The 143,500-nt window shown below is 44.4% G+C and overlaps 3 protein-coding genes and 1 long non-coding RNA gene across 11 annotated transcripts; 1 reads left to right on the forward strand and 3 right to left on the reverse strand.

Annotated features, from left to right (window-relative positions):
- Positions 1 to 11,325: 11,325 nt before the first annotated feature.
- Positions 11,326 to 32,493, reverse strand: LOC116443413. 2 transcript variants are annotated; one of them, XR_004239873.1, is made up of 5 exons: positions 29,616 to 32,493; positions 29,370 to 29,426; positions 28,050 to 28,410; positions 27,004 to 27,160; positions 11,326 to 26,821 (listed from the first exon to the last, which is right to left on the reverse strand). It is a non-coding gene; the product is annotated as an uncharacterized LOC116443413 (long non-coding RNA). The 2 variants fall into 2 exon arrangements; XR_004239872.1 differs by having other exon boundaries at positions 27,004 to 28,410.
- Positions 32,494 to 32,597: 104 nt separating this feature from the next.
- On the forward strand, positions 32,598 to 67,468 carry AKR1D1 (aldo-keto reductase family 1 member D1). Its single transcript, XM_032107183.1, has 9 exons — positions 32,598 to 32,884; positions 49,078 to 49,245; positions 53,602 to 53,718; positions 58,145 to 58,222; positions 60,554 to 60,676; positions 62,408 to 62,517; positions 62,999 to 63,164; positions 63,927 to 64,009; positions 67,304 to 67,468. The coding sequence occupies exons 1-9, from the start codon at positions 32,792 to 32,794 to the stop codon at positions 67,344 to 67,346; spliced, it is 981 nt and encodes a 326-aa protein (XP_031963074.1). The 5' UTR covers positions 32,598 to 32,791; the 3' UTR covers positions 67,347 to 67,468.
- A 40,723-nt stretch (positions 67,469 to 108,191) lies between these two features.
- On the reverse strand, positions 108,192 to 113,932 carry LOC116442618 (protein mono-ADP-ribosyltransferase PARP12-like). Its single transcript, XM_032105783.1, has 7 exons — positions 113,873 to 113,932; positions 112,162 to 112,246; positions 111,282 to 111,414; positions 111,068 to 111,122; positions 110,479 to 110,609; positions 108,950 to 109,101; positions 108,192 to 108,525 (listed from the first exon to the last, which is right to left on the reverse strand). The coding sequence occupies exons 1-7, from the start codon at positions 113,930 to 113,932 to the stop codon at positions 108,245 to 108,247; spliced, it is 897 nt and encodes a 298-aa protein (XP_031961674.1). The 3' UTR covers positions 108,192 to 108,244.
- Positions 110,478 to 138,267, reverse strand: LOC116442712 (cystine/glutamate transporter-like). Of its 7 annotated transcripts, none has more exons than XM_032106042.1 (18): positions 138,040 to 138,258; positions 137,234 to 137,338; positions 135,037 to 135,303; positions 132,877 to 133,003; positions 132,007 to 132,122; positions 131,212 to 131,337; positions 127,535 to 127,634; positions 127,402 to 127,446; positions 127,080 to 127,203; positions 126,664 to 126,767; positions 124,718 to 124,814; positions 123,760 to 123,909; positions 121,287 to 121,461; positions 114,893 to 114,933; positions 113,873 to 114,008; positions 113,273 to 113,393; positions 112,162 to 112,246; positions 110,478 to 111,357 (listed from the first exon to the last, which is right to left on the reverse strand). In XM_032106042.1, exons 3-15 carry the CDS (start codon positions 135,227 to 135,229, stop codon positions 113,949 to 113,951), a joined length of 1,458 nt encoding a protein of 485 aa, XP_031961933.1. In that variant the 5' UTR covers positions 135,230 to 135,303; positions 137,234 to 137,338; positions 138,040 to 138,258; the 3' UTR covers positions 110,478 to 111,357; positions 112,162 to 112,246; positions 113,273 to 113,393; positions 113,873 to 113,948. The 7 variants fall into 7 exon arrangements, with proteins under 7 accessions (XP_031961933.1, XP_031961932.1, XP_031961931.1 ...); XM_032106041.1 differs by having other exon boundaries at positions 135,037 to 135,301; positions 137,071 to 137,338; XM_032106040.1 differs by lacking the exon at positions 138,040 to 138,258 and adding an exon at positions 137,659 to 137,735 and having other exon boundaries at positions 135,037 to 137,338.
- Positions 138,268 to 143,500: the final 5,233 nt, after the last annotated feature.

The following is a 143,500-nucleotide window of genomic DNA, read 5'->3' on the forward strand; positions in this document are numbered from 1 at the left end:
TTATAGAACACAAATATTCTTAAATGTCCCTGAAATATATTCAGTCCAAGTGTGGTGGAAGCAAATAGGTCTAAGATGAAGTTACTGATTTTCCCAGGGACTTACCACTGGAATTGGAGCACAAACCTCTTCATCAGCCAGCAAAATAATTTCCTCAGCCTTCAGCAGTGGGAGCATTTCTGCATCTCTCTGTGTTAACAGAGGCAAGAGCATAAACACTCTTTACCTGCTGCAGGATAAATGGTTCTGACCACTCCACCACCATAGCTAAACCCTCCTTGCATACATGGGTTGGGGCTGTAGCTTGACTGCTGATTTCCTTTTTGGGGCAATATCAGATTCAGCAATTCCAGCATACTCATTTTCCTGCACACACTGTTCCTCAGTAGCACCAGTGCTTTTCTTCCAGCTCATGCCCTGCACTGGCCAAGATTCCCAAACAGACAAGGGACAGAACACAGGTGGAGCAACAGGGCTGCTTGTGCTGCTGCCACCAAAGTCAGTGCCAGCCAGGCCATGCCTGGGCTCTTACCACACCACGTTTTAATAGCTCAGCAATGTTCTATTGATGCCAGAGTATACAGGTAATGTGACAAATTCAATCAACTTTTCTTTACTTGAAAAAAAACAATCACAACCAAATACAAAAGGATTTTTAGCTGTTATGGAAACTGCTTCATTTAGAAAGGGCTCCTTTAGTTCAAGAAACCAAACCACTTGTCACATCTGAGCAAGGTTGGTAAATACTGGATGTCCGAATCAGAGATTTGGAGAGATTTTGCTCTGCTTCTTCCCTACTTCAGCAGTCCCAGAGAGCAGGGCCATAAAGAAAAATTCCTATTGAGCAAAAATTTAGTGACCTTTAATGTGAATTGCCCTAGGGCTCTTAGGCCTTGGAGGAGGTACCAGAAGTTAGATTGGAAAACAGCCTTCAGCTGGAAGGTCTGCCTCTTGCCAAGCCTATGATGAACCACAAAGGAAGAGGGAAAACATATGCCCTTGAAACATCACAGTTCACATACAATCACACTTTGTCGCTGTTAGCAGCTAAACTTTCTGCAGTGAGCTCATCCTACACCAGCTTTTGGGTGTGCTCCTCTCTCCCCCACCATGAGAGTGCCCCATCAGCCCTTGGGACACCCCTTTCCCTCACAGTACCAACAAGACCTACCACACACATCGTTTCAAGGGGTACTAAGTACATTGCAGGCTAAGGCTGATGCACACAAAAAATTCATCTCCAGTTCATAGGACAGCTGAGAAGCCCACACTTTGTGTGGCTTGAAAGTGCTCCAACAGAACAGCCCACAAGATGTGCGGACATACCGTGAAGCAGACTTACACCTTTTGTCAGGAGGCTTCTTTCACCAGATCTCCATAGGGATGATAGTTTTTTCTCAGCAGAAAGCTTTTCTTTATCTCACAAACCCACCAAAACAAAACCATGCAAAAAGAGCATTTCAGTTCACCAGATGGGCCCTGAGACAGACCCTTGCATCTCCAGCAAGTAGCACATCCAGCAGGATACAGCAATTTCACTCCAGAGCTGGCTCTGTCCTGGAGCCCTGAACAAGCCCAGGTTTGCAGAACATTTTGTGGACACATCTCAAGCCTACAAAACCATCTACCTGAGCACCGTACCTTCAGTCAAGGAAGTTATGCAGGCTACAAAGGTTTGCTTGGTCCTGCCAAGAGCCTCTGGCAACCCCTCCTTTATTTTGTGGCTGCCTTCTATAAAAAAAGGTGATTATTTTGGGGCCTTTTTTTTGTTGTTGTTTTTTGGTTGAGGTTTTTTGTCAAGTGCAAACAGGAATGCTTCGCATGAAAGACTATTTGCCATCATGTGGCTTGTGACTGTCTTGAGATCAAAGACTCCCAATTACAGGCACACAATAACGTTTTCCAGCTTAATGAGAAGCAAAATAAAACCTGGAATTTGAGTTAAATTACAATATTTTTTGAAACTAAAGATAAACATAGAGTACAGTTATGAAGTCTGCAATTTTAGGGCTGCAAAACATCAAATAAGCTTTACTTAAAATGAATTAAACCCCTCAATTTAAGGTCTTTCAGATGGTACAGAGCTAACCTATTTAATGTCTGTCACAACTGGATGAAAATTTTCATGTCAGCAAATTTGCTGCCTCACAAATAATAGCAAAATACAGTAAAATACACAAGTTATGTTAAATGAGAACGAGCATAAAAAAAAAATATGGGTTGGAAGTTAGAATAGACAATATTGCCTTAAAATTTTTCAGGTGCAGGGTATAAAAATAGTCACTGACCTACGTCCCGGGAACAACAACCTCATCATCATCCTGGAGGAAACTGGATTGGGAATCGGCCTCACCACCAGAAAGACATGGGCCGTTCCTCACAACAGGCATTAAGCAGGAGAAGATCACATCCCACCATCCAAGGCCTCCCCAAGAGGCAGAGACCTACAATGCTGAACATGGAGGACTGGTAACAGTGTCCATTTACAGTCGACAACTCAGCAAAGGATGAGCCAGGAGCCACCTAGGAGGGGTAGCAGGAGAGCACAGCCCCACAGAAACTCAGGAAAGGAGCAGCAGCTCCAGGCCAAACTGAGCTGACCCCCAGGCCATGGTGTGGTTGGAGGGTCCAGGTGATGCTGGTCAATGGGGTCGTTAGGCCCATTAATGCTCATTAGGTATTCCCCCAGGTTGTCCTTAGCCTGTGAAAGACCTTGAGCACAGCACAGTTTGCAAGGCATGAGAAACTGCCAAAGTAACCATGCGTGAGATGGTTAAGGGACATAAAACAAGGCTCTGGACCTGTGAACTTCTGGAACCTTCCCAGGTGTCTGTACTAACACTTAAACCCATGTGGCAAAACAAGGTCAAAAAGTCTGAATATGAAAAAGAACAACTCTCAAGAAAGTTTGGAATGAAGCAGATCAAAGACCACCTGATACATTATGTGTATTATGTTTAATTTGTTGTTGTTGTTGTTGCAATGTCTCTTTTCTTCACACACACTCTATTTTCAAGCACCATTACCAAAAGTTCTCTCAGCTATTTCCCTTCCCCTAGCATGGCAACAGTTTTTGAAGAATGATGGTTCCAAACATCACTCCTGGCCTCAGTTATTCTATTTGAAGCCATTTTTGTGCTTAGCTTTAAGCAGCCAGTTTTCAAAGGACAAGTGTTTAGAAAAACTAATGACTACTTAGATTTCTTGAATTTTAGGCATGCAAAAGTATTACTGCATTTAAAGGTGCCAGGAAAGGATATTTAACTGTTGTCAATAAAAAAGTTATGGAGCTTGTTCCCTTGACTCAGAACCTTCAAATCCCATGGGCCCTAAAATAACTCCACTTTAAAGTTCAGCAGATATGGTTCTGACTAATTTGATGACCCATAAGAAGAACTTAGGTCAAATTACTGACTGACCTATTTTTTGCCTGAGCACAACATTATATACAGTGGCTGTATGGTTTAACACGCACATTCATACAACAGTCATTTCCCTGAGGAGTTTGCAGCTCAGAAGCCAGTGATTACATTATGCAACATTTCCAAAACACGCTCCGCTCATTCATGATTAACCACACAACTGCATGCATGTGCCTAAAATTCTGTTCTCTGAACTGTGCTCCTTCATGGGAACTGCTGCCCTCGCATCAGCGTCCTTCGCCCGCGGCAGGATGAGAGGAATCTGAGTCATGAGAGGAATTTTGGTCAGGAGTTGGTTTCAACGCCCTCCTTTTCACCTTGGAGTCCCACCATCTCTGAGTTTACAGCTGTATGAGGACAATCCCAAATAAGAAGTCAATTAAGATGAAAGCAGCAGCTGTGGAGTCCTACAAAATTGTGGCCCTGAAGCCTGTGTTTAACTTAATCCAGAACACCTTCCCACTGACAATCTTCTCATGCACAGCTGCTGTTGAATCATGATAGCAAATTATTCCTGTTCATCAACACCAGCAAGAAACCTCTTGTGTTTAATCTTTAAGCATGACCTTTAAAGAGTCGTAGTAAGACACACAACCTCGACAGTCAGTGGGAGCTGGATGCCTACAGTGATTACAGAATTGGAAAGCTCTTGGTTTGCTCACAGATCTGTTAAATCCTCAGATTTGTTACATATTTTACTGTGTACTTGCATCCTCCAGATTTTCAGTGAGATACACAGAGTTGGATCTCTCTATATAAATCTCAGATTTGCTGAGACTCTGGTTTTGACTCACACCTTATTCTGCAACCAAACAACATTTTGCTTTTACTTTCTTTCAAATAATCCGGAATAATAAATTGGCAGAGTGAGTTCCTCAGGCACCTACCTGGTGTTTCCCACAAGACAAATGCATAAACTTTTTGAGGTGCTAATAAACTGCAAAACTGCCAGGGTTAATTAAAAGAGTTACTAAGAAAACCTCTGATATTAGATGCACAAGTTGCTGTTATGCACAAGTACACAAATCTGAGATAGAAAATGAAAATTAAAGAAGATTTCAGGTGGGAAACACTGAAGCTGTCAAACACTACCTGGCCTAGGTCACTCCGGGTCTTGAGCATGCAGGTAGTGAGAATGTCCATGTGATCCCAGGCTTTTTGGCCAGGGAGCATGATTTTCCTCATGGGAAATACCAGAAAACATGGTGGCATTTTTAAGACACCACCAGGTGTGCCAGCAGAGCAACACACATGCAGCAACGACATAGAACTTAGATGTCCTGGGAGTAATGCCTGGTCTGAGGAGGAATTCCACAAGGACTTGCAGCTGGGAGGAAGGAGGGAACAGAATTGGGGCCACAGCTGTGGCACAGACCTCTGGGTCTGGAAGGCCATGCTGGGATGGACACGTGGCTGCAGTTACATCCAGGACTGCAGTAAGTGACTCCAAGCTGGTGCCTGGAGCTGCCATGCTGAGAAGGGCTTAACACCTGTGAAGGGCTTAACACCTGTGATGGAGCCAGAGTGTTCAAGAACCACTGGATTTTCGATGCTTTACAATGTTAAGTGCAGAGGGATTTGAGAGATGAGGCTATAACAGAGCCCTGACTGCTTTTAATAGACTGGCTTTTCACAAATTTTAGGAAATCCACGCCAGGTCCCCACTATCACAAGTTCTGGCTTGACCCTGGCTGCATACAGGTGCCACAGCTTGGCACAAGTTACTCCCCTTGCACAAACATGGTCTCACACGATCTCAAATCTTTAAAGAGCCTGAGAACAAAATTGAAAGTAAACTATTCCGAGTAACCAGTGTCACGGTAGGCAAATAACCAAACCATGTAGAAAAGCAGCCTTGCCAAGGGAATTAATATTCTGTTCTCATATTTGTTTTAAAGCTTTAAGAGGTGAAGGTAAACATTGGAATGCGTGAGTCCTGCACACAGGAATCCAACTGCGTGGTGCTCACAGGAGAACCTCAGGATCAGGAAACTGCATTCCCAGGGGATGATATGTACGTGGGCTAATGAGGTCTGCAACGAGGAGGGCAAATATTTCAGTTCTTGTCTGGTCTTCCAGCAGTGTTCGAGACTGAAGTTTGCAGACCCGTGTTATGCCATGTGCTGTATAAATGGAATGGCTACATTTCTGGAGACTGCTGCTTGGAATAGCAATTTTGTGAAAATTCGTCAAGCAAGTTGGAAGCTATCACTTCAGAGCACTGAAACGAGGGCGCTGGCGGGACTACTTAGTCAACACATATGGCGCTTTGCTATGATTTCCATTTCAGAGTGTACTAGCACTTATTCTCTGTTTTTCTCACAGCTGCTCACTCCCAGTGTTAGCACTCCCAGAATAGCCTGCTGGCGTATAAATAGGGTTCTCCCTCTGCTGCACACGGCGGTGCTGCAGACTGTGCGGCTCTCCACTTAATTATAAGGTGCTGTTAATGGCATTAAAATAGTTCTGTGTCTTCCTGTCCTCAAGAGATAGAGACACTGCAAGTTCCTGTGGTTGTTCATTCTCAGGGCTGAGGCAGAGTTACATCCCAATTTAATCAGCAGGGAAAGCAGTATGAAGGGAAAAAGAAATCTTCCTAACTAAAAGACCTTACTAACTCCAAGTATCTAACACATGATTCCCTTGAGGTTCAAAATGAGCACTCATTAAAGCAGCCCCACCTATAAAGGAGAGTTACTGTCTTCGGAGAAACCCTGGTCTTTGTGCAGCACAGTTCTCCAAAGTCAGCCTAGTGGTATGTCACCACCAGACCCTGACTACAGGACCATTTTGGGCAGTGTCACCTTTCCCAGCCAAGAGGGATGCTCAGCCCTGATGCTGCATCAAGTCTCTCTCCAGTTTCTGCAGCCAGGTCCTGGTGTCTCCCAGTTATTTCATAGTTTGAAAGTGTTGCACAGGCTCCCATGTCATTCAGCTGGGTTCCTGGCTGAGACACTGCAAAGAGCAGCAATTGCTTCACTCCTTGTGAGGACAATAGAGAAGTATTATACAGTGCAGTGAGAGTGGCTCAAAGTAACAGTGCCCCAAAAGGTGAAGAGGAAAGATTTTGGGAAAATACAGGGTGCAAAACATTATTATTAATATCATCATCTTCATCCACATTCTAATACTGTACACATCATCATCATCCTTTTTATTCACATTCTAGGAGTGAGCATGTAAAAGAGGTACCAAGAAATACTGAGGCTTCTGCTTTTTTTTCTCTAGTTGACACATAATTTCTGCTTTCAGTATGTCTCTGGAAGAAGTTGAAAAATGTGGTTGCTCTCAAAGTGATTTTCCTTTTTCCATTTGGCAGATTCCTTACCATGATGAACAAAGATGAAACAAAAAAATATAAACCTGACAATCAACTTAAAATAGCTACTTGCACTGTCAGCTAAATTAAAGATTGACTTTTTAAAAACTAAAACACTCCAAACCAAGAAATTTTAATGGTCGAGAAATCCTATAATTTTACACAATAAATATGCTGTCCGGAAATGATGGGGAAAATGAGAGTAATGTTTCCAACCATTCGGTTAAATTAATAATAATAAACAAATACTCCCTCTGTTGGTTGATTTTCAAAAGGTATTCCAAATATCACAGTAGCATCCAGTAAAAGAGTGTATTTTCTTTGGGAGGAAAAAACCCAAAACCAAACCAAACCAAACCAAATCCTAACAAAACTCCATATCCAAAATTGAGGCACACAGGAATAATATGTTTAAATTATTTCCAATCTGTAAAATTAACTAAAATAAAATTAATTAAATTTTAACAGCCATTAAGCCAAAATATTTGGATCCAGAACTAAATAATATACACACACCAGAACTCTTAAAATTTAATTTTGGAAGGTTTGCAGGCTGATTATTTCTGGACCTGGAAAAGTGCTCTCTTGCAGCAGAACTAATACTACTCTCACTCTATTTTCTTGTGGAGTGAAAAGACACCACTGTGTATCATTAAGAAAACAGTTCTGTATTAGCATTGACAACAATAACACTAAGGAGGAATTTGGGAGTTTTGTTTATGCACATTAAATTTCCAACAAGTAGTTCTTCAGGAGCTCAAGTGGTTTTGTGCAGTGAGGAGCTTTCCTGAGCCTAACAATTTCCATCAAGGAAAAAAATTCTGTTTCCATGGAAACATCCGAGGTGGACCAAGCATGGATTAATCAAAATACAATGATGCCTTTTTGCAAGGTACTAGAAAAAAAAAAAAATCCAGTTTTAAGTGAGCACCTCTGCTCTTTCCTTCCATTCACACTAGAAAGCATGGGAAATTCTCCCCAAATGTCTATGTGACACACAGTTTAATTAGCACAATAAAAAGTTAGGTTTTCTTACATTCATAATTAGCATGTCATTCTGAACTAGAGCCAAGGATATATTAACATGAAAAAAGGAGAGAGAGTAAAATAAATAATTTAAAATTCCATTTACATTCCATTTTTATTTGCTACTGGTTATATCAAGTGGCTCTTCTTATGTTTAAAAAATTTTAGCAGCTTTTTCTGTATGCTTAGTACTGCAGGCTCATTTCTTGGTACTGAAGTCTCTTTCTTGATATTCAAAACCCAAGCCATGGGTTAGGAAATTTTTTTCTTGTTGTTGAAATGAATATGAAAGATATTATATCATTCTCAGCTACCATCATAGAATTTTCTGACAATAGAATTTAGCTGTGAGTTCTGCACTGCCCAGGGATGAACAAAGGACTCCATAAAGCCAGCCTGCCTTCATCCGTGCTCTCAACAAAGCAACAAGAAACACAGCTCCATTTTTAAGAGCACTCCCATTGAAGTGCTTCCTTTGTCTGCTCTTTGTGTTAATAAAATAGACACCTTTTTCTTATGATAGCTGAAGTTATTTTCTAATTACTGTACTATCAGAAGATATTAAAAAAATACTCTGAAGGTGTAAGAGTGGCACACAATAATTACAATACAACAAATGTCAAATAACTGTAAGCCCTCCATTTGTACACATCAACATGATACCAATGTCAGAGAAAAAAAATGCACTTTCACTTCTAATCCTAACTCAAAATGAGGCTCCACTATGAGAAATTGCCAGCAATAGCATTGGCAGGGTTCCACTTTTGTGTTTTTCAAAGGTTTGGTAGCAAATGCACGCACAGATTTTGTTCCTCTTTATTTTATTACTTTTCAGCAGGGATCCGAGAGTCAAGCTGGGCTTTCCATCTCCAACATCACCATTAGTATTAAAGGCTATGTTGGCCAAATTATGATCACAGTAATCTGTGTAGTCCCTCTGTTATTAAGAGATTTGCTCAGACATTGCTGGTGAAGAAGCCCCCATTGGTAAGTGGCACACGTGGATACCTTGGTGCACGAGGAGGATGAGCCCTACAGGTTCCTATGGGTTTAAATGGAGGAGAAAGCAGGAAATGCTTCATTTCTGTCATTCAGACAGGTAGATATGACTCTGAATACTCAACAGCTTGGTTCGTGCAGCCACGCACCGCAGCAGTACCCCCTGAGAAACAGGGGACAGTCAGTCAGTTATTCCTTATATTGGAGCAAAGTTCATAACGCTGTCTGGGTGGGTAAAGCTCTATAGTTGCTTTCAGGGCAGTTTAGGGGCATCCCTCCCCACTGCACACACAGCCATGGTATGTGCAGAAGGCACACAGGGCACTGCAGGAGCTGCCCAACACGAGTTCAGAGGAGTCTTCGCAAGGGCACAGGCATGCAGAGCAGCACAGATGCCCACGCTGAGGTGCCAGCCATGGGAGATAGGGACATATGGAAACACAGCTTCCACTGTGGAGAAAACATGGCCACACACCTAGGGCACAGGGAACAATTAACTCTTGAAGGACTGCTAAGAGACTGACACACTCCTGTTGTTGGAGGCTGCCCTTCAAATCCAGCTGTCAAACTGGTGTGGAGGGGCAAGAGCACCGCTGGTATGGCACCACAGCTGGCTGGAGGGACACACACAAGCCATGTGGCTGGCCAGCATGAGTTCCACGTGGCTCTGCGTGTGCTGAGTGACACAGGGGCTGGGAAGTGTGAGGGAAGGTTTTTGAGGGGTCAGGTGTAAGCAGGGTTTGGGAGGTTTCCCCATGACCCCTTTAGACACGCTTGCCCTTCACTCTGCCTGCTCCATGCCACATGACAGCGCCAGCCCACCTCCCTCAGTGGCCATGCCCTTTTCCACCAGCCTTTCCCCCTCTCTGCAGGGGCACGCTGAGCCTTTGGGGGTATGGCTGCACCATTGAGGTGGAGAGGCTGAGTTCTTCATAGAAGCAAACTTTTACTGGCCCTTTTCAACATAAGCATGCCTAAAATGGCAGAGTCACTAACTAAGAAGACACAGGAAAGCCCACAGGTCTTTCCCCCTCCACCAGCTCAGCTGATGCAGGCTGCCAGGACCCCACCTTATTAGGCTCACCAAACCAGCACTTCCTAGCATGAATTCTTTTCCCCCAGGAAATATTCAACTGCCCTGTAAATACCTCTTCAAAACAAAATCCTCCCTATGATGGAATATCTTCTGATGAAAATTAAAGTGGCTGAAGAAGTAACTTTCTCCTTGCTATCCTTGACAGGATAATACAAGATTTCTTTTTTCAATATAGACACAACTTTTCTTCAAATTTAACACTTAAAGAACAGGCTTCTTTATAACACTACATCACACATGCCCGAAGTGGAGAGATAGGGACGAGCTGCCTACCTCACTCGGGTGACAAGGGACATCTAGCGGCATTGTGGCTCCCAGCACCACTGCCCCTGCTCAGCGTGCAGGGACAGCAGACACAGCCACCTCACCTGTCCCCACCGTATCCCACCCCACGGTAGGGAAAACCCATGGCTGGTACGGGGAGTGACAGCCCTCTGCCTTCCCCAGCCTCACATCCCACCTTTGTGTGCAGAACTACACTCCTTTGCATCCTCCTCTCTCCATCAGGTCTGCTCAGCTTTTTCAGTCCTGTTCCCATTAATTTTCCCTAATAACATAATAATATCCTATACATATAATACTATATTTTCAGTAAGAGGCTGGTTATCTCAGTGGCCAAGGCCTGCCGTGGATAAGAAAGCACAAAGCCTGCTCCCTTTATTGACAGAAACAAACGGCTTAGGAGAAACACCTGTGAAAGTAAAATAAATCAGTGCCTGCTTAGAACAAGACTCTTGAAAATTGCAACCACATGTCCTGGAAAAAATTTCATTTCATTTAATTAAAAAATAGTAAATAATGACATTACATCCAGCTTAAGTATTGACATCAGTAATAAAAAGTCAAGACATTGTCATTGGAACAGATCAGTACACACTGAAAGATGTGGGTTTAGATTAGATACAAAGAAGAAATTCTTTACTGATGTTTCAGTTCCACAGGAGGAGTTTTGATGGTCCTGTCTATCAAGGCAGCATCAAAATGCTGCTTTTATTTTTTTTCTTTTTGCCTGGTTTAGATTTCCCTATCCAAAACATTGCGTAATTGAAAGAGTAACAGAGGGCTGGAAGCAGTGCTAAACCTGCTGGCTGTCCAAAGCTCTCCAACTTTGATTTAAGAGACCTCCTGTGCCTGTGGTCCACCTGTGCCCCAGCCTGGGCTTGTCACATATGTTTAAGAATAGCTGATTTATTAGTTTTCCTCTCATGTTCTGTTCCAAAAATAATGAAGAACACTTGTGGCTGGGAGGAAGTAAAAAATGGCCTTTTGGGAGATGCAAGAAACCCACAGAAACCCTGACTCATCAAACTCACTTTCAGTTTGTTTGGCTGCCTCCTATCCCTCCCTCTTTCTTTCCTCTGCAAAATTCCCCTGATCTTCTCACCCAGGTTTATTGCTTTACCCATTCACTTTCTTTCTCCTTTCTCTGAAAAGCTCTCTTAATTGTTTTTATACCTTTTTTATTTCCCAGTTTCATACTCTCTATACATGTGTCCCCTCTGCGGTCACCTCCTGCAAACACTGTAACCCCTTTCTCACAGGAAACATTTAAAGAAACAAACTTGTCTTTTCCATTTGATATTCTTGGGAAAAGAAAAACAAGACACAAACAAACTATTTTTTCTATTAAAACATTTCACTGAAATTCAAATAAAATGACACACATATGTACAGCTGTAGATTATCTCCTTATTCTTACTCTCCCCTTTTCTTTCCCTGTTTTTTTCCTGGGCAAAAATGCTGTGTGGTACTCCGTGCAGAAATGCATAAACCACCATCTCATTTTCCCCAGAGCTTATTATGGCTATAACAGTAAAAGTATCCCAAACACGTAGCTGGCAAATTGCTGCCGCAACTGAATGGTTAAAGCACTTTCAGGGAGCACACGACACCTTTCCTGGCCCTCCACTGCTCAGAGCAGAAACCATCTCCCCTCTTTGAGCAGCCAGCCCAGGGAGATCAGGAGAGACATGGAGCTTTAAACCAACATTAACCATTAGAAACGTCTCCAGGAAAGGTAACCTGAGGCTTACTTGGGCTCAACAGAATCTTGTTTTAGTATGGAAAGAAGGACTAACAAACTGAGATATTACTGCTAAGGAGCCAGACCGTCAGCAAAAGGGACACTGTTGTGTTTTAGGCAGCACTGCCCTCAGAATAAAGCTCAGGGCACCGCAGCCCCCTGGCAGGCCAGGCGCAGCAGCCAGCAGTTGGCACTGTTGCTCCACTGGAGAGCGGATGGGCAGCAGCAGCAGCATCCAGCAATGCAGCAGCAGCATCCAGCAGTGCAGCAGCAGCATCCAGCAATGCAGCAGCACGGGGCGTGCAGCCCGGGGAGAGACCTCCGAGCATCACCTGCAGGCACGGTCATGACACACACTGCGTTAAGTACACCCTCTCTGCAGACGTGCCACAAGAAAGGAGAAAAGATTTCCATCATGCCTACAGATACCAGCCTCGCTCAGACGCTGCAAGTGCAAATCTAATCTGTCTGTCAAGACAGCTGGGAAAGCAGAGTGATGCCCTGAGAAAGAGTTGGGAAATCCAAATTGATTTGCCACGTGTCACAAAGTAGCAAATGACAAAGTCCTTCACCAAAGCAACAAGATACTTCCAAACTCACTCCAAGACTAGAAAATGGAAGCTTTCTTCCAAATGCGAGGGACCATCCTCTCCTCCAGGGGTTTGCAGTTTGCAGCGCTGCCCAGAGTAGTGACAGCTGTAGATGAATGAGGCAAGGCCAGAAGAAGGGATGTCACAATGGAAAGGCAGCCCTTGCAGAACGTGCTGATATGAATAAAAAGGCATCTGCTGATTTTTCCCAGCACAAACCCCTTCAGTACCTCACAAGGTTTGGAAAAGTCACAGAACAGCAAAAGGTAAAATTAAATCCTGTGGCTTTACAACTATCTCACCTGCTCCCCCTACCTCCCTCCAAAAACAAAACAAAACAACACAACTCAACCAAGCAACCAAACAAAAAGGTCAGTTAAACTACTTACTCTTGGATAGCAGGGACAGGGAGAATCTCACTGGGGAAAAATACTACCTCCATCTACAGAACTGCTCCTCTTGGATTTCAGTACATGTAGTACAAGTCTTAGCAAAAATGTTAAATAAGGAAGAATATACTAAAAATTAAATAGGAACATGTTAAATTTAAAGAAATGAAAAGGTAATCAATTGGAAACATCTGGGAGGTGAGAAGGAAGGAACTTAAAAAACCGAACCAAAACAAGCCCAACCACATTTCATTGTGAATCCTGGAAAAGGAAACCACTTCAGTACATCACATGGGGAATTTTATCCATCTCCAAGTACAGGAGCATGAAAGCTTGCCTGAAGAAAGAGTAGGTGTCTGAGCTCTGCCTGTGCTCCCTGCTCAGCACCAGAACTATTTCATCACTGAGGGTTGCTCTGAAATCAAGGTAATGACTGGCCTTGAACACACAAGACAGAAAGGCAGAGAAAAGTCTGGTCTAAACGAATTAGATGGTTAAGGGCAAGGGGTTCTCAGTCTTTCTGCTGGTCACTGATCTGAGGAGGGGAAAAAGACTTCATGATAAGAGAGAGAGAAAGAAACAAAAAGGATAAAGAATTGTTGAGAAACGGCAAAGAAACATTCAAATAAATTAATTCTGGAGTTCCAAAAAGAAAACTGGCAAAGGTGCTAGAGCAAAAGTTTCCCAGTGCATTAAAAAAAACACACCTAAGAAGAACAAGAAACAGCTCTGTCAAATAACGTGCCATAAGAAAAACATGACAGCAGGAGCAGCAAAATCCTTCCCTGCTGTGATTGCAGCAGCAGCAATTCCAGAGCACATTCCAGGGGGCATGTATATACTGCATTTGGTTAAATAGCCTGAAAAATAAGCAATTAGTTCCTTTATATTGAGAAAACTATGCATTTCCTAGACCAAGGGAAAAAAAGAGGCCGTTCAGCAATACATTACCACATCTGCCTGCTGCAATGATCCTCATCAGGGAGGAGCAGCCCTCTGGGAGCTGCACCTGAGTTTCTCTACCTGTTATTGGCACGGCCTCAAAGATAATTTTGCCAAAGAACTGTCTTTGTGTGAGTACATTCCCTCAAAGCAAGCTTACCACCAACCATATAATTTTTACCAAGGCAAATCTTTGTAAATTCTAAAAGAAAATAGGATATTAGTGATCCTCCTTTAATCTCCCTTCAATATTTCTTTACTGTGTTGTCTTGCACTGCTAACTATAGTTATATACATTCTCCTTAGTCACAGCAGTGCATAAGCATCTAGATAAAGGTGATACAGTGTTGTCTCCTCTTTTTACCTGACACTAAAGCCCCAGTTATTGTCCGAGGGGAGGTGATATATGACTGCAAAAATCAATGCATTGCATTGAGAAATCAGCAACTGACTTCTGCACGTCTGTGTCACACGGCAGGGTCTCACTGCATTGTCTAAGCCATGAATGTTTTACATGTTCTGGGTATTCACATAAAAAATTCAAATGACGACGTTTAAATTCCTTGTGGTTATGGTCTGGGGTCTCCACTTGCAGAGAGAGAGGCAGAATAAGACCCACCAGGCCTGTCAGGAAGACGGCATCGGTTTCACACCAGTTATTCCCATTGTGCATTGTAGTGCAGAAGCCCCACTGCCATCACAGGGTTTGCTGCACAGAGACCAAGAGATGAGCTTTGCCTGTATCCAGTAATTAAATTGGGCAGTTTCTTTCACAAGGGAAAAATGACACAAGGCAGCTTTAATTTCATTGCTGACTCTGCCCATCACTTTCAAGGAAGCTGCAGCAGTTTTCCTAGATGCCTAGAAGTTTTTCCTGATAGATGTCTGTAGTTAAAGGGAAATCTGGATCTTAAAATACCACCACTAGACGTCCCTTTAGCTTCAACCAACCAAGCAGAGGTGCTCCTGTAGCCCTGGTGGCTTCTTTCAGCCACCCTGTGTAACACCAGCAGTCAGGGAAGGAACAAGGACTCTCCAGGGATTCTCCAGTCTCATGGTTTCTATACCATATTAGCTGAACCCATTTTTTATGTGCTACAATCACACCCCCTGCTTCAAGCAGAGACATACCTGAAATGTTCACAGCTGGCTGAGAAGAATGGGTCCATTCAGGCCTGGTTGCAGCCTGTCTTTGCCTTTTTGACTGCCTGGGGAAAGCCACCGAGGTGGATCTGCACCAGTCCTGATCCCAGAAGGTCTAGAAATGTCCTCTGATACCGTAATGAAGAAGTAGAGATTCAGTGGGTGTAAGGCAAAGCAGCTGTCAAGGGAGCAATGCCTGTCTATGCTCTCTGGGAACGGCCTTTACCTTCCAGAAGAGAAAATCTTACATTCCCCACATCCTGCCTGTGACATGAGGTTAGATAAAATATGTTTAGGAGGCATGGCCTGGCCTGTTGCCCAGCTGTCTGACCACAGTAACCACACTCTTTCCTCATAAACAGGACACTGTTTCTTATGGGTATCTGGGATATGCCAGTTCAGCTTTATGCAACTCACTAGAATGATTTTTTTTGTTGTTGTCATTGTTGTTCTTAATGAATTTTCCAAAATCAAAGCAATGGCTGTGGAACACTCTTCAAAACCACTGGTTTTTGTGCAGCTTTGGTGAAACATGGAAAAATCAACTTGAATTGGGTTGTTTAGCTACTAGAAAAGGTTCTCAAGGAAACTTCTCTGTTTGAGAAATGCAGTCATCTGAGACTGACACTCACTCACAGCTTATGTCATAGCCCACAGAATCAAATCATCACGATCACGTGAGGCATTTCAAACTGACATAGAAGGACCAGTTGAGAGTCGAGGTAAGTTCTGCTCTAGCATCATTGTAAATGACCCCAGGGAGGATTGTCTTTCAGTTAAAGCAACAACCACTAACCTCCTGCCTAATAGTTTTCACTCCTCATTCAGTAACCTCTCTGCCAACAGGGAGTATTGTGAATAACTCATCATGTAAATTATCTGGACACAGTTATAAATATTTCAATGATAATCACCACAAGATCCCCTGCTGTCTTGCTGTGCTCAGGTATTTCACGGTTGACTCTGGTTCACACCAATAATTGCTCACTCTAACCTGAGGGAGGCTGCAGAATCACTGCTGCTCCCACTCCGGATGGATGGTAGATCACAAGTACCTACTAAGAAAAAACACAATTTCTTTGTAATAAACCTTCTCAGATTCCTTCCATTCTCACATAGTATCCAAGCCTTGCCACTTGCTAAATACTATCAGTCAGGACGCTCTTAGGTGCTTTGAGTCCATCCTGGTATGGTAAGAGTGGAGTTTTCTGTCTTCCAGTCAAGTCCCTGCTCAGCCAGAAAGGCCTCTGAATCACCTTGTGAGGTGTGAGTTGGATTTCTTCTGTGTTCTCTCAGAAATTCAAACATTCTACACTACAGCATGTATAAAGTATACACAGTGGAGCTTTTGAGGGGTTAGAGAAAAAGTAATAATCTTTAAACCATGGGAAGGGAGGTTCAGAAGAGGTGTAAGGGCCCATTTTCCAGCAGTAGGGATGATGAAGCAGAGCACCTGGGGATGGTGTGGGACCTCGAACCCTGGACGTCCTTGAGGACAGGTCATGAAAACAGTCATGAGAGACATTTGCCTGCCATTGATTCTCCTTCTGAGCATGTGCCTCAGCCCCACCACTTGTCTGTGGTACCAAAGTGACACAGAGGGAACAGTCATGCTCCTCCAATTTAAAATAAGGTATATTCCTCTGGGCACTGTGACAATAGCACTTAAGGAAGATCCAGAAACTGTCTTTCTTTCAGACCCCAGCTGGGGTTATTTTACAAGGACAACTTTCCAATCAAAAAGGGGGCAGAGCTAAACCATTTGTCTGCCAACTCCACCCTCCATAAGCATATGCCAGTCTTTCTTTGGACTTTGTCCCTGAATTGGAAAGGTAACCAGAAAGCATCAGATAAGAAACTGGATGCATCAAAATAGTCAAACAAAGCCTGAAGGACTTTGACAATAAACACACATGGAGTGAAGACACTTTCATACAGATTCCTTACTTCAGCATGTAGGAGGATCTACAGCAGGAATTTCATTTAGGAGAACAAAATACAACACTGAGGTCTTTGTAGCAATCTCTAGCCACTCTCTCTGGTACTTTTTGTATCACACACAGACTACAAGCTTACAGAAGTGTCAACTTTTGGGCACCATACAAACATGAGAGGAGTGCAGGAACACCCTGAATGGTAACGTAATACAAACAGAGATAAGGGAAGAGGAACAACAGTGAACAAATGCAAATGCACTCTTGCTGACCAGAAAAATCCTGACTTGCTTCCTAGAGAAGCTGTGGTCGCACCTGAACCAAAGAGGCCTCCTGGAGCAGAGTTCAACATAGCGTTAGCCAAAATACGTTGGCTAAATAAATCGAGTAAGAATTTCATCCACATGACGAAGCAAAAGATAGGACAACCAAAATGTTCCGTGTACTCACACCACTGCAAAAGGCCGCTTAAACAAACTAAACTTAAAACAGTTCTGTTGTTTTAGCTTGTCAGATAATTCAAAGAGCAGTGCTGTGCCAGCACAACAAGGCCTGCCCGGGGCCTGGGAATCATCCTGGTTCCATCCCCTCACCAATATACCTCTCCCGGCAGAAGCTGGAAGGGAGATGCAGTGGTGCTGGTGGAAATGGGCTCAGCTTTCTCAGCCTGTGTCTCTTGGAAGTGATGCAGCTTTGCTGGCTGAATGTGCCCACAGCACAGCAGTGGGGCTGCTGCCATGTGAGAAACATAATTCCACAGCCATTTACACCAGGTTCCTTCAACGGACTCAATGCAGTCCTAAATCAGTCTGCAACCACAGTCTCTTCTGCATTCCCTCCTAAACTGAATACAGTTGGTGTCAAATCCGTCCTTCCTCTTCTTTTCCCTCTCTCAATCACGTCCACGCACTCAGACACACTAGAAATATATGCAATTCATTGTTTGTTCAGTGTAATTGCTTGAGCTCCACTTTCTAGTGGCATTCCTCAAGGCTGCTAGCTCTTCTTAAGGTTAAAATACAGACTTCCACTCTGGTCAGTTCAGAAAGGATAGAGTTACTGCTTTTCTTCCAGCTAAGCAAATAAACTGAATTTGCACACTGCAAAACCCAGGTCGGTTTGCAATTGTAGCACTAACACACAGGGAAAATGGTGGCTCAGCTGGGAAGTCTTTCAGCTCTTGGTGTCAGAGGGTAACTCTTGGACCCATGAAAGGAATTATTTTTCTTTGACCAGATCTCTCTCCTACCACTTTGATACCAGGCTGCTGTTGCTACTCAACTATGCAAATCTGAGCAGGTCACAAAAATAAGTGTTAAAAATGTCCCTGGGAATAAAAGCACTGTTTGTACAAACTCTCACATCCTTCTCCCACCTTCCAAGCAAAGGCTGCTCTCACAGCTGGTAAGATGAGGCTCTCCTGGCGAGGTGGGAGCGGAAACACCATGGCTTATCGTTATGCACTGTCTTCAGTGTTTTGCTGAGTTAGGACAGGACACCAAGCACATTCCATGGCACTCTGCCAAGCTGGGGCCCAAAGGGTAAACAGAAAGTAATGTGCAGGATGCAAAATAGTCTTTAAAAAAAATTAAAAAGGGGCACCAGATGGTCACTGAAATGATCCACAACAGGGGAATACGAACGAACATTTCAGGTTCAGTTCTAACACCTTATTAAACATATAAGGATGTGTGTCATAGGAGCAGGCTGCATTCTGGGAGAGCCATGTCAGGCTGAGATTTTGCAAATAATCCATCTCCTCCACAGTCACCGGTGAAGTCACCACCTCAGCGCCCAGCTGTCCTGCTCCTTCCAGCACTACAGTTGAGCATAATCACCCCAATCATTTTTTTTTTCCCTGATTAAGCTGACTTCCAGTGCCATTACAGTAAATTACCACAAGCAGGTTTTGTTCGTTCGCTTTTTAACTGCGGACTCATATAACACAGCGTGCAAACCCTAACGAAGGGCATTTGTACGCCAGTGAGGGTCAATACCACAGTTTAACAGAGAGCAGCTTTGTAAAGGGAGAACAAGGCTACTGCAGTGTGCTCTGGGGCTTTACTTCCTATGGCCAGCGCCGGATCTCTGTTCCCTGTTAATGAACAGCTGCTGTTCATTCAGCCGCCGAGGTGGTCCGGTGGGACAGGCCCCTGTGGGACAATTCAGAGGGGACGCACCGCATGCAAAGCCCCTCCGTTTATCTGAACGCTCACCATGAACAATGCCAAGCCATCCACGCGTAACACAAAACTCAGGAAGTCGTACAGTACCCCTTAGGTTTCACGCTTCTTGGTTCAAAGGCAGAGTGGGCAAGAAAAGGGCTCTGACTTTCAGAGAAATGAGCTCTCTTAGAGCCAAGAGGCAGCCATCACAAAAGCTGTGTCCCTTCAGCTGGGGATTCCAGAAGAGCTTTTGAGCTATTATGAGGTCTCCTCATCTGGTAGAACACACGAGAAGTCGCTCTTCCATACAGCAACCTAACGTTCAGGTGATTTTCATTCAGTGTCAACAGACCCTTAATTACTTAATAGAAATACATTTCTAGAATTTGAACACTGAAACAAAATTTCAAATGCCAGAAATTTCCACGATCTCATCCTTGAGCTTCTCTACAGAGGAGCATGCATTTTTCTTTAAGAGGTCACAAGCTAAAGTCTTGGGAGCTGCTGTAAGGCACCACACACTGATATAATAGGAAGGAGCCTGGGTACAGTGAGGCACAGCAGAGACTGCCTGGCGTTCACTCTGAAAAACCAGATCCAAGAAAAATCTTTTCCTCTTCACCTTTCTGGAAAGGAACCAAAGTTTATCAAGCTTTGTCTTCCATGATTTTCTACAAGTTTAAACACCATATAATGCATTTTTTTGAGGAGGTATGAAAATGGTACATTAATTGCGGTCTGCTCTTAAGTGTTTTTCCTAAGCTAAAATAACACAAAGGTCAAAAAAAAAAAAAAAAAAACCAAAAAAACTTCATGCTGAAATAAGAGTCCAGGCACATGCACTAGTTTACTGGAAACCTGCTTAAACACACAGCTTCAATTAAAAGGGTGTAGCTTTTTTTACACAAGCCTCGAGAGACACCCTTGCCTAGGAAAGGTGATGGGGACAGGGGGTTGAAGGCCAGCCCTAGGAAAACCTGGCCATGTGACCACATAACCTTTTTGGCTGTCCTTTCCTTCCCAGCTAGCTGTCCATCCTCTCTGTGAACCTGGCTAAGCACACGTCAAGAGTGAGCCATGCTCCCAGCTGGTGTGCTGCAGCTTCACTGGCCTCATGACAGCCTCAGTCAAACCCCCCTTACCTTTTTTCTCTCTCCCTTGAAAAAGCAAATAAAACCTCCCAAGCCTCTCCAAAGCCATTTGCCAAGCAGAAATGAGGCAGAAACCCCGAACAGAAACATTGCCACAAACTAGGTTATTTACAGGCTCCTGAGAGAGAAATGTGAATACATACATGGTGATTGCTCTATCCCTTTAGTTTCTATTTTCTTGCCTTTTTGTTTCGGCACAAGAAATAGCCGGCATGTGACAGTAAGGTCAGGGTATCTCTGGTTACAGCAGTGCCTAAGAAGCCTTGTTCTAGTAAAACGACACCACGTCCAAGCCACATTATAAAAAAAGCGAAGGAGGCACAGGCATGGGATGCAAAGCACTCCAGACACTAGACTTAAGTGATGTGACCACTGCAACAGGTCCTGCCCAAAAAGCAGAATCTTAGCTCGTGCTGAAGTTGGCATTGCCATGGCAAAACAATTAGGGATAGCTGGAGAGGCAATCCCACTTCTGCAGCTGCTGAGCTCATGCAGCCTGGATCCCTAAGCAGAGCTGATCTCTCCTGCTGTATTGCAGGGTGCTCACATGCCTCATAGACCTCTAGTTTGGGCAGATAATGTGATCAGAACTAGGCAGCACTGCCAATATCAGCCACAGGATAGGGAGAGAGTGAGTAAGATGTCCTTACGCAAGAGTTTGTGAGGCAACCATCCCTCCTGCTCTGCACAGCACTCCTGTCAGTGCAACACAGCAGACAGCTGCTTTGGTTTTTGCAGGTATCTGCACAAGATTTCCCATCCTCAGTGTCCCTCTCTGCCCTTTTCTGTTTTGTTTGAATTCTCAAACTACTGATTTTAACCCGGTTCTAAAGTATCAGTGAAAAAAATCAGTGTAGGTTGGGCAAATGTAGCGGAGACTCCCCAGAAGGTTCATAAACCTTTCACTAAGCTGGCCAGAGCTTCAATTTTCTACCAAAGTGCCTGAAAACAACTTGTCTGCTTTCCCATTTCATCAGGAGGCCATTGCACAGCTCTTACACTGATATTGCAGCGAGGACCTTTTGAAGCTACTGATTGGCATGTCTTTTCTGTTTATTTTCTAATAAAAAAGAATCATATGCACTAAGCTTTCTAAAAAGCAACTGTGCCGGCACTCAGCCACAGAGGCAAGTACTGCAAAAGCCCCTGATGCTTTTACTTAACAATAAATTCAGACAGCTTTGTTTACAAATGGGACTGACCTTTCATTTAACTAACTTTTCAAATAAAATCTGGGAAAATTTATTAGTCCACTGAGTCAAATACATTCTCTGAGCAAGAAACAGGCCTCTGATCCCTTTTACTTACATTCAGACATTTCAAAGCAGTTCAGTAGACATTTTCCAGTTTTCATTTAGTGAAGGCTTATCATGGTTTATACGCTGATCCTGTTCCCATTAAAATTAACCACATCCCCACCAATATCACTAGGAGGAAAAGTCAAAAGGAGTGCTCAAGATTATGTGCTCCTACCAAAAATCTCAGCTTTTTCTTTCACAACTTAGGTTCTCCCTGGACCCACAAATCACATTTCCGTAGTATCACCACAGTAACAAAGTGCAAGGCTTTACCAAAACCCGTCCAAAAATCCCAATTTACCTTTCCGCCCCATTTTTAATACAAACTTTGAACTATACTTGTGCAAAAAACCAGAAGATGTTGCTTAGAGGTATAATCAAATGAGAACCATCTTCATCAAATCCTATTTGCAATCTTGCAAGTGCTGGGAAGCATTTTATGGCAACTTTTTCCCAGAAGAAGAACTCGAGTGTCTGTAAGTTCCCAGCCCCAAGGAAAGTCTGACTGGCAAGAAGCAGGATGAGCTTTGGCAGTCACGGGGATTACAGCACTGGAGGAGAACATGAAGGAGAAAGTTTAATTACTTTTTGTGACAGATTTCAGCAAGGGCTCGAACTTCTGTCTCCTACTTCACACTCAGGTGCTCTCCTCTCTTGATTAAGTTAATCGCCATTTGTTTTCTCATTTTTCTTCTCACTTTCTACGTCTTTAAACATTGGTCAGGAGAGGAGCAGTCCCAGCCAGTAAACTCACAGAGGCAGGGGCTTCAGGTTGACATCCAGGTTCAGCTGAGCTGTGTCTTGAAGCCAGTTGCCCCCTCACCTCCCGCCCCAGCAGACAGGCTTTTATCTCCTGAAATCTCCCCTCCTCAGGTTTCTCCCACCATCATTTATAAAACTCTGCTTTTGCTTTGATGAAAAATGAAAACCAGACTTGCTAATCCTCACTTTTTCATGAGGAAATCTTCCATCACCATTTCCTGCCAATCCCAATTGTTGCCTTATTAACACGCATGTATTTCAAGGGTACAGTCTGCCTCACCAGGGGTGGAAATTTAGGTAGAATTGCGGAACAAGGACACAACATGCAACACAATGAGGATCTAGACAAGGAGAAGATTTGGGCTATCAAGATTTGTACAAATGTGTTTCTATAGTATAGATGATGATTTCTGCAGAACAGGGAATATTTCAAAAAATGAAATTGTCCTGAAAGGAACAACAAATGGAAAAAGTGCAAAAAGGAGAAGGAGACAAAGTTAAGAGATTTGTAAAAGAAAGGGACCTTAAAAATACAATGATGGGGCAGGCTATAGTGAATTTAAATACCAGCCTGCAATAAACTCCATGTAACATGATCCCTGAGCACAACCCAGCTCTTAGGGAGGTTTCAGCTACACTTTCCAGGCATATCTCTTCGACCTTGTCTCTGTCACATAAACGAACTGAAATGAACATATGTTTTTAAGTTTGTTTCTAAAATAACCAGACCGAAGCAGAAATACTGCACTGCCCACACTAAGTCTCCCCCCACCTTCCTCAGGGGAGAGAGCAGAGAAAAACCATGCGTGTTAGTCATATCAGATGAAGTGCTACAGTGACGAAGATTTATACAAAACAGAGACAAAAAAAGCCTGTCAGGTCCCAGCTGCGGGTGAGCAATGAGCTGTGAGCCCAGGAGGTGACACTGTGCCAAGGCCTGCTCACCTCCAGCCTTGATGGGCTCCCCAAAGCACACATCAGCCCTGCAAGTGTGCAGGAAATCACCCGGCACGCTGCAGGGACATGTCAGCCTTCTGCAACACGCAGAGCTGAGGATGAGCGCCAAGAGCACAGATTGGATTGGGCAGAGGGGGAAGGTATTGCTGCCTCAGCCTCTGCTGCCCTCTCACAGACAGAGGTAGACCACATCCAAGGGATGCTTTTGTCCTTCAGAGGATGCTACAACAGCCCAAGATGTGCCCTGACAGGCTCATATCTAAAGATCAAGGATCCTGGAGTTTTAATCATAGTAACGACTGAAAAGGAATTACCCCTGGTATGAGCAAATGCTAGTGGATGAAGAGATAGGCAGCAGCCCTGAGGAGGACTTCGGAGTACTGGAGGATGAAAGGCTGGACATGACCCAGCAGTGTGTACTTGCAGCCCAGAAACCCAAGCATATCCTGAGCTCCATCAAAAGATTCCTATTTCTCACATGAATGCAAGTACATCGCTGCCTATGAAAGCAAACTGTGACTGCATCTACATCCACCCATCTCCTTTCTACCCTAGACACGGAGCCCTGCAGATCCTTTTCCTGTCAAGGGCTGCTTGCTCCTTGAAATGTAGGCTGAATGCTCTCCACAGGAAAAAAGGACGTTTTACACCTTACGATAAGGGGAACGGTATACCTGAAATGGAAGCTTGATTTTTAACAAAATTCAAGAATTCAGATGTGGATTTTCTAATAACCAGTATTACACTCACAAAAGGTCTCATTTCTCAGTTTGGAGACTTGAGGGTTTTAAGAAAGGTTTATCTGAAAGACACATCATCAGATTGGTAGGAGAATCCAAATCCTCCTGTCTAAAATGTCGCTTAATGAGGCTTCAATTAAGATTCAAAATACTTCTGTAAATGAAAGAAGATAGGAAAAATGAATTTCTACTTTGGAGCATTTTATTTGTTGTCTGCCCAAAACAGTACTGTGCATAACTAGTTGAATTTCTGTCACAGTATTGGCTCAGCATCAGCAGAGAACATACAGCAATTTACTTCTTAAATGGTTAAAAATTTCAGGATCTAGCACTTCAAAGGCCCTTTGACTACAATGGAAAAAATTTACTTCGTAAAATCTTAGAAAGCTCAAACTGGCAATGTCTGTTTAATTGGCTTTAAAACATTTAATAAAAGTTTTATGACACAATCCTACCCTACAGCCACCATTAATCCCATATGGCTGTGAGAGATACCATGCAGCCTAAGAAAGCTGGAAGAGAACATTTTGTTTTGTTTCCTATCTATTAGTGTTTACTAAACCAATTACAGGAGATTTAACAAATCATCTCAGAAAAAGAAGTTGCTGCAAGCTCCCCTTTCTTGTTATGACAGACAGTCCCATGATTTATTCTGTGTTCTAGCCCCAGCTCTGCCCCAAGAGTTTTCCCAGTCTTATGTAAACAAGGAATTGTTCACTTCTTTCTATTTCCTAATCCCAAACTGGATCACCACCATTTGATTTGCAGAGATGCTACACAATGCCTCGGAGAGAGGAGGTTAACATCATGTTGCCTCATTGTACAAGATGACAGAAGGCATGGAAAACTGGTAGGGTAGAAGGATGGGACTTTCATAAAAGGTAGATATTTGGGCACAAGCTTGAGTAAACCTAACGATGAAGTTCCAAAGGCAAGGTGGTATGGAAGTGATAGGCTGGTAGAGCTTGGCAGAATATGATGTTTCACCATACATCAGGAGATTTCTCGATCTGCCAATGTACATATGAACATCAGCAGTTCAGTGGCAATTTGGGAAAAGAAAGGCAGAAGATGAAAAAAAGTTTTTTTTAGTCTGCAAAGCAGACAAAAGAAATGGCCACTGCAAATTGAGAGCCTACTGAGAGGAAAAGCCTGCCCTGTGGTCTGCTTGCAGCACCTTGGGATGAAATGTGGAATGAAGAGTTGAACACAGCTGTAAATCCCGCCAGCCCTGATAAAAACTCTGCTCATAAAGCACAGGCGCTCAAGTGGGGTTCACATCCTTTGGCAGCACCACTCTGCTCCCACCAACACTGCCCTCCTCCTGGGCTGCCAGCTCCAGGACAAGGACTAACCCACGCAAAGATGAGCTTATCTGGCTTTTTAAAGCACTCTGGCACACATGAAAAAGAATGCAGGTAGGCTAAAATGCATCAATGGGATGTTTTAAAGCCTACTCTTCTAAATTTCTGTTCCTTTGGACACAGAGGATTGCCCACTAGCAAGTGGCACCAGCAAAACCCACAATACCATCTGTTTTTAAAGCATCCACGGGAAATACCTGCAAGAAAAGAAACCAGCAGGAGGTCAGACTTTACCTGTGGGGTTCTCTTTACAAGCTAATAATTTCCTCCTCATGATGTTGGCTCCTGCCCAGGTGAGATGTACCTCAAAGGAAGAGCTTCCCCAGAAGGGCCTTGCAGCTGGAAGTGTTGTGACCAAAGGGGATTGGCCACTTTGGGACTCTCATCTCCAAGCCTGTGTTGCTTTCACCCTTTTGAATAGCAAAAGATATGGAATAGAGACTGCCAGTGCCCACTCCCTGCTATTTTATCTTGCAGCCATTTGACATATGGTGTGCTGTGTAAAAATGATGTGCATTTTTCACACTGTCCCGACTGCAAGGAGATGCTGGTGCAGCCCTGTTGCAATTGGTCACTTGTGTCTGCTTGTTGCTGGAGGCAAGGAAAGAAACAACATGCCAGTGAGGCTCCTAAAGCAGGTAACGTGGAAAACAGCTGTTTGTCCAGTGCACAGATGTAAAATGATCATTCATCAGAGCTGAACTAAGAACTCCTGTACAGCCCTGAGATGGGCCCAAGGGAGATGTGTGAGGTTACACATCAAGTAAACATGGGAGTTGGCAGGAATAGTGGTGGTGCACTGAGGTGAACCCCTGACCAAGTTCTGCATTAAAAGGACACAAGAGAAATCTCACATTTTTGGAGCATGCTAAGATCTAGTGATGAGTCTAACTCTGTCCCAAGAGCCTGATTCAAAGTAAGGGACTCTCAGTGAGTCCCTCCCCCTGAATCAGGAGTTAAAAACTCCCAAACCTCAAACTCTTGAAACATCTTTGTTGCGTGATACAGGCAGTATCCTTCCAGAGTAGCTATCCCTGTTCTGGGTGAAGAAGAGAGGTTACACAGAGGGAGCCACCACCACTGCTCCCTTGGGAGGCAGGAGGGGCTGCGAACACACAATCAGCTCTTCTCGAGCTGCCTCTACTTCCACTGCTTACTCAGCCCTGGGTGCAACACAGAGGGTATCTCCCATCAGTATCAGGTGGATGGTGAGCTGGAAATCATCAAGACAGGGCTTAGATTTTCAGGATGCCAAAGGAAAGGGCTTTGTATTAGACAGGATCAAATAGCAGGCTAGACTAACAGAGGTGAGATATGAGGACACTTACTCGGGGCCAAAGGTTAATGCCTCCCCACATGACAAGGGTCGGTATCTGAGGAATCCAGAGGCCACCATGCAGCTACTGACCTTTGGCTGGGGATCTGAGAGGCAGCACTCACCAGCTCCCAGGTCGGGCATGTGCCAGAGCAGAGACAGTCAGGAGCAAAAACTGAGACACCGCTGCTAGAAGAAAGTGATAAATCAGTAAACAGAGTGTCAGGGGAGGAAATAAACTGGCTTCTGGCTCAATTTGCTGCAAGCCCTGCTAACACCAAACTCGAGCATGAAGACAGCACCCAAAAGAGAGGAAGCTCATGAGGCAGTGCCTACGTAAATGACACTGGTAAAGACTAGAGGATTACCTTTCTGAAGGATTAGGAGGATTACTTTTCAAACTGAGCATCTCTTTCCCTTTCCCAGCAGTTTCTGATCCTCCAAAGGAGCTCGTCATCCTCCACAGGGATTTTCAGCTCATAAGTAGCACTCCCTGGGTGCTAATGGAGCAACTCAGCTCCTGAACTGGACACCAAAAGGAAAAAGGGCACATTAGGGGTTGTACTTCTAGTGCTGTGCCACAGATGTATAAATAGCCTGGCTAATTTGGCTCTCATGTTGCAAGGTTTTGCTTCCTCTACTCTCTGTGTGGCTACTGCTTCTAGTACAGCATCCACCACAGCCTCACTCAGTGACTACAACCTAAACCAGAGGGGGTTAAACTGCTGAGCAGGCTCTCACTCTTTGTACAGCCACCCGCCCTGGAGGAGCATCCCACAGCACCCAGCACATGGGTTGTGGCAGTGGCATTTCAGGGGATGCCACAGCCCGGGGCTCTGCACCTGTCCCAAGGTGGCATGGGGACAGGGGTGGACCGAGATGGCCACTGAGGCTGGCCTCTGGGGAAGCCCCTGTGCTTCAGTGCAGTGTGAGCACATCTCCACAGCCACGGGAGTGGTGGGAGCATAATCTGGAGCAGCTGCTGGCATTCCTCCTGTACCCCAGGGGCGATCAAAGGCTTGCAGTGGCTTCACTTGTCCAATGCTACTAGAAGCAGTGGAACAGCATCAAGGATACTTAGGAATTTCCCTTTTATCGCAGTTGCAGCCACAGAGCATTTATAGGAAGCAGAAGGGATAAGTGACCCAGCCATCAAGTATTTTCCTAAATCTCTCCACAGGCACAAGTGGTAGGCACATTTTCTCCCTGTCCTCACGCTGTCCTTAGGGATCCAGCAGAAGTGCTGTATCGGTGCTGGAAAAGTCAGGCCAGATGAGGTCTTTGGAGGACAGATACTGCTTTGCAGGACTTACAGTGAAGAGTTTCACTAAAAAGTGTACATATGTCATATTCCCATCACTGCCAAGCTGTAAGTCTTGAAAGTTTGAAAGTAATCTTTCAAAGAAGAACTTACCAAGAACTAATCCTTAGCAGACATAAAAGTTACTGAAATAAAAAGAGAACACATCACTTTAGTGTTTCATTGTTTGCCAAGTAGTTTACACGCACCAGCAGCAGCTAGGGAAAAAAAGGTGCTTGCATAAAAACTACTAAGAATGCCCATTACATCACACTGCCCAACAAAGCCCAGGCTGTTGTCCTGGCAGTGATCAGCCTCATTGTGCAACAAACATCAGCAAAGGGAAAAGATCACAAATGCTTCCATATGAGGAATCCCTTGGTCACTAAGTGAAGAAGTCACGCAGGCAGTGTAAGGTACCGCTCATCTCATCAGGTGTCCTCGAGAAGTACATTGTGATGATTATTGTGATAATCTGTGAAAATAGAATGAAAAGATGCTACAACATCTTTTTTTAAACCAGAGAAGTGTTCTCCAGTTCAGCTTATATCATTTGTGGCAGAAGTAGCAAGAACTAAAAAAGCAGTCTCACTTCACGTATAGGCCCTCTACTAAGAACTACACAGACCTTATTTCTTAGAGTTTAAAAGTGAAGCTAGAAGTTTTCCTTGATATGTGTTAGTTTATTATAGGTAATGGCAAAATAGAAAATAAATATTAGTCTTGACTCATGCTACCAAAATCTCTAAGCTAAATAGTTGAAAATACATAAGCAGATATTCCACATGCAGGATGGACACATGCTATTTTATGTGAGTTATTAAAGGACTAGGCTGAAAATATGCAGACTTTAAGACCGTGTTTTAAGAAATTTTAACTAAAAACACATGCAGAGTATGCATTCTAGCAGATAATTATACAGAGTGGAGCAGACTCATAGACAAAATAGAAACTATAGCAACATGCGCTTTTTATCTAATAAATAAAGTATTATAAAAGTACTTCCAATTTTCCTTTTTTAAAAAAGCTCATTTTTAGGCACTACACGTCACCCACCTCTAGAATCTCACTAATCTAATCTACAATGTGTAAATGCACCCAGATCAAGATGATTCAGGAGAATACTATTTTTAACATATTCTCTTGTCCAAAACAAGTTAAAAAAAACCCAAAAAAAACAACAGGGGGCAATCCATGAATGTCCAAGAAAACATGAAACATAAATGATGACAGGGCCAGTCCTTCTCAATCAATGACTCTTTCTCCTTCCTTCCAAGAACTGGGGAGTCTATATTTAAAAGCCTCACACATTTTCTCCTGTTCCCAGGGTACTCAGCAATTTGAGATAAAATGAGTAAAAGGGTGACCTCTTTACTTTAAAAGATGCCTGATGAGTTTTGCCCAGGTAAGGAGGCCATTAAGAACTTTCTTTACCTGAGATTTCTGCAAGTTTTTAACAGCAAGAATCCTCAGATGTCTGACCCACTTTTCCTGCAAAAAACTTAGATTTAATTTTTCTTTTTATTTTTTTAATCTACTTTATTTGTGTGGAGATTCAGGGGGTGGGGAACAGAACACGTGTAAGGTACTGCTTTTGAAATCCCTGCTCTTTACTTAGGTCTGAGATGACTAATGCAATTCTAAAACTCTGCACCATCAAGACATGAATCACAAACCTACCTCAGTTGCTTCTGAAGGTGTTTTTGTGGGATTTAAGAGAGAAGGCAAACTTGTGTTGATAGGATGGCAGCACGCATTACTTGCTAGTCAGGCCAGGCTGAAACTTCATTGTTTTTGTTTCCTAGAGAAAGAACTGAGATCACATCTGCATTTTATAAAAGCTCCTGAATTGTTACTGATCAACAACAACCAGCAGCCAATGCTTTGCCTCTAGAAACTTGCATTGTTTTGCAGTCAGGGTTGCTAGATACCGCGTCCTCGTAAAAAGTCTGGTTAAGTCATTTAAGCTCTGAAATTGAGAAATGCGCTTCCCTGAACAGCTAACAGAAATTATTACTAACAAGTATTGCATGTGACAGGCTCCAGGCTCCATTATTCAGCTTCCTTTGTTCTTTAAAGGATACTCATTATCAACCAAAAACCTGCTAGTATTTATTTCTAGCTCCGATGAAATAAGGTTTTTTTGAATTAGTAACTCAGATGTATAGGGGGAAAAAAATGCATTTCCCTATCTGTTTTCTGGGGTTTAATATAAAATCTGCAAAGGCACTGAAACAGTAGGGTAGGGAGCTAGAGCAGCTATGGGACTTTAAAAGTCTCATGTGTTAAAGGTGTTCAGACTATTTGCTGTCAGTTAAGATGCAGGGTTGGAGGCAAGGACTTGTAAAATCCTCTGCCTTTCTCCAGTTTCTCAGGCAAGCACACTGGCTAGTTTTGTAAGGACCAGTCTAGCAGTAAAGCTGGAAGTGAGGTGACTTTTGCCTGTTACCCTGATGAGTGCTGGGGGCTCGTAGCAGGGCAAGAGTGCCTGGGATGGCTGGCTTGCCCCACAGGTGATGGACATCTTTGCCTGCCTGTTCCTAGAAGCACAAGCCCTTCTCCTGCCTGAGCTCCCCGTTCTGTGAGCTATGGCAAGTCCATCAAACCTTCTTTCACAGTTGTCACTGAAGGCTATCATGTATCAGGCTCGTGTACTACTGCCAGAGAGCCTCCTTGCACTTGCTCTTCTCCCCGGGACGGGCACCGCAGACACAGCCGTGCTTTGCTTAGCTCGGGGCACGCGTTGCTCTCTTGCCAGAGCACGTGAGCAAACTGGATGTGCTCCAAGCCCGAAGCAAATGAGCAAACTGTGCCTTAAAACTCCTCACAAGATGCTGGATTGGGAGGAGTTACAGAAAAACAGGTTGTGGAGTGGACTTGGAGCATAGAAGCTAAGGGATAGGAATCAGCTGCTGGGCAGCAGAGCCTCTTCATGGAATGCTAGTATGGGACAGCAAATAAGGAGGTCTCTGAACATCCTCTGCCACATCAGACTCTTCTCTACTCCCCCCATTTCCATCTCTCTCCATGTGTTTGCTCCTCTGTTGAAAATACAATAGAATGATGGCTACAGCTCAGACATGCAGCTGGCAACGACTTGTCCTCCTACAGGGCGTGCTTAAAGCATGGTTGGCATGGAGAGAGGAGATTGGAGCTTCTCCTGTAGAAAATGGTAATAAGTTACATGGGAACAACAGGGAGGCATGGGGGTGATCCCTGGGTTTCTTCCTCCATGTCACAGGTAAATACCTGCACCTGCAGGTACCCACAGCTTGCAGCAACAAGAGGACAGGGTCTAGCAGGAAGAGCCTGCTCACAGGAACTACAGCCAGGCTGCAGTTTGCTTCAGCTTCCCCCTTTGAGATGGAACCCAGCCACCCTACAGGGAGCTCTTTGCACTGTGTTGTCCAGGTAAAGCACAGGCTCTCAGAAAACTTCCATCACATCCAGTCCACTTTCCAAGGAGCATTTTACACACACCACAGCATCCTACCTTTGTCCTGCAGGACATCCTAACTATCTAGAAATTTTTGGGCTGGGATCAAGTTGGCTTGCACTTAGTCCTGAAGTTCTTGGAATGTTCCTAAAGGTGGAAGTGGCAATTTTTCCATCTTCTTAGGAGACCCTTGAAGTAGCTAACCAGTTACACTAAAAGGGTCTCGCGGTAGAGTATTCTCCAAGAAGGTTCCCAGCCCTAGCAGCAACTAACCTTTCCCCAAATGCAAACTAGTGCACACCTGTTGATTTCAAGAACTGCAGAGATAACTTATCACAATGGATCCATTAACCCCTCTTGGAATTGCATAACCTGATGAACTATTACCATGCATAGAAAGCCAAGTAGGGTATTAGAGGAGATAAAATAATCTGCCAGGCAACGACCATTGTTATGGCTGAAGAATAATGTTCCCTGAGGACTGAATTTCGAATTGATCTAGGAAGACATAAAAGACCATGCACTTCCAGATCAAACGGGGAGAACTCAGCATACATACAGGTCACAAAGCAGGTGGCTCAGGACAGGGTACATCTGCACAGAGTGCAGGTACATTTGCAGTGGTGTAAAACCATGGCCCCGAGTGTTTTATGAGGACCAGAAATGGACCGTGTGATGAATTTCATAAAGGACATTTTCTCCTTCTGAGCTATCAGCATTAAGAAATACATACATTTTTTTCCACAGTGGAGCAGAACCAGACAGTGAGGAACTTCAGCCCATTCACTGTAATTTGGGACTCACACTGAGGCAGAGAAACTACTCACCAGTCTGGGATTTCCTTCCTTCCCTCCTTGCCTCTACAGTAGTGGGTTTCAACCACTGGAAAGGAGAGGTGGAAACTATTCTACACCTCTGTGGGGAAATTTCCAAGACCGGACGCCCCAAACCACGGGAAGCCGCGTGCCCTGCTGACGGCAGCTCCGCGTAGGGCAGCAATACCCCAAGCCGCTGAAGGCGCAGGTCGCCCACGGGCCCACCTTGAGGCTTGCACGGAGCAGCCCTTCGCGTGCGCGCAGCCCCCGCCGGAGTCGCCCGCGGGGGTCGCGGCGGGGCCGTCGCTGCGCGGGGCGGTGCGCGGGGAGCCGGTGGCCGCGGGGCCGGGGCGGGGCCGGGGCGGTGCGCGGCGGGGCGCGGTGCAGGGCAGCCGCGGGCACACGTGGCTCGGCCCCCCAAAAAGGCGCTCCGCGGCGGCGGGAGCGGGCAGTTCGTCCTTCGGTCCCCGCAGAGCCGCCCCCGGTCCGCTCCGTCCAGCCGTCGGTGGGTGCCGGTGCCAGGGGCCGCGGTTGGCTGCGAAGCGGCGGCTCCCGCCCCCTGCGGAGTCAGCCCCGGGTCCGGGGCGGCCCTACCTGCCGGCACGATGAACCTCACCGCCGAGAGCCACCGCGTTCCGCTGAGTGACGGCAACAGCATCCCGCTCTTGGGGCTGGGCACCTACGCCGACCCCCAGAAAGTAAGTCCGGGGACAGGTGCCGGCTGCACTCGCTGCAGCCCCCCGAGCCGCGGCTACCCCCCTCCTTTCCTCCCGTCCCGGCTACTTCTCTCTTTGCTCCTTTCCCCGTGTGCGAAGTTAAAGACTCAGCTCTACTATGAGCAGCGCGGGCAGTGCGCGGCCCGCAGATGAGGCAAAGGTGGGAAGAAATAAGGAAACATGCCGCCCAGCTCGCGGTGTGCTGCAGCTGCCACCGTCGCCCACCGCCCCGCGCCGCTGGGCGCACGGGCAGGGGCGCGGGGAATCTGGAGTCGAGACGGTGCCGCGCAATGCCCGGGTCGGGAAGGGATGGGACCCCCAGCGAGCGCCGGCTCCTGGCAAGGAGGCCAGGAGCCCTCGGGCCCCCGGAGCCAGGAGGGACGGTGCCGTCGGGTCCCCTGCCTTGCCCCCTGCGCCGAGCGTAAATAAAATGAGGGATTTCGGACCGTCTTGCGGCTGGCCCCGACACTTTCCAAGTAATGTTCCTGAAACAAAGACCTAAATTCCTGCATCCTGATTCCTGCGGCTCCCACAGCTGACTGCCAGAGGCCAAACCACTCTCAAATATTCTGCATCCTTCGGTTTTGCGCCGGGCAGGCATCCCGTCTGACCGTGCCGGTCGGCTGCACCCGTGGAGGCTGGGGAAGCACACCTGATGCTTCTTGCCTCTGCGCACCTGGGAGCGCAAAGGCAATTCGGTAGCCACTGCCTTTTAAAGCTCTCCTAAACTGCCTGATCTTTCATCAGTTGTCTTTTTTGTTTGTTTGAAGAGTTGGGAAAGAGACATAGTGGCCAGAACCCTTCTTGTGTAATAGTTGCGATGCAATGTTGTGTGTATGACTCCACATATCACAGATATTTAAAATTACCTTTTTAAAGAAAACTCTTGATTAAATCCATTTACCAACCACTAAATGGACTATGGTGCATCAATAACGGTGTTGAATTTTCAATAAACACTACTGCAGGCAATGCATGAGTGATGCAGAAAGGGTGTAAGACATCCCCAGGACTGCAGATCTCACTTAACGATGGGGAGAATCAGTAGGAATTCATTACTTCAGAGCTTGGGCATCGTCCCCCACATCACTAGACTTTCTGGAGATATTTTCAGCTAGTGCATTATTTGAATAATGGTTACTGAAACAAAATTAAGGTTTCTAGCAGGAGTTTTGATATAGCAAAGCAGAATGTTGCATAATTCAGTGTCAAAATAGCTCTGAATGAACTTGAAACATCTTTTTCCAGACGTGTACATCATGCCCCGAACCATCAAGTTGCAATTTTTGCCCTAGTTTTAAGTTAAGAAAAATGCAGCTGCCAGCACAAGAGTTCCTACCTTGCTACACTTCCCGCCTGCAGCCCGGACAAGCCGTGGCCCAATACTGTGGCATCAGGCAAGGCTGAGGAGGGAGCCTAGAGTAGCAAGTAACCTGACGGACCTGAGAGGGGAGCTGGGTGCGATTCCCCTTATGGAGGCAGCTTTTCGGCACTGCTGTTACCCTGATAAGAATTCATTCTCCAGGAATCCAGCTGTCCCAAAATCAACAGAGCAACAGAGCTGCTTCTTCTCCCCCTGATGCTTCCTTTGCCCTCCTGTGGTTCGAGGTGTACAGCGAGCCTTTGCACGGAACGCAATGAGCCAAAATGAGTAATTTTTAGGTAGGGCTCGTTTTCAGCCAAAACAGCCCCAGGTAGTGGCTTTTTGCATGTACGTCCTTTGTTTTCTGCTGACAGAAAGTGGGGGGGACAGGATGATGCAGGCAGGGCAGGCATTGCTACGGCAACTCCAGTTTAGAGCAATTGAAGCTGCTGTGTAACTGTACCCTCAGTAGGGATGGGTGCATATATCCAATCACCCTTTCTCCTTCTCCCTGCATTTGTAGGAGTTTGATTTTCTGAGCTGTCTTTCTCTTTCTACAAGATAAACACGTTAGAAAGTTACGGGTGGGAGGAGGAGCTGAGAAGAGGTAGAGAAAATAGCAGTGATAAGGCACTTGCCACAGTCTCATTTTCGCAGAAGACCGGGTGAAACAATGTATGTTTATCTGGTGGAGCTGGGCTGGAGCTTTACGCTAGGATTAGGACTGCTATTTGAGTCGAAGAACTTGTCACAGAGAGCAGCTGGGGAAACGCAGCGGCAGCAGCGTGCTATGGGATTTGTTGCAGAATTGTGCTGCTGGTCGGTGATGGGGCAGGATCTTTAAATAGGTCACAGCTTAAAATTTGCCCGTTTCAAAAAGGCTGCTTTGCTGATAAGGGGGATGGGGGAGACTTCTGTCGGCTCCTCGCCGTGGCAGCGGAGTGCTGCTTGGCTGGGACAAGGTGCTTTGCCGAGTACTGACTTGTGCCTGGTGCAACTTCCACTGAGATGCCTGGCGAAGTGTCTGCCCTGTTCCTCCTGCCTCAACAGCTGAAAGGCTTTGTGGCAACCCAGGACCGTTTCAAGGTTTATCCTAAGGAGTGAGGCTATAAACTAGCGCTGACACGTTTCCCTTAAAATGCTTAGCTGTAGCCTTTTGTGGCTGAATTGCTTAAGAAGCAGCATCTAAGCCACCCATTCTCCAGCGGTGGGGGCAGGCAGCTGGTGGTAGCGACGGCTCAAGCCAGCCCCAGCACTCTATTTCTGCTCATGAGTCAGATCCCTGCAACTTCTAGTCATTTCGTGCTTTGATACAAAATACAGAGCCATTCATTTGTCAGATTATTCATCTTGCTCTTGCAGGCAGGTTTTTGATTTTATGTTAGCTTGTTGCTTTGATTTTTTTTTTCCACCAGGGTTATTCACCCTGGCACCTCCATGTCAGAGCAGCTTGTCCAAAACAAATCTGTTTTCTCAGTGTTGTGCTGTAGCCCAGTAGCTTGTAATGAGCCTGGAGTGTTCTTCCTGAAGTGCAGGAATGTGCTCGCTGGTTAAGCAAACCAGGCAGATCTAGTTAGGCGCGGAGCGGGGAAATCGGCTTCTCTGGAAGTCGGTTACAAGAAAACAAAGGCAGGAGGCCAGCTTTCACGTTTCAGGCTTTGTCTGCATAAACTGAACAGCAGTGCCTTCAAATCTGAAATGTGTCAGCAGCTTGCCTTGCTCATCTTAAATAACTTAATTTTTCTCCCAAAGACGACTTTGGGAAAGTCATGCTTTTCTGGTTGTGAAACACTCAACAAAAGATACATCTATATCAACAAAAGATACGAAGTCAGTCCCCTGCACGAGTTTACTGACTCAATGTAGTACATCGCTCAACAGGAGCAGAGCTGGACCACTGTGGAAAAGGTCTGTTTGATAATCAGACTCATTTTCATTGAATGCTCTTTCCCCCTGGATGTGAGAGAGCTTTTCTTCTGACGGGGTAGAGGCTGGGATGACAATTCAGCTAATTCTTTGAGACTGAAAAGTGCAATGGTGGGGGTTTCTTTTTGCTTTACTCTCCTACCACAGCAAGAAAGTACAATGAATCCATTGGCTGTCAGTTCATCTGCTAACAGGAAGAAAGGAATCTTCACTGGGTCATAGAATTGAATTTGTCATAAATTCAGGTTATTTATCGTGAGAAGCATATAAAAAGTTTTTTACAGGTTTAATTGGTGTTTCCTATCCTTATTATTAAATAAAGGAATGCAATAATTGTATAACTATTAAGCTAAATTTTCTTTTGCAGGCAGATCTCAGTGTGTTGAAGTTGGTTTTTCATTCTCCTTCACGCAAGGAAGGAAATGCATGATTTGTATTAGATTCTTGCCTACACGAAAAATTAGGCTGTTTATCCTAGCAAGGATGGACTCGAGTGAAAAAGTGGATATCTCAGGCACTGACTCCTTCCCCTATTCTCTCTTCACTTCCCAAATATTCCTTCTCCTCATGGGTTTGGGTGGGAACCACAGTGGGAACTGTGAATCAGGACTACCAGAGCACTCCAGACAGCTTTAAAATTTGATGCCAATTCTACCTCTGTTTGGCTCTGTGCATCCTTCTGGCAAAGTCCTGTGAGTGCAGGAGCAGCTCTGCCAAGGCTCCAGCAGATGCACCGTGTCCAGCTCCCCCTCCCTGAGGGCCCCCAAGCTGTTGACCCAATTCTCCAGGGTATTAAGTAGATGGGGGGGGAGGAGGGAGAGGGCAGCCCCACAGGGGAGGGTGGTAGAGGACGACAGGCCCCTTGATGAGCCCCTGGCATTGCCCTGTGCTATGGTAGAACCAGGTAAGTCCATGCCAGGCTCCCACCACTTCCCAGCACTGATTCTTAGCTCCCAGCACAGCCTATTGAGTGGCACTGGTACCCATCTGGAAGCAGATGAAGCGTGGGGATGAGCAGTCTTAGAGGGGAAAGGTGCTAAAAACACTCCTAAATCCTGGAAACCCTATGCCTCGTTAAAGCTGCACTTATGCCTGCTTCACTTTATAACTCATCCCTGTCAACACAGCTAAGATCATCAGTCCAGTGTCTCCACATAAATACTCGCTGTTTCCCTGGAAGGTCAAGGGGCCTTGGCCACAGCTCCTCTCCTGCCTTCCTGTTTTGACTGAGGGAGGACAGGGCCTGGAGGGAAGGTTGTAGCAACCGCACTGTACAGAGGCGCTGCTTCTGAAACATAAGATTGGGCAAAGCGCTCAAGAATAGCACTGGGTGAGGGCTGTTGGCAAGTTACGACTTAGCTAAAAATGAGGTTCTGAGGTAGCCAAATCCATTCATAAATTGGAAGCAGTTTTGTGGAATAGTTTCAGGCAGAACAAATGGCAAAGCATTTCATTTTGGGCACTGGCAGTACAAGCTGAGGAATCAAAGAATTATTAAAGCACTTGGAGGTAGAAGTTGCCTTTCCCTGAATAGCCCGCTGGTAAGGGAATCCACATGGGCGGTGGGAAACCAGATTCAGTCCTCCTCTCAGCCTCTGGGGATTAAACTCATATCAGACAGCTCAGGGAAATAACGTGATCGTGGGGTATGTGATAGTTAGAGAGAGACAAGAAGAAACATGCACAGGCTGGAGCAGGAGAAGCACCCTCCCCATGGGAAAGCGCACTGCCCACCAGCCCCACAGTGTTGGATGCTGAAGAACTTGGTATGGCATCCAGCCAGGAGGAAGAGAGACCCATTTCCACAAATCTTTAACTACCACAAAGTAACCCTTGTGAATGCCCAGACAGTCTGGGTTTTGTTTAAGAAGAAATTGCTGGTTTGAATCAGGGAGAGGAAAAGTTCATCCAGGGCTCCCAGATCCAGTCTGAGTGACCAAGTTAAAAAAATCTGGTTTGGATAAGTAAAAACACTGTTTTGGCACCCTGAATTACTTTTTACACCCAAGCTAGAAGCTGAACAGAGTAACTTTTCGTTGTACAGGTCTAACAGCCTCTAATGCTCTCATAGGATCATTTATGCCAAAAAGTTCCTTGCACAAGGATGTGCATGCAGAAATTTTTTCAATCACTCTTAACGGTGCTGGCTGCACCCCTGCTGGAGGCTGCCTGCCTTTGGAGCTGCTATAGGCTGCTGTTAAGTCAAAAGAGATAATAAACGATTTGTCCCCGTGACAGGATCTGAATCTCTGAGCTGCAGTAAGGGAAGAATTACACACAGCTTAATTCCCCCTGTTTTCCTCCTGGCCACCACTGGCTTCTGAAGTACAATTGGCTAAAGACAGCAATGATTTCAGGTAACTTGTAAAGAAAGTCACGTGGCCTGACCCAAAGCTGCAAAATGAATCATGTATTGAGACTCCCAGAGAGAAGTGACACACCTGAGATCTCTGCAGACAGTTGAGCTTAAAGGCTTCCACTTCTTGATCTCTTGCCTATAAATTTCTCCTACTCTGACTCTGACAACTGTCTTCCTCCTGAGGTAAACTTGACTTCTGGACTTTTTCTTGAAAGAGATGAGAGAGGCAGTGACAAGAGCAGGAACTGTTCTAACATCCAAGTGTTCTTACAGCTTTATCTTATTTCCCATGACATGCTATTAAAATAAACATGCAAAGAAAATACCTCCGTCCTTCTCATGTAAGTGATTACACATGAATATGTGTTTGAACTCAGCAAATACTGAGTGTGAAGTTAGCTCTCTAATGAAGTGATCTTTACGAAGCTACATGAAATTACCAGATGTAATGCCAGGGAAATATTTTTTTCAGAGGTAAAATATTGGGAACCCAATTTGAACAGAGCTGAGGGAGTCAGCTGGGATATTTGGTTACAATTATCTTATTTAGGCCCTGAACCTAAGAGGCAAATAAAATTCCTGAAAAAAAATTTTTTTTTGAAGTTATTGGGCTGTATCTCCTAACTAGCATTTCCATAAGACATTGTGTCCCTTCACAGACCCTTTTGGTAACCACCACTGGCTTTCTCAAGCTGCTTTCTTTTCAAGCAGCAGTACTACCTCATGCAGTATTAGTCCTTCTTGTCTTCAGGGAGCGCTTTGGAGCAGTGGAGCCACACACAGCAACATGTGGTCTCCCGGGGTTGGCATTTCTGAGATGTTTCAGAGGGTAGCCTCATGTTACCTCGGTCTCTGAGGATATCCTAAAGCCATACACCCAAGTGGAGATTTGTACACTTGAGTCAGGGGTGAAGGGAAGCAGCCCAGAAAGACAACTGTGTGTGATCTGCTGTGTGTCCTGGAGGGCTTGTTGCCTGCCTGTTAGTAAACTCTTAGCCTGGCCTTCACACTGAACAATATTTATCCTGAAACCAAATATCTGGAGCCAGAGCGCTCATGGAGTCATGACTCAGTTAGTTTAGTGCTTGAAGGACTAAACTGTACTGCATCAATTTTGCTTGCACAGACTGCAGATGGCATGCCTTTCCTTCAGTGGCTGGTATCCTGGTGTTGAGTGATGCCCCCACCGATTATTGCTCAGATTTTATTCCTTATTCCTCAGCTAAGTCAGTTACTGGCAAGACCCAGTTGCCAAGAGCAGATCAAGGCAGGATTTCTTGGTATTTGGTGCCCAGATGCCTTGAGGAGGTGCAGCAGCAGGCATCAGCTTTTAGCAGGCAACAGACCAACTTGGCTCTTAGGCAGAAGCTTGTGTGAGGATTCAAGAAACTGCAGTGATTGGGCTCTAGTATTGCCTTAAATCATCCATGCTGTTTGCTACAGAGATGGCAAATATGCCAGGGAATAAGTGGTTTCACACACGAAAGAGTGCTTTCACAGATCAAACTCCTTACAACAAAGAGGTGAGGGCACACACTAGAAGGTTAAGCTAAATCAAAAGGATCTCAGAACAAGTTCTGATTTCATCGATGACTTTTGCTAAAGTCTTACTGTTTCATGACACATTTTAGAATTCCCTTTCTTACATGCTCAAGTGGCAGGTTTACTACCTCTGATTTATCTTGTGTTCTCCTTTTTTCCTCAACCGTACAACTTCTCTGTTCTGCCACTGGAGCAGTCTTCCTCCATTTTGTTGTCTTCAACACTTCCTTCATGTTTAGCCTTGACCTCTCCTCCTCTGCCTGCAACCACCTCTTGATGCCTCAGTTACTGCTAGCTCCCTGTGATCTTGTGTTATACAATGGAACATTTTTGGCTTGCAAAAATGCAAGATTGCGTCTTTATCTCACTAAGAAAGGAAACCTAAGTCATACAATTAGAAAAATCAGGTAATTAGAAAAGGCAGATGCTTTTTTTCCTGAAATTTGGCAGACTCAGAAACTCCTAGCTTTTGTGTAAGAACTGTACCTTACCTATTAATGTCAGATTTTAAATTTGGATTTGATAAAATGACTTACCACACAAGTCAATCTGGAGGAAAGATTCTTGCATGCAACTTTCTTGGAGACACAAACTTTGTTCCTGATACTTTGATTTGCACAAAGTCCCTGGTTCTAAAACATTGTTGAAGTTGCAAAATGCTCTTTTTCCTCCATGTATCTTCTCTGATGCAGTCTCTGTGGTTCTTCATTTCCATGAAACCTGAAGCTTAATAGAAAATAAATTGATAGTATTACTAATCTCTACTTTGTGGTAATGGCTTCCGTTTCCGGTTGTGAACACAATTAATGTCTAATCGTGTGTAGCAGATTAAAAGCTGCAGTTACTGAAGTGGTCAACTTATAAAATTCCTAATGAGGAAGAGCCCAGCCTTGTAGATGTGTGTGAATGAAGGACTAACTTTCTAGCTACAAAAAGGGAGGACTTTGAGCAAAATGGGCACAGAATCGCTGGTCCTGGAAAATGGTGAATTTTTTAGTTTGCTCTGAGGAGCATATTGTTATCAGAATGACTTTTTCGCCTCCCCCCAGCCACCCAAGCATGCCTTAAACAAAAACCCTTCTTCTTAAAACGATAGTACCTCTAACCTATGCTGACATCTCAGCTGCTACATGAAATCATTTTCAGTCTGCTCCAGGACCAAGAGGCATATCCCCCTGCAGAGCTGAGGACTTGCACTAATGAATCCGTTGACAGCCAGATAATTGCCTGGCCTTGTGCAGTGATGCCTGCCTAATCCAAGCAGAGGGGCTGGCTCTTGCAGCCACCCTGGCACTGTGTCATTTGGCTCCCAAACGCGGCACCAACACGTGCAGACTTGGACTCGGCAAGAGCACTCCAGAGGAGAATGCTCCCAGAACAAGGGGGCCTTTAGGAAGTGACAACTTCATCTGGGAGTCAGGACAACTTTTGGATGGTGGATATCAGGTGCCACCATGACCCACCAAACTACATGTCTGTCTATGACAGGGGGTAGAATCGTGTTTAATCAGTCCAGATCCAAAACTAATAGAGAGTTAATCCAGATAAGCTTTTAGGACAGTAACACTACTCAAAACCGGTCACGAGGATTCTTATTTGAAAGGTAACCAAACAGGGAACAGACCTTTTCCATTCCATAGCTGCGTGCTGCAGTGACAAACACTAGCTGTTTCAATATACCCCTCTTCCAAAAACTACAAAGTTGGCTGTTACCAGTGCAATAATACTAAGCCAAATATTGACACCCAAAAAATAGTACTTTTATTCTTCTCTTTCCCTATGGCTTTCTAAATATTCTGGGTTTTTTTAAAGCCTGCTCAAGAGCCACAGGGAAAGTCATTCTATCTAAATAAAAGTTAAGAAGATTGTTTCACAGAAGATGAGACAGGGAATCACTGGCATTGTTGTAGAGGGGAAAAACTGAACCCCTACGAGTGAGTAATCGGGATTACCACAACTGAAAGATACGCTTTTTGGCAAGAACATTTACAGCCCAGTTTTCCAGGCAAAGGTCCATTTTTAAAATGTCCCTGACCGACTCCATACGTTAAATATGGCTGTGCACTCCCATGTGTCCCTGATTCCCCACAGTTCTCCAAAAAACAGTGTAAGCATGTTCTTGCAGCTCATGTGGGAAGCTAACATCTGGATTGTCTCTTTGGTTGACCTAGGAGGCCAGATTTGTCAAAACTTGAAAGCACTGTGCAGAAAATGCCTCTCTAGGCTTCAAAGCCAACTCTTGTTGGTTCAGCTAACTAGGTGGTGGAATTCCCCAAGTCTTACATTTGCCTTTGCAAACACTTCTTCGAACTGGCGCCAGAAACCTCTCCCCTTTAAGTTTAGGGAATGAAGCAGAAGAGCTACTGGCAACCTTTTATTCTCTTTTATTGCACCAGCTGGTGCTTTATCTTCCACTTTTACCTCACACATCCCCACGATTGCAGTGCTTGTCTGAAGGGTATTTTGATAGCACCCACCCTCCCAGATAGATCCATGCTTTCCAGGGCCAGCCAGAGGGCTACTGTGTCCTCCAGCTCTTCAGGAAAGTTTCCCAGTCCACCCCACTAGCCTTGTGAGCATGGGGTCCCAGGTGTGCCTATCATGTGCTTGGTTGCTTTAATCCTCTAGCTGCCAGCAGAAAGGTATGGCAGCTCTTTAGCTTCACCTTGCATTAACTGACTTTGTGTCCAGTGAAAAGTTGCAGAGTTCCTAAAACTGAGGATTCTGCAGTTAGGTGTTAAAAATAACTCCAGCACCCTCTGCCAGCAACAATAATAAGGCTTTCCTGAAGACAGCTTTGGCTAAATCCTAGAATAACAATGTCACAGGAATTCTAGAAATGCTAAATCTGTAGTTATGCAGTCCTAATTTCTGTTGTACGGACAAACCCCTGCTTCAGGCCACCGATAGAGCATCAGGTTAGAGGGACCCTCATTCATGGTGGGACACAAGGCCACAAGTGTCACCATTCCCCCATCTTCTCTGCACATATTTGCTGTCCTCCACCTTCCAAGGCAAGATGCTGGAAGACAGAAAGCAAAGTTCTGGGCCAGCACAGCAGCCTGTGGCTCTTAGCTGTGTTCTCTGCCTCCATTCCCAGCTCTACCTGCTTTTGCAGAGAACCCTTTGCTGGGTTTTGCTTCCTGGATGGTGGCTGCCAATGCTTCCGGGGAACGAAAGCCAGATTTTCCTGTGTACAAGAGAGAGGGATGTGCTGGCGGTTGCATTTTCCAAGAAAGAGGTGTACAGTACAGCTTCTCTTTTACAAGATTAAACAATTCTAAGAATGTACCCTTGTGTGGCTCATATCCTCCAGCTTTGTAAACTCAACCTGTGCTTTCCTGCAGGGCCTTCAGTACACATGCTTTCTATGCTCTGTTCCTAACATCTTAAGCCAATCCTTTTTGCCAGCTTGTCCAGAAAACAGGCAAATAGAAATAAGCAATTTGGCTTCTAGAAACTTGCATAAGAATCTGTGTGTGAGTGCTGAGCTCTGGTGAAGGAGGCTCTGAGCCCAGGAATGTACCTACTTTCTCCTTCCTGTATTTAGCTGACTAAGATTCCTAAACAGCGGCTCCACATCCTAAATTATAGGTTTGGACTGGAGCACTTGGCCCACGGCTTGGATGTCTTGTGTAATTCTGCTGCAGCTAAACTCAGATTTTTCCAGAAGATGGCCCTGTGTCTCCTAACACCTCAAGCTTTTCCCCCCTAGATCATTATTCCCAGCTGAGAGACCGGAAAGCATTGCACTAAACAGGTGAGATGCTCAGGACTAAGGTAAAGGGCTTCTTCCCTGAAGGGCTGCTTCCTCTGCTCTCATGTGCTGCTGACACTCGTGCATGCAACTCTGTAAAGCTGCTCCTGTAAAACAGGGCAGAGCAGAATCTGAGAGCCTGAGCCTGAGCCCGTTTTCCTTTACTGTATGCACTTTTAAAGAATAAATGACAATACTGATGTTAAGACATAAAAGTAGTGACTACAGTAGCAATTCACATGGTTTTACAAGATTATAATCTACTGCCAATGTGTCCTGTTAGCTGTGTCTTTGGAGATAACCCTCTTAATCAGCTGGAGAGCCAATGGAAATTGCTGACCAGAAAAAGATGCTTTAGAAAAAACAAAAGAATTGAAGGGCAGCTGAACTGTGACACTAAATAACAGTAATAAGTCAGACAAGCACTAACACTGCTGAACAAATACTATTCTACTTGAGTGGGAAGAGAAGAAGTCATGGGTATGCCTGCATAAAAACATTCTCCTGTGGTTTGGTCATGTGCACTCACGAACAAAACTGAAGCTGAACCATTTGCTGTGGTAGGGAGAATAGTTTTTGACAAAATGGGATGTGATGGAAGGTGTCTGGAATAAACATTAAAAATTAGGAAAGTTTATGGTCTCAGAGGAAAAAGAGAGCAGACCCTTTCAGACAGACAGAACTGATGAAGCACATCGCTTTTTCAGACTCACAGAAAGTGGTAACTGGCCATTTGGCTACTTCATCTGTGGAGAAGGGGCCAAATTGCTGCTTCCTCTCTTTCAGTGAAGGTGCATGTATGAGTCTGCTTCCCCAGCCCTTCTGTTGGATTTATTTATCATGGAGCCTGAAGGAAACAGATACCAGTTAAATCTGTCATGCATGGTGGTAAATCAGCCAGTTTACAAGCTACTGATTGATAGAGGGAATAATTGTGTCTCTTGTTTCCTTAAACTTCATGATCTTAAAAATAACACAGATGCTATTGAAGAAATTTATTAGTGATTGAGCAAGTCCTCCTCGTCAACCAAGCAGTTATTCTTTTATCATAAAACATGCAATAAATTTAATACGGTTCTTTGGCACAAATTAGTGACTATCTGCAAAAGCACTGAAGATAAATATCCGACTTACAGTGCACAAGTGGTTATAAAACTCCAGTTCTGAAACAAGTCCTTGATCAAAGTAGCATAGTTGCAAGGCACGCTGATTAGAAACTGAAACATTAATTATGGCTAAGGATCAAGAACACCTTTTATCTACACTTAAATAAAAAGTAATAAAGAAGCAGAAATTTGTCTTAGGGCCAAAGCTAGAAAGTCCTGAATTACTACTAACAAAGCACAAAGGTTTATAACACAGAGACATTTCAGTACCTCATCTGGTATTTGTACTGCTCTAAAAGTGAGCCCTGTTCATTCAGGAATAGTGCAAGAATAAAACCCTGTCTGGAGTGAGTAGACAGCATAGGCAACTGCATTTTAGGTAATGTACTAAGGGAGTACAACCTGCAGGAAGGAGGGGAAAGAGGTCTGGGGTTCTGAGTTGAATAAGTGTGCCCATGGCCAAACAGCCTGGGAGATGCTGTTCCATCAGCTGCTGTGATAAATGGTGCTGACACTGATACAACATAGACACATTGCAAATTTTTACCTGCACTTAAATAAAAGTTGGTTTTCAGTTGGTAACCTTTGATCTGGTCACTACTGAAGACCAATTCCATGAAAGACAGAAGAGATTTAAACACCTCAGACTGAGCAGCGAAGCAGAGGGGAAAGATCCAGGTCTGTGCCTTCTCTGATGGAAAGATGGATGAGCAGTGGTGGTTTGAGTCATCCAACTTTAGTATGGTATGTCAGGAAACAATGGAATAAGATACGACACCTAAAGCAACACTTCTAAAAAGTGGCAATACCACAACATGACTAGTCTGTGCAACTCATCAGCACAATTTACCACAGCCCATTACTGCAGAATTTGGAAGGATTAAATATGTGAAATGCCAGAAATGATAGTTTCTCCATTAGAATGAAAATAAACATATGGTATAAAGTTTTCAGACTCACAGATGTCTCAGACCTTCAGCTGGGACAGTTCAATAGAGGCAATATTTTCCAAAAACCGTTCCCTAGATTGCTTTGCATTTTTATATGAAGCACCTTAGGCCAGAGTCTGTAAGAACTAATATACCACATCAGATGAAATGGACTAGTGCAATAAAAACATATACATGTAATGTAAACCCACCTCCAGCCATTGCTAATCAAGACCTGATCCAAAAAAAGCCACTCCAAGCCCCTAAAGAATAAGGTTATTCCTTGAGATGGAGGGGTCTTTCACAAGATTATTTGTACAGACGTAAGTCCCATGTAAAAGATTAAGAAATAGACAGAAGTTCAGCTCTAACACAAGTCAACTGATTCAGCCAAAAGCAGATGCAGTAACAGCAAGCATTTCCCTCTATTCTACCCTCCTTCCATGTCTGAAACTGTGCTGTTGCCTTACATGTGAGATTCTACCTTTCCTCACCTATTCCTTCTGCTTTTCTTACTGACTAAACTGGCCCTGGTGACCGAGAAAGGACGCAACTCAATAATCAACATTTCCTTGATTGTTAGAGTTTAGTTTACAGCTTCAGGAAACAAAAGGGAGCTGTGTTCATGCAATCTCTCAAGAGTGCAAAGAGGGGAAATTCTAGTACCAGACTCACATCCCATTTTCAGTCTCTCCAAAAAACGGAAAAAGTAAAAAAAAAAATTTTTTTTTTCAAAAGCTGTATCATGGTAATGCATCACTGTCCTCTAAATGTTCTGCTTTCATATGCTCGAACGGTAAAAGTCAAACAGGCTGAAGAAATCTAGAAAGATACACTGTTTGCAGAATCATGTTTCAGAGAGAAAAAACACGGATAGCACTTTTGGAAATACACTTGCCTTTCAGATAACTAATAATCACTTAGGCTTGAGCTCCCCAGACCTTTAAGGTGAGCCCTGTTGCTCTGTGTCACTCAGCCTGAGTTTGCAACTGCGGCTCCAACCTCGTGCTGGGGCAGAGGTCTGAGGTTACTGTCACCAGTCACTGCAGGCTTGTAATACTCATGTCAGAGCTTTCTTCCTGATGCCTCTCTCAAATCTCTCCTGCAGGTTCAGGCAGGGACAAAGCAGAGAACATGTTGGAGGTTGTCACTGCTCCATGCCTCGCACTTCTGTAATGCTGCCCGGCATGCCCCAAGTGAAAAGTAGCCATTGAGTGTGCCTGAAAAGCTGGTAGCTGCTGTGGTCTTCATTACATCTGACTAACAACCAGGAAAGGGCCCTGCCAGGGGCCAAGTGTGCTTTTGGGAGGCTCCCACAATAAAAGCAGCAAAGCACTGAAACAAGTGTTTCGTTGTCTCCCTCAATTAAGCACACAGTATTGCATCATCACTGTAAATACTCTAGAGTGCCAAACTGTGCCGTTTTGCTTCTCAGCCCTCATTCAGCTCTGTAATAAATCAGGGCACGTGTGAGCTGCTTTGCATTTTAAGTAACCTTTAGGCACTGCATGCTGGAGCAGAAAGCTTCCCCCAAGCCCAAACAGAAGTTGGTCCATTTGTGTCCCAGAGAGTCAGCCAGGATGGAGCACTGAGCAAGCAGGCTGGAATATGGGCCCTTTATCCCAGAATGATCTGTCACCAGCCTACAGTTCTGGGACTGAAAGACAAGGGGTGAAGACAACCCCAGGCATCTTTAGCAGTCCTTCAAAGTCTTTTCTTTCATTGAACATGGAAGGGAAGAGCAATGTTCTTAATCACTGAAGCATCCTATAGCAGCTATGAGTTTCACACTTTCTAGTTCAGCAGGTGGTGGAAAAGCAGCTGTTTCTTTCATGACAAACTCATGGACGGCCAAGCCAGTGGCATCTGTAAAAGGACAGCTAGGAGGGAGAGGAGCAAGAGCTATTGCTATGGTGAAAAATGGTCCTTCCCAACAACACTACTGCCAGTCCTGCTTCTTGTCTTCCCTTGGCATTGGCAAAACCAACAAATTTGACATCCTCCCTTCATACTGTCTCATTTCCTGATGTCTCCAGCATGTGTTTTCTTCATAGGAGAAGCAGTGTGGTCTTGGCCCTGCACTTGCAGATAGCAAAATCCAACTCTTGCCACTTGTTGTTGACAGACAGCAGCACAGCAGAGCAGTTTGACTTACCCTACTTCTGTTTTTCTTAAAGTGAATCAGATGTCCCTGTTACAGCAGAGCAGTGTCCATGAAAAGGATGGGAGAATAGTGCTGCTGCACACCCTTGGCCACCACCACCTAGAGCTGCTCTCTCATTATAAAAAGTGTAGGAGCCGTAAGATGTTTTCAGTACAATTCCAGTGACCAGAAAAAATAATTTCAGTAACCAGTTCTATGCTTTTTTGCTTGGTTTGGAACTACATGTAATTTTGCTTGCCACATTGGCTAATGGAAAATATGGAAAATATGACAGTTCTGAAAAAACAAGCTTACTCTGAACTCTGGCAACGATGGGCAAACATAAATGCAGCACACAGTACAAAAATGTCACTTGGACTTATTAGGAGGTTTCTTGGGCTCATCTTAAACTGAGGCAGTAAAATGTATATAAATATATACTAAAGCAACTACTGGCTCTTAACCACACAGTAAAGCAGCTGTCCAAAACTGGGAAGACCAGTAGATAGTCCTGACTGTCAGATTGTGATACCATCAATGGTAAGTTGATTTCAGGAGAAAGAAGTCAAATCCAAACTCCTGCACTGCTTAAAGGTCCAAGATATTCAAACAGCCTCTGATCAGCAGGTGGTTGACCAGCTTTGCTCAACCAAAAAGTTACCTTCCACTTGAGTAGGGGATTTTATCAAATGGCTGTTGTAGGAAAGCCTTTACTCTCTAGATAAGAAATACTGAAATTATTTTCATATCAAATGCATTCACTTCTACTTCCTGAGGACACTAGTACTGTCTCTTTCACAGACACAGTGAGACAATTTTTTGCTTTCCTGTCCTTTCCCAGTCTAATTCCACATGCTCAAGAGTTTTGACGAAAAGTGCACAGCACTTTTTTATTTAGAAGTTGGAACACAGTTATCTGGGGAGATAAGGGATGGTCACTCAGGATGAATTGCAGCACAAATCTTGCACATATCTCAGGGGCTCTCTAGCACTGAAGATGAGGTAAGCAGCAGGCTGAAATGATTTTCATTCTTTTCCTTCTCCCATCAGACTCCCAAAGGTTCCTGTCTGGAGGCAGTGAAGATTGCCATTGATGCTGGTTACCGCCACATTGATGGTGCCTTTGTCTACTTCAATGAGCATGAAGTGGGACAAGCCATCCGGGAGAAGATTGCTGAGGGGAAGATCAAGCGAGAAGACATATTTTACTGTGGCAAGGTGAGAACCTGCACTCAGATTATTTACATTAAATCCAGGATTTCTGTGAATGGTCTTTCTTAAGAATGCTGGCGGTCAACATCTGGCATGCTTCCTTCCAGATCCAACATCCTTTATTTTTCTTTCCTAGCATTACCAGAATGCTGCAGATCTTTATGAACACTAGGTTTGCTGTGAGGCACAGGAATCACTGTTGTTCTCTGAATCTCTGAGAGCAGTGGGAACCATGCAACATCCATTCTGCTTAGTATTGTAGGTACCTGCAAGTTAAAACCATGGCTACACTCAGCCTAAAGTGCTGCCTAACCTTTTACTGTGACACACATTGTGTTGACACACACAGAGCCCCATCTGGACAATGACCCTGCAAATGAGTTTTTTTCTGTTAGAGTAATTCCCTGTACAGGTTTGCCATGAGGTTGCATAATGAAGGGGGTGGGAGCAAGCACGTGCATGCCAGTGTCTGTGTATGGGAGAATAGCAAGTGCTTACATTGGTACTACTGCCAGAAAATTACTCATCAAGCTACACCCTTAGTTACTGTATCACCTGTCATTAAAAAGTTTTAGGATGAGGAATCAACTTACTTGGAGAGAAGATGTCATTACACTTCTGCTCTAGAGCAACGAGGCTGGAATAATGTGTGAGCTACTTTATGCATTCAAGTCTTGACTCTATGAGCTGACTCTCTCCTAAAAGGATGAATTCCCTTGTCCAATGAAGGGTCTGACAAAAGCTGTCACAACTACAATGAATTATCCCAGGTAAAAGAGAGCTCATTGCACATCGCAGAATAAAGACTGATGGTGCCTGTCCAGTTTCTAAGGAAGTTTATAGCCTCAAATAGTCCTTCCTGCAGTGCTTCTTTGAACATATCAGCCTAATATTTTCCCTTTCTCCTTTCCCAAATAAGACGTAATCCACAATTACTCAATAGACTTGCAAATAAACACCAGTGTTCCTAGAGTGAAAGATCCCATGGGATGAGAGGCCTGGCTTACTGTGAGCAATTCAGTTAAGTTCTATGATCTGGGAAAACTAAGCTTCAGATTGGATAGTTTGCAGACCAAGTGGATTTTCAGCAGCTATAGACCAATTTCCAAGTACAGCAATTTCCAGTCTGTAAAATATGCAACTCTTTTCCAAGTTTCCTGCTTGGTTCTACTGATAACAACCTTGCCATTCTGAGAAAAGCCTCACGTTCTCAAATTTTCTGCCTTTATCAGGGGAATTTCTCAGTCTCTCATGTGCCAAATATGTTGATTTGGATGAGTGAATATATTTGGTTTCAATATTTGGTTTTACAGTTTCATTACTGCAAATTATCAGTAATATTGAAATCAAAACCACTGAGTTGTGCCAAAAGGTTAGAACCAGATGTCCTAACAATTTCGAGTATTTCAACTTTCCCAGCTGCTTCCCCTGCACTTTATTTTCCCATATCAACCTTTAGGCTCCGTGAAAGCACCTCTCCTGGTAAAATTTTCAAACTTCCTTTATTTGTTAAGCCCTTCTGTATTCAGTAGTCTGATGTGATCACCAGATGACCTTCCTAGTTGATAGTCACTACTTAAACATTGAGTCATTTGGAAAACCGCAGCTCCTGCAAGTCACAGGTCTGCAACGCACAGTACCACAACAGCCAGTGCCTGTGCTCCCAGCCTGCCATGTGTCTGTGAGACGACACACACACGTGTGTTTCTCCTACAGTTGTGTCCTGTTTGTGCTTGCCAAAACATCAGCTGCTCAGGGTGATCGTCCATGATACCATTTCTACAATCTTTAAAAGAGTTCAAAGGCAGAAGTGAAAAATACTCTGCAACTAATTCAATCCATCACAACCTAGGATTTTCACAGGTTTCACTCAAAACTTTCACAGCAGCTCTGAACATCCCAGAAGGAGCAGGAATGGATAACCCTTGCCTTATGTATCTCTAGTTTTATGTACCTTACAAACTCAGGTATCTTACAAACTACAGGCAAACCTCAACCCAGTAGATACCTCAGGCATTCATCAATAACCAACTGATATGAACTCTTGCGTCTTCCAGGTAGATACAGCAGACCATTCTTGGAAGCAGTAGGCACTACAGAAGTTAGTTCTGTTTTCTGCCTTACTGACATCAGAAGTACTGGAAATTCCCAAGACCCTTCAGTCTCAAGCCCCTGGTGCAGATCTTTCCTTAAGCAAAGATGCTGCAGATGGAAGGCTGATCCATCAGCGGGGACTAAGGAGAGCAGCCCTGCTGAGTGGCAGCGTTGCTGGAACAGTGACCTGGTGTGATCGCACTGCATCTGCCAGTTGAAATCATCAGCACTTGCACTTGGCTCTCGCTGCTGGCTGCCTGATCAGGCAGAGCAGCTCAGCATCCAGAAATTTTAGAGGTTTTATATCAACTGCCAACATCTCACTTGGCTTATACAGCAAGACCTTTCTGGTCTCCTCTTTCATCCCAGGATATTTCTTTCATTAAACTAGAAGTAACATTTCCAGGAAATGTGGTGTCCTAAAATGCCAAAGCCAGCTGGCAGCTTTGACTGCTCAAACATCAACATGGGTTCTACTTAGGTAGATAATACAATAACTTGTACAAATCATGAAAACAGTTATAAAACTCTGAAGTTTCCATGGCATCGATGTCTTGACATAGTACAAATGTTTGCTGTTTTTAAAGGCTGGTTCTTTAGAACCTCTGCAGTTTTTAAAGGGAAGTATATTTACTGGCAAATACTGAGCTTAATGGTACTGGGCTAGAAAGGGCACTCAGAAAAACTACTTCTAAGCACTATGTCTCATGTTACCAAATTTCTAAAACACAGTAACAAACTGAACATCAAGGGTCTACAAAGTCATTTCCGTACTTAAATACAAGTTAAGATCATTTTGCATGTAAAATGCTTTAAAAAAATACATAGACCAAAGGCTTTCAATAAATCCAGTGGAACAGCTTAAAACTCTTGAGAACACGACCTCGGTCCCTTTACTGTAGTACACCTCAGCCTCTTTCCACTGTTACTGATCATAAACTCTTCACACCTTGCAGGACACAGCTGAGAAGGGCCTGGTATGAATTTCCAGGTGTTTTGGTTTGTCAGCTTAGGGCAGGGTCAGATGTCCTGCTCTCAGTACAACTTAAGGTGTCCTTGCTTTGGGCTGAACTGAGCAGATTGTTTTCCTGGGGAATAACTCTAACTTGGTTTAAAACAAACAAGCAGTTAAAATACCTTAAACTTCAGCCAAGCTATACCCCTTGACATCTATAATCAACATCTTCTCCCACAAATCACAATTCAAGTTTTGTGTCTTTAGAACAAATTCATTCTATGCCTTGGCATACAGTGCCTGTCAGCTTTGGTGGCAGAACTGACTAGACAATGACCATACCAGCAAATAGCAGGTTTTTCCAACCAACAAAAGTGACAAAAACCTCAACATGACACTTCACATGTTAGTTTTGTAAGTTGAAAAAAAAAAAAAAGAGAAAAGAAAATAACCCAACTTATTGTGTGCATTCAAATGGCACTTTAAACCTTCTGTTGTGTGTTAATTCTGCTGCTGGTAAAATCGACAAAACTCAATCAGTTTACAAAGAGCTCTTGGTTACTAATTACCATGCTATGGTTTTATTCTTGCAAGAGACGTGCATCAGCAGAGTTCAGTTAGAGATAGTATTGAGCACTCACCAGCTAAGCACACTCCATAGCAATCTCAGGGCACAACCCTGAAAGGAAGCAGTTGGGATTAAAGAGGTACAGAAGACTTTAACTCCTCACGCCTGCATTACAGTGACTAAACACAAACACATCTTCCCGTGAGGACTGGGGAATAAGTGAAAACTTCCCTAGTCAGGCAGTCTCTCAGGCTCCACGACCACAGGAGAAAACCAGAAGATTCTCTTTGTGCTGGGTGCTTGGCTGTTCAATAGCTAACTCACATGATCCGAGCTTCTGCCTTCAAGCATAAAACTGACCACAGATTCCTTGTGGGAACAAAGTTTTTCAGTGAAAGCATATGCGTGGAAAACAAAAGGAATCTAAGTTCATTGAGCAAGAGTTTGCAATATATTCAGCTCAGAAGAACCTCTGTTGTAATAAAAAAATACATAATGGCTTTACTGGGTCAACACTTCATCAGTCCTGGGCAAGAATTCCTGTCTTAGCCTCTGCACCTGGCTCTGACAGAAGGCAAGGTAAGGCCCTCACCTCTGCCTTGCAGGGATGTAGACCATGATGTCTTTGCACTGTGCATAATGAGCCCTGTCAGAAGGACAAGAGGGAGAGAGTGTGTGCTGCAGGGATTCAGCTGTCTCACTCTTCCACCTGGCACCCAAAAAAAGCCTGTGCTTGCCTCCCCAGCTGTGGAATACCTGCCATCCCCCAGAGCTGGTGCGTCCCACGCTGGAGAAAACCCTGAAGATCCTGCAGCTGGACTACGTGGACCTCTACATTATTGAGCTGCCAATGGCTTTCAAGGTAAAAAGAAAAATTGCTTGGAAAAAGTGCATGAGCTTGGCTTGAACCAAGGTCTCCTTCTAGCGTATTCCTTGCAGCTTCCAGCCTATATTGTCAATAGTATTTTGGGCAGAAAACATATATATTTTGATATGTATTGCATATATGTATTTCTGTGTGCTACCCACCCAAAGAAAGGCTTACAAGGGGTGTGAGAACAGGCCAGGACAGATGGTGCTTAGAGTCTTTCTGCTGGAAGGACAGGTCTTCCGACAGGGGTTGAGCAGTTCCTACTATGAAAAAATTACCATAGCTGAAGCAGTACATGTGTCTGAATCCTCTCTGAGCCATGAGGAGGGAGTCACTGGAGGTAAGAGGTCATACAAAGCAGCAACAGGCTGGGGGCAAAGCTTGGAGTGGGAGAGGGAAAGGCAAAAGAGTCCCCAAGTTGGTTTCCTTAATCAGTCCCAAATTAAAGCTGCTGGGCAAATCATGGTTATGATCTTAATCTCCATAACTGCAGTGCTACGCTTCAGTAGATCACAACTGGTGCCAAATATGGGCTGTCCATCTCTCATTCTTAAAAGTTCAAGGCTGATATTCCTTCATACTGCTGGCTGTGGGCAACTTACAGGCAAACCCTTTGAATGCAGGGAGCTCACATCAGAGTTGCATGCCTCCCTCTTGCAAGTCCACATGTGTTCTGCTTTCACAGCTCTTTGTACCTTGCTTTTCAATTTTCCTCTACAAGTACATATATAGAGCCAAATGAAATTAGGAGAATGATATTCAAAACATTTAAATGGTTTTGAACTAGAACTAATTAAATCCTTCTAAGAGACAACAGGATCAGGCAATTAGTTGGTTAACTGTTTCTGAACAAGGTTTGAGCTCTAAACTGGCCTCTTCTTGCAAGAAAGATAGTTCTCTGATTATTAAAATAATATTTTGCTGCAGACTCAAAATTACCAGAACTATCAGATAGGAAGCCATTTACCAATGCAGCTATCACATTACACTTGCAACCCTTTTTTTCCCTTGAGGAGGCCATATCCTATTAAGACCTGTATAGGAGTAACCAGACTCTGATATTAAAATTTTATTTATACAGTCACACGTATGGAATCCTTTTGGGTACATTTTTGAAAATTTCCCACCACTAGCAATTTCCTGTTTCCCTCTTCTTGTGTTTGTATTCTTTAGTAGTTCATTCTCCCACATAGTGAAGGTCATTGTCTCACAATATAAAGATATAGACAGCTGGCTTTAAAGTAATGTACATCTGACTCCCTGAGGCTTGTATCAACAATCTTGAGCTGTTAAAGGAGTAGCAGACCTAGACATTCATTCATGTTTCTCATGAGAGGAGAGAAAAAAAGAAGTCAATTTCTGCCTGAAAAATATACACTTTTCTGTGTCAAATACAACAAGAAAAAACCCCATCCTTTTGCAGTGGTGACAGGTTTCCTTTCTGCGCTCCCTCTCTCACAAATACACCCATCCTGCCTGTGATGCTTGCCTTTGATGAGGAGTATGCAGGTGTAACTCTAAGAAACTCCTACTCCCCCCTAGTCTGCAAACATTCATGCTTTTGTCCCCAGAAGTCTTCTAGGAAACACAGTCTCTGGTTGGAACCAGCGACGTACTTGAGACAGAACTTACAGTACCACTCTGAAAACAGTAAGAAATATGCCCCTGCAGAGCCCAGCCAGCAATTTGTCAAGGGCTTTTAGGCAGAGCAAGAGGACTATGGCTTCAGAGAGCACCAGTCAGCAAAGTCCCACTGCTTTTCCACAGCTCACGGATGGCCAACACAGGGGGTGAAACTATTCGCTGACCTACCAACATTAGCCTACACCTCCCTGTATTTTTCCCCATGTAGATTCCCCATTCAGGACTTTTGTCCTTCCTGCCTTTAGCCCCCCAGGAGTGGTGCTCAGCCCCTCTACCCTAGCAAGGCAGATGACCAGCAGGAACAGGTCTCCTCTGGGCCACCACGTGCCCTCTGCCTGGGGAGCTCATACCCACCAGCAGGTTTTTTAGGGGACTCTTCTCAGATGACTAATTCATCAGTAAGCATCAGCCTGTGCACTAAATGATCTGCAAATCCATCCCAACTGTGTGATTCTGTGGTATGACAGGAAAGCAGGTATTTTAGTATTACACTGAACAAGTCTCGTCTAAGTATCTTGTCATTTTAAAACAATAACTCCAAACAGACCACTGGCTTCACTATTTGACTTCCTGTTGCCCTTCTGTTTATAGGACAGGTATTCACAGGTTGTTAAAATGGCTTTCTTGAGAAAGCCTGCTTGCCAAAGACCATTTTATGAAAGCAATGGGATGGGCAAATCTGTCTTCCTGCATCTGTGTTGGTAAGAAAATTATTATAATGGGAGCAGGACTTTTCCTCTCAGTGGTTAACAACTGCTGGGTTTTAAACTGGCAAGTAAGCTGTCTGGTATCTTTTGGAGTGCCTCCAGACTTCGAACATGACATGATAAGGTGTGTTCCCTGCATAATGACAGTGACTGTATGGTGTTGACACACTGATTTCAGTGCTCGTGCAGCAGCATGGTAGCAAGCCACCTCACATCCAGTGTAAAGCACAAGGCTATCTCAAAGAGAACTGCAAGAGAAGACATCAGCATTTCTGGGACTGACTGGTATGGTGTAGTTCATGAGAACCCAGAGCTAAAATATGTGACCAGCTTCTGAAAGACCTTCTCAAAGACCCCATAACCACCACCCCGTCACCATCAAAACACTGCCTTTCTCTCAGCGCTTTATCCATCTGCAGGCAGTTCTTCCATTCAAAAATTCCCTTGCATTAAAAGATAGCTTGGTAGAGAAAGTTTTGCCTGGAGACTATCAAGCAGAGACAACTGCACTTTGACACCTTGCACAGTTCTCTGCAGATAGGAGGAAGGATTGACCACTGTAGAAATCCACAGTAGTTCACACCACATCTCAGTCAAGAGAAGTTCGTCTTCAAGCACCATTCATGCTAACTTGGTTCATTTTTAAAACACAAGTGATAGAAATAGAGGAAAATGGGAGGATGGTAAATTAGCTGATGTAATTGCTGCCTATTGACTACTACAAAAAAGAGTGGAATAGAAATTAATGAATTAGAAGTGGGACAGAGTAAAACAATCCTGAATTCAGACTCATTTCCTGAACTTAAACAAGTCCAACTGCTGTATGTTGAACTTGCAGTCCTTGAAAAATGTGCTGGGGTATCATGGGATGAATGGTTTTTTTCCAAAATACCATGGGGTGCTTTTGCAAATAAAGCTTCTCCACCTCATGTTATGATGCCAAACACTTTGCCTTCTACCAGAAAAAAAAAATGTACCCAACAGTCACCTATCTCCATCTAGTTAAGATATTCTTTTTTCCAGGAAGACAGCGCAAGAAAAGCAACAAATTGTCTTTGTGGAATTTGCTGAGGAAAATCAGCACATTTGGAGGAGACAGGCTTATGTCTGTAACTGAGACCTTGGCCCTCTGAAATCCGAGGCTGTGTTTTCCTTAGGCTCACTTTTCCCATTAAATGCCTTGGATTTGAACTCGATTGAATTGGGAGGTGATAGTTACTGATCATATTAGTCACAGCTGCATGTTCCCAAGGAGTTACCACGTCAACATCTTGTACCCAGGCCTTTGAAATGTAGCAGTTTGAAGTCAGATCAAATGTCAAACATCACTGAAGGGTTTCTGTTCAAAAAAAAGAAAAACTAAACCCCAGCAAAACACAAAAGTGAAATTGTGATCAGACACAGGGGAGGGAGATGTTAATGCATTGCCTGCAACAGCAGTGAAATGACCAGCAAATAAGAGAAAGCTGTGCTTGTGAGATATCAGCTCATAAACCATCCCTGAAGTTCTCTACGAAGAGTATAGAGATCGGAAGAAGGAGCTTCTAGCATCCAAAGAAAGGTGGATAACGCACTTAAGAGGTTAGCTATGCCCATAGTCCCTTACTGCTAGTAGCTCTTGGACCCTCCAGCTGTTGGGGAGAGTACCAGCTTAGTCCAGTGCTCAAGTGCCTGGGTCACAAGCAGGAGGCAAAGGAAGGGCTAAAAAGAAAAGAGGGAAGAAGAAGAAGAGAATACAGGATGGTACTCTAACCCAGCCCTTTGGAAGGAGATGAGTCTTTTGGATGCCATAACATAAAGGTCAAAAGTTTACTGAAAAACAAGGCCATCCAGGAACTCCTGAGTGTACTCTCATGTGACAGTTCAGGAGTGTATCCAAGGGTGATCTAGCAGAGGAGGATGTGGTAAGGCCAGCATGAATGACCTGCTGAACTTAGGGTGTTTCAGAAAACTACTCAACTTCTTTTTTGTCGTTTACTAGTAGAAAAAGAGTCCGTGAAAACATTTTTGCTCTAAGGAGTGAAAAATTTTTCTTTAAAGCACAGAAGTATGGTTTTACTTTTCAGCCTGGAGATGCACTCTACCCAAAAGATGAAAATGGGAAATTTATCTACCATGAGACAGACTTATGTGCCACTTGGGAGGTAAGCACACATCACCCACCCATATATGCTTTAAACCCACAGATACTCATTCTTGTTTCTACTTGTGGTTTTCATAAACGCAACTGAAGCAAATTGCCGGGGGAAATGGATGGAATTCTATTATCTCCATGGATAAATTTTACTTCTGTCCTTAAGCATGTTTCTTTTTTCTATAATTTAATTATTTTTATGACAAAACATTGTTGAAATATCAGACATCCACATCCCTTCTTTCAGAGAGTGCACTCTACATTCACTACTTGAAGCTTTTATCATTAGATTTTTACCAATCCTTCCCCTTTATCAGATCTTTACAGAAAGAGAAAGTTGGAGCCCTAAGAAGAGACTGGATCATCTTAAAAAAAATAAAATCTTTTCACTTGCAGAAAAAAAGAGGTTTTGCCCTAAAGCTCACCATAAAAATCCCAATCAATCAAGCAAAACACTCTATTTAAAAAAAAAAACCAAAAAAACCAAAACAAAAAACCAACAAACCAACACCTTCCTCCCTCAAAAAAACCCCAAAAAACAAAGACCAAGACCTTACCATCACTTGCCATTAGAACAAGTTCACTCACTTCTAAATTTACTTATCAGATGGGAACACAAGATTTTTCTGGTAAGAAAACTTGGAGAGAAGTAGCATTTGCCTGAAAGATTGCATCTTATATTTGTTTGTGATGTGCTCCAGTCCTTTAGGCAGATGTCTCATTAACCCTAATGTCACTTGGCTTCAGGATCTTGGGTGAGGCAGAAAGTGTGAGATTAGCAATCTCCTCACATTTCTGCCTCGCAAAGCCATGGACACCTCTTTAGTTCATGGCCAGAGCTCTGCTCAGCTCTCCTTCTGCACCAAGTCTGATGAAATAGCATCACTAATTACACCCAGTTCACACCAAGAGAGATAAGAGGTGCTACTATGTGCTCCACTTCAGCTTGCAATGTCCAGATCTGAATAGTTATGTCCCAATTTAGCTCTACTCGAGGTACAGCAGATAAAGATGAATAGGGTGAAATTCTGAGTGAAATTTGAAGTGGAAGAGAGCCTGGGGTGGGCCTGAACTTTCCCTTGGCAGCTGAGCCATCCAGTTTGGCTCTTGGGGGAAAGGGGGACTTCCACGTTAGCTGTTTATGTTACACTTGACTTTGGCTGATGCAATTCATTCCTCTCTTTTCACAGGATGGTTGCTCAGATGTCGAAAGCAATATCTCTGCCAACACTGTTATAGTTTTATCTTTGAGCTGGTATTTAATGTAAAGGGTATTCTATAGCAGGCCTCTCTCTTCATCTAATAAACCAGGAGAAAAATAGGTGGTGGGGAGTGCCTGCAAATAGCAGCATCAATCTAAATTAAAATGGCTCAACTCAATCCAGATAATTTCACTCTCTCAGTGTGGTGCTAGCAGGCAAAAATTAATCCAGATGACTGTATTTGCTGGCTTGTCACTGAGTGATAGAAGGCATATGAGGCCAACTAGAGGTCATCAAACACAAAGTGCCTCTTACCTCCCTACTTTCAGCTCCTGTGAGACAGAAGGAATAACAAAATCTGGAGGGGCATCCAGCTCCATGGTGGGGTCTGCTCTGTCTCAAACAGTCACTGAATTATTTGTGTGCAGAGTTTCTGGCAGCAAATGGGAAGACCATGGGAAAGGACCCCCTTTCCCCTTAACAACCCAGCAGATGAAGCTAATGAAGACCAGCGAACATAATCATATCCAGTATTCATAAGAGTTTCTCAGCTATTCGGATTTGTCTAAAATGCAATATATCTAGAATGCCTCTCTCCCATCCACCTTTTTTTTTTTTTCTGCTTTATACTGTATGGATGTTTTTTGTGCAGGTTTTGTGATGTGCCTTGCCAGATATTTAGGGGATTTCACTGGAGAGAGACTTCATACAAAAAACTGTCTTACAATCAAAAGGAGTGAAATGACTTATCAGGAAAGCAATCTGTTTTGTTCACTTTTCATTCTCCAGCTTTGAGGCACTGCTAAAGCAGCATAAAGTAAGCAAAACTCTTTACAAGCGGCTGCCTGGCACTTAAGTATCTATATCTCAGGTTAAATCTTTCTGGTCTTCAGACAAATTCTACCCTCACAGGAGGTATAAAACATTAGGATTTGGTCCGGAAAGCATGTTGACACAGGAATAGAGTTTGGTTTGCCTGGACAACACCAGCCCTCATGCTAACAGAGCTGTTAGTTCTGCTGCAGCAAAGGGCTTTCTGAAGTCTCAATAATGGTCTATCTTCCACCTCTCTCTAAAATGCACGCTCCAAGAAATCAAGCCAACCTGTGAGACTCCTCTTCTCTTTGCTTTCTTTGCAGGCTCTGGAGGCATGTAAAGATGCAGGCTTGGCAAAGTCTATTGGAGTATCCAATTTCAACCGCAGGCAACTAGAGATGATCATGAACAAGCCAGGACTTAAGTACAAACCTGTCAGCAACCAGGTATGCCTGCAAGCCAAGGGCAGTGCCTGCCATGGTGCCACTTTGGGGAACACAGAGGCAAACACAGCCTAAGCCACCACGTATGGAAAGGTGATGTGTACTTTGCCACAGATGCCCTCCATACTTCCATTTCCAGCTTGAAAATATTACTCTTCCTATCTGGGCTAAAGATCAATATTTGAAGGCTCTGGAGCAATCACTTTCCTCAATTTCTGCTCCAGGACTATAAAACTGGTGCCTCTGTGCCAAAGCTCCATAACAAGGTTGAATGCTGAGTCAAAGCAGATCTTAGATCTCTGCCTTGTACCTTATTTCAAGTCCAGAAATTCCCAAGAAAACCATTCAGAGCTAACCAGTCCTCAATGAAGCCATGTCTACCTTAGCTGACACCAACCCAACCCTACAGATTCTGAGTCACTCCAGGCTTCTCAAGTGTAAAAGCCATTAGGAGCAACTCCTAAATTTCCTGTACTTGCTCTCTTGTACTTCTCCTCTAAGACATTTGTAAGAGATAGAGAAAACGCTCAATTAATGGAGACCCCGTTGAGTGGCTGGCCCGCGCTAAACAATCCCATGAGGATGACAGGCACATCCGAGTTAAATTACAGCAGCGGGGCTCTGGGAAGGTGACAAGTGGCAGCAACCCATCTGAGTGCCCAGTACCTTTGGCTCTGGCCTTTGGCAGGTCACTGCATTTCCTAGAAATCACTGGGAAGCTCTTCTGACTCGTCTGGCACAAACAAATATCCACATTAGCAGTAATAGAGAAGAGGCCAGGGACCAACCAGGACCAACTTCCCACTCCCAGCGCGTGTCTTGGAGGGCTGGACTGGCCATGAGGCAGGGCAAGGAGGCTGGCCACAGCTTTCATTTCTACATTTGGCCTGGAGGGAAGGGCTCCCTGCGAGAATAGGAAATTCCAGCACCCTTCCCTGGTATTAACATGTCCAGCGGGTGCAAAATGCAATTGCTGTTTCTGGCGTGCCCCTAAGACTGCACTGAGCATTGCTGATGCTTCCTGGGGTCGAGGAAAACCAGGCAAAAGATTAAGGCCAGCTTAGGGCAGCTGGCCAGCAAGCTTAGATGTGCCAGATAGCTTCAGACTTGCCAGATAGTAACCACTGCAAACAGCGGTTGCTCTGTCACCTTTTAGACGTCCATTTCCCAGAGTCTGAGATCACAGCCAGAAAATCCATGCCTGTGAGGGAGCAGTTTGCAATGTGGGAGAGCAGAGCTCGCAACAAGGTCATAATCTCACCTTTTGTACACGCCCCCCACCTTTCTAACTGGGACAGTTTATGCCAACACTTCCCTAAAAACAACATCTGATTAGTCATCCTGAATGCAAGAGGCAGAAAAATGGAGAACTGTCCCACATGAGATGGGTTGCCTTCTCAGTCTACTTGTCTAGTGAGCTTCCCTCACCTCCATAACCCCCCACTTATTGCCACCTTTCCACTGAGGGCCAACAAAAGTTCCCTGTAGCCAAATTATAGTTGCAGATGTTAATCTGCTGTCCATCAAAAAAAAAAAAAACAAACCCAAAAAATCAATCACCCAGAAATGTATAATTAGAATAATAACCACAGATTATGTTTTCCTATTCCCTAACTTACACATATCCTTTCCTGAAAGCATCACCTAGTCTGTAGATCTCACAAAATCTGGGATATCTTCTGCTTCTCTATCTTGCCCTGCTGATTAATCCTTCTTTCTACGTTACTCTTGTAGGTAGAATGCCACCCCTACTTCACCCAACCCAAACTCCTAGAATTTTGCAGACAACATGACATTGTTATTGTTGGGTACAGCCCTTTGGGAACCTCAAGGGATGAATCATGGTGAGTCCCCATGTTACTTTCTAATAGGAGGACAATATCCAGGGAAACACAGTTCTCCACTCCTGGATCTCTGTGCAAAATACCTCTGCCCCCATTTTTTAAAGTGGTTTTGAACTTCAGTGTCTAAATATTACTGTTGTGAGTATAAACTTTCAACACTCCTGCTGCATGCTGTCATCAAAGAATGCCAGGTGTCTGCATAGGAGGTTGCCTCAGGTCTCCTCTAACAGAAGGCAAGTGTTTGGAACTGGGAATGTGTGAGGCTTAGGTGAGGAAGGAGAAACTAAGTCAACGTTAGGACATCACGTAGGAAGTTGCCTTTGACAACCTGCCAACCTAAGAGCCAAAGCTTTTCTCCCATCTTTCACCCTACTTGTCAAAAGGTGCACTGTTCTGACCACAAACTAGTAGATGCCCCTATGTTTTGACATTAAAGATGAGGAGGTTTTTTGTTTTCTTTTTCTTCCCACTTTTCTTCCAGGGTAAATGTTTCCTCCCCTCCTTTACTGAAGGATCCTGTGCTGAATGCCATTGGCAAGAAGTACAACAAGACTGCGGCACAGATTGCTTTGCGTTTCAATGTCCAGCGAGGGGTGGTGGTCATCCCAAAAAGTTTCAATCCACAACGCATCAGAGAGAATTTCCAGGTATATTCATACCCCAGTAGTACATGGATGAATCCACTTACATTGGCTTAGCCCCTAGAGAAGGTAATCTCCCCATTCTTTCTGTAGAAATATGTAGGACTTGACCAATGGCAAACTTTGCTGCATTTGATGCTTTTTGTCCCCACTGCTAAATGGTAACAAGATGTGACAATAATAGAGCAATGCATAGAGAAAATGTTGGTGTCTTTTAACCCTCTGGAGCAGCTAAAGCTCCAGCTGGTGGTGTGTCCCAGAGCACCAGCTGCTGCAGTGAGGAGCACAAGTGAGATGAGGTAACTCAGTAGGTCAGCAGCCCAAGGCTGCAGGAGCTCAGGAATGACTGAATGTTCTGCCCTGTCTTCAGGTATGGGACAGCTGTGCTAGGGCAGGGTTGCTGCATACAAGTGTGACAGAGAGGTTCACAACCACACCACCAGAAAACACCTGGCTTGACACCACCCACAAATAAGATGAATTTGTTCCTGCATCCCTTGCAGCACTGCTCTCTGCTTTCCCTGGAAATACATTGCTTTCAAAGCTGGTGGCTCAGTATTGCCAAACTACCTTCCCCTTCTCGCAAAAAGGGTGTAGGCAAATGTGACTGGTCTTATTCATGTCCTCGAGACTCCTGCAATTGCAAGTAAGCATGGGTTTGTGGGAGAGATACAGGGAGAAGGAGGGATTGTACTTCTGGAATCTGGAACATATGAAGGTTGATTATGGCAAGAAATGCTAACACATTCCTAACATCTCCTCCATTAGATCTTTGACTTCTCCCTCACTGAGAAAGAGATGAAAGAAATTGAAGCCCTGAACAAAAATGTTCGTTATGTGGAACTGTTAATGTAAGTACAGGAGAAATCCTAGATCCTCGCAGAGCATTCCTGTCCTTTCAGAGAATTAAAAAAACCCCCAACACTTCCTTTTAATATTAACTTTTGCATAAACAACCTTATTTTAAGGTAAGGCTTAAACATGACAGACTTTTAATGCAGCCTGAATATGCTCCCAAACCTGTTGCAAAAATAAGTGTAAAATTCTTGCCTACAGCTCAGGTTGCCAAAGCCCACCTAGTAGAAAGTGACTATATCTGGCTATTCCATCTCTACTCCATCTCCTTAAACTCTTTCTGCTATGTGGAAATGATGGTCTCAGATACTGATAAAGCATAGCATCATCCCTGTCTAGAAGTGTGGATATTGGAGTTGAAATTCAAATAAAATTGAGTTGTTCCTTCTTCTAAGGAAAACAGGAAGCTTGTTTGACAGCTAGACCACTTCCTAGATATCGCTTCCAAGAGCTAACAAGGCTTGATCTCTTGCTGCTGGTCATCTAAAGCTTACCACCCAATATAGTTCTGCTTCACTGTGTTATCCCAGAAAACTCAGACTGGCCCAACATCCCTTCTTCCAGAGGATGAGGCTGTTTGTTTTTCCTTCAGTTCAAAAGCATCTGTGGTTTATGGCCAAACTTTGTTTTCCCCTTTTCAGGGCACTCAATATGTAGCCAAATGCTAGAGTTTAATTTCCATGCCTTTCTCTTTTTACTTTGGATTATCTGTGTCCTGCCAAACTGTAGCATGAAATGAAAAGCATTGGTAACAGCATCAATAGCACTCTAAAATGTTGACCATTGCTCAAAAGATATGGGGAAATGTTGCAAAGAAACAAACAAACCACTTACTGTGCTGCATAATATGACTCAAAATATTCACTAAGTTAAAAGCATCATAATGGAGTTCATCTTTCACATTTAAGCTCAGCCAGGTGCTCTGAAGCTTTAGTTCCTTAAAATTTAAAATAGCCTTCCATCAATTAGCAGTACTTAGTTCGAGAAGACTTCTCACAAATGGCCTAGGAGATTCTTAAGTGTGTTTTGGTATCTGAAACACTTTGGTTTTATATAGCAAAATTGAGTTATAGCAGCATTCAAATTTTAAAAATTATATACACAAAATGTAACCTTGGTGCAAATGCAAGAGCATTTTCCAGAAACAAAGTTAAAGGCTGCAAATGCCCACAGGAGAAGAACTTTCTAAGCCACCAATCTAAAAAACTAATAAATTAAATACTTTGCTTTATTAGACTGAAATTGGTCACAGCAGGCCACCAAGGATAAGGAAAACAGGATGCATAGGGTGGACATTGGCAGGTCTAGTTTTCACTGGACTCCAGGTTGGGGAAAAATGTTTAAGTACAGTCTGATCTCAGCTATGAAAAAAACCTTATCAGAAAAGTGATGTTGCCATGTAAGGAGCAGATATATAGATTTATATATATAGATATATATGCCTGCTGTGCGTTACCACACTGAAGTGTCTGGAATTGACACTGCATCAGACAAATTAGCCTAAACATATTTCTTATTTCATCCAGCAATATATATCTGAAAAAGTCAAACCACGACACAGAAAGACTTTTGGTTAGTCAACTTCATGCAAAACCTTTGACTGCTGGAGTGCAAATGCCAGCAGGAATGGAGAAAATCCAGCTTTTCTCTGATTCTTCCTATTATCAGCTACCATAAGGGTACTGTGTGCAAACCTGTTGTTCTGATGGTAAGAGTACAAACAGGATACATACATGCATACAGGGTAACACAATCAGTGGAATGAATTAGCAAGTTAAGCATCTGAGAAGAAAATGGAGGTTTTATAGAAATATGAGTACTTCAGGAAATCTTAATCTGAAATTGTTTCTTGTCCTCTTGGAGAAATCTAGAAGCATTGTGCAGGGCAAGTTTTACATTAAGTTATCTTATGCTCCCATTCTTTGCTATGGATGTTTTTCCTTACCAGTTATGCCAAGCTGCAGTGACTCCTCCAAGTGAATCGTTTTCACTCAAAGGACTCAGACTTTTGAATATGTGAGATCTGATTAGCAAGCATGCTCTACAGATGAAAAGTAGAGATAATGACACTGGCATCTCAGACATTATCACATTATACTGAAGTCAAACAAGCCAAAGTGTTGTGGCTTGTTTTGTTTTTTGGGGTTCTTTTTCAACCAACTCAATCTGTTAATGTGTAAACACTTGATCTTGGCTGAATATCGGAATGAAATGTTTTGACACAACCAATTCAAAATGTTTGATGCCTTCCAGTTAGTTACCTTCAATATTGTGAAATGTGTCCTTTCCAGACTGGAACGACTCACAGCTGGATAAATGCCAGTATTTGTTGTGCTCTGCTGTAAGGCAAGGCAGCCAGCTGCCATGGTGCACCTGAGAATGCTCTTCAGAAATTTTTCGTTTAGCTAATGGGAAGTGTTTGTCAAGCCAGGGCTTGTGATTTAGCACCATCTTCTCAAACAAACAAGAAAACCCACTACAGAAAACAGCTACCTCTCTCTCAAGTCTGCCAATAATGGGCAAACACAACGTTATTTTTTCACCTGAAGTTGACCCTTCTTGCCTTTTATCATGATCTTGGATTGTGCATCCTCCCTGAGCATGCAGATTCTAAAACAAAGCCTGAAGCATCTCTACCTTTGTTAGGATGCACCCATGAACATCCCTTTCTCCCCTGGACTGGGTCATCCCAAAGCTTATTTGTATATTCTCAGCCACTATAGATGCTGGCAGAGCATCTAGGCTGAGCTAGAGGACAGACAGACCTAGTTTAGGTATGGCAGCTGCTTGGGGAAAGCACCATCCCAGACCTGTTCATGCCAGCTCTAAGGGCATAAGACAAAGTAGAACAGTCTGGTGTCTCCACCTCTTCTTCATATTCCTTATTTCTAGGGGTCTTTCTAGACATCTGAACAAAGTCTTCCCCTTCCACAATGCACACATGGTGAAGCCATCCCCCTTTCCTAAAACATTTCTATTCACCTGAGTTAAATAGCGAGAATAGCTGACATCCAGGCTCTTGCTGGTTTTCCCCATCTCTCCTTAAGGTATGCAGCCTGTAGGCCTGAAAAATGCTCCTTCACTGTCCTCTCCTTAAATACATAGGTTTGCTTCCAAGTCTGCAGGTACACTTATTCAGGGCAGAACAGCTTCTGAATAAGTAGAAGAGCCTTCCATGAAGAGCACATATATATCACAAGGAAGAGGTTTGCTGGGCACAGGACAACTGCAGTGATTTGAAATCCTGCTTCGCTCAAGGAGCTCACTTGTCCAATCTGACTTCTCCACAGGTGGCGTGACCATCCAGAGTATCCCTTCAATGATGAATACTGAAAACAAGGTGGGTCTGGACAGCCAGTGCTGTTAGGCTTTGCTGAGAGAGACTCAACATTTGACGCTTTGTCTTCGTGTGAGGCTGTTCAAATCAGCATTAAAAACATGACATTTACTTCTTTTTATCTTGTCAGTCTCTTTTTGCTACTGAAGATCAAATCTATCTAATTAACTGAAATTCTGGTTTTGGCTTAGCAGGCTTTAATGCTGAACACTGAAGGCTCAAGACCAACCACTGATAAAACTGAAGATTTCTCCTAAAAACAGGTTCACTAGTTTAAGCCAAATTGGTTCCACTTAATGGAATATTCTTCACTTAATCTGAAACAAAACATTACACTTCAGTGGGTGTGAGGCAGAATCAGAATCACAGAATGGGTAAAGTTGGAAGAGACCACAGAGGGGTCACGTGGTCCAAACCAGCACCATTTCCTTTTCAGATCGAGTAAGAGAAAGTCAAGAGTGGTGAACTAATTGAATCTGATAGCTATGCACATTTGTTGATATTGACTAGGTTTGTGCACTGCTTCATGCAGTGAAGCCCATTTAACTTTGACCAGAGTGTTCTGCAGCTGCACACGTGAGCTTTATTCCGTAGGTACATCCCAGCTGGCTCCACATGGAACTAATTCAAGCCCTAAAGCGTTACAAGCATGTTCATATTCCCACACACACCACCCTCCCCTCAGCCTAGGACCTCAGTAAAACACAAGACAGTGTATGACAATTTTATTACACTGTACTACTATTCAAAGGTGGTCTTACCTAGCATTGCATACACAACCTGGAGCTACAGCTAGGGACGTCCTCATCTCATGAGATTAAAAATCTCTTAAACTTCTTTCATGCTTCACTAACTGGTATTAACCCAAGAAAATTTCTGTTCACTTAAAAATTCTTATAAACATGAAGGCAGAAGCACGTACACTGGAGTAAGGAAGACTGACTCCTTCAGCACGAATTTCTTTTTCAGACCACAAGTTTGCAGCCTATAGGTGCATCTGCCCATACCCACATCTGCAGAAGGCTATTTTGCCTTCCTCCTGAGCCCAAGCACCCCAGTTTCCTGCCACAGAAGGGGTATCAGAGAAGAAACTAAACCATGCACAGAGAGAGAGAGAGAGTACTTCGTGTACTAGAACGTGTGTACGTTGGAAAATGTGTCATACATAAGCTTCAGTCTATAGCATCTGCTTTTATTTATTACCACTGCTATTTATTATCCCTGGAGTGACTGGAACAGGAAAATGCCAGAGCATACAGTTCACGGAAACTCTTCTGTATGGTCATGGTGTGCTCCTCAGAGCTGAGACAAAGAGGGACAGGGATGACTACTTCACAGGAGGAGCAGGGAAGGCTCCCAATAGAGTCAAGTGCAAATGCATCCCAGCATGAGCTCAGTAGACACCACTGGAGAAGTCAGGCCCCTTCATCAGGGCTGGCCTTCATGTAGCATTTGTAAATCCATTCATAAAGCCATGCCAGCAAAGGAGAATTCTGTTTCCTGGAGGTTACCCAAGGGCAATTCCCATTTTATTCCGCTACCCACTTAGACCAGAGGGGGAAATAACAAACAAAAGAGGGGGGGATGCGCCTTCTTTCTCCTCAGCTATATTAGAAACCTCCTGGTGCAGGTCTAAGGACAATCCCAAGGTCAGGTGGAACTCTGCACCATGGGGTGTCCAGAACCTCTATCACGAGCCCTGCTTTGCCCCTTTGCAAACAGCTGAGGTCCTGGGCAAAAAACTGAATAAAATCCAAGTCTAAATTCAAGTGCCAGAGAGGAGGCGTTACCACCATACCCAACATGTTATTCCAGTTGCTTCACAAGTACAAGCCCTAAATAGAGCTCACAAGGCTCAACTGCTTAACAGTAGCACTGTACAAATTTTTGCACTGTAACTTGACCAGGTGCAATTCTCCAGTCACAGCCAACGTTCAGGCCAGGTTTGGCAAAGCTCGTGTTTTCTACAACTGCAAATGTCAACCAATGCTTAGCTTAAATGCTCACATCAGCCCCTTTGCAGCTCACTGCTTTTTCCAGGCATCCCCATCCCAGAGGTCAGGCAGCACTTGAGATTCTAATAAAGCAGGTGATGACCTTGTACATGTGAGTAAGGAAGACAATATGCTGAAACCTCTCTAACAGGGAATAGCATATAATCAAATCTTTGACCTATACTGATTAAATAAGGCAGGACAGATTGTGAGAGTTCCTCCAGCCCAAGTCATGCCATCAAATTCCTCCCCCCTCTAATTTTAATAGAATCCTCCTCCTCCTCCTTTGCATTGCCTCATCTGTATCTGATGAGAAAAGATTCAGCCTCTTCCCAGGGGCAAATGCTCCCATACTAGTTTCCATCAGTTACAAAACTGCTACTGACATATAGCCTACTTTTTCCCCCCACTCTGCTCAGTTTCAGACAATTGCTCCCCATTGTTCTCCAACTTGCCCCACAAAGAAAAGGTTTTCATGGGGAAATAAACAGGCCTACAGATGGGAGCTTGGGAAACCCATTCAACCAGCAGCTGCACAAGGAGAGAGAAAAAACCAAACCACAGCCCCAAGTAGGATCTGCTTCTATCTAGCACATTTCAGAGTCTTACTGGCCTACACATCATTGGAATGGTCATGTACAGCCCTGCTCCAACTGGAAGGGTCAGGCATGGACAGAGGAGGCTCCAGCACCTCCTGCTCTCACACATGACAAGAATAGACCCAATCACGTACTGGGAAAATTTACTCACTTTTGTGGTAAATAACCTGAGTTGTTTGTGACCCTGTATAGCTGCAAAGTGAAGTGAAATACAGACCAAAGATGTTTGCTTCAGCTAGGCACAAGTGACTTTACAGCAAAGAGAACAAATGATGCAGCACTTTTAGCAGACTAAGAGCTGGTCTGGTCAGCAGAAACCCAGGTGATGTGCTAACATCCCCAGCAGCATAGCAGTTGCCACAGCAGTTCATTAGAGCCTGGGCTTACCTGGCATTCCCTGTTGTTACACAAGCTCAGGGCAGAGCACAGGGCTTTGGAGTGCAGCAGCCTTGGGCATGTGCGTGCTCACATTTAGCCAGTGAAGCAACAAGGAGGCACTGGCACAGTTATCGTGCAACGTGCCGACATCACCCCACCCTGCACTGCACGGGAAGATGAATTTGTTTCCCCACGGGGAGGCAGAGCTTCATCTTCCCCAAGAGTAAGCATCTGGAATAGGAATCTGTTTCAGAAAGGACATACACCCGATTTTCCCTAATGCTGTGCCCACAAGAGGAATAGGGAAAATAGTAAGAAACAAAGTGGGATGGACTCTGTGTACATTTTTACAGTCTAACATTAAAGAATGCCCTTTGGATTTCTATCATGTTTTCATACCACAAAGCTGCCAAGAGGCTTTACAAGAGTGTAAAATGTGTTCTGTGGAGGAAAAGGCAAGTGGCCATATCAAGACATCAGCCAGAATTAGGATGCAATTTTGGGTAGACAGAAATGGACACCGGAAAAGGAAGAAAGTACCTCCTGTAGTTTTCACCCTTTGCCTGCCAGTAGGGCCTGAGTGCCACAGAGCTGGGTGTAAAAATGAGATCTCTTCTCCTGGTCAAAGCGTAATGATAATTGAGGGCAAATAGTGAGTTTTGCAAACAGTCAGAGAGGATAGGTGACCACAAAAGGCACTGCCTTTGGCTGCATGCAGCAGGATCCTCATCTGATACAGCTTCTTCACTTCTTTCTTTTCTGGAATCCAACAAACCCCAAAAGCTGCTCATCTCCAGACTGGCAGAATATTTAACCATTACCACATTCTTGGGGTATGCAAAGTTATTCAGCAGCAGAGAGGCTGATACATTCCTTAACTAATTAAGATCATCTTGTAACTAGAATCAGAGTTGATTCTTCAATTTAGTGTGTGAATCTTTTAAGTGTGGAAGCAAAGCCAGAGTTATAGGGACTTTTAAAGGAAAATAAATCAATGCCTGGGATGTGCAAGACATTTCTCATATCTCCACAGCAAACACTGAGGACAAACTCAGATCCCTTGTGTAGAGTAAGTCCAATTTGAAAATTTAAGATGAGATACTATCTTTCTACTGTGAGTAGAACCACAGTCTCCTTGTTGCTATCTGCCAAACCAAAACACTTTGAAATAAATCCGTTTGGTACTTGCAAGACAATTTCCTTATTTTCTTGGGGAAAAGGAAGAGAGGGATCTGCTGGTTGAAAACATTTTTCCCAGCTCTCAACAAGAAAAGTCACACGTCTAGAGGTAAGCACTGGGGTGGAGAAGAAAGTCCGTAAGAGAGTGACATGTTAGAATGAGAGTCAACAGGCTTGTTTCACTTGTGACCTAAACTGCAAACACATTTGTCTTTGGGGGCAGAGTAATCAGCATGTAGTTGGGTACTAGTGCAGTTTTTACACTAATTGATTCTCAGCAGTGCCATGTTTCAGCTCTTCCCAACGTCCTACTACCCAGGAGCAAAACCACCAGCTTATAATAAAGGGCTTTGACAGTGCAAAAGCCAAAAAAACTTAATTTTCCAATGCCAGACTCCTTGGGGAACCCTAACTCAACATGCATGAGCAATACTCACAACAGGACAACACATTGCAAATCAAATGCAAAGCAGAACCAAATGGAAAAAGAGGACAGAAAGAAGGAGCTGGAAAGGAAGACAACGCATGTGTGTATAAACACTCACACATGGGCACCAGGGGCACCACTGGAGGAAGCGGCGCAGTTTTTCTCTGTAGACTGCAGAGCTACTTGGATGGAGGTCTCAGATCAGCCCAAGGTCATTGAACACAACAAAGGCAAAATCCTCCACCAGGATAAACATACACTCAATTAAAAGGTAAATGAGAGCTGATGATGACCTAGAACATGTCTCAGAGGAACCTCACACATAACAAAAGTCTGTGCAAGGGCAGGGTGCTGAGGACATTGGGTAGGATCCCGCTGACATTCCAACACATAAAAATCAGGAGTGTCTCTGCTGACACAAGGTACAGATGCACCAAATGGAAGCCCCATGCCCTCACTGCAAGGAAACTCTTCCCAAGTTGTCTTTTCCCCCAGTTAACCTGACCAGTGTTGTTCTCCCAAGCCAGGACAGACCCTGGGGATATCTTGCCACGGGTAATTTGTCTTTGTGGTCTCCTAGGAAAACTACTTTGCTCCTCATGCCGCTGCCTCAGCTTCCACCTACAGGGTGACACCCTGCCCGTATGTGACACAGGGTGGTTTCCCAGCAAATTGATCCCACCATCCCACAGGTTCAGCAGTGATGGACCCAAGCAGTCCAGAGCAGCCCAAACCAGCTGTTTGGCACCATACTTTGTATTCAGTCCCTGCTTTTCAGTGGTGGGTGTGCAGTCCTGCTTTTTTTTTTCTACAGGATTATGAGAAGATTGTCTTTACATGTCATTAACTATATTGATCTGTACTTGAGGAACTTCAAAGAGGAATCACCAATATTCAAAACGGTTCTTCTAAGTCAGGGATCAGAAATCCACACCCTCATTCAACATGCCGTCTTTCTGGTCCCCTGTGAAGTACAGTCCTCAGAGAACAGAGAAGGAGAAGCAACAAAACAGGAAAGTTAGGCATTGATTTAGGATTTCTACTAATTTTTTTCTAGTCATGGCATTTAGAGCTCACAGGAGTCATGAATTTCCTTGGCAATCTACACCTCTCCAAGACCACCAAGTTACTTTGCTCACAGCCCTGTGTTTCCAGAATTGGTCTTTGGGTGTGCAAGGGTTTGAGGCCATGAAAGCACTTTCAGAGTGCAAGGTAGGAGGAAGGGGGGCGTTGTAGCTCCGTTTCCTCAGCACTCAGAGCACTGAGAAGTGACACAGCAAGTCAGGTTCAAATCTTTACGGGGGTTTTAACCTACATGTCTCACCTTATCCAGTTACCAAGGCATACAGTCTCATGGAAGGCATCAGGCCCCATCCACTACACAGAACTTTTCAACTTCGCATGAGACACTCATCGGGGTAAAAGGGGGAAATAGCTGAGAATCATAATGTACTTTCCTGGGAAGGAGGGCACTTGCAGTCCAGACCTCAGTCTGGTCACTGGTGACAGGAAAACACTCCCAAAGAACAGGGATCAAACCTTTCCCCCCTTGTACTATGGCTCATCCCTGTGCTATGAGAGTTGCTCTCTTTGCTGTTTCTTTTGGACACAACACCAGTTATACTATCAGAGAAGATCCTGTGTTGGAAAGGATGATATCAATGCCATCACAATATGAATAAATGTGAGCTTCACTGCATTTCTGGCATTTATTGCTACAGTGACAGCAAGCCCCGCAGCACCCCTTAAGCAAACACACACCCTAGCAGGCTGCACAGAGATACTACAGAAACAACTGAATTCAGGCATTGATTTGCACCTCCTTCTCGCCCCGTAGTTCCAACACTCCACAGACTTAAGTGATTGACCTTCTGTGACTTTCTTTGCCTGCTCCAAACTTCATTCCTTGACCCTCTTTGCAGCTAAACACATCCATTCTTGTTCTCTCCTCTCTCCCAAGTTTCTTTTTGCTACATGTATGAACAGCTAAATCAAACTTGACTGCTGAGTGAGGGTTCCCTTCACACACTGTCACTCCCTGCAGAGATTACTTGGATGCTTGCCTTCATTTTTCTGGATTCCTCCTGTTCATTGAGGAAAGAGGCCTTGATATGGCCCACCTCCAGGGAAAGGTCACGCACCTAAACTATTCCCCAGCTCTGGGAAAACTCAGCATTTAAAGAGTATTGGGTGTGAAGTACATCTTTCCAGTCGCATTTATAATGGAAATGTGGATACTCTGTGCTAACCATGAGAAATTACAAACTAAAACTAATTAAGAGACAGAAGCACTAGGAAAACTCATTATATGCTTTTCAGTAACTTTGACTCTGTGAAGGTTTATGAACGTTGTGTGGAATAAAGGTCTGATGTGCCCCACAGAATTCAGTCTCTGGTAGAATCAAGACTAGAAAAGGGTAAAAATGGTGGTGAGGAAGCCAGCTGATGGATTATGGAGACTGACATGTTTAGTGTGGTATGGAGAGAAGCCAATATTCTCCTGCTGCAAACCATTTAATAAGGGAGCTGCATTAGCCTCTACACTTAGACCCTATATCACGGTACAGGAATGCAAAAATATTCATATATTTGAGGAAATAGTAAAAAAAGATTGAAGAAATCAAAGAGCATAATATTGAAATTTGTATGAACTTTTAACTATGCAGGGCCACTTTCTGGAAATCATAGCTACAGCTATTAAAGGGTCAAACAAGGGTGTTGGGGTTTGAAGTGTCCTGTGATGGCCACTGCTCAGCACCTCCACGTCAGATACTGCCTTGCCACCTGGACAGAGGAATGTGATGAGAAGAACTTTCCCATCTTGCCCTGCATGCTGCACACAGGATTATATGACTGAGTGCTCTAGAGGGATTTTTGTAGTGCTAGGGTCACATGCTGCTTGGGGCTTAATACTTTCAAGCTGTATTTCATAAAAGCACCTTTAAAAAAAACCCTCCAGTGTTCCAAAAGGAAGACCAGAAAACAGAGATATTTAGAGCTTTTCAGCCAAGAGGTTGAGTGTATTTATGATTGCAGCTTCCCACAGGTATGCACACTCACAGGCTTGTAATCCTGCCCTCTACAGAGTCCTGCCACGTGTTTCCACAAGCCAGTGCTGGGAGAAGGCACATCGAGTTCCATAGGCATCCAGAGCACCCCAAGAAGTGCAACACTTCACTGGCACTAAGGAATCACAGGCTGAGAGCAACCCAGCAGCCCAAACCCAGCAGTGGCACCACAGACAACCTCCCAGGGAATATCATTGCAGTCAAAATAAATTTTAAAAAATCAAACAAAATACTGAAGGTCCCCCTACATTTATCCAGTCTATCTTCAATTCGTCAGAAGCCAACTCAGTCATCTCACAGACCCATCCTCTAATAAGGGAAGAGACAAGCTCCTACCTCCCCAGCAGGAGCTCAGCAACCCAAGCAATCAAAAGAGATTTATTACACTTGACACACCTCCTTTTCCTTTCCACCTGCCCTGCAAGGACAAGTATCTTACCTGAAGGAAAGGAAAGGTGCAGTAAACCCAGCAGCCTCCATCTCAGCAGCTTGAACTTTAACAAGAAAAGGAAATAGGCCATCCTAACCCTCCCACCTGAGAGACCCAGCAGCTGTAGTGAGCTTATGTGCTGCTAATTTCAAAAGTCACAGGTATAGGTAACCTCAAATATCCCACCCTGAGATGAGGAAGAAGGAAAAAAAAGAAAAGTCCCTGAGCAAATCTGTGTGCTATGTCCTTGGTGTAGGCCAGGGCTTATGCTGGGAGGCAAACCACTGAAAGTAGGAAGACAACAGTCTGAATATAGCTTTTAACTTATTTTTCCTTTCCCCCACATATGAAATTTATCTCTACTGTTTCTGGGTCATCAGTCTGCAGATCTGCCTTAGTCATCTGGCTAGGGTGTTCATAGAAGAACAAATAAATGAATCACAGTCTTAGCAGGAATTGCTGTGAAATAACTCCCTCCCCTTGCCTTTCCTGTATTTCCCAATTTGAGGAAGCCCAAGCTTATAGCAGTGAGTGTGCCCAGGTCATTGACTGGCCCACCAGGCAGCTTTGCAGGAAAGCAACCTGTGCACAGCTCTGCTGCACCTGCCTTTGGGAGCAGCTCGTGCTCATGGGCTCTGTCAGCCCTGTTGCCTCGGCAGGGGCCCGGATGTGCCCACACAGAACCAGGAGAGAGTGGGAGAATTCATCCTGTAAGGGCTGCACAGTACAGGAACACCTCACATCCCCTGCCTCTGGGGCTGGGATGCCTGTATTTGCAGCTTCCTTAGACCTTGAAAATTAAAGCAGGCGGGCAAGAAAAAGCAAAAAGAGAAGCTTGAGATAAGTAACATTTAACACTCCAAATTCCTCCTACGTGTGGGTCCAGGGGGCTCAAATCCATGCTCTGCACTGGGCCATTCACATACAGTTTTGTGAGTTATCCCCCGCAATGTAGGAGAGCACTAGGTGGAAGGAGATCTGTTACAATCTTAATTTGCAGGATGAGGGCCTTGGATGCTCTAGTGCCAACAGCTGCACGGCTGACATTTGATCCCACAGGTTTTGTGACTCTAAAATTGCATCTGGGGCTGTGGTGGGCAGCAGGACCTCAGAGAACCTTCGAGGGGCACGGCTATCGGAGGAAAGTTCAGAGAGTTGTAAGGCTCAGCCTACTTTCAGAGTGAATTAAACATTCATGTTTTGGTTGTAGGAAGGCTCCTGTTTGCAATTTACCTTGCTTCTTGAGAAAAACATGAAGATTTTCCCTCTGAAAATCCACAGGCTAAGTATTTGGCCTCTCAGAAACTCAGTGAGAAGAACAAAAAGAAATTCCACCACCTTTTAACCAAATCACTTTTTCAGTCAATAAGCAGAGCAGAGCATTAAGCAAGACTGTAGAATATCTCGGTTTCCACCCTTTTTTGACCTTAAAATATCTGCCCTCCTTGACATTTTTGGAGGAAGTGTCCTAGCACAAGGTTTCAGGAGCTCTGTTAAACCTGTGCTTTCAAGGCTTTTTCAGTTTATATGATTTAGACACATCACAACTGTCTCTGCCAGAGAATTCTTGCAGCCTTCTGAGCACCTGAGTTCAGTGCTTCAGTTCATCAGGAAGGTTAAAGTTTGTCTTTAATGCCTACTGTTTATAGCAGGAAACCCAAAGGGCACTCCCAGGATCCTACAAGAATGGCTCTCACCTATTTGTAACTACTATTATGCATTAAGATGGGACTTTCCACCCATCTGGGAAACATTCCACTTGGCTTTAATTTCCAGAAGATTGCTTTCCTTCTGGGATCAGTCCCCTAACAAAGGTCTTGACAGAGAGAGCTACACAAGAGAGATTTATGTGCAAAGCAATGTCCTTTTTTTTTTTTTTTTTTCTTTTTTTGCTGGTTTCTTTATCTACAGCCTAAGTGATCATCATTAAAAAATGTATTTTGCTAGTTACTAAATGTGGTGTTCAATGTGAACTTTCTGTGAATAAATTCCTCTGAACAAGTTCTGAGACAAGTAATTTCTTAGGATTTGCCCACGATTAATTGTTTTCTGGATTTTTAGTAATTAGTGGAATAAAATTACTTGGCCTTTCATGTTTTATTAAAATTTTCCTCTTCCAAACAAGGTGCAAAGGTTGTTGTTATGTTGTCACATCTCCACAGAATGTTCTCCTTCAATGGAAAACTACTCCTCTGGAAATATTTTGGCTTTGGTAATAAATCATAATAAAGTTATGAAAACTTATTTATATGTGTGTCTATGCTTAAATTTGCCATTAACACATTATTTATCCACATTTCTCTTCTTGTGAGTTTGTGTTGCCTTTTAAAAAAAGGAAACATTATAACAGCACAGTCTAGAGAGCAGTGCATGTACCCAGAGCCTTGGTACTTAACCACTATCTTCATTCAGAACAGTCACAGGATTTTAATTAATGCTCAGTATAATTTTAGCAAGTTTTTTAAAAAAAGCATGACTGAAAGTCCATGAATCCTTATGTATAACAAACATGCCTAATAGCCTAAAGTAAGCAGTCATCTGTCTTTTCAAGCGATCAAACAGAACAAAAGACAGCTAGCCATAACACATCCAGTCTTATTTACTTGCTCCTCTTCCTGTTCCCAGCAATAGGCACAAATGGATCTCAGACTTTACCACAGTGATTCATTTTGCTGGTGTCAGAAGAGCAAAATAATGCTCCTCTCAGGGCTGCAGCCAATGTCATTGCCCTGCCTGCACTGACCTCCACCACCACGTGGATGTCTAAATCCTCCTGGAGTCACTTCTGTATCTCTGGCATTCATGGGTCCCTGTGCACTGACCTTATTCCTATCAGCAAACTCCTGGATCAAGCATCACAGAGAGTCTCCACCTTCACGGGATTGCTAATCAACGCACAATTTTGGAGAATCTGTGTGTGGATAGTGAGATGGGTTTGAGCATGGCTGGAACAGATGTGGTCTCAGAAATGGAAAAGGTGGCCACAGGTTAATTTGGGATGGTTACAAAGATGAGGTGTGAAGGTGTGATCCTGCTAAACCCTTTGAAAGCCATCGTTTCAGGAGATGCCCAGGGTCCTTATAACTTCTGAGGATTTCCTCTGGATATGATCTTAGATAGGTGATGTTCCAGCTGTTATTTTTTTCCCTCTGGTTAGAGGCTTAGAGTGCCAATAGTCTATGCTGTTTCAGAGGAAATGGTGGAAAATTCCTTCAGAAGTGAGTATTGTGAGAGAGCTTTGGTGGATCGATGCCGCGTTTGTCCCTGCTGGGTCCCTCGTGGCCCTCTTAGGCAGCGCTCTGCCAGCACCCACGCGTGCACACGATCTCACCTTCACAGGTGGTCGTGAACAGCCGCTCACACACCCACAGGCTGTGCATGAACTGGAGACAGAGAGGTGAGAGGGGTTCCTGCATGCAATTCGGAGGTGTTTAATGGCAACAGCCCGAAGGGAACAGAGGCAAGAAGAACACAAAACCAAAAGCCCACTCCAGTTTTATCCTGAAAACTCCCAAAGGCGGGCAGGGCATCCAAAACCAACAGTCTGAGGGCTAGGAGGCAGAGGCAAGGTTGAATGGCATAACAGGGGCCAATGGGAAAAGGGATGGGAGGGGGAGAGGGCCAGTGGCCAGCAGAATCTAGACAAAGGGAGAACTTTCTAGCACAATGTTGTAAGGACAGATCACTTTTAGGGGAACTTGGGGGGTGTAAAGTGGACTTAGCCACCGCAACAAGTGATTACTGTAGATTAGTCATGGCAGGAGAGGACAAAACAGCTAACAAATGTTTTGTCAACTATAGAAAAAATACAGAGAAGAATCTGGAGAGGGCCAGAGAAGGACATCCAACCCCAGAATGAAGCAGCCATACCATTTTGACAGGTATTCTTAAAGACTCCTGAGTGGGAGTCCCCAGCAATCTGTAGCAGGGCTGAATTGTCCATATTGGTACAAAACATTTTACCTAAGTGTAAAGCAAATCTTCTCTTACTGCCCATCACAGTCTCTGCCTCTTGCTCTAGCCAACAGGGACTCAACCCTCCCTGCCAGGGTGCACTCACTCTCTCCTCTTCCCATCAAATAACACACAAAGGTGCCAGGTCTTTTACCACAGACCTCCAGGTTTTCTTGGGGCCATTGGGAAGCTTTCTGAGATGTTGAAGTGCAGACTTCTGAACTGGATGTTTATATCTTACTAGCACAAGGGGATGGGCCTCGAGGAGCTGCCCATTCTCTTTCCAGCACTGTTTTTTGGCACTGAGCAGCTGGGTTAGGTGTCATTTCCATGTCATGTCATCTGAGCACTTGAGAAAGTTGTAAATCTAAAGTATACAAACTGCCACGTCAGATCAGGTTATTTAGCAAAAATAATAAGAGAAAAATCATGGAAAATCTGTCTGTTGGAGAAATTTTTTTCTAAATAACCAGCAAGTACTGAGCTGAAATGGTGATGGAGTTATACTGAAAGGTGGATGATGAATATGAGAGGGGAAAATAATGTTTTGGATTAGCAAAAAAAAAAAATAATAATAATAATTCTTTCCAGCAATAGGAAAAAATTTTCATAGGATGAGTTGTCAGCCTTCTCCAATTTAAAATAAAAGGACATTCCTTCAGGGAAAATTGTTTAAAAATAAAATAAAAATTGTTGTACTTAGGAAATCTAAACCATTGTAACTTTCCCCAGCTTGCTTTGTTTGCTTTAGCTAAAGGCAGTCTGGATTTGTAGAACATATGCTTCATCACCTGCCTAGGCTGTCTGTCCTTTCTCTCCCCTTTCAGCTTGGCTCAGGCCACCTGCATATGGTTTCCAAGGATCCTCCTTCTTTTTCATACAGCTGGCACTCTGGACATGGTTTGTGGAAGATGTCCTAGAGAGAAAGAGTCCAAAGATATAGGAGAAAATGTAGCTAAAACCTCTTCCCCAGCTCTGGACCTTCACAGTGCATCCTACGTTTGCTGCCATCAGCACATGGACCCTGGGTAAACCTCAACAGACTGAAGGTAAAAAGTTGTGTTAGGTCATTTGCCTTATTCTTCACAAACTGACCATTGTGTTATTAAAATTCAATGTGATATTCTCTATTTTCTGATGAAGTCCTGGAGTCCTGCAACAAGATCGACATTGATTTACATTACACAGTCACTTTACAGAGGCAAAGAGGCTTTGGCAGTCCAGGCCACTGGGTTTGGTGGTTCCTCATTACCGCAAGATGGATGTATCTCCAAGCCTCGAATTCAATTACCCCCAGAGCACGCATCTGGGTCAAAACAGTGACCCCACTTTCTGATACACCTTTCCATTAGGTTTTTTTAATTGTCATTACTTACTAGAAGCTCATAGTTGTGCATGGGCAGTGAGTTTTCAGTGCTGACTTGTAGCTGGCATAGCAACAAAACACACACTCCTATGGCCCTGGGGTGGGTGGAGGACACAACACACACTACTGCTGGGTTGCTTCATCCCTCCTATTCTAACACATTGATTTTCACTGCAGCAAGCCTTGCTCTGTGCAAATATTGAAATTTTCCATGTTGGAGAGCTGCTTCCTTGTGGTTATTGTTGTTATTTAACAACACTAATATCCAAGGAACACTGTAACATCTATTCCATGAGGAAAACTATGCTTTGTAGCAGAAGATCAGGTCTGGCAGAGCAGCAGTTTACATGGCAAGACCATGTCTTTTGCTAATCCCAGGAAAACCTGCCCAGTGTGGTCAGTTTACAAGTCTTTTGCAAAATTGCACTTCACAAATGTGCTGTTGAAATGCCTTTAGAGTTCTTGGCAGCTGGGCTCCCCTATGGTTTCTCTGTGTCACTCAGGAATTTGAACAGCCAGTCCTTGAGACTGCAGCTGGTGCCATCTTCACTACCTTCGCTTCTGGCCTTCCCTCGCTAAGTTTTTCAAGAAATTACTTTTGTCCTCTTGACAGTTTCTTTAATCTTCTTATTTTTGTGCATGTGTAATAGAGTACAGGCAGGCTATCTCACAGCAACAGTCTGAATTGATTTAAAATGATTAGAGGACCTTGGCAGTAGATGTTAGAGGAGTATGAAGTATTTATACTGTGTCTGTTTGGTTATAGAGCACCTTTGCCAGAGCCATAATTCAATTTATGCATACAGATCAACTTTTTAATACCTTCCAGGAATAATTGTTGTCATCATTTTATGTTTCAGTGTGTGTATTCAAATAAAACATGTTGCAATTGGATTGAAAAGTTCGAATCCTGTTTTGAAAAGTCTCATTTAAAGTTTATGGGTTTTAGCACTTTCAGAATAAAAGCAATTTTAAAAGTTGTGATGTAGCTATGTCACAAACACATTTTTTCAAAGACATATATATATTCCTCTGTGTCCTCAGAGAATTTGCCTAATAGAGTGTGATTTCATTTAATAGCTAATAATAAATAACATAAAAGTCCACAGCTCCCTATGTTCCAAATCCTTTTTTGTGGTCTTACCTGGGACTATTTGAAATCCGTAATTACTATTTCTAGACTTCCATTTAGCAGCACATTCTGGGGCACTTGCAAGAAACTGCTGGAGCTGTATGCTAAGATGCACACATTGGCAACCGTGTGAGAGCAATACATTGCAGTTTTGTGACATTCCTCCAGCTTCAAGAAGTGCAGTCCCTTACATTTCTGGATGTCCACATACTAAATAACCATCCCTTAATAAATCAGTGCCAAAAATTTCTATAATAACTACTTTCTTGATGGTCAAGGATGCTGCCAGAATCAATAGCCTCGTTGTGTGTGGTAAAATTTGTCAACACTGCTATGAACCATAGAAACTTATTAGCAGCTGTTTTCCCTAGATGATTTTGCTTATTTTAACTTTTCAATTGTCAGCTGAAAATTAACCTTTCAGTTGGCCATGAAAAGTATGTTCATTTACACAGACAAACACCTGTCTGACATGGCAGACACCCCCCAGACCCTTGATATGCTGACAGAAAGGAGTCCCCTTCCCACAGCAGACATCCCCTGATTACTGCAGGAACAGCTACTATCAAAGATTTTGCTTTGGAGTGGGAAAGAGCTTGTGGTTTTGCACAGCAGACATTTTTTGTGGCACACGGTCAGGACCACGTCCTCTTCTAAGAAGCCAGCCAATTTTAGTCCTTGGCACTGGCAGGGCAGTGACAGCCCCTGGAGGAAGAGTGGCTGTGGCCACCCTCCAGTGCCCCGCTGTTCCAGCACGCCTCTAAAAATGAATCCCCACATACTTGTTTTTCAGAGAACAGCAATGGGCTTGTTTCACAACAGCTTTTGCTGTATTTTACTTCTGTTTCTTTCTCTCATTCCCTTCGAGGAAGAAAAGACATGAATCAAGCCTTTGTTCAAAGTGGCTTAACCCTCTCTGCCCCTGAGACACGACCCATCTCAGCCTTCTGGACACACCCACACCTGCCAGGGGCAGGGCAGGCTATGCCAACCCCTAGTCATGAACAGCATGGAATCCCACCACTACATGGCAATTCACACCTCTGACGTTTAGCAGCCTCAAATTCATACCTTACCAAAGCTGAATCCTAAAACTGAGGTGCCCATATCCTGCTTGTGGCTGAAAATTATGAAGCACAGTAACATCACTGGAGTTTTGCTTTAGTGTGCCTTACTGCTTAGAGCATCGTGACAGTGCTAGCTGTTGCCGTCAGCAATAAGACAGCCACACAGAGCAACATGAAACAATGTCACTGTCTCAGTTACACCAACTTCAGCTTTTCCTCCTGAGGTATTTGATCCCTGAGTTTTATCCAAACTGCTACTGCCCAGGTTATCTTATCAGGAAGATAAGACCAAGCAAATACTGATACGGATCTAATTGCTTAATTGGTGACTTGAATGTTCTTAAACACCAGCAGAAGAATAATGAAACACACAGGTGTCCTCATCCATTTGAGCACCTCAACCAGTCTCAGCACGCCACTGTTACTGGATGCAAGTCTGCCCAGGTTTGTGGCAATGCAGCACCATCTGAAATTATTACTGGTACAATTTAGAAAGGAAAGAACCCACTAAATCTAACAAATTCACACTTAAGAAAATGCACTGATTGATCACAGAAAGAAAGAAATCGGGACAAGATCTATGAACAGGAACATCAGAAATTTTGCAGTAGGCTTTTCAAGAGATATTGCCTTAGAGATATATTAGACAACAGTCTTTCCATTGGATACAACTCTGTTATTTTTAAAAATGATTGAAACATTTCATTAAAAATGTATTTAATTTGGAACTATAAAAATAAACTTACAATAAACTTTTTAAAGCACTATACTTTTATTCTGTGGTTTTTTTGTACTTCCATTATTTTACTACAAATGGGATGGAATCCACAACAGAATCAGTAAGGTTGGAAACAACCTCTGAGACCACTGAGTCCAACTGTTAAACCAGCAGTGCCAAGTTCACACTAAACCATGTCCCCAAGTGCCACATCTACACAAGTCTTAAATGCCTCCAGGGATGGTGACTCCACCATTTCCCTGGGCAGCCTGTTGCAGTGCTTGACTGCCCTTTCTGTGAAGAAATTTTTCCTAATATCCAATTTAAACCTCCCCTGGTGCAACTTGTGGTCATTTCCTGTGGTGCTGTTGCTTATTACCTGGGAGAAGAGAATGACCCCCACCTTGATGGAGCGGGTGACACCAGCTAACTCCAAGGATTTAAACATCTCACCCACGTGTTCCAGCCTGGTCCTGGCTGAGGCTGGAGAGCTCTTTGGCACACTGAGAAAACCCTGTAAAAGTTCCATTGGCAGTTGTTACACTTCTGTGAGGGCTTAAATTGTATTATTTGTTATTCAAGAACAAATTCCATGAGTCTGGAAGAAAACCTGAAATTAGGGATGACCTGCAAGCCTAAAGGACAGCCTGTCAAAGATTTCTGTGTGATCCAGTTTGGAGCTGAGCTGCAGTATCAAGACACACTGTAGAAAATGAGTGTACACAAAATGCATAAAATGAAGAGTGCAGCTGTTGACAGACAGACAGAAACAAATTGTTTAAAAACAAAACAACTCAAGAAAACATACTAGCAACTCCAGCAACTTAACAGAAGCAGATGCAAACTGTTACAAAGTGATAATTAGAGTGAACTGCCTGAATGCATAGTGATGTTGTGCAAGAGAGATCTCTTTAGAAATGTACAGGAGGAAATATTTGCTTGTGAGGAAATATTTGCTTGTTCCAAGCCATAAGAATACAGAACATTGAGTTTTCTGTTCTGAGGGCGTGGGGATGTTTAATGGAGCTGAAGTCCTGCTTGTCAGAGGGCACCTTGTGTTCTAGCAAGCATCAACTTCTGATAACCTTAAATTCCTTTCCTCCTGCATGGAAAGACAGAACTGGGGAAGATTAATTAATTACTCAAACCAAACAGATTGTGCTAAATTCTGCTAAATTTCAACCTTGCACTATTTGGTGGTGGCTATGACAGAAACGATGCTAACACTGATGGGGGGGGGGCACATATTTGATATCTAAAGCCTGCTGGGCAAGAGAAGCAAGGAGCAGAATGAACATGAATGTGTGCCTGTTTGCCCTAGACTCTGACTTTGAAAGGAAGCTGTTTATGTGGGACAGCTGAATCTCCAGAATTTTTTTTCTTTTTTTTTCTTTTTTTTTTCTTTTTTCTTTTTTTTTTTTCTTTTGCATAAGAGCTCTCTGGCAGTTTGTCTCATTTCTGAGCAGGGATATTTTGCAATTATTGTTGTCTGGTTTGTTTTACCCTTCTTTTCCTATAAAACACACAACAGCAGGACAAGCCCTTGGTGTACTCTTCTGCTGCTTCCAGGATGTCAACCCTGGGGAGGTAGCAGGGAACTTGTACAGAAAGAAGCACTGAGGAAGGTGTTTTCTGTACGCCCTCCTTGGCTATTTCATTAAAACAGCCCCCAGGCCTGAAGGGTTGGTTCCCTGCACCCAGCTCCACACATCATGACTGGGCAGCCTTGTTTCCTTTGGGAAAGCCCTGCTTGCACCACAGAGTTTTCCCCAGAAAACTGTTGCTACTATCAGACTCCTACGGATAGGGATGGCAGCAAACAAAGCTCCTGCTCCATTGAGGGAGAGAGCAATGGGTTTGGCGCAGGCTCTGATCAAGAAAATTAGATGATGTGGCTGCATTGTGAGAGCTGGTCCACAGTTACAAATGCAAATTTCTTCCCTCACCATTCTCTGGGAAAGATGAAGGAGCGCAAGGAGGCCCTGGGTGGAAAATAAGCTTTTGATGATCCTGAGCTATAAGCAGAAACTCTCTGTTTCCCAAACCAGGCCAAGTATGTCACAGCCCCCTTACTCATGTTGGGATATTAATCCACCCCTTCTAGGCTTTAAAGGAAATAGGATCTGACTTATGCCTGTATCTCAGGATTTATCCTAAGTTCTCATGTACTCTCAGGTTCATTCACATAGAAATGTAAAATCCTAACAGTGTATCAGGAAATGTATTTTTCACTAAAAAACTGCAAGTCAGGCTTCATTTGGAGAAAAGTTTGTGTTGATATGTACTAACATTCACATCATATGCATACCTATCAGTTTACTCAAAACTGTTTAGAAAGAAAAGTACCTATCATTGCATACAAAGTCTTAGAATTAATCTAAAAATCTAAAATTAATATTTTTAATGGTCAGAAAATAGAGAAAATAAAACCATGGTGAGTGGAAGGGAGGGAGGACAAGAGGTAAGAAAGTGCCCTATTCTAGAGATTAGAGAGGAGTTAAAATAAAAGGAAGAGCACTGTGCTGAGATACTAAAATCCAAAACATGCCTGTGGAAGACAGACTAGGTGCACTACAGGCTAGGCTTTTTGAAACAAAGATAACCTCTTGTTTACTTTTAAAGGACGTTGCAACTAGAAAGACAAGCAGGTACTAAAGTGGCCAGCAGGCATGAACCACGAAGTTTTCAAAACCCTTCAGAGACACTGACGATCCGATGGGCCATTGTCACAGTTGCTAAGCAGCTGAGGCAAATGGCAAGTGAAGTGGCCAGAGCCATCATTTCAGTGGCACACAAAATTCAGATCAGTAGTATCACTTTTGAAGGCCTTGGCCAAACTAAGAAACCCAAAGCAAACGCAGCCATTAGTTCAATAAATGTATAGTGAACTGGGAATCCTCGTTAATTCTTTCTAGGGGGGCACTCACTAATTTGTTTGTCAGAAGCATTAGGAAATAATATCCAGATGAGTGTGACCTAAGCCATAGGACTTCTTCTCACTCAACTTTGCAAAATAAGAGCAATTAAAGAGGCAAAGAACATACATCCTCCTAAAAAGGGATTGAGTATTTTAAAATACTGTTAAAAAAAAAAAATTACAAGACCTGCTCAGCTAGAGAAAGGACGTTGTGTTCTTTCTGTGTTTTGAGCACACACCACCCCCCGCTCCCCCCACTATTATTAGGAGTCATTTTTAGCAGGAGCAGAAAACCAGATGGTAATCCCCAGTCTAAATAAATGGGGGTCTCTCTGTGTGCTGTCTTCTGCTCACCCAGCCCTTGTGTTGCCAACTCATGGCTCAGTGCAGGGGAAGAAAACCAATTTTATTGGCAGAAGAAATTGCTGCTATTTAAGGACAGATGTTTGTCTCTGTCATTTATTAAGGTCTGTATGTTGTTAAATCCTTGGTGAGAAAATCCTTGGGGAAAAAATCAAAAATTGAATGATCAATTTCTTCAGCTAAAAGGGTTGTCCTGTCAAGGCTGAAAAATTTTACATGCTTATGTATTTAGCATTCATAGTATGCTACTATAAAACTAAAGTAGTTCCAGAATTTATTCAAATAAAAATTGTTTAGAGTTAATTCATAGTAATTTAGTAAATTGCAGTGTCTTTGCAATATGTTCAAATTTGAAAAAAACCCAATACTTATTTTAGTGTGTGTTGAAATATCCTTCCCTTTCCTTTTGATAATAGCTATGATGCAGTAAAAGTTGTGTAAAGACAACACATTTGTAACCTATACGAGAAATAAACAGCGTGCAGAGAACCAAGAACAGAGAGGCTTACTGGAACCAGCAGGATGAGAAAGAAAATCTCATGTACATACCAAGGGAAACTAAGCATGATTAGGTCCTTGGTATATTAAAAGCATTTGAGATTTATTTAGACCCTGCACTCCTTTCTGTGCAATGATCAGTTGAATCTCAGCCTCTGGTCTATGCAATATCCAAGGATTTCTGAGCAATGAACCAACTGAACAACAGTAGAGACTGAGGGGTGCACTTTAAAGAACAATATTATTTTGGTGTATTTGATGGAGATGCATTTTCTAAATATTGACATTTAGATTGTCTTGCTTATCTTATCTTAGGTGCTTGTCTTTACACACCCTGTACCTTCTGAAAATAGGCAGTGCTTTGTGCTCATGTTGCAGTATCTGATGGCAAAGCAAACTCATTTAGAACAGCCACAATGACATATTAATGAATGTGCTTGAAGTACCTCAGACCTCAGGGTCCAGCTCACATTTAGGTATCTGCTGTCTCCAAGGTGCTTTGGAGGGGACCAGCTGTAAATAATAAGTGTCAAGGAAGCACAGAAATAAATGCTTCTGGCTGCTTCATGAGAGCTTTGCTTCTATTCAATTTCAGCTTTAAAAACTTGATTCCTTATTTCCTGAAAACTAGGGAGGGTTGCTGAAAATCTAAAATTTGCTGCTGTAAATTTCAATTTTGCATATCCAGCCTTTATATTCAAAGAACTTTCCACACTGGTGGCATCAGTGATAGCCATCTCAACACCTACATTTTAATACCAGCAAATGAGTTGAGTAATTCACACAAGACAGAACATCTAATTGGTGCTGTTCATGCAGGTGGCATCCTGGCAAAGGCTTTGACCTTCAGCAATTCCACCTGAGTCAGCTTTCTGGGTCAAACCCAACATTTGAGTCAGCTTTCTAACCTGCTAGCAATTTTGAGAGAGCAGAGGTTTGAGGGGATTTAGTGTTGCTCTTTCATGTTTTAGTCTAAAGTACAGAACTCAACTGATGCAGCTTAATTTCACCCTGAACAGTTAACTCCATCCAAGAGAAAAATGTGGACCAGAGCTGCAATTCTCTGCAGCAACAACAGAGTATTTGATAATGAATAGTAATTAAATTAAAAAGGGATAGTATTAAACTACCTTAATCTTGCTCTGACTGCCACTTCACTATAAAAAATGACTGGAGGACTGTTGATGGTGTAGCTTTGGGATGGAGGCATGTTTTACAAAAAAAAATTGAGACAATTCAAAGTGTGAAAAGGGGATCCTGAAATCGACATAAAAGCCACTGGATTTCTTTCTCTTTCTGCTTTGCCTTCTGGTTCCTTAAGTACTTTTCTTTTCTTCTCTTTTTTTTTTTTCCCATAAGTATTTCAAAGGGAATTTTAATTGTTCTAAGGTCTTTTTTGAACTTCCAAGCTATACTTGGTGCCAGAAAAGGGGCACCATGATATGACACCCTGTAATGGTTTGGTCCAAAATACTCACTTGCTAACCTATGACACACCCCAATACTAAACCAGAGCATTTTCTATGAACCTTACCTAAACCTGCAGAAAGCTTACCTAGACCTGCAGGAACCAAAAGCAATTTTTTCCCATGAGTGTTATAAATCCCATGCAGTGAAAACAGTTACATTTATCACAGTCATTTCTTTGTGTATAGGGACACAGTTATTTGTGGGGTGGGTAAATAAGTAATCATTTTAAAGATACATGGGACTTTCCTGGTGGTTAAACAACATCTTATCTACTTGTCAGACACAAAATCATCTTCCAGTAAATATAGTGCAGCCAGCTGTGCCATCTATGCCCAGCAGGTATTCATTCCCCAGTAATGGTCAAAGTCTATCTCCTTCACTTCCTTCTCCACCACAAAAAACAGAAGTCACTTCTTACCTTTGTGACACAATAATTGAATCAATATATAACAGTAAATTTATAATAGCCCCTTTGGGACTCGACCATGTAGGGACAGTGTGCTCTAATGGTGTGATAGTGTGATACCCCTCATGTGAAAGCTTGCCAGACAGCAAGGAAGATGCAAATAGCAAGATATTACATTCAGTCCTCCAGCACTTCACTAGCAAAGAAGAGTTTGCACATTCAAAAATACAAAATTCTCTGCCCAATAGCATTTTGTGAAATTGAATTATAGTCATCTCCCTCCTCAGCTTCAGAAAAACATGAAATTAGGTGGCTGGATTTGGAGTTACAAGGTTTAAAAACAGAGCTGGAAGGAAGGAGTTGTTTGCATGTATGTGCTTTCACTAACAGTGTTTGCTCTGTTAGGAGCCTGTCAAAGCAGAGTGTTTTTGTTAAACGGGGAATCCAAAAAGTGACTTCCATACAAAACATAACACCAGACTCGTGCGTGTGTGTGTGTGTGTGTGTGTGCAGTCAGCCACAGGAAGCAGTTAACTAAAATCCCTTAGGAGTGTTCTGCATTGCAGAGAAAATATTTGTACTCAGTAATGGCACGAGTCCATCTCAGATACCCAGACTCGTGCACCTCCAGCCCTTGGTCAGAAACTACTCGATCAGTGAAATGGGCTCCTCAGGCTGTCACTGCACAGAAGTGAAATGTTGGCTATCCAAACAGACAGGAGCACCTCAGGGGGAGGAACATGAGATTTGATAACAGTGCAACACAAAGCACCAACACCCCAGCAAACCCCAACACCACCTAGCAGGACAGGTGGGCTAGAGGAGCAAGAACAGATTTGGATTTGGCATGCTGATAATTGGAAAGTTAAAAGAACAATTTTATCAACAACTGGAATTCACCTTTACCTCCTGATTTCAAAAGGCCTGTGCTTAGAAATGGCAAACAAGATCCACATCCATTATGTCCACGAAGCTGCTGATGAGCTCACTAGTTTGCATGAGAAAAACCTTCAGTTTCTGATGAAATCCCCCAATTCCCCTCAGAAATATAAGACAGTGGAATTAAACCAAATGCAAGAGTCCAGTCCAGGGGCTAATTTACTTTGGGGATTTCCTACAGAAAATATGAAAAGAGCTGAAAGTTCAGATGGCAGAACAGTCTCTCATCCATCCCAGCTGCAGCACACGTCACTGGGGCGCTTCTCAGTCCCCCAGAGAAATGTCAAGCAGCAGCAGGGTAATTCAAAACAGCCACCACCAGTGTCAGCCTGCAGGGTGGCAAGGAGGTGGCCGTGCCAGCAGCCACCCCTCACAGAGCCCCCGTGTCTCACCACTCACTGCTGCAGGAACTGGCTCCACAGCCCTGCTGGGACACTGCTGTGTGCCATTACTCAGCTCACCATGGTCTTCCTCACTGCTGGTGTCATGGTATGGTGGGGATTCAACTTCAGCAGCTGCAATACTCCTGCTTTTCTTGACCTAAGCCCAGGGAAGGTCTGGTCTGGGACAGTGTCACCAGAGGAACTGGCAGACTTCACACGGAAAAACAGGGTGAGAAGTCCCGAGAGCAATCAGGGAACAAAGCAAACTCCATCCCCAGTGTTAGTTATGGGCTTCCCATGATGTTTTCTAGTATCATTTTCCTACGTTCCCAGGGTTTCCCACTGGCAGAGACTGCAGAACTCCTTCTCACAGTGTTTCTCAGTGGCTGGCCAGGATGGGGGCCACCAACACTCAGGTGTTTCCAACATTATGACCCCAAACTCAGCTTTAGGCAAGAGTGGGAGACCTCATTCCCAGCAAAATGAACATGAATCAAAGCAGCCATGGTGCCTTGCACCCCTGGCCCCTTTATGGGTCTCCTGAAGTGCTCCCACACCCACAGGGGCCAGGGCTGCACATGGGGGATGGCTGAGTGTAAGGGCTGGCACCAGGGCAGAACCGAAGGGAGCTGCTTCCAGCTGGCCCATGACTGACCCTCAGGCAAGCACAGAAGAGCTCGCTGTCACCTCAGTCCTAAATTACTTGCTCTTCCCTTACCGTGAGCAAAAACTGAGCAACAGCTGCCTGCAATGGCACCACCACTGCTCCCCAGCAGACCCAGTTTAACATCCAAATACTGCCCTCTACATGGGAGGGCCAGGCACACAGCAGGCTGCTGCACACCTGCGTGGCAGCACCAGAGAGAAATCCACCACAACATCCCGCTGTCAATCCAAGGAAGCTTTCGTACTCAGCCTTCAGGTTTTGGGAGGGAGGTTGTGTGAGCACTTTAAAGTGAGATCCCAGCCCAGCCTGCAGTTCAGGAAGACACTGGCAAAATAACAACTTCACTCTTTCTAGAAGAGCAGGAAATGACTGTGGTTTTGATTTGTGGCACGACTGGACTGCAGTACAGGCTGTGGCATCTACCTGTTCTCATAGAAGGGTTATGTGAAGATGGGTCTCATCATTCTGGCTCCAGGACAAAATCAATAACCAAGGCAAGCTAAGGAAGATCAATGAGTCATTTGCTTCTTCGTTATCCAGGAATATTTTGTTTTCCATCTGAATTAAAGCCCTTATGATTCTTATTGCAAGATAACCAAATGGGACCAGCAGAGAAATTAGGGAACATGATGTAACAGTCCTTTAGGATATGATCTGAAAGCCTTTTCTCGCCACAAAATTCAAAGCAGCCAAACCACAGGACAAAAACAGCTCAGAGCCTATTGTCTACTTTTCTTACACTGACAAAATGCTGATGATCTTCTCTCCATGGAAAAACAACTCCAGAGAGTCACCCCTCAAACATGCTTTTTATGCTCCATTTTCCCCATTTCTATATTCATTTCCCCAAGTATGTCCTAAAAAACATCTACTTGTGTACCGTACTTTACATGGAAGCAATTAGTTTTAGAAATTAACCACAATGCACATTTAAATCTATATTGCACTTGTATCCAAATCATCGCCACGCTGCGATGGTTGTATTATTTATTATGATTTAACTGCTACCAGCCTGTTTAGAAGGAAAACAACTCTCAGAGTGGACTCAGCCATTCCATAAGTCATACTTGTAGTTTCCTTCCTGTGAGTGAAACAGCTGCAGTATAGCTGAATGTCAGATATGAGGTTCTTATATGCAACACGGAGTTCAAAAAAGGTGAACCTTGAAGTGTTATTTCCAGGTGAGGCATTGTTACCTCTGACATCATCTTTATCGGGATGAATGCATATCCTCCAAGATGTATGCCAGGTAAATCTGGTGCTTCTCAAAAATGACAAAGATGGAAGGATTTCTTTTTCATTATTTACAAAGCAGTTCAAATGTCTGAAATCTCAGGTCTGGTTGGAAGGCAATGGTAGTTGTGGTTTCCCTGAACAAAATCTCCAACAAGAACTTCACTTACAAATGTGCTGTGGTGGTCTGTGCTGGAGGGACAGCATCAATGACAACAAGTGGCATCTCTAGAAAAGCAGCTTCCTGGGAATCATTAAAAAACATGGGTAAGAAAATGCATAACCAAAGTAACAAATATCCATTACCAGCATTTTGGCAGCCAACTCCTCAACAAGCACCTTCTTCTCCTTCCTTCCCAGGTAGCTCCCTTGCCAAGTGTTTCTGCTTGAGTTTGTTTTAAGGTATCAACACATGGGGCTGATCTAGCAGCTTTCATCATTGATTTTTGTTGCTTTACTGCTTATAAAAAATCTAAATAGGTAGGATCAAACCCACAGAGTAGGAAGCACAGCATCTTCCCTGCACCCTGGAAACCTCCCCAAGAATTCTGATGCAGACACAGTCCATGTCCTTGTACCCTTTCCATACACTCCCATGAGCCTCACAGAGATCCTTCAGCTGAAATTCTGCTTACAGGCAGCAGGCATATCAAATGGATTCGTACTGTGGAACAGGAGACACTCATTCACCTCCAGCCCGGGCTTCTCTTTTCCATGTACTCTTTCTACCTACAGGAAAATGTTGTGCTTCAGATATATTTAAAAGAAACTTTGCTAGTATAACAGAACCTAATGCAGAAATACAAGATTGTCTTGATGTGGAAGAAGAGAATTTAAAAAATATGCTAGATGCCAGTCACATCTCATCCAGGGATAAAGAAACTAGATCACGGTCAAATATTGCTCTCTCATGCTCTTCTGCAGCCCTGAACTCTAAGTAACAATAGAAATAACACTCTATGTTTTGGCCTCAGACCACAGTTTTTCTGACAAAACACTGGCCAACAAGCAGACCACATTTTCTGAAAATCCAGTATACATGTCCTCAGAGAAGAACTGAAGGGGTCATTTGTTTGGATGTATTGAAACATTTTCAGTTCCTCTCTCTATGAGAGGGGTAAAATTCATTTAACCAGTTATACCTATCCCATCACTGGCCTTTAAATCAAACCTGTCTCCTAATTTCTCATACTCTGTTCAACTGTGATCAGGTTTGACACAAGAAAATGTATAAAACTACACATTATACCTACAAAACAAAGAATCAATCCACCAGGGTTTTGACTAAATGCTTTTTCTGAATTTGTAGAAAATGCTCATGCCAACTGGAACCACTTCTTTTTTTTCCAGGAACATTCTGTTTTGGCGCTGTTTTTCCTTGGAAAACTTCAGATCTGGACTGGCATCTCTGTTACTACCCTTGAGCCCAAGTGATCCTATCCTGTTCTCTCTCCATTTGTGAAATGGTAGGGGGAGGCACCCAAAACAGGGAACTTCAGGTTCCGTTCAAGGATGGGATTAAATGTAGGTCTTCCATACCCTGGGGAAACAGTCCACTCACTCCTCTGGCTGTGGTTAATCAACCTCTCAGATTTCAGGAAAAAAAAAATTCTGGCCTTCTCCATTGTGAATGAGAGCATTACAGTTGCAAGAAGCCAAACAGTAAAGAAAACATTCCCCCAACTCATGTTGCTCTACCAACAGGGAGGGTATGTACAACTTAAAGTGGTTTGCTGTTTTTTTTCCTAAAAAAGGTCATAGAATCTGATAGTTTTAAAAATGTCTTATATAAAATCAGACTTACTAAACAAAATTTGAATGCATCCCAAGTATAAACCCCAGGTTTATAATAGCCATCATTATAATAAAAATCTTTTCAGTTGCTGGGCATTCCTAATTAAAACATAAATTTTCTATAAACCCAGATCTAATTCCACAGGGCCCCAACCCCTTTTCCTCATTTCCCCTCCCACTTTTGGATTTGGTTATTTTTCCATCATAAATCAGAGAATCGGAGTGGTCGGCTCCTGAGGAATGCGCCTGGGATCCGGGGCTGCGCGGAAGAGGGTTTGCCTTCTGCCAAGGGGGAACCACCCACACACTGCAAGAACGGGATGGGGGCCCAGCCAGTATCTGAATTGCTCCACTGCCACTCAGGGGAATGAAGTAAAGTGGATACAAACAGCTGGAAATGTTGCCAAAGTGTCAGGCTTCGAGTCCTCCAGACCCTGTGGATTCTGCGATCCTTGTCTGCCGAAGTAGGTTTTCAATTTGCCTCTATTTGCTACTGGCTGGAAAAAAAGTTCATGCAAAGCAGACCAAGGGGTTACAACGCTTTTGGTTACACCTCCCTGGTCACTCCCAAAGGACCTCACCAACACCCACTGGGGGTGCCATCATGGCCTGGGATTTTTCAGAGCCCTCTCTCACTTGTTCATGGTCCTTCCCTCACACTCCCTCCTGTCCCAGCATGCTCTAAAGTCCTCCCCTGAGAGCTTGTCCATTGATACAAAGGAACTATTGGACTCAGAGGAGCACATTTCTTCTACACAGAGAACATCTGCAATCCTAAGCAAGCTGAAGCAAAGCACTGGGATTTCAGAACAGGTGTCCAACTGGAAAAGAGAAGGTGAAATTGTTGTTCTATATCAAGTGCACATTTATCTTCCTTGTGCACTGATTCATCCTCATAGACAAGCCCTGGTGTTTCTGTAGTGAGTCATCAAAGCAACTTTATTTATAATCACTCTGCCTGATGTTTCAAAAACACACAAGACCTAACCTAATTATAGCAATACTAAATGAGTTGATGGTCTCCCAGAGCTCATGCTTTGATTTGAAATTCAAGAGCATGACAGATTTTTAGAGAAACAGTCCCGTGAATAGTGAGTGCTGAGGCTCAACCTCCAGATCAGATCATCGGCTGTCATTTAGGTCAAACTAAAGGCACAAGGGATAAACCAACATTTCTGTGCACTGGCCATTTTGATACACAGTACCGTGGTGTGAATGGACAAAACTGTGTCCCCTACAAAGCTCTTCTGCTCAACCATCCTTGTCCCTCTTGTAGCTGCACATTTTGGAGTAACACATTTGCAAACTAATAAAACCAGTTCCTGGACTCAGGCATGTATTTTAGATTTACCTGATGCAAGCTGTTACAGACTACAACCTTTCCCAATCTGATGAGAAGGTGTGAAGAGATATTTATTTACCTCATATCCTATTTCAGGCAGTGCTGGATGGTCCCAGTCTGAAGGAAAAATGATGTATGTGAAGGAGCATCTGATTGACTGTTTGAAACAATTTTGACCAAGATTAACAAACACAAGGGATTTCCACAAGAGAGTCTCCTGGTCATGTTTCAGGGACTGCCTCAGAAAACTTCTGTCTTTGTATTCTATATAAATTGCTCTCTCTTACTAATGGAAGCTGGAAGCAAATGTCCATTGTTATAGTGAAGCTCTGAAGCAAGATGCACCACACTGGCCTTTCAGCAAAATGTTAGCTTCTCCTTCCTTGGCCACATGCCTATAAATATGCCTAATAATATCATAACCTAGACCTGTCTAAAGAAATTACCAACAGCTCTTCAACCATGATCCCTGCATTACATCTCCTTACCACAGCCAGGCCATACCATCCTCTTCGGGCCAAAAAAAAAAAAAAAAAAATTATTGTGGTACAAATTGTTCACACAATGTGTGTTGAGACCCTAAGAAATTATTAAAACTATCCCTTTCCTGAACTGGGAGAGGAATCAGAGCAGGAAAAGATCACCTAAACCACAACAGATTACCAACATCTGCTTTTGCTCCCACCAGAACATTCATTTTCTTCTCTTTTATTTTTCTTGACTGTTATAAGACTCCACGCATCCCTGTTCCAGCAACACTGCACAAATTCCCTCTAACTGATATCTCTGCTTTTCCAGTCCCACTCTTCCTCCTGCTCTAGGCTACAGCATCCAGGATGTCAGCCTTATTTCCCCATCTTCCCAGCTCGCTAGCAGGCTGTGTGGCAAACCAAAATTGTGTCTTCTCCAGGCTCTATGGCTATGCATGCCTCAGTTGGACCTGCTCTTCCACCTTGTCACCGTACCAGCCTTAATAGAAGAATATAAAACACAACTGTAGAAATCCCATTATGGTGTTTTTCCATCTCCATCAAACTTTTTTGAACAACCCCAGCCATGTAACTTGTCATCAGCAGAAAGTGGGAAGCTGTCCTGGCAGTCCCCAGGCCGCTGGGATGTCTCCTCAGTGCACTCCCCTTCGCAGCATGCCTGCCACAGTGACAGCCTGCCAACGCTGTCAAACCCACCACCCAGCCTACCTGCACCCAGTCTACATCAGCAGATCAATGAGTCACTCTGAAGCAGGAGAGGACTCAATAAACAGACATTATTTTCCACAGTCAAGAAAATAATGAGCATAACACCCCATACCTTTTCTTGTTCTTTTACTTACTGCCACTTACTGCAGTGCTAGGACTTCTGCAGATTTTTATCACAGAATGAGGATTCAGGTGTCTCTGGACCATTTTTTGAAAGAGAAGATAAATGCACTATGAATGAGAAAGGAGGTTTTTGTTTCCTGGGAATGCTGCCCAGGAGAGCAGATGTCACTGTGAAACACAGTGGGATTAGCCTCGTGTGCTGCTCCTACATCCAGCCCCTCCTGTGCTCCCTGCTGCTTCTGCTTCAGGCATTTTGCCGTCGGTAAGGAGGTATCTGTGCAGCCTTTTCATGCTGTAGTGATTGCCTGAGGAGCTGAGTATCCCAACTTCATGTTTTCTTCCCTTCACACAGAATCTGTCGCCAAAGCCACCAAGCCTTAGAGAGTTGCTGACCTGACTTCCAACCAGCACAAGCTCTTCTTGTGGTGTTGAAAGAAGAGACCATCTCCTCTCTGATCTTGTGATGATAAGCACAGGGAAAACACTCACAGTCACCTGAAGTGCTGCCTGTGAAAGATATGGGGAGGTTTATGGACATCTTTTTAACTTTGCCTCACTCCAAGTGGTGATACAGAGCAAACATTTTGATCCATTTATAGTGGTGTGATGCCTATTACAAAACCAGGCCTCTCTGAACTGCAGAGTCCTTCTCCAGGCCTCTAGACTCTGCCTTACTCACACTACATCTTTTCTGTTTTCCACTGATGTGACATAGCACCTCGTATTTCAATCCCCATCCCAGGTGCTCTCATTGTGCTGCTGCTTGCCAAAGTTGCTCAGGAAAATTCCTGCCTCTCCTCACAACCTGGCAGCTGGTGCTGCCCACCAGACAGCAGCATCAGATGATGCTTCAGAGGCTGGGGAAGCCCAGAGCCTGCAGAGGCCTCAGGAGCCTGGCAGCCTCTCCGGTGAATGCCAGATCCACCAGCTCCCATGCAGTGACGTGCCTGGATTATGCTGGATGACTCAGGCTCAGCTTTGTCACCAGGGAAGATGAAAGGAGAAGAATACACACTCACTCACAAAAGCACAGTAATGGAGCGGAGCTATGGGAAGATACAAGCCAGAAGGAGCTGCCAAGGCAGTGCTTGGCCACTGTCTGAGCACTGATTCCCTGGTCTGCTGACAGCTCACTTGCCCTGAATAAACTTCTTTTTCCAGCTGCTGAACAAGGCCACCAAAGAAGCCATGCACTTCTTCCAGCCCCAGACCTGAGGAGACATCCTACCTACCTCTTGCTCCCTTGGACTAGCTTTGGAAGGTACTATAGGGCAATGCACACCACCTCCTCTAGATATGAATGAGGTACATGCTTTTTAACATTTTAATCGAGGCTCCCTTCCACAGCTTACAGCCTCCTTTAAATATAAGATATCATGAGCGACCATCACTGCACACAATTTATTTTTAAGCTCTGCCCAGGATGCATATGTACCAGAGAAACTCAAATACAGTTCATCATTGGCTTAAGCTATTATGCCCCTGACCTTTTTCCTTCCCTGTTCCTCTCCCTGAAGGCAATGGTCACAGCAGTTTGGGGTGGGGGGTGGGGGAGAGGACTTCTGCTTGGGATAGTCACACCCAAGGAAGAGCAGAGTCACCAGCATGTCATGCTCACTGCGCACCAGGATAAAATGAATTCATATAGGAAGTCAAATTACAATGCACGCAACAACCACCCACAATGTGTGTGCACAACAGGGACACCACATCGATCATGAATTATCCAGTATCATACTCTTCAACATACTTGTATCCTTATTTCAGCCCTTTATTTCCTAATTGCAAATATATAAGGAAGGTTCCCATATTTACAATCTTAGCTCAGCATATCATAATATCAAGGGGACAGAGACACTACTTTAAAAAGTCTCTACTCAGACCAGAGCCACCAATTTTGATTAGTTCACGAAAACTGCTTCCATTCTCATTTTATGTTTCACTTCCTTCCCCTTCTCCTCTTCCAGTGTTAATAGAGGCTGCCTGTACTCCATGAAATGTTCCCTCACTGCTTTCACATTCAAGCAGAAAAGGATTTTCAATGGCATTTTGGAAAAGAAGCTGCATGGCAGTTGTCCCATAAGTATGTCAAGAGGTAAGTACACAGATTTTTTACCTTTGAAGTCTAGCACGTATTTCTGTGAAGCAACTTGAAATTCAAAAGTGCACAGGTGAATCTGAAAGCATGGCACCACATCTGCAGAAGTTATAGGGACAGCACCTTGTTCTGGACAAAGCAGAGAGATATTTGTTAGCAATTGGCAGTGTGTCACAGACAGGTTGGATTTAGCATCTATACAAGTTATGGGGAAAGGCCAGTGATCTAAACCTGTCAGATCATGGACTCATGTCTGAGCTGCATCAGGGTCTCTCTGATGTGTTTCCTGGAATTGTAGAATCACAGAATAGTTTGGGTTGGAAGGGACCTTAAAGATCATCTAGTTCTAACCCTCCTGCCATGGACAGGAACACCTTCCACAGACTGCCCAAAGCTCTGTTCAATCTGGCCTTGAACACTTCCAGGGATGGAGCATCCACAGTTTCCCTGGGCATCCTATTCCAGTGCCTCCCCACCCTCACAGTAAAGAATCTCTTCCTAATATCTCATTTAAGCTTACCCTCTTTCAGTTTAAAGCTGCCACCCCTTGTCCTGTCACTGCACACCCTTTGCCAGTCCCTGGAGCACAGCAGGTTGGAGGGTCTCTCTTATGCCCATCTCTTCTCTCTGTGTCCCCCACTAAGGACTGCTGGTGACTGCAGTGCCATCTGATTACGTGTGCATGTCACCTCCCTTCACCGCCCTTGTGCAGTGCCACCCTCCTTGCTCCCTGATGCCCTTCACCCTCCTCTGACTGCCCTCAGAGGCAGAGTAGAGGCTCCCCAGAAGAAGAAGGTGCAAATCCAGGCTCTGGAGTTATTTCCAAGTGAGTTTATAGATGGGGATGGCTCCAGATTTGATGGTTTTGATGGGAAAAGCAGGTGATTTTCTGGGATTTGTTTTTCAGCAGAAGTATGCAGGAAGTGAGCTCTTCTCACATACCAGAACTTTCACATTAAAATGAGTTTTCAACAAATTCCCAAGCCATCTGTAAAGGCAGCCTGTTTTCAGAGCTGAGTTTCCTGGGAGCATTGAGGAAAATGAGAAAAAAATGCAAAAACGTGTGAAGTGATGAAGAAAGCACTGGGAGAATATCTGCATCCCTTTTATTAAACAAAGCTAGCAGGTGCTAAGTTCAAAGCAAGACAAAGGAGAGCCTCCCTCAAGCAATATCCCATTCAGCTGTGGGAATATTTGCTACAAGATGTTGTGGAAGCTAAAATTTTCTACAGATTTAAGAAATTATGGAATAATTACCGAAAGAAAAACACATCCAGGGTTATTACATATATAGATACCAACTCTGGTGCAGGAGATCTCCAAGCCAAAATTTGCTGAAGGCAGGCAGAGCAGTTTGGAAAAGTATCGCTACAAGTCTGCCTTGAGTTTCTAATTTTGTTTGGGGATCTTTGTCATCCAGTGATAGGGGTGGGCTCTGGTACACCTCTTGTCCTGATATGACACAGTCTGTCCTACACTTTGGGGTAAGAAGAGCAGGAAGGGAGAGACTGGTGTTGGGTGCTGGGCATGAGAGGGAAATGTTCACTTGCTTTCCATATTCAGCCCAGTGGTTGTGCCCATCCAGCACCATCGGGTAGCTTTCCCTCCTGCCCACGGAGCGGGCGTCAGTGATGGACAGATAGTGCAGGACGATGAACACGGGCAATGACTGAGGTTCTGGCAGTGCCAAAAGCATTTGCAGTAACTCTGCAGCCCTCCGGTGCACTCTGCAGCACTCCCTGCCTCTCACATCCTCATCAAGCTCTGCCTGATGTGGGTCCCACTCCGCACTAATCAGTACCTCGTGCTCAAGAGCCACGATGAAACCGTGACTTTCTGGGGAGGGGGCACTGACCTGGCTGCGGTGCAGACGCCCATGAAGGACAGGACCCTGCAAACCCTGCCCTGCTGTCAGTCAGCGCTGGGCGAGTGCGGTGCCGCCCCGCTCGCCCTCAGCGGCGCCCGCCCCAGGGCTCCGGAGCTGGGCTGGCTCCTCCGGGCGGGGGCTCCTGGGTCGGGCGGGCACCGCCACCTAGGGACAGGAACTGGGCTCTGGCAGGGGCTGCGGCAACGCAGGGAAGTTCGGGTCACCTTCTTTTTGGGGTATGCTTAGTCTGTATTGCCCTTTTATCCTGTTCCATCTCCACTTTCAGTGTCACTCGCAATGACTCTGAACGTACACGTGAAGACCTGTCTGACAGCTGAAGAACAGATCGTTTTGCCCTGTTTCAAGGAGCACTTCGCTTCTTGGAGATATCCAGACCAAAAGATCAAGAGACCTGGCACAGTCAGTCCTGCAGCCATGTTCAGGGGCTTCCCAAAACTACCCTCAGCTCTCATTCCTTTCATCTCCTTCTGCTTAGGCTGTTATCCTTCCTTGCACCAATATCTGCACTTGTCCTTGTGCCTGCTCAGAGGAGAATCCCCTTCTTCCCACACTCTCCTCCATGCTGCTGTAGCATTGACTGCTTAAAATCAATAAAGAGATTCTCACTCCTCTTGTGTCCCGGCCTGCAAGCCTTGCCCCTACAAGACACGCTGCGTTGCAGCACCAGTCACATCCCACCTGCATTGGACATCAAGCAAACAGATATTTCACCTTTGAAGTTGATCTCATACTGCCAATAACCTGCTTGAAACTGGAGAGTGCCAGTCTGGTTAGCCTGAATTGTCTTCTCTGACTGTGCAGAGGTTAAAGCAAGAGCACAGTTATTTGGAGACTAGAAAAAAAAGAGAGGAATTATCCATCATAAAAAAAAAAAAAAAAAGGCTTAAAGGACTTGCAGAACAGCATTTTACTTGCTAACCAGAGGTAATTGCCTACAACTTGGAGTTTCCCAGTGCATTCCAGCTGAACCCCACCTCCCACCAGAAGCTGTTTCCTGGACCCTGCTCCCTCCTCACCACAGCACACACAGTTGAGGACTGGTGCATCCCCAGAGTCCCATCCATCTCGGCAGTCTGTGGTGCTTGCTGCCTTCTCCTCAGCTCTTCCACACCAGAAAAGAGAACATGACCACAGCTCTCAAAAAGGTCTCAAAATGGTCAAATTGTCAGCATGTAGGAGAGCTTTCTGGCACTGTCTTCTGCTGTAAGTTGTTAGGAATCCCAATAGAAAAGAGCACTCTCCTCACAGATGCACACACAACATATATTAAAAAAAATCAGATTAAAGCAGTTTTGAAAGGCTCTGGTTTGGTTAAGAAAATAAACAACATTCAGACATCAGCCTCTGATGGTCCTCTCATGAGTGATATAAGTAAAATTATGAGATGCCACTGAATACATCAAAATGCATGTGGGGAGACACTGAGGCAAGGCACAAGACATGCAGTGAGAACACAGACAGGGAGGGAGAAGAAAAAGATTATCAGTTTCTGGCAGTTTGCTTAACAGCAGTCTTGAGAGGGAAACCCAAACTCTGCAGGAATTCCTGGACTATTGTCATCATTTCACAGCCCAGAAAATTGTCCAGCTTCCAAATCCTCAGGGAAGAAAACAAGTCCTAAAAGGTTTGGATTTTCGTTTTGCCTGTGCTCAAACCCAGGCATGCCATTTTCTGCCCTCTGAGTGTGCCAGCCCACAGAATATGCACTGAGCAGACACCTGAGCCTGGTTAGATAACAATAGTATTATTTGGTTGTTAACCATGTTTCACCTGTAGAAGTCAATACTTCTGAATTTGCCTGAGTTCCCCAACAAAACCTCCACAGGTGCAGGAATAGATCACCTGGCTACCCAGTCCATGTCCCTCATGCCACTGCAAGGAGCTGCTTCTCTTTATGAACAACAGCTTTCACAATCATCTTGAGTTCACAGTCATTAGAGGATTATGTTAATTTTTATGTTGGTTGATGGCATTTAGTAGAGAAGAGTCCTGCAAGTTTTCTTCCCAGTTATGAAATGAAGCTTTAGCATTACTTATGAGTCTCATTAATTATGTTTCAGCTCAGGAAACTGCCTAGATGCCACATGTTAACAGGAACAAGTAGAACTCAAAGTTGAGGGGGAAAAAAAGAAAACTAATCCAAGGGTCGATCTGGGAAGGAAAAGAAAAACCATTGAGCAGGACACATCATGGAGTTACTCAGATTGTGCAGATATAGCAGCAGGTGGAGGAGATCCTGATAGGAAAACTATTTTGATAGCATTGTCACAAAGTTTAGGTTTAGTTAGTAGCCCACAACTTCGTGCAGTGAAACTAATCACATTTCTGACTAAGGAAATGTACAGAGGACATTCTGTTAGTAAGGAATTTGACTTGTTCAGTGAAAAAAATCCAACCAAACCAAACCAACCAACCAATCAAAAAAACCCACAAAACAAACAAATAAACACAAAAATGGGGTTTTTTAAGACATTAGGATAGATGTGAGGACCTTCAGTCAAATAAGTTACGTGAAGGCACAGGTTTTGTCATTGCTAAAATGAGATCAGTTTGTATGAGGATCAAAGAGGAAAAAGGATAGGAAAAAAGACTCTTAGAAGAACTTGCTTGAGCTGAGAGACAAAATGAAGGTCAGCTGGCCTTCAGGACAACAGAATGGATCACAGCTTGAGATGGATGCTATAGAACATAGTAAAAAAGCCCCATAAACCTACAGGAATTTTTAACAGAAAAACAAATTGGAAGTTGCAAAAGTCTATCTGCAAAATGCACTCAGAAAGAGCCTGCAAGAAGGAAGAATGAAAAGGTGCACAAATTGTTTAAGCAGAGACCAATGTGACTTCCAACACCTCCTTTGGACTTAGTCAATGGAAAATGATACTGAAAAAAAAATACAGTTAAGGAGACCAAAGCTGAAGATACAGACCAAGAAAAATTATTTACAGAACACACATTGAAATAAAACTTCTCCTTGGGAGTGGGTAAAGACAAAGCTCCCCACAATGGTGGGGATATCATGTGTAGACATTTCCCAAGCATTTCTAAGCTGAACACGGGCACACCAATTAATGGGCCCTCTGACATTGCTGTAAACCATCTGGAAGGAAAATCTAAACTTATTAAGAACAGATGGATAGGAACCAGGTCAGCCTTCCCTATTGCTCCTATTTGTAAGCTTGATGTAAAAGCAACCTTGTAAAGATGGTTTGAGTTGCTCTGGGAAATAATGCCTAGGACTCAACATGCCAGACAACAGGCACTGAAAAAGAACAGGAGCAAATAGAAAAAGTTATTGCCTGAGACCTGTCTCCTGCAGGCCCCTAACTAAAGACCCCTACCCTTCCCCAAACCTTCAACCTCCATCATTACCACAGTGATCTGGGATCATTATTCCCTCAATCTAGAAACAGCCTTGTTAAATAATGCAATTGTTGAGCATGTCATGCCAAGAACAATATCTGTGTTTTCTTCACCTGGCACCCATACAGTGGTCATGCGAGGTTATGGGGCTCAGGTTGATTTTTAACAGTTTGAACATTTTGGAAAATAATATGTCATTCAGCATGTTCAATCAAGCATTAGGTTTCTGCTGTTTAATCATCCTGTAATAAATTCTGTCAAAATTGTTAAAAAGGTTCCTTAAAAATGCTGAGAAGTCAAACTTAGCACCACTAAATGAAAAGAAAGCCTGAAAACTTGCTAAGGTGTTACTTAATAGAAAGCCTAGACCAGTTGCATGAATATAAAACCAACTGTGTTAAAGCTAGGGATGCTGTGAAGCCCTAAGAGAACCACAATAAAATCAATTAGAAATACATGATGATGAAAAGATCACTTAAGCTAACATCCTTGCAGAAAAAGACAGTACTTTTGAACAGGTAGAAAAAATACATTCTTTATATGAGTACAAAATGCATCAACTGATCCTTCTGAATTGTTGCTGGTTCCTCAAAAGCAATTGCTAAAGAAATTACTGGAGAAGCTGCTGATGCTTACAGCAGCCTGTCCAGGAGATGACAAAGAGAGTCTGCTGCTGCAGAACAAGCCCACTCCAGCACCTGCCCATCCCATGGCAGTCTGGCTAAAACACGAAGCAGCAAACCCCTCAGAAATCAGTTTGGCTACTCACAGTGCTCCTCAGGCCAGACCTTTTCCAGCACCATCTTGGTGACTCTGAAACTGTCAGTCACATGCGTGAGTCAGAAACAATTACACCCTTTCTCAACAGATCTTAATTTTTTTCAGGAAAAAAAAAGTGAATGAAAAGCCAATAGATCCACGCTTGGTGCCTGCCAACTATTGGACATGTTGCTGATGGTTTGCAAGCATTTCTCATCTAAAAGGGTGCTGAGAAATGCTTTCTGCTCAGTACTTTGAAGGCACCCGGGTACTCCAGAGGCAGCCAGAGGTTCAGGTTGAGAAGAAGCTTTAGCAAATTTATGATACTGAACAAAAGTCCAAATTAAGTCGTTTTTCATTCTTACTAGCAGCTTCTGCTCCCAGTACCTCACTGGTTGAAATATTCCCAAGTCTATTGGCTTTAGATTCCCAGATCTGCTTGGGCTAGAGGTTCAGGATCATCTTATGCCAGTTAAAAATCATGCTGCAGCCTGCTCAGCTCTTTGTTGGTGTCGACACAAGCAGCCCTGGAAACCGCTCACGCTGAACACCATATTTTGGGTTTGGGTTTTGTGGGGGTTTTGGCTAGGTCAGTTTTCAAGCAGGTGAATGCTCTGCCTCTGCCCCCCCCCCCCCCCCCATCCAGCCGTGGCAAGGGGAAAACAGCAGCAGCACCCCACTGGATGCAGGGCTGCTCCTTTGGGCAGTGGCACAAAGGGAGAGTTGCAGAGAGTGACCCTGAAAGAGCATGGGCTCCTCAAGGAGAACTTCCATGGCAGATCTGGTACTCCAGCACCTGCAGAACCCACAGCAGTCCCACACCATTGCACAGTTACAGCCACTCACATCAGACCCTGCCTGATCTTCTCAGTACAACACCCTAATAGCACCTAATTCTGGAGGCAGCTGGAGGCTGAGAGAAACTCTCCCTGAAGTCAGAAATAGTTTAGACTTACTGGAAAACCAAATTTTCTTCCAAACTGTGCATGTTCGCACCTGTCCTCTGTTCTCTGCCTGGCCTCCTCTTTTTCACATCAACAACCCCCCCTTTTCCAGTGCCTGGCCTGCTTCTCAGCAGGCTCTTCCTTACCTTCTCCCGGCTCTGATGAATTTGGCAATCATACTCTGAAGCCCACCTTGCTGGAAACAACTTTCTCCCACATGATGGGTGGTTTCTTCTATCATGGAGGAGAAGAAAGGGGGAAGATGATTTATACAAGGGCATCATTCCACAGAGCATTTTGTCTAATAGCAAGTCTTCCCAAACCCTCCATCTCCCAGCCCCTGTCCTGCCCAAAGGCTGCACATGCAAGCCCCCTTAAGCTGATGAAGCCATGCAGGAAATCTATGGAATGTTGCAAGGACCAAGGCAGGGTGACAACTGAGAACAGTCACTATTCAGTCCCTTCCCATCCTTGCAAGCCTGCAGCTTGGGAACAGCCAGGGGAAGGCAAATGTGAGGTGAAGGCTGCCCATGCACAGCACCCATTGGGTGCCAGACCCAGGCAGCAAGTCTGTAAAACAAAAAAATCTCTATGTAATCCCACATAGTTACAAAATTATCATCTTAAAACAGACTTTCTGGTATTGTTTGTAAAAATAATGCTCAGATCCATGTTTATGCAAGGCACAGGATGCAGATCTAGGACAACTGACAAATCCTAGGCAACAGCTCTCCAAAATCACTGCAGTTTTTCAATGGAGAAAGGTGTGTGGCAGATAACTTGCTGCTATATGTTGGGGGTTTTTTAATAAAAAAAATATACCATATATTCAGGAAAAAGTCACTTTAAGTGACTTTCATTTTTACTTCTTGACTGTGTGGAAAGTTCTCTGCTCACCTGTGGCTGACAAGACTACATCACTAATTTGCAAAAGAACAACCTTTAGGCTTCTGCAAAAGCAGTGAGACATAGAAGTGCATTAATTAGTGCAGCTCAGGGATTTATTGCAGCCATCTTTCTGAATTTTCAGAAAGAAAAGGGCACCAATTATTCCTGAAGATATCAGGCTATAGAAAAGCTGATGAGATCCTACACACCTTCCTCTTGGTTCCTCCCAGCTATGGCATACACAAGTGAACCACTTGTGATTCCCTCTGCTGAATTACAACTTACACAACAAGACTGTATTAAAATAAACCATTCATTTTTGTTTCCATGCTATCAGTCATCTCAAATGTTATCCCATTATCCATCAAGTTTCAAGTACTATGACCATAATTCAAGCTTTCCATCCCAGCTGCAGCACACGTCACTGGGGCGCTTCTCAGTCCCCCAGAGAAATGTCAAGCAGCAGCAGGGTAATTCAAAACAGCCACCACCAGTGTCAGCCTGCAGGGTGGCAAGGAGGTGGCCGTGCCAGCAGCCACCCCTCACAGAGCCCCCGTGTCTCACCACTCACTGCTGCAGGAACTGGCTCCACAGCCCTGCTGGGACACTGCTGTGTGCCATTACTCAGCTCACCATGGTCTTCCTCACTGCTGGTGTCATGGTATGGTGGGGATTCAACTTCAGCAGCTGCAATACCCCTGCTTTTCTTGACCTAAATCCAGTGGGGACAGAGGAAGGACAGGGTGTCACAGAGATATGCAACTTGACACGGCAGAACAAGGTGAGAAGAGATGTCAGCAATGTGACCAGGAAACAAAGCAAAGTTCTTTGCCAGCATTAATTAAAAAGCTTCCAGGATGCAGGAGCTTCCTGCCATTTACTTGAAAGACAGGCCATGATTCCTTTCTTGAGCATCATGACATAGGTACTTTCACTTTTCCTTCTTCCACATTCCCTGCCCAGCCTCCCTCTGGCATAATCAGCACCACCACAGGCAGGAATCAACCCTAAGTGACTGTATCAGTGGATCAAGGTAATTGTAACTCAGCAGGTGTCAATGCATCATGGTACGCAAGGCAGGTACGTCCCCATTCCAGGCTAGAGATACAGTGAATGTTAAAGCTTAGCACTTCTTCAGAGGAAAGAATAAACCCTAAGAAAAAACTATGCCCCCAAAACCATCAGGGGATTGATATTGGTCCACTGCATTACAAAGTGTTCTAAAGCTACAACTAAAATTGAACAAACATTAAAAAAATGTACTGAAAAGTAATTTATTCAGTGTAAATTCAAAGGAGATTCCACCATTCATTACAAGACCACACAGCTGGTGTTGAGACTGTACTCCAAGATATAGGCAGGGTAAATCTGTTGCTTCTCAAAGATGACAAAGATGGAAGGGTCTGTCAGGTCATCCACACAGCTGTCATAAAGTCTGTTTGAATTGCTGGCTCTGGGTGGAGGGCGACAGTACTGGGGGTTTCCCCTCACAAAGTCTCCAACAAGAACCTGAGCGACGAACATGCTGTAGCACCCTCTGTGGGAGGAGCAGTACTCATGGGAATAGCTGGCATCTCTGGCAAAGTAGCTTCCTAGGGAACAGAAAAAGCCACAGGTAAGACAATACACCAGCCAAGGGACAAACACATGCTAACAGCACTTTGGCAGGCAGCGATTCAACAACCCCAGCTGGCCCTATAGACATTCCTGCCAGGTGTTCCCACATCGGCTTATTTTAAAGCGCCGACAAACTCCAGTTCACATTTTGCCATCAACCTCCCAGACCCACCTCTCCAAGAGCAGGTACCTGAGGCAAAGAGAGGTATTTCTAGCCCTTCCTGGAATGGGATTGCTGTGGGTGCTACCTGAAGCAATGCAGATGCACACAGGTGAGAGTGCCCTAGTGGCAGGAGTGCATGGGTCAGGAACCATCCGTCACTTTGCACCCACATCGCCCACCTGGCTGGGGTTTGCAGCCCCTGCTGCTACAGTCCCTACACCCTTCTGCACTTGTACCTTTTCCATACATTGTCCCATGAGCTCCACAGAGTCTCCAGTCAAAGTTCTGCTCACAGATGGCGGACACATGGGATGGACTTGTGCCATGGAACAGGAGGCGCTCGTCCACCCCTTTCAATTTATTGAGCTTCTTCATCTTTTCTTTTTGCCTACAGGCAGGGGGGAAAAAAAAAAAAAAAAAAAAGACTTGTTATCCTGGTTCAAACAAGGACAATTTCCCAACTCAGCTCCTCCTACTTCTGGGTCATGGAGGAACAGTGACACAAAACGCTCTCAGTGGGGTTACTGCCTGCTTTGCACTTCTGCTGGTACCCTGCTGCACAGTTGGCTCCTGCCAGCAAAACAAAAAGTTCTCAGCATCACTATGGACTGTGTCACCCACAACTTCACACCACATGAGAGAGTAAAGAGATGAACATCTCTTGACTGGAAATTGGTCAGTTCCCGTGTTATATAAATTCTGAATACATAAATATGATTATAAAACTGAGCTGTATGAAGCCACAGTGAAGACTGTATGATCCCTGCCCCTATCTTTATCACAAAAAAAAAGTCTCCTTTTTTTTTTAACTCTCATATGGAAGAGGCTAAAACCAAAAGAATAAACCTGAAGCACCAAAGCTCAGTTATTATGAAGGAAAAGAATTTAGTTTTTGAATAACACTAGCAGGAATCACACACACATCTTGCTAGGGATAAAAGGCTCATTTCTACACATACAAAAGAACACAGATGCAATCCCAATAACCCAGTAACAGAGAGAGGAGCCCCACTCCCCTTCCAGGACTGCCCCAGGGGAGCCTCAGCCCCAGGGATCAGAGGGACACCCAGCACCTGAGCAATGGAAAGGGTCCAGACCAGCTCAGAAACAAAAAGAGAGCACTGTCCATGAAAAAATGGATTTTCTGTTATGGGACAGAGAAGAGCATTTAGAGGTTGCACAGGACTTATAACGGAATGTTTTACAGAGGAACTGTAGGTGGGAGAACGGAGGGATCAAGGCAGTCCAAGGAGGACAAACAGGAAAACAGATGGATAAGGGGACAAAAAGGACTGGTTGTGTAAAAACAGGCCACTGCCTGGTTAGTAGGCTTGTCTGGCCATGTCTGTCCTGTCTTCTCCTTAAACTCCCTTTCTAACTCTTACCTTGGTGATGGAGGCCCAATCTGTGTACATGCACATGTATGGGGGTCTGGATGCAGCAACTGGAGTAGGACCTTGGGTCTCATGGGTCAGATGTCCACAGCCCCAGCAACTGCAGCAAGTGAGGGCTTGTGCCAGCATGTGATCACCAGCCAGTGTAAGGCTGCACAGCCAGTGAGGAGGGTAGCTGGCCTGGGAGCCAGGTTTTGGGGCAGTCATAAGTCTGGGCCACCAGCCAGACCTGGGCAGAGAAATACATGGCAGTCTCACCTCTGCTGGGCTGCTGAATTTGGCAGCTCCAAATGTAGACTATGGGGGACAACAGATCAGGAAATACCAGTCTTCTCATATAGTAAGGATAATGAAATAAAACAGATACAAACCACTGAAAAATGTCCCAAAGAGTTGGGTTCTGGATCCTCTGCAGTTGGTTGATGCAGTAATTTTTCATTGTCTTCTCAAACAGCCTCTTGATTTTTCCATATTCTTGGGAATCGTAGCTGAGCTGTATCAACTGAAAATTTTTAAAGCACCAAAAATAAGGTATTACTGAGAGGAACAACTCCCAGTCCTTCCAAAGGAACCAGTAACCTTCTCAGATCTGCTGAAAAGCCCTACCACAAAAATCACAAGCTGCTTCTGTTCTTCCTGTTAACCCTCCTTTACCATCACTCCCCATGTGGAAGCACAGGCACTGACTGAGGAAATCAGTGCAATCCCATGAGAGCTTCCTTTAGAGGATGCACCTCAACATCTGGACTATTTTTAGCTCAGAGTAACCTGAAGTCGAAATGCACAGTAGTATTCAGGCTGGCGCAGAGCGAAAGTTTCACCTTAATGTGACATTCTAACTCCTTCCCTACAGGGCTAAAGGAAATACCCCCTTAAAATGCAATTCATCTGATTTATCAGAGGATGAAGTGCCTTGGGAGAGTACAAAGGACAGGTATGAGCAGCAGTGGCCTTCCTTACCCTGTGTGGTATCATAGGGGTTCTCAGAGAGCCTCCCAGGAAATGCACGTCTGTTCTGAATATGAAACTGTCAGTCTTGTTTCACATCGTAGTTGCTTATTTTATAAGACACATTTAAAAGCTGGTAACATCTCAATTGCCTTGAATCATGCTCTTGGAAAAATCAGTACAGGACACAGCTCTCCCCACCCACTGGAGAGCTGGAAAGTCTTACCTTGAACCCGATATCAGGTAGCGCAGTTTGGTCCCAGTGTGGAGGATAGACAGGATGTGATAGAGTCGTATTTTGGCTACAGAATAGAAAAACGAGCCAGTCAGCTGGTGATACTCCTCATCAAATCCTCCTTCTGGAGAATCCAACCACAGGCTCTAAAGCAGCCTTCGGACATCCATTCAGGAGCTATAGTTTGTTTTCTTTTTGAATGAACACACCTTTGGTTCAACCAAAACTTTAATTGAACCCTCAGCTTCACATGCACTGTCTGCTGGTGACTTTCTAAAACAAAGACAGCTCTAATTCAAATAAATCAGTAGGATAAATAACATTTATAGCAGATGTGTTCAAATTCTGTTAAGCTGAACTTCCTTTAGAAAAAGCCATAAGATAGGGTATCTCAAGCGCCTCTAGTTCACTTCATTTCAGTGGATTTGCCTGTTCTGTGTTTTAATGTATCCTCAGCTTTCCAAGGGATGACATCCATATGCACCACAGCTCTTGGGATTGGCAGTCCCTCTCTCCTAATCACTGCACAGTTTATTTATTAGTGTTGGGGCATAAATCAAGGAATAAAAATTCCTGGCACGGTTGTGTCAGCCCTATGTGGCCTTGCCTCTCACAGAGAGAGCAAATCTTCTCTAGTGGTCTCTCACCCCTGCCAGAGACTGCCACCAAATGTCCCTCCAGAGAGCTTCACAGACGCATTGCATAATTTACAAATACTGTCACCGCAAAATGTACTGGTAAGCCAGTCAGCAAAAGGTATCTAGAAACGAATTTAAGAAATACAAAATTGCATTCTAGGCAGGTAGGAGGAACTTCTTAGCAGAAAGGTGCTGTCCTCTAGAGACACTGTTAACCAATGAATGTGTATTACCTTCCATCTTGTCCACCTTCAGACTGTTTAGGCAGTCGAATAACTCTTCTTTGAGTTTGAAAGAGCACATTTGTTTGGACCATGTCTTGAAAGAAAAACACAGTAACTCAATAATGAAATAATTCATTGTCTAGGGACAGGCTCTTACATGTTAAGTAAAAATAAAAGAGGAGATAGCCCAGAATATTGCATTGTGGTACTCCCTCTATCTCACCCACCCAGGCCAAACTTCATAACCATTCCCACTTGCACTGCTCCTACTTGGAGATCAGCAAGCTCAACCACCTGCTAGCACAGGCTGTGAAACTTGAAGGCAACCAAGCACCAACTGCACCTGCACTTGTATTCACATCCAGGCTGCTGGCCAGAGAAAACCACATCTGATGGCAGGCCTATAGCAGGAAAGAGTTTTCAGTGCAATGGGGGCTACAAACCTGGCTTTCCAGGCAGCACAGGGCTGCACCATGGTGCTAAAAGGAAAGCCTGCTCTCCCTTCTTGGTCCTGTAACAATATCACAGAGCACATGCTGTGTGACATGGCTAATTAACCATTGTTTCCTCCTTTAAACAGCACTCTTTATTCATACCAGGAAACACTTAAAGCTTGGAAGGCTAACAGGAGTTTTAAGATGGGTAAATAAATTAGAAACAGAAAAGCATTTTTAATTTTCCTATTTCTCTCTCTGTGCAATCAGCCCTAAATTTTTGTTTGCTGCATTCTGTGCTTTCTCTCCTCCTAAGTAGCTCGCAAGATGTTCACCATGGGCTCACTTCTTCACCTTTTGACTTTTCAGTGCCTTTCTTTCTTTTCTCTCATTTCTCCTTTTTAGTTGTATAAACGCAAATGCGTAAGGTGCCATGAAGCATGTACTCTCAACTCTTCTTCTGAATGTACAATATTGTCAGGGATGGTTTTTTGACTACAGATGCCCACGTGTAGAAGCTCAAGTGGGGCATCTCAAAACTGCAGAGAAATTTACCTGCTGCTCAAGTTCTACTTGGAGAAAATTTGCAGGAGGAAAAAGAGCTGTTCAAAGAGGTGCAAACATAGTGTGAAAACCTTCAAGCCAGCTGCGCTGTGTAATGAACTTAAAACAAGGAGATACTTCACCTGCAAAGTCTAACTTATACTGCTGAGAACCAGCCCTGAAAAAAATAACACCATTCTTGTCAGCTAGATATTCATTCTCCAGAAATGCAGATGTTACAGTGGCAGAGACATGATCTGGGTGCTGCAGAAAGAACAAGGAAATGACACCTGTTAGAAACCACCCTTTGTTTAGGTGTTACTGTGGGGAAACACCAATGTTCTCCCAGGTCCCTATCACGGGAGGATGTTCTGAAGTACGTCTCTAAGGCTTCAAGCATTTTGTTCTGCAGCGACGGAGGGGGTACCCCACAGAGCACAGCTGCTTCTAACAACAGCAACAAAGCAGCCTTCAGCCTGTGTGGTCAGCTCCAGCCAAAAGATGTCTGTCAGCTCTGAAAAATGCACCCGCTTTCAAAGCCAGTCCCTTGGAAGCTTTCACAGAGCTCCAGTCCTGCTTTGGGGGGTAATTAATAAGACAATTCCACCCAGGCACTGGAGCAGCACTGCAAGGGCACCCAGCAGTGCGTGCAGAACACACCAGCTGCAGAACAACATGCGCTAAGTAACTCTCCAAAGATGGTTTAACAAAAGCTTTTGGCATGAACAGCAGATGAATCTCACCTCTTTCCCATACTCAATCCACTGATTGGAATCATCGAGCCAATACCAGACATACTCCATTTCAGGAGCACACGGATTAGTCAGGAGACAACACAAGTGCAGAAGAGCTGATGGGCACCTGGCTGCTTGCTCTGCCCTGTATCAGAAAAGAAATCCAGATCAAAGTAGGGGTCTTTTCCAAAGCTGTCAAACTATGCAATATCCCTGGTCTATTCAGAAATCTATTAACTTCTCAAAAAAGGAGACCACCTCCAGCTGGGAAGTGGAGGTTTGCCCCAGAACTGGGGACCTGGTGTTTGGACATTTATGGGTCACGGTAAGCACCACAGAAACGACCCTGACCTCTCTGGCTTGGACCTGTGCCACTGATTTTCCCTAAAACGTATCTTCCTAAAAATCACATTGTAAGAAAATACACTTGACATAGAGATTTCCCTGCAGCCCATAGAGAAGGCCATGGTGAGACAGCTGTTCCCCTGCAGCCTGTGGAGGACCATGGAGCAGAGATCCACACTGCAGCCCATGGAGAACACCATGCTGCAGCACGTGGACAGGCCCTGAGGGAAGCTGCAGCCCATAGAGAGGAACCCATGCTAGAGCATGTTTATCCTGAAGGACTGCCGCCCATGGGAAATGAACCATGCTGGAGCATGAGAAGTTTCTGAGAATGATGGAAGAGTAGATGGCAAATCTTACAGACTGAGGACAACATCTATTTCCCTTCCCCTCTGCGTTGCTTTGGTAGGGGGAGATAGAAAAGTCAGGAATGAAGGAGTGAAGTTGAACCTGGGAATATGTGGAGGGGGCAATAGGTGATCTAATTTTTTTTCCTCATCATTTAAATCTATTTTAACTGGCAATAAATTAACTTCCCCTAAATCAAGTCTGTCTTGTCCAGTGATCACCTTGTCTTTATCTCAGCTCATGAACTTTCCCATCTTATTTTTCTCCTTGCTGTCCTGTTGAGAATGGGGAGTGAGAGAGCAGCTCTCACTTGGAGGAGGGGATATCATTACTTACCAGCAAAGTCTCTGCTTTGCACTCTATCCTAGACACAGCACCTATAAAGAGAAGATGAAACAGCTAGCCACCAATAATTCCAATTCATGGGATTTTACTTTGCTTCCTGCTGTGCTTCACCCTCCATTTATTCTCCCAGTTTTGGACCCAGACAACACTTTTTTATGTATCTCATCACTTTACTGCCCCTACAACGTTGCCTATCATGGATCACACATCCATAGCCAAAAGCTGCCCACCTGCCAGCCATCAAGATTGCAAGGGTCTGTGACAGAGCTACTCTGAGCTGCCTGAAGAATCTGAGCACAATATTGAAACAGAAACTGGAAATGATCATGTATCCAGCTCTGACGCCCTTTGTTCTTTGGCAGGGATCAGGAGTATTCAGAGCAGGCCAATGGGAGGAAATCGTTACAGGAGCAGCTCTCTCACAGAGCTGTTTACAGTGCAAAGGTCCATGAAACAAAGGCTTGGCAGCCCTGGACTGCCAGAACAAAGAGCAAGGAAGAACCCAGATCTCCTTCGCAGACAGAGCTTGTTCCAGTGCTGCCTTCAGACCACAGTGGCACTGTGTACACAGTAACACTGGCCAGGCCTGTTCCTAGAAAAATGTTCCAAATTCTCCTTCTCCCCCATTGCAGGACATTCAAGAGATCCAGTGCTACCAGGAGATTTTTTTTTTTTTTGACATGGCTGTCCCTTTTTTCCCCTCTGCACAGCACCATGCTGCTGCTGCTGGCATGGCTGAAGAATTTGAAATTTGTGGATTTGAAGGATGGGATTTGAGGGGGGAGGTGGGGAGAGGAAAAATGGAAAGAAAAGCAGGGAAGTGGGGTGGGATGGTGGTTTCCAGGCAGCTTTTCTCCACTGCTGTCCCCTTCTCTCTTCCCTCTATCCCCACTCCAGAGATGGATGCCAACCCCTGCCAGCTCCCCTGCCAAGATGGGGCTCCCAGTCTGCCCTAATCACATGAGCTTTCAAAAATGTCCGCTTGTGTCTCACTTTCTTTTTCACTTTCCAGCATTTCTGCTCCGTGCTGGCATTTTCCACTCACCAACTAACCCCCAACTAGAAATAAACAGAGGTGAAACACTTAAAAAGCAGACAGAAATATTTCACTGGCAAGAGAGCTAGCGCCCTTCACGTTTAGCTGAAGATTTCGCTACGTGGTCTTGTGCAATCGTAAAGTTGCTTTTTATATCTTAACGGGAGTAACTTTATACAGAAGAAATTTTATACTTAAAAAGCAACCTCATGCTACCTTTTCCCTTACTCAAGAAGAAAAGACGAATGAATGAAGATACAACTTACAGTATGACAAAGTGCAAGCAGGTATCCCTCCAGCAGACCTTAAAGCCAAGCCCACAAGCTATAAAATCCTGAACTTCCTGTGTGTCCGACCCTCCCCGCTCAGCTGCAGCCTGGGAAGGCTGTCAGAGCCCGGCATACGCCATTGCCCTGGCACAGCTCTGTCCTCGGGCTGCCCTGTCACCACCCTCGGGAGCTGAGGGCATCAGCCCTGCGCCGGCCAGGCTGGATGAGCCTGCGCAACCCTTGCTCCGCATGGCAAAGGTGCCCCGGGTGCAGTAACGCCTTCGAAAGCAAAACACAGCTGGCCTGTGAGAGCTCCCCGTGAACTCCCCACAGCACATGTGTACCTCACAGCGTCCCTCGCAGCCTCCTGCCGTGGGACCACGGCTGCCTCTCTCTCCCGGTAGCTTAGGAAGCGGGGCTGAGTAACATTTCCTCCCGGTTAATGCCACAGACGCATGCGCACCTGCCAAGCACGAGCAGGCCGGCCCAGGGCTTCGGCGGTGATCTGCAAAACCAACATCACTACGAACCAGAGTTTATCCCTACTTCTGGGTTCCTGTCACCGCACACCAGCACTTACCTAAAGCCAGTTCCTCCCTGTCGGTGATTGAACACGGACTTGGCCGGGTGCATGCAAAGCCAACTTTTATTGTACAAGGCACATCTTTATATGCTGTTACAAACTACCAGTTCAGCAGCTACAAAACTTCAGTTTCTAAGGTTACATGTTTTACATCTCCGACGACTACAGATTACAGTCTCCTCTCCCAATTTCCCTTTAACTATACTACTCTTTGTTTCTCCTCCTGCTCTCTGTCTTGCCTCTGCCAAACACGGCCTGCCCGTCTCTCCCAAGACCCCACGCCAGACAGAGCCATTCTCCATGGTGGCATTCTGAACCCCCACACTCCCAGCCTGCCGGTGGCTGGGGTATTCCGGACCTTCTCCTTCCTGCAAGGAGCAGCTTCTGCTGGACATCATTCTTGGAAAGCCAGCAGCTGGCGTTGGCTTGCAAAGTGACCCGCAAATCTCAGTGCAGAAAGTGGATGCCACTCTCCCCAGGGTTAGTGATGGCACTGGTGGGGGGTTTGCAGCAAGCAGAGCCACACTGAGTAACACAAACGTGTGTGCCGAGCACAGAGCCCCACGAGACAGGCTCACTCAGCCCTCCGAGCTCTGCACAGTCCCAGGTGTTTATGTTCCTGTACCTTGAAGTCTGGTGCTCCTCTCTGCTCTTCCCCACAGAAATCAGACAAGGTTTAGGAGCTTTCCAGCCTGACCTCCAGCCTTTTAGAAGCTGACAGCGTTCCCCAGCAGAGCTCTGAGGCATAAAGCTTAACAACAAGTCAAGTAGTCTTGACTATGCAAACTTGTTCAGATGCAAGCATTTCTTTGACCTTTTTTTTTTTTTTTTTTCACAGTTTGCATTCTTGAATTGCCCAGAACATTTTTCTTTCCTGGTGATCCAGTCACACCAGATTAGTAGTGGCTGAAACACAAATTTCTGAGTCTCCGGAAAGGGTGCACTCTGAGTGCATCCTATAGACGTAGCATTAAAACGAACAAACCAACCAACCCAACAACCAAAAAAACCACAAAACCCCTACTGCACGCACACACACACACACACACAAAAAACCAAAACAAAATCCACAGATGTGTTTATGAAGTTGAACTCTCTCGCTTCTGGCTGTTCTTGAAGCTCTTAGGCCTACTGAGGCCTACTGAGGCCTAGGAGCTTCGGTAAGCATGAGATAGCAGCTTTAGGAAGAGCATTCTGGCTTGGTAGAAAATGTTTACATATCTTTGCTGGGAGAAGTACACCATCCTCTCTAAAAACAAACAACTCTCCACAAACTGGAAACTTGAGCTCACCGTAAACTGATACTTTCCGAACATAGTATTTTTTATTATTATCCCTTTTAATTGCAATGTCATTTGTGGAGCTGTTGAACCTCTGATTTCTCAACCATGGTACTATATCTGTCTGCATTTCCAGTATCTGACAGGTCTTGGAGCAGTCATCCTATGTATAGCCCTGCAAGATCATATTCCTGCCCAGTCAGCAGAGACACCCAAGTGTGGTTTCCCTGCATACATCAAATGATTTATCCTTTATAAAGAAACCATGGTCCAGCAGGTAGTGTTACAAAGTCTCCTCCCAGGAATTTCAATTCTCGTTCATGTTTTCTCTTCAGAGGAAATGGACAAAGAAGGGACATTTCACCCTTTCTCTATGCCTCTGTGAAACACAGCAGCTCTGTTGCAATTTCAGACTGCTCCAAGGTTAGATGTGGGAGTAATGATGCCACAACAAGTGCACACTGTGTTCACAGGGGTATTGCAGCCTCGGACCAGGCTGGCAGTACCTCGTGCTTCTACCTTAAGATGTGTAAAATCCCCCAAACCAGTACCTAAGTGGGTGGTCTCAGGAAATGTTGGGGTGATTGGGCTCACCTGGTTCTGCAAAGTCTTCTGCAGATTGGTCCCCCAGCCACCCACACTGGATCCCAGCCATGGGGTGCTGTGGGTATCGCCATCCCTGGGGACAATGGCCACGGTGAGAAGGTGTTCCAGGGGGTTCAGCTTCAGCAAAGCCTGGCACAAGGAGGGACTGGCTCTTGTCTGGGAACCTGGAAGCATTTCCAGATCTCTCTTGAATCCATTCTATCATTTAAAGCCAGTACCTTCTCCTGTAAATTGTGATGGTTTCCATAGTGAGGATTTTCCCAGCGAGACTGTATTTCCTGTTGGACAGTGTCCAGCAGCTTGTAAATTAAATTGTGGGAGGCTAGTGGGGAAACAAGCCCTGCAACCACACTGTTGCTCTCCCAGCTTAATTCAGCACAGGAACAGGAAGCAGTCATTACAAGAATAATAATTCTCAATTGCTTTGAAAAAACCCCAACTTTAGTTCCAAAATTTTACATGTTTCAGTAGATTACATTTGGTTTGTAAACGGTATTTTGTTTTTATTTTAGGTACATAAATGTTTGATACAAAGGATTAAAAAATGGTCCATGTTCTGCTGTTCCTCTTTCCAGCAGGAGTCTCAGCATGCTACTTCCCATCTTTTAGGAAATGATTAACAATTACATGATTGTAAACAGCTAATTACTGTTTTATCTGGACATAACATTGTCTCATTAATAATGTAAACTAAAGTAATCCAATAATGGAAACCTTTCTCATGCCATTATCTCAAATTAAGATTTATGGATTGAATCAGCAAGTCATGTGCAATCAGCAAGTTAAAGCTTGGATGTGAAATCACTCACTTCTTCTTACAGCACTAAAAGATGTGCTTATTCAGGAACCTGCCCAAGTCTCATCAGTGGTCCTGTCTAATTAAAGGAGGAATTGTATTTCACTGGAGCTGGGCCAAATTTTGAGTTTTCAACTTCACTGGTGAGGAGTAGATCTGGGAAGTCAGGGGTGGGACCAGGATCTATTCTGTCATATTCTAGTTGATATTTAGCTGATTTTTTTTTAATGCATTTGTACATTTTAAAATGTCATTCCATAAAAGTAAAATTCAAAGTTGAAAGATTATTTGCAAGCTAAAAAAACTCATCCTGCTTATACAAAAATCAAAGCAAAAACATTATGATCTTACTTTGCTAATACTTGAATTTCAAATATCTTCTCATTAGCTGAACCTTCACTTTCTGGTGAACAAAATTTTATCCCCCTGCCTTCCCCTTTCCAATCAATCTACCTTATCTCTAACTTGCTGTCCCCAACCTTTCCCCTTGTCCGCGACGAGGCTACTACAGTGGTTCTGTTTGAAACTTGCATTTGGCTTCCATGTATTGGATTCTAAGTTCTGCAACATGCCTCCTTCCTCTATTTGCCAAGTTAGGAAAACAAAATATTGTCTCTGTACTCACACACGCACACACATACTCAGTTTTACTCAAGACTGGGCTAGGCTGCAAAATTAGGATCTCGGTTTCAAAGACACTGCAGGCAAAGCAAGCTCATTTCAGAGAACTAATTTGCTCTTCTGAAAAAAGGGCAGGAAGAGATCCCAATTGGCAAGCTTAGGAACACTTGCAGCATGGTTTTGGCTCAGTCATCCTCATTTGCACTGACTAAAAAGAATAAAAGCATGGCCTGCTTTTGGTAGGATCAAAGGTGTCAAAAATGGAGTAATATATTTTTATCGTCTTCTGTGAGTTTCTGATGGTTTTCTCAGTAAGTCTTGATTTCTTGTTGGACAACTTCCAGCAGTAACTGTAGTTTGTGTGTAAGATAATCTGAAAGGGTGGAAAAAAAGGAAGGAAGCTTAGTCCAGAGGAAATCCTGAGATATGGCTGAAAATCAGAACATCAGCACTGATGGCTGGAGCACTTTATGTTGGCAGATCACTGTATCTGTTTCCTTTCTTGCTGTATGTTTTCTTCTATTCAGTGGTTACTGATGCACCTCCATCCAACACCAGATCAAAGGAAAACAAGACTTGTAACAGAAATAACAAATTAAATTCAAACCCGGGCTCTCATTTCTGAAAAAGCATTGTGCCACCATGCCTACATCCAAAGGAAATCTGTACTAGGCACTGCATGGAGTGGAGATGTACTTCATTTCCATGGCCACATTTGTGCCCAAACTATCCTGGCCTCTTCGCCAAGAGGACAGGCCTCTGGCAGCACTCTTCTCCTACCAGTCCTCTCCCCAGCCTTTCAGCTAGTAAGTTTGTGCGTGAGGTTACAGTGTCTGCCTGTCTCTCCATCCTAACTTTTCGTCTTGTCGCTCCGTGTCAGACAAATTTGACCCAGACCTAGCGATCCCAAAGACATGATGAAGTTCAGTAGGATCCAGGGATGCGGTGCAAAAGCAACCGTCTCTGTTCCCCCTGTTGGTAGACCTCAGCTTTGTCTTTGTTAAAACAAATTTGGCCATGGAGGCTGTGCATTGGGAAAGACATTGGAGGAGTGCCAGGGGTCATGATTAAGGTTTCATGAGGTCTGTTGGTCGAGGAGCCATTTGCATTAGAGATGAGCCCTGGGAGCAAACCAGCATCCCCACCCCTGAGCCTCTTTAGGTCCACAATACTGGAAGTCAAGTGCATACTTACAAAACAGGTTGCGGCAGCGGTCTGACATCTGCCTGTGAATTATGAGGTAGTAGACTGGAAAACCACTCAAAACCATGGTGCATCCAATGCTAATGCTCACAGGGTCTGAGTAGAAAGACATTGCCACTGTGAAGAGGCAGATGATGGTAAAAGAGACAGGAACAAACAGGGGAACCTGGGGAAAAGAGCACAGAAGACTATCAGGGAAAACTGGTGGCTGTAGCCAATCAGTCTCTGTATGTGCCAACACACACTGTATTCATTTCTCCACCTAAAGAAGATGAGAAGAATCATATCCTGTCCTGCAGAGTGTCTCTGTACAATCAGACTGCAAACAACTGCATCAGCTTCAGAGCCCAGTGTGCCCTGTGAGGTGCATGCCTCCTATATTCACGTGCACCAAAATTTAAACTTCATTTGCAACTGGAAGCCAAGCAGGGGGAGAAGCCACCCTACACCCCACTGCTCTGTGAATGTCCTGCTCCTGTGCATGCACACACACACACACCCCTACTTGCCACCTAAAAACTGCTGAGGGAAAATCTGAAACCAAGAAAGTAGTGACACTTTGAATCAAACTGTTCTTTGCTTATAAAACTCACTACTTGTTTTGCCCTTCCTCCAGCTCACCTGAGACTTATAGTGACTAAACCAAGACAAACCAGACTCTATCTCTGTAGTACCTGCACCAAGAACATGAGATTCAGCGACACCATGGTGAAAATCAAAGCAGCACTCAGCACTTCAGGCATACCTATTGGGTGAGCCAATTCATCTGGGTTATTTGGAGAGCAAATAGGAATACTGCAGTAAATAATAAAACTGTGAAACAATCCCTCTGTCTCTGGATCCAAACTCAGCCAAGTAACTTCTCGCCATGGCTGGTGGAATGAAGGAGCTGCTCTCATCTAGGGTGACAATCTTTACCAGTAATAAAGATTGTATTTTGGATGCTCAACATGCCGAGTTGGAAGAGATCAGTTGCTCTAGGTGTGGCAGGCATCCAGCCATCAAACTTAGGTACTCTTGTTGTCTTTCCAGCCGGAGCATCCCCTGCCAGCCATTCCTACATGCACACAGTCACACTGCACATCTGCTTGAGAGGTGTGCGAGCAGACTGCTCCCTCCTCCTTCCCGTGTTTTCTCACCGTTTTTAACCCAAAATGCCGTAGAGATTTTAAGCACCAGCAGAGTCACACGCATGTCGCGCTCCGTTCTCCACCGGGCAGCGGCAGGGGACGGCCCGTGTGCGGCCGCTAGAGCGCAGCACGTGCCCGCGCCACCCGCCCGCAGCCCTTCCCTCTTGCACAGAACTGATAAAAACTGGGGAAAAGGCGGAGGGAAATCAGCCCAACTGACCAAAAGGCCAGTATTTCCCTCCCTCGCTCAATCAGCATTTAGGACCCGCTAGAAGTCTGAATCTCTGTTAAAAAAACAAAACAACCGGGCAAAATCTCAGCATCTGAAAGCAGCAGCAGTGCCACCCACTAATAAACCTCCCCTGAGAAGCTTGGTTTGAAAGAAAAAGCAAAAATGTATTCAGTTTGGTCCTGGAGGAGTACACGAATACAGCCAACCAACAAACTGGGAAACCTCAAGGCCTCTGCTAAATGTAAAGACTGAGAAGAAAAATTACCCCAAACTTTGCAGGAGGACACGCACAGCTCATGGAGGAGCCCTGCGGCTGCAGGAAGTGTTTCTGACCCCTGAGCTCCTCACTGCCTGGTGCCAGCAGCTCTGGAGGTCCTCTCTCTTCCCCGTGAGCTTCTGGCTGGAGGCACCATGCAGGGGTGACCAGAGTCAGGAAAAAACTGCGCCCACCTCAAGCACTGCCCCAGCCTGATACCTTCTGCACATTATCCAGCAGTGGGAAATGTGCCTGAGTGCAGGAAAGCTGCTCCAGCAACCAGCTCCAGCATCCCCTGCTGACATGAGGAAGATCCCAGCACCCAGCAGCATGAGAAAGGCCACAAAAGGGGCCCACTGCTTTACAATAGACAGTATTTCTATACCAGCAGATGATTCCTCCCAAGTCAGATTTTCTCCCTGGACCCCTCTGCCCATGCTCCTTTTCCCCAAGCCTGATACACTCCTGCTTCTCACAGCTAGAGCTGAGACTTACCTACCACTGAAATAACATCCAGGTAAGAGTCCCTCCTTGTAGCCCACAAGAGATGAGTGAGAGCACTGCTTTCTGTACATCTGCCAGCTCCAAGCCTGAAACTTTGTCCCCTGTAGCAAGCAGTCTGGTGACTCCATGTAGAACTGGCTTTATAGGTTTTACCACATCTGACTGTTTGGGCACATCAACCAATTTCAGGAGCTCCCCATATGCATTACTAAGCATCAGGGATTGAGACCCCTTGGAGCCTAAAGGGCTACCATGGCCATGTAATGCTGTAAATTAGCAAATCAAAGAGAGGAATGACAGGCCTGCACATTCTTGGCTGCCAGGTGTGTGCTGTGCATTTACCTTGAAGGGGCTGTGCAGCTCTGGGTGACGGTGGCGATGGACGATGAGCCCAAGGGTGGCTAATCCTATGAAGAGCCATCGGGAAAAGCTGAAGAAGTTCAGTAGATGGTAGATGTCTCCAATGCACACCATGGCAGTGACCAAAGGGAACTGAGCATTGTGAACATGAAATACAGTCATTAAAGCCTTGCTATGGTACTCTGATTAGGAAGGGTAATACGGATCACCTCCTCCAACTCCCCTGCAACTACTTCACAGCCCCAACATTTTGGAGGTCAGAGAACTTTACAAAACAATGTCACAGACTGAAGGCAAAAGACCTAAAGGCGCTATTCTGTAGTGCTACAGAAAGGAGTGATCATTTCAAGATCAGTACCATCTTTGATGCTTCATGTTCAAGACAGGGCAATTAAAACATGCATGATCCAAAAGCCTGCACTGCTTGTACACAGGCTATCTATAACGACATCTGCTAAGTTTTTAGTAGGTCAGCCAAGCTGCAACAGGCACTGCAGCACAGTTAGGATGGAGCTGGACCACTGCCATAAAAAACCCCCCTGAACAAACCAAAGTATCAGACCAGATTATCTCTACAAATGCTCATTCCTTGCATTTCCACCACACCTGGGAATTTTCAATTTCCAAATAGCAAAAGCCAGGCAGAGGTGTTTTCATAAGGCAATATCAAGCAACACCTGTGGCAGATGGTAGGGACAGTACTTTTAAAAAAGCTGTCTAAGGTTATAAGGCAGGGACTTCAAGGCTATACAGTTGGGTACCACTGCTGGCTCAAGGGGACTTAGTGCTTTCCAGCCATTTCCTGTATCCTGCCTTCTTTATTTTCCAGGGGGTAATTTAATGTCTCAACACCCTTTAAAACTCCTCAGTTTAACCAGTCTTTGCAAGAGAGACAAGACTGCAAACGAACAGAACACGTCACACAGCCAGATCTCCTTACCATTAACATGACAGCAGGAAGGGGTGTATGCCGTCGAATGTGGATCATGGAGAAGAGGGGAGGCCACTGTCCTTCCCTGGAAGCCACAAACAGAGTCCTAGGAAAAGACAGGCAGCCCTGTGCATTAACATCCTACATCCAGACTAGAAATGAGATCAGTCACTGGACTGACTTGAGGTATCAGGGCACCCTCTCCGTTTCCCAGCACAAGTCCACAGTTCTGCCTTTAGCTGCACCTTCATAGAATCATCAAATGTCTTGGGTTGGAACCCATCCCCCCTGCCATGGGCAGGGACAGCTTCCACTTTGGGGGCATTTGGAAGAAAACCCCAAGGCTGGGTTCCCAAAGCTCTCCCAGGACCAGTTCAATGCAGTGCAGAGCCCACCATCAGAACCACTGGCAGTGTCTCCTTGGGTGCCTTGTTAGCAGAGACCTTTGGGCATGTCCAAAGTGACCATGAATGATCTCAGGCTGGAAACAGGAGTAAGAAGGTCTCTTGCCATCAGAAAAGTAATTAATCTTTCCAGTGAAAAGGAAATGGAGGGATTACAAACTTCAGTCCTTAATAAGAGAAGCTGGTGAGTTTATGGAAGGGGATTGTGAGTTTTGAAGCCTATATTCTTGTGTGTACATATATAGAAAATACAAAGTGCAATCTCCTCAAATGGCAGATGATTTCCAATCCTCTGGTCAGCTGCTGGAAAATACAGTTTGTCATACTGCCAAGAGGCTAGCTACACACAAGAACAGCTACAAAATGAGAGCAGAGTTCCTTGCTCCCATCCTTCTTTGACTCGTGAAAGAGCAATTAAGGAGAAGACAATCACATCCAATTTTATAAATTTAATATCCACAAACAAACCATGCCAGAGCATCAGCTGGGCTGGAGCAGGGCCCAAAGCAGCTGGGACACAAGTGTACAACCAGTTTTATTGCTGTCTCTGTGGCTTTGCAGGGGTGTGGCTGGCAGGCAGCCAGGGAGGCCCCATCAGTGTTTATATGGGCTTTCTGCAGTGATTATGTTAATGATGCCAGGATGGGGAAGAGAAGGTCGATAAGGGATGCAAAGAACCTCTGTGCTGTGCAGAGACTTCTCATCCTCAAAGAAAACCACTATCTAGAGCAGCTAATGGGAAGGATCATCCACACCTGTATTTAATACAGGACTTCAGGGTAGTGGATCAGATAATTCATTAGCTTTCATGCTATGAAACATTCCTTTCAGATCAACTGATCTTTCCCTTTGCAATCAAAGCTGTGAAGCAGAACCCACCACAGAGTTTGCTCAGCTCCACAGGACCAGCACAACATCCTTCTTCATAAGGTCTGCCCTCCTCTCCAATTTCAAGGCTCCCATAAGGACAGGGACTGTGTCAGACATTGAAGCTGGCAAGTTAATTTTTCCATGGAACAAAGCTTTTCTTATTGCTATAACAAGACTTCTTGAACCTTGACTATTACTTTAGGGGTAGCCCACCCCAATGACATTTCACGGACTTCAAAGGAAAGTCCTCAAGGGAGAGTTTGCCTAGAGAGCCTCACAACAGAGGGACCCCATGCCCTGCAGCAGCACAGCTGAGTGAACCCAGTGAAAGAAGACTCGGTCTCACTGAGCAGCTGCCAACATCAACAAAGCCTTTAGTTCACCAAAAACATTGACATTTCAATTTAAACTGGGGATTTAAACTGAAGGGTAGGGGAGAAGATAAAAATCTTTCTTTGTGACCAGACCTAGATACCAAAGTCTGGACCTGGCCAGAAATAGAAAGAGTAGACACTTAGCCAAAAGGGACCATCCTGTAGCTGACAACTTGGGAGTCAAAAGCCTTATTTTTCCCACAAGAGTGGCTAAAATGCCACCATGTGGATGGGTAGTTGCACAGGTTGCCAGTGCTTCCCTCTGATTCAGTAAGCCAAAAGCATAATAGATCCTTAGGGATGTGACCTTGAAAATGTGAAGATTCCTCCATTCATGGTTCCAAAGCAGGACAGTGCGACAAGGACAGGGACCACGGAGATCAGGCTTTTGAAGGCTCGCTGCACAAAACTCTGGAGGAAGAAAAAACATGACTTGAGGAACATGTGGTGATCTCTAGGTGACATCAGGGTCAAAAAAACCCGAAAACTTCTTCCATTGAAGGAGTGATATATAAGTCATAAATCTCACCTTTTCTACTGTCATCTGCAGGTTATTTTTCATTATCTTTTAGGCACAACTAGATGAAGTTACTGTTGCCCAGTAATCAAGAAAAATTACAAAGCAATAAAGCATTTTATAGGAAAATCATCTCTGAAAGACTTGCCATGACCACAGCATAAGCTGGCCACACTGAGGAGATAACAATAGCAATGACAACTCACCACAGCCACAGCAGGAGAAGCCAGAACATCTTGTGTTCCCAGGACTGTGTAATACGAGACATTGGTGAGCATGTACCCCACAATTACCGTGATCACAGACACGATGACAGCCAGGGGGATATTTCTACAAGAAAGGAGAAAACACATACGCAAAGAACAAGCTGCTATCCCTTATTATGCACACTATTACTGCAGATTTTATCTGGTAGTACAATTGATTGCAGTCAGGTGAACCCACAAACATATTCCTCCCGTACTGCACTTGGGAAAGCTGTGCTACCCCCGAGGCTGGTAACCCAGGGCAGCTTCCTCCCAGCCTTACCGTTCAGGTTTGACCAACTCTTCACGCACAAAGCTGGTCTGAAACCTGCACGATGGGAAGAGATGGGGTGAGAGTCTGAGTCATGCTGAGGGCACCTGTCTGCTGCTGTGACGTGCCCTCCCATCGCACCTACCAGCCTGAGTATGCGAACATGCCTGCATAGAAAGCCAGGGGGAGCTTATCCAGAACCAGAGACTGTCGGTCAAAAGCATCCTGGAAGTGTTCGGTGTGGCCTGCAGAGGAGATAAACAACGGACACAGAGTAGGAAAATGTCAGAGACAGGCTTTCTTCCCTGTAGGATAACATCCCTTGTATCGCTTGCCCAGACCTGGGAAGAGTGTGATTTTCTTGGAGCCAGGTATTCAAATTCATTTCATTGCTTTAATTTCAGTGCTGTTGCTGATATGTTTACTTTCCTACAGCGACATAAAAAAAAACAACTATACCTTGTCCGGCTACGGAAGGCATTTCAGGAAGGGCAACAACAGTAGCTAGTTGTTTCCAACAGACCTCGCTATGGGAACAGGAGATCGTGGAGATGAGAAGATTGACGCTGTCCTCTCCTTTCCTCAGGCCCAAAATTAATTTGTTGGATTGACCCCCATGTTTTGTCCCCAGCCCCCTCAGCAGCTGGACACGCACTCCCCCTTTGATGTGGTGCAGCCAGTGAGGCGGCTAACTCAGTTCTCACTATGCTCCCTCCTGTTTCCTGCTGCTGGAGCACTGACCCCAGCCCTGTGCCGGCCAGAGCATGGGAACCAGGCTGGAGGAGGGGACAGGAGCAGGGAACTGCTGGTCTGACCCACCACCACTCACCCACAGGTGAGTGCAAAGCAAATAAAATTTTTGAAGTAGAGGTGTCTCAGATATTTACCAAGTCCCCTAATTTTCCTTCCAGTTCTCTACTTGAAATAATAAACCAAAACATACCAAAAAAAAAATCAGAGTCAGGATTTTCTCTAAATAATAAAAAAAAACACTTGGGGAAGAGACAAATGCTGAATGGCCTCCCATTCAAACACAGTCAAAAGGAGCTGCATTCCCAACATTTTCAAATCCAGGTAACCCAAGGTTCAGTTCCACGTCGATGTTCAATTTTTTATAATAAAGTCTCTTTAAGAGTAAGAGGTGTGAAGCTTGCCTAGTTGGGCTTCACCAGGCAAGGTGTGACATGGCATGGAGCATACAAAGTCAGGCCACTTCTATGGAGGTGCTTCTGCAAGAAGTTCAGTGACGAGATTTGGGCACTTGGGTTTGAAACGCTGGCCCAGCAAGTCTCTAAAATAAGCCTGAGCCAAAGAGAAGGTAATGGCAGAGGAAAGGACAAAAGTGCAACCAAAAAAAGCAGCATAAGGCAGAGGAATTAGGCAAAATTATTCAAAAGCACAAAACTGATTTTTAAGCACAAAAAAAATTCAAATTGAAAATAGGTTTGAAGAAAACTAACCCAAAATATAGGAGTGGGCCTGTTGGGGTACTTTTTTTATGTTCTGAAATGATGGCTGGTAAGTGATGGTGCATGAAAAGGATTTATTGCCTGCAACGCATTAATGAGCAATTTACAGTCCCCCATGAGTCACATTAAATACAGCCTGTCATACTGGAGTCTCTTGGTGAATTCTCCCTCCAGATGTCACCTGCACTTATCCTCCCCACCAGGGGACAGGTGCCAGGGCTCCAGATTGTCATTTGAAGGCATTCCTAACAATAATGGCTCAGGATTCCTAGCTGCAGGGCAGTCATTTAGTTCAGAGGCACTGCCAGCCCAAGGGGATCTTTGCATGTTCAAAGGAGCCAGCTCCAGACATCAGAAGGAAACATGAACATGGAGCCCACTGCCTGTGGTGTTCTCTCTGCAGAAGAAGGTAATAGCATGAAGAGGGAGCAGGCTTCATCCCTTGAGTGGGAATGCCTTGGGCTCTTCTATAAACCAAGGCTTGGATTAAAGCCAATACTCTCGTATTGTTCACAGAAGATACTACTGGTAGGGTTTTCCTCTCCCACTCTGCATGTGGGCATGAAATCCTGTACCAAGATCATTGTAAATTCACTAAATTACCACCCATCTCAATCTGGAGGTAAAAAACATTAGCTTAAGCCACAGAAAGGTTAGAGATGTCATTACCAGGGCTCCACTGAGGGCTGGTAACTCATTGCACAGTGTGACTGGCTCAGGGGATGCTGTCACATCCTAAACGTCTATCAAATACGTGCTGCTTTGGAAAGATTTTGAGCCACACTGGAAACAGGCAAGCCTGACTCCAAAGAAAGACCATCTGCAGAGGAAGGCGCCTGTATGACCCCGGGTAGGATCACACATCCTCTGGCACTAAGACCCACTAAATTTTGGAGAAAGCACCACCCAGCCAGGTGCATCAGCGCAGTGCAATGATGCGGCTTGTGCCAGCTACACCGGTCTCAGCTCCCAGCTAATTCACATTGTCATAGGTTAGCAAGCTAAGTCTCAGAAGTGATACTCTTCTTACAGCTTCCTCTATGACCTGACAGAACCTATCAGCTGGCCAGTTTGAATATGGACAATTGTTTGAGCCACTTGAAGTTGTGACTGCCTCTGTGATACACACTTAAGAATAGAAACCCTGAGGCAGAGGCTCTCTCTTGTTTCCAGTGCTGGGACAGGTGGCTGCGGGCCCCGTGCGGGGTCAGCGGGCCCGGCCCAGGCCCTGCTCGGGCCAGGCTGGGCCACGGCCATCCTGGAGCCGATGGACCTGTGCCACTCACAGAATCCCCCCCACAGCAGGGCTGTGGGCAGCCGGAGCAGCTGGGCTCCCCCCCCTCTCCACTTCGATAAGCCACATTCCAGCCACAAGGCCTAGGTGAGATTAACCCTTTTAGTGCTGTGAAGAGCTAAAAATCTGAGAGAAGAGAAAGAGGAGATGCTTAAAGCTGAAATTCTGTTGTAAAGCTATGATATATCCGAGTACCTGTTGTAATTTCAAGAAGATATAGAGGGTGGAGTGTTCAACTCGTGCTTGTTAACAAAAGCACCTGCGCCGAGATAGGCAGATGCTGACGCAGCTGTAATTTAATGAGAAGTTTGGACAGGGAGAGATGGAAACGATGAGGACTTTTGCTCCAAATGGGAAAGGAGAAAACCTCAGTTCCTAGAGATGATCCCAGAGATAGTCCTAAAGATGAAGATGAGGATGACCCTTTGCTCCCAGGGAAGGAGGAGAGCCTCTGTTCTTAGAGATTAAATGCTCCCAGAGATGGATGAAGAGAACTTTTGTTTCTGAACAGCTCAACCTTAAAATTGTACCCCAAAAACCTTCAAGAGTGGACCCTCGAAAGCAGTTGTGGGAAAAGCTGCAAGCTGGGGGAAGGGACTCACATGCGAGCAGAGAGACTCCTCTTCCTAAATGAACAAGGTTACTGTGGAAGTGGTAAACAGACTGAACATCTTAAGAGTTGTCTTTTTACGTTGTCAGTGGGAGAAGGGAAGAAGGTGGGGAGAGGAGAAGAGTTCTGAAAGTGTGGTATGATTTTTCTTTTCTTCTTTTAAGTCTGTTAATAAACTTCTTTATATTCTTTCAAAGTTGGTGCCTGCTTTGCGTTTCTCCTAATTCTTATCTCACAGAAGGTAAACAGTAATGAGTATTTTGGACCAAACGACTACACTAAATTGGTGTTTCCGCCCGGTTACAAACCCAACCCGCTACAACATCCAGCACATGGACAGAGAAAGCTCCTGGCAGCTAAGTGAGCACTGCACTTGTCACTTGGGACCGATAAAAGCCATGACGAGGGGACCAGCGAGCACCTTCCTTCAGCCATGCAGCAACACCTACCCTGGGCCAGCAGCATCATCCCTGGCACGATGATGAGTGCAAGAGCCAGGAGTTTGACAACAGAGAGAGCCGTCTGCAGCCGTGCGCTCCAGGTGACACTCCAGGAATTGAGGGTGAGGACCGTGTCTGGAGAGAAGACCACACTGCTACAGCTGCAGCCTGTGCTCGACACACACAGGAAAAAATACAGCAGCTCTCCCTGCCCTGGGGATGCTGGGGGAAGGCCGCATCTTTATGCCTTAGAGAGGATGCCTGGGGTGAGAGATGTCAGAAAACATTACAGGTGTGGTCCAGCATACAGTGTTTAAAGAGGGAGCTGAGTTATGTTCCTAAAAGGCAGCAGGAACCTGGTTCCTGCTGGGTGATCCACACCTGCCTGGGGGAAGAGTGTGGAACATCTCAGCAGCCCACTTTGCAGATTCCCTGTGCCAGTCCACACCAGTCTGGAGCAGGCAGGACAGCTTCATGGGCTGGATGCATCAGGGGAGGAGTCCAAAACCTTGAGCCTTACGCCCACAACCCATGTGGCTTTTGCGCAATTACACATGGAGAGTTTCTGCTCCCACACTTGGCAAAATCCCCCTACCTAGGGCTCCAGCTGGTCAAGAGGGAGGCCCATTCCCCTTCCTGGAAAATACAGTGGCCCAACACCATCACCTTGAATCAGAATATTTTGGGTGGCCAAGGAGGTAAGACAGGACTCCTATCTCACGGTTGTGCCAGGAAAGCCCATAAGTGCTCCTAGTCCAGGGCAGAGAGGCCAGGATGGACAATCCCATAAGTGTTAGTACTTACAGTAGCCCAGGAGAGACACGAGCTTCACCGCAGGCACAGGGGCAGCACAGGGGGCAAAAAATGGCTCCAGCATGTAGCGTCCAAATGCCAAGGAAACCACAGCACTGTTGGCAGGCCTGGATGGGGAGTGTGGGGGGAACCAAGCACAAACTGCTCTGAGGATGGCTGAAAAATGGCATGAGTTAAAACTGCACTAAACTTGGGAAGGGGAGCAAGTTTCCCCACCTGGCTTAATCCTCTTACCCATGCAGATGGTGAATTCCCATTGAGTTTTTCTCATAGGTTTTTCTCAGGAAATGGGTTAAAAACCACATGCTGCAAAATGATTAATTTCCAACTTGAAAGGAAAAGTTGAGATTAATCATACTGAGCAAAGCAGCGTGGTTCATATGTCCTGCTTCATCTCAGTTTACATGAAGGATACAGGTTATTGAGAGGTGAGGACTTCCTTTTTAATGTTAAAAAAAGAAGTAGCTCACAATTTTATAAATTATTTAACTTGGGACTAAGTCAGAAAGTTGTCTCCACTTTCCGAATCTGGAAAAATCAAAGAAGTTTCACACTGAAAACAGAAGACCTGAAATAAATCTGGCATCTATTGTCAGTCTCTGAAATACACCACAGCTCTTGGGGGATACCATCTGCCAGGGCAGAAGAGAGCTATTCTTCAAGTACAGAACACATTTAACATTTGTAACTATTTCTACTTTGCATCTTCTTCCTTTTATCACTGAAAAATCTTTTAAAATCATTCAACTTGTTTCTACTCTTTCCTTTATGAACTGCCTGGACTGTTATCTGGCACCATAACTTTAGGTATTTTAAATTATCACTGCATCCAGGAAGAGACAAGCAAACCAAATCTCTTACCTGATAGCAAAAAACTCTGCCCACAGGAATAAGAAGCTTGGCAGAGGCCCTAGTGTCTCCAAAATGTAGATATAATGTCCTCCAGACTTGGTGATTCTTGTTCCAAGCTCTGCATAGCACAAGGCACCTGGAAAAGTTCAGGTAGAAATGTACCAAGCAAATAATCCCATGGCTTTTCTCTTTTCTGTGTGATTTTTCAGAGATTGAACAAATCCATTTAAGATAAGGAGCGAATGAGAGGAAGAGAAAGAGATTTAACAGAACTACTTTTCCCTATTTTTGTGTACTGCCGTGTTTTGAAGTAATTGGCTTACCTGTCAGGTGGAAAGAAATTGTCTATTTTGTGGTTAATGTTACAACATTTCCGTGGAAGCTCCGCAGAAGGGTGTGTCATAGAAATGCTGCACAGAGCAGCAAGAAGTTTCCTTTGAAAAATACCCTGGATTCTTGCTTCTCCTCACAGTTAGACTGGTGAAAGGGTGCTTACAAAGCAGCTACAGCAGCTCAGCCACAAGCCATGGCTGAACTGGTCATCCCAATCATGTTTTTAATCCCAGGCCACATTCTCGTGTTCTTATCTTGCATCTTCACATAAATCCCTTCCCTCCTTTGAATCCAGTTGTGACATGGCCATGCCTCCAAGTCCCATAGCAATCATGCCACATTCAGGTTGTGCAGGATGGTGACAACCTCAATGTTTCCTGCCTCCCTGCTGGAAAATTTGTGCAGAATTCCTGTTCAAAGCATCAAATATAGGCAGACAGCCCATTTCATTTATTCCAGTGGGTCCCTTGAGACATGCATGCCTCAAGCATGCATGTAAGTGTGTTGCTGAACTCATGCAATGGACTTGTATATATGCTTCAGTTGAAAGAAAAAAAAAAGCATAAAAGAAAGCAGGCCTTTTAAAATACTGCAAAGAAGTGTCAGAGAAATTATATGGGGAGGTCGTCAAGCTGATAAAAGGGAAGAACAAACCAACAAATCCAGCTACAAAATGCAATAACTTGATAAAGAGGCTCCCAAGGCCCTTCCAGCAGAGTGTATCAAAGGATGCTGCAGAGGGAGAAACCTTTGCAAGTGCAGAGCTTGGCTATGTGATTAGCACACACACTATCATTTACTGCTCTTCTTGGTTAAAAGAAACACCATGCTCCCGTTATATTGTAAGCTTTCCTTTAAGCAGAAGTGTATAATTCACCAAACGACCTCACAGAGGTTGCAATGTGAAATATTGGTACAAATATACTAAGAGAAAGAACAACTTGTTGCCCTATTAACAACTGAATGTCTCAATTTCTAAACTTGCATGTACATGTCACAGTGTCAGAGTGGTTTTTTTCACATGTAGTATTTCTCCTTGTTGTTTTTTTCTTAAGTAAGTTACAACAGAAGAAGAATGTTAAAGTCACACACTGTAATAAGCATCAGATTTCTCTTCTGGGCTGGAAGAACTTGCAGTTGTCCTAATAGTACCTTTAGAGAGTTTCTGAGGTGGTGATGTTATACAGTTAATGAAAGAAAATAAAAGCCATGTGTTTTATCCACTGTAACTTTTAAGAGCTATGTTATTTCAAAAGAAACAGAATGAAACTGCCATCCAAAAGACAACCTTCGTGAGAAAAGACTGGTATTAAATGACAGAAATCAATCCAACAGTAACACACAGAAAGTGGGGCTGATCTGCTCCATCTCCTGCTCCCAGGCAGCATCAGACATACCCACACCATTTCTGACAGACGCCCAGACACCCACCCCAGGCTGGTGCATACCCTGCAGCTCTGCAGGCATTCCAGTTCAGTGCTTCGCTATTCTCCCCGACAGAAAGGGGATCCCATATGGCATATTGGGACTGTCCCTTCCTGCCCCCTTCACAGTGTCTGTGAAAAGCACAGCACAGCCCTCAGATTCCCTTTTAGGTGCCTACATCTCCTTTCCACCTTACAGAAGGAATCCCCACATTCTCTCCCAGCTTTCCTGGCGGAGACCATGCTGCCTCCGTTCACAGTCACTGTCACTCCCTGACTTCTTAAACCTTTGTTGCAGTAGGAACCAGGAATTTTGGGTTTATTCATCTCCCAACTTTCTAAACATAAAAATGTGCAGGCTCCCCTCACTTCCCAGGTGCTTAAGCAAAGGCTGCCAAAGCCCACCACTCACCAAACATGGAGAGGAGCCCACAGGAGAACCAGACGACCAGGGAGAAGCCCACGCTGCCAGAGTTTTTCAGTACTCCTTTGGGGGAAATAAAGATGCCACTGCCAACCATGCTGCCAATGAGCAGCGAGAAAGCCCGCAGCAAGGTTATCTTTTTCCTCAGGAAGATGGCCTCTTCTTTCTTGTCTTTCCCCATGGCTTTTGTCTAATCACAGGGGAAGGTCATGCATTCAGGAGCTACAGTCTCCCAAGTTTCCTCAAGGTTCACCTGTAAGACAAGGAGTTAGGGTTTCGAGGACCTTCTTTTCTGGACAAATTTTTTTTTCAGTAACCTGTTAAGAGCTGTTGAATCTGTTCTCCTCAGCTTCAGGAAGCACCAGCCAAACCACAGGTGCATAGAACACCCTTGGTATCATCTCTCTCATCAGTACAGCTCCCAAGAGACACTCTAAGTGTTTTCTGCTGCTTCTTCTTCCAGGCACCACATGTTGCATGCCAGCCACACTTCAGGATGATTTCCAGATTTGACTTTGATCAATATCAGAGTGCCCAGACTGGAACTGGCCAGCTTAGGGTTAATTTAATGCGACCTAATACGGGGGTACATTGATTTCAGCTCACTGGCAAAAAACAGATTTAAAGTTGCCAACCTAACAGTCAAGACCTTGACAACCTCTGAGGTTAGAAAAACATTAAGCTGCATTAGTTGGTACACAGAGATGATTTAAGCTTTTTGAACTTCCTATCCATCCTTGCTGAATGAACTAGCCCTGATTGTCCCCCTAGAGCTCCATTTTATCAGTGTTTCTTAATACAGCGTCAAGCCTTTTTGCTTTCAAAGTATTGAAGGGTCAGGAATAAATACTGTTTACAATTGTAAGACAGAACTTAGTCATTACTAACAGACATGTCATTTCTTCTATTAATATTAAAAAATTCTTGGTAATAGCAGCAGTGAAGTTTTTCCTAGAAAAGAAGGAACTTCAGACACTTCAGGGATCATGAGTTGATCCAGATTCAGTTCTCGCAAAGTGCAGCAGCCTCTCCCTTCCCCTCCTTTTCTCTCCCATCTCTATCACTCCTAAATTGGCAACTTCACCAAGAAACTCACCTTTTGTTTAGGAAGGTAACACGAATTCAGGTCAGTTACTGCAGCCTAATTTGCTGCAGCAAACAGGTCTCTAGTTTTCCTAATAGCCAGGTAGATGTTTTACACTGGTAATTATCCCTGGCAGAGCAGGCAAGACAAGTCTGGAGTAGATAATTTGGCTCTTGTCCGGCCTCCTGCCACACATCCCCAACAATGCTCACACACCCAGCTTCAATGCTTTTTTCATTATTCTAACACAGTAAATTGCATTATGGTGAATATTTGCTCCAGCCCCATGGCTGTATATTATTGCAAAGCTGTGCTTTACATGAGACCCTATTTTATGGGTTTCTTGAATAATTTAGTAATTGCAGTGGTGTGTCCACAACGAGACAGTGGTCACCTCTAGAAGCAGACCTAAGCAGCCAGAAATTGCTTTCTTGGTAGAGAGATGGTAGAGTTAGATTCCCTAACTTTGAGGGGACCATTCTTGTTACAACTCACCCACAATACTTCTTTGCACATGCCCTGTGCAAACTCAGTGTAACCAAGGTCTTTTCTCCCCCACCCCCAGCTCTTTTCCCACCTGGAAGCCGGCAGGAGGAAGCAGGGTTATCACTTTCTCTGCACACATACGACAAGCACATGCAGAAAGCCCTTTCTCCTGCCAGCAGCACGAGCTGGTTTCTCTGAGATTGTGCCAAGCCTGCACAATCATCTTCTCAATCAAACCAGCCAAGTCTAGTTATTAAACCTCTAATGAGTCCCGGAGGACTCTTTACGGCTCAGATGGGTCACGTCAGCCTCGTCTGGTCCCACAGAGCTGCTCCTCAGAGTCCCAAAACCTCACAGGGCTGCGGGAGACAGCAGCTATGGAAGAGCAGGGAAAGACCCCTGGGAGCCTCCCAACCCCTCAGCTGCAGTTCCCTCAGACACCAATTAATTACCTTAATGTGAAATACCAATATCGTCTGGTATTTCTCAGCTGAAATGAGACCCACACAGCATTCATTTGCAGGCGTGAAGCACAGAGCCTCACCAAACTGAACCGAGATGCTGTGCACAGCTATGTCTAAAGCACTGTTTGGAGATAATTGAAAGTGCACTTATCTGTTTGGCTGCGTTTTAAACAAAGCAGGTACATTTACAATCCATCAGACTCCCATTTCTTGCTGGGATCCCGAAGCAGCAGAAGACAGCGTCTCTTTGCAGAGTCTGAAATTACACAGAGAGAGCAGGGGAGGAACAAAAAAAAAGGAGAGATCAAATCAAATTTACAGGCCAGGTTAATGATCCAAAGTAAACACCAAACTCCGTACTTCTGTCCCCATGCTTTTTTTTTTTTTCCTAATTTTAATACTACTGCCATGCAAAAGTATGTGGAGATAAAAGAGTCCAGTCCAGTAAATTTTAGAAACATTAAATCTATCAGTACTTGTTCCAGAAGTGGTTGAAGGAGGAGGGGAAAAAGGCGGAAAAGGAAAAAAAGCGTAAAGAGTAATAGAAAGCTATTGAATAGAACTTCAAAGAGTCACCTAGCAGAGCCTACAGAGCCCAGAGAGACCATTCCTGCCTGCTCTGCTTTCCAGCAGCTACATTCCAGCACCAGGCACATTAAAATTCAGGGATGTTAATCCTTGTGGCAATGCTTAAGAATATTCACAATGTGCTTAGCACAAAGGAAACAGGCAAAGCTGCTTTTTGTTCGCCCCTTTGACTTAAACGATAGGCTGAAATCCTTCTTGTCCCAAAATGCAGTACCTTTACATGAGATAGATCATCAGTCAGCAGGGCTGGAGAAAAACATTACTCAAACCTATTTCACAACTTATCACACATACTGGATCTTTCCTCCCTCATTCTTCATTTACACTGGCTTTATTGTTGATTTGGGGTTTTTTAGCTGTTAATCTTACCTCACAAGCACTGGAGCATGGGCAGAGAGGGAGAAGACAGGCACAGAGAGAGAATCATGTCTGTTATTCGTAGTGTTGTCTAGAAGCCCCAGCCAAGAGCAGGACCCACTGTGCTCAGCACAGAGGCAGAGTGGATGTTACTCTGATGAAAAGTTAGTGAGATAAACAAGCAAGCTGGAAAAGGAGAGGAGGGAGACAGCATCATTCTCAGCTGGGGAGCTGAGACCTAGAACAACGAGTGACTTTCCTCCTCCTACCATGCAGGAAGTGGGTGGCATCCCTGGGAAAACAGACTGTACCTCCAGAGTCCCACTTCAATGACCTACCCCCCCAAAAAACACCCCAGCTACTAGGGAATATTCCTAAATATTTACAGCTGTGTTTTCTTTGTGTCCTCAATCAATATCATACAGCCAAGAACAGGTTAACCCCTTCATTTTCGTACTGCAAGAATGCAGGCATCAAGCTATTCCTTGCAGTCTCACTATTTTTTCTTTTTTGATGCCAAAAATGCCATTCCAATTCAATGTCTACCACAAGGCACAGAATCTAACTAAATAAAATCAGCAGTGAATGGGAGCTTTTTTATTCATGCATGAAAGTAACATAAATAAGCTTTAATGAGGCTGATGGTGGTCTGTTCTGGGAACTCAATCAGAATATCTATTTAGGAGACCTGAGAGATGTTTGTTTATAGACCAAAATGAACACGAGAAACAGGCTGAAAGGACAAGACGTGAAGCTCAACTTCTTTTCAACTTTCTACAGCTGGTTTGCCACCCTGGATAAGAAACCAAAAGGAACAGTAGTTAATAAATCAGGCTCAGGTTTGCAGCCCCAGATGTAGTAATAAATCCATGCAATTGCCTTAGGTGTAAATGTAAAAATAATTTCCATTGGCTTCTTCTACAGAGTTTCACAAATATCATCTTGTGAACTGTCTATCAAAAGACTACTATTTCCTAACATTTCTGTCTTAATGAAAAATTTTTTTTGCCTTGACAGCAAAATTGCTTTTGGCTCAGGTCACAGCACTTCTATAATCTCATATAGGCATTTCCAGTTACCCTTCAGACAAGGGTAACTTCTTCTAGAAAACAGGCTGATGGTATGGTGAGTCTGGACCTCTTAGTGATATGAGGATGACCTTTCAACTGAGAACTTAAAAGTATTGACTCCACACTTTGGCTAAAAATTGGACTAAACCAAGAGCAAGGTTTTCAAGCAGCTAAATTCCTGTTGGCTTCAGAGCTCCTTCCTACCAGGATTTATATTCTACATCAAGTTTAAAATTCTTCAGAACAACCAGTCTGCCAAAGCAGACGTTACAAATGGAGATGTTTTATAATAGTAGTGCTGATGGATTTTCACAGGATGCACCGATTGTATAATGTCATCTCATTTTTCTAGGCATCCGATTATAACGCACCATTCAAACTGCCACAAGGAACTTGCACTTCTGTGTATCCAGAACTGATTTCCCATTTATGTTGTTGTGCAGGAGCATTGGTCCTTTCATGAGTATTTCTTCCTCACATGTTGCCAGTGACACACCAAACACAAATCTGGAGAGATGCACACCTGATTAAAAAAGACTCCAGTCTTCTTCTACAGCACCAGCTCTTAAAGACTCTCAGAAGAGTGCATTGGCATCCCTGCGTGATGAACTAACACGATTCCTCTTTCTTACAAGCAGGAGCAGGGAATACCCAAAGCATTTGCCCCCCAGCCCATCAGGTCCAAAGGAGCAACAACACCCAGAGCACCAGGCACTGGAGCACAGGAACCCTAGGCAAAGAAGAAAACAAAACACTTAACAAGACACTGTCTCACATAGCTGTTCTTCCTGAGGCCAACATCTTGGCTCTACATTATCTCTAGTGGGGCACAGTGCAGGGAAGTGTCCTCAGAGCTTTGTTCTTTTGTAGACAGTCCTCCAAGAAGCAAGCTGTTTTCACTCTCCAGATCAGACCTCCTCCCTGGAACAAGACAATTTGTCCTATTTGAAACTGTTTTCTTAGCTGCGTAAGACAGAACAAAAACAAAAATAAATCTAAACATTTCTAGCAGAAGACACCCAACAGAGAAGTCTAATGTTGTAGCAAAGTGCAGCCAAACTCCCCAAATGAGAATTCTTCTCAAGCACTTCAAATTAAAAAAAAAAAAAAATTGCTAATAGAGAAACATTGCCCCTCATTCCAATGGTTTGTGGCACTGCAGCAGTGCTGAGGTCTCGGGGTTTGTCTACCTTTGACCTGGAGCTGGGCAGTGCCAATGAGCAACAGTTCTTGCTCCTGCAGGGAAAATTCCTCCATGAACCAGGCCTTTGTTTCACCTCAGGCCTTGGCTGAGGGCTATAAAAGATACTGCTTCCTAGACACTGCTTGGTGACTTAAGAAAAAAGCAAGTTTGAGAGCCTCAGGCTGCTCTCTGGGGAGCTCTTACTCATCCCTGGGGCTGTTGCTCTGCAGGGCTGCTATGGTGGGGTCTTTATCGGGGCCAGTATTCCCATCAGCAATAGGCCAATGGCACCATCATCCAGAACCCCACGGTGCTTTAGAGCTGCAGACTAATGCCTAAGCCTCTCCATAAATATTCTGCAAGGACAAGACACATCTCCTGAAAGGGGGAAAACGCCAAAATGGCCATGCTCATCACCAGCTTTCCTCACAAAGAGGTAATTCCTCACTAATACTGGCTATTTTATCCTGCTATGGAGACAGCTCTCTCCTGGTGAAACCCTGCTGGAGTCAGAAGAAACCCTCTGCTGCTTTTGCTGTTGTCAGATGGTGGGCCCCATCAACAGGGGTTCCTGATCTACCCAGCTTTAACCATCTGGAATGGAATCCTTTGAGAGCTGACTGAAGTAATAAAATTCCTCTTTCTATATTGCTTCATATATTACATTAGTTTCCCCCTTAATCTCACTGCAGTGCTGATGATTTATCACCTCAGGCCTCCAGTTTCCTGCAGACTCTACCTCAGTGCCTGGGTTTGCTCCTTCTCTTCCCTCCTTCAAGGAATTCAAAAGAAAATATAAACATAAAAAAAAACCAACCTTTTACACTTTCATTAGTCACTCACTTTGCTTGCTACTCATGGTCTAATCCACAGTTAAACCTCAGTGTTTTATGCTAAATCACCCACTCTGGCACCTGACTCGCACACAGCCCAACTTCTGCCTTGAACATACCTCAGAGTGGGGGGAGTCTCTCCTTTTGGCCTCTCTGCTCAGCTGTTACTCATTTATTAAAATATAAGCCAAATATACAATTATGCTGGAAGGAACATGTATCCTTGTTAGGCCTTTTTGGCTCTTATCCAGCAACTTTCAGGCAACGGGGATCTGTATTTTACTACACAAAGTTTCAGATTAATTCCTTACCCTTCCCCAGCCTCTGATGGAAGGAAGGGGAACAAGAAGGGTTTTCTCTGACCTCCACCTCATCCCCCATGAGACAGCACAGGAGCACACATCCTGGTCTGTCCTGGGTAACAGGGAGCAGTGACTTCTGAAAAGACAGCGTATGTCTTTTTATATGATATGGCACCATATCATCTCAGGCAGTGCAGCCCCTGCTAGCTTCCCAGAGCCAGGGGCATGGCACCAGAAACTATTCAAACACCTAACTCATGTTTTTTCAGGTAACATACAGCCCACCCCCCCGCTTTCACTTGTATTTAGTGAGAATCGGATTCTAGGAACAAGCATGTCAACAAAACCAGATCAACATGCTCACTGGGAAGGTTAAGTCAACACAAGGGCATGTTTATTCAATTTTAATGTAAGTACAGTCATGGAAGTATCTGCTGGGAAGGACACCTGGGTGCCTCTGGCCCTGTCTCCCATAAGAAGCAGGACTTTTGCCAACACTAGCTCAGATCATCCATTGTTTTGTCTAGCCAAGTCTTAAACCCCCTTAAGAGTCCCTGACATCTCTGGGTAACCTGTTCCAGTGCTGCACCACTGTCCTGTGGAGAAGCTTTTCCCAATGGCCACTCAGAACATCCCAACCACTGCTTGTGGCTGTTACCCATGGCTATGTCATCTATCACTGCAGAGGCCTCCACGTGCTCACCCTCACAGATCAGCTCATAGCAGCCTTTGGTGATGGTCCTTGTCACCCCTCCCTCCCCAGCAGCCAGGGCTCCACGAGCCCCAGAGACTCACTTCTCTTTGGGTTTCCCTGAAGTCTGTGGACTCAACACTGCTGCAAGCTATGATGACTTAAGCACAGAGAGCTACAGGCAGTGAAAGGCACCAAGTGGATGTTTCCCTCCTATCTGGAGGCTCCAGCATGTCTCTGATGTCCTCTGAGCCCCACACTGAAATGACCTTTAGCCTTGGAAACTCTATTTTTGGCATGGTTTTTTTTCCTCCCTCTCCTTTTTCCATCCTGGACTTTGAACCTCCCTGTGATCTTGTCCGCATGATTGCATCATTCATGGCAGGTAAGGTCAGCATGAATAGAAGGAAGTACAAACAGCACTTCACACAGCACTCCAGCAGCTGGGAGAACCTGCAGCCAGCAGAGGTTATGGACCCAGTCAGGTCTAATAAAGACCTGCATCAGTGGAGGGGCAGGAACTACAATTGCGATTATTCATGTTGAAACAGAGGTCACTACGTCTCCTGCTTCAGTGGCAAATCTGAGCCCTGCGGGGTGTCTCGGGAGGAGGTTTCCTTTGTCCACAGCCAGGGCAGCCCAGCAAGGCTCTGCTGCAGGCTGCACAAAGGAAGAAATACCATGTGTTTTCTTTACCTTGTCACTGTAGCTCAGCACAAATGCAGAATATGTATGGAGAGAGGAAGGGAGGATTTTCCCTTATAGGACTGCACTGTAGTCCTGTGAGGCACTCGGATTTGGGGTCATTGTGGCCAGTACCAAGGAGTCACCATCCTGAATATCTAAGATCTGAATTCAGCTCCCCTCCTGGATGCCTTTAAACAATACCAGCCAGTGTATCCCTAGCCCCTGCATTTCCACATGGCTCCATCCTAGGAGTCCTTGCTGTGCAGGCGGCAGCAGTTCAAACCTCTGCTTGTTTCTGTCCCCAGCTGACTTGCCATGTAAGACAAGGAGAACAAGGGGACTGTTCAGGGCAGCTACTGCTCACCAGGTAGAGGTGGGACAAGGAGACTGTTTGCCTGAGGAAGACCACTGCTCTGGCAGGGGCTGCAGCAGTGCTGGCTGCCTTGTGGGACACCCTCTCCGTGGCATCAGTGCTTTTTGACAGGTGCCTCATGCAAGTGAGAACATTGCAAAATTCAGGACATCTGTACAAATTCCAGACTGATGCAGCTGCTGAAATGTAATTACGAAAAACATTAGTAATTGAATTGGGAAGGCATCACAAAACATCTAAGGAGAAAGAAAATAAACTGCAAGCACGTAACAGCCTCCACATGTCACTGGGACCAGCACAGTCTGCACCAGCTGAGGCACTGCTTCCGGAGAAG

The sequence above is a fragment of the Corvus moneduloides genome, chromosome 4 (genome assembly GCF_009650955.1).
Source record: "Corvus moneduloides isolate bCorMon1 chromosome 4, bCorMon1.pri, whole genome shotgun sequence".
In the NCBI taxonomy this organism is placed as follows: Eukaryota; Metazoa; Chordata; class Aves; order Passeriformes; family Corvidae; genus Corvus; species Corvus moneduloides.

Excerpts from the sequence above, each read along its gene's own strand:
- AKR1D1 (XM_032107183.1), top strand. The coding sequence starts at position 32,792 with ATGAACCTCACCGCCGAGAGCCACCGCGTTCCGCTGAGTGACGGCAAC. Across the intron at positions 62,518-62,998 it reads ACCTCAAGGGATGAATCATG|GGTAAATGTTTCCTCCCCTC; the intron begins GTGAGTCCCCAT and ends CTTTTCTTCCAG. Across the intron at positions 64,010-67,303 it reads CGTTATGTGGAACTGTTAAT|GTGGCGTGACCATCCAGAGT; the intron begins GTAAGTACAGGA and ends ACTTCTCCACAG.
- LOC116442618 (XM_032105783.1), bottom strand. The coding sequence starts at position 113,932 with ATGGAGTATGTCTGGTATTGGCTCGATGATTCCAATCAGTGGATTGAG. Across the intron at positions 112,247-113,872 it reads GGATTGAGTATGGGAAAGAG|ACATGGTCCAAACAAATGTG; the intron begins GTGAGATTCATC and ends TTTTCTTTCAAG. Across the intron at positions 111,123-111,281 it reads TACCTGATATCGGGTTCAAG|AACAGACGTGCATTTCCTGG; the intron begins GTAAGACTTTCC and ends TTTCATATTCAG.
- LOC116442712 (XM_032106042.1), bottom strand. The coding sequence starts at position 135,229 with ATGGGGAAAGACAAGAAAGAAGAGGCCATCTTCCTGAGGAAAAAGATA. Across the intron at positions 127,635-131,211 it reads GATGATGCTGCTGGCCCAGG|GCCACACCGAACACTTCCAG; the intron begins GTAGGTGTTGCT and ends TCTCCTCTGCAG. Across the intron at positions 114,009-114,892 it reads GCAAAGCAGAGACTTTGCTG|GGCAGAGCAAGCAGCCAGGT; the intron begins GTAAGTAATGAT and ends TTTCTGATACAG.